This window comes from Heloderma suspectum, chromosome 6 (assembly GCF_057233095.1).
Source record: "Heloderma suspectum isolate Gila_16-S chromosome 6, 16-S_ref, whole genome shotgun sequence".
Taxonomy (NCBI): Eukaryota; Metazoa; Chordata; class Lepidosauria; order Squamata; family Helodermatidae; genus Heloderma; species Heloderma suspectum.
The window spans coordinates 77,170,598-77,297,287 of record NC_139463.1 but is presented as its reverse complement, the minus strand read 5'-3'; the positions used below and the strand labels follow the sequence as shown (position 1 = coordinate 77,297,287).

Genomic DNA, 126,690 nt, shown 5'->3' with positions numbered 1-126,690 from the left:
CAGTCTGAGCTCGCCACCCCTGCCCCACCCCCACCCCCTCCCAGCCAGCGCAGTGAGAACCACACCAGCAATCTCTCCAAGCTCTTGAAAGCAACCTCAGAGAGGAGGGAAAGGGGCTGTGCCAGTGGGTGGGGAGGGGAGGGGACCGGGGAGGCCAGCTTATGATGTATCCTCAGGCCTCCCCAGCCTCCTTCCCTCCCACTCTGATGTGCCCCAGCTAGACAGGTGAAAAAGCCCATCTAGCTAAAATACAGAGCAGAAGGAGCGCAGAGGCAAATATTGCTTATGGCCACCCCAATAGGGCTGCACCCTAAAACATAATTTTCACTCACCACTTTGATCTCGATGTTTCTTCGCAACCCATGCTCAGCTCTCTCTCTCCTCTGCTTTGTTGGGCCCAACGGCTTCTTGACCCCTTTCTGTTCTCCCTCTTACACTGGAGGGCAGTTGGAGGCTGGTGGCTCTGATTTTGGTGGGGCTGCAAATCTAATCTGGATTTCAGTCAGAACCAGCCAGAACTCTAAAGGAGCTATCCAAGGTGCTGACCCCCACCCTCCAAATAGGTTCAGTACCTTGGATCCAGAGCCCACTAAAATTGGAGCCAGCAGCCTTCACTGCTTGAGGGTTCCAATTTAAATGTATACTTTAAGTATATATTTACTGCATTGTTTTTCTTTTCACAACCCTCCCAAGCCGTCATAGTGTTGTATCCAGTCCACAAAGTACATGCTAAATAAGGCTCAGTCCTACCATTAAGCAGAATGAGGAAGCAGCCTGCTCACGCAGGTGATTTTTCGTGTCATGAAACTGTTGTTTTAATTCATTATTATTGTATTTTACTGTCAGGGATGGGGAGAGGTGCTTATGAGATTTTCCACCTCAGATGCCAAAGTAACTTGACCAGTTTTGGGTACTGTGTACCTTAACTTGGTGGGGAGGGTGAGGCAGGAGAGCAAAATATCTGGGGCTGGCCCTGCTTACTATGAGCTTTGCCAATGGTGCTTAATGTCAAAAAAGGAGAAGTGAATTTGACAGGATCTTTCTGTCCTGGCTGAAGTGATGTCCTGGTTTCATGCTCAGAGGCCTTGTATTGTGGGTGGCCACTTCTGCATTGCCCAAAAAAGAGAAAACGCATCTCCAAAAACCAGGAAACACCTCACCAAAAAAGAGGACATAGATTTGCATAAAATGTGCATATGCTAAAATAACAGCACACCTCTCCATAGTGTGGAAGACTGTGCCAGGTGACCTCTGTGCCTGCCTGCCCAGTTTTCTGTTCAGATGCTAACTGTTGATGACAGGCAACTTCAACCCCTAGCAGCTATCTCTTCTTAAGGTTCTTCATCTTTAAATTGGACTTTGACTTGACAGCCCTTCAAATAGAGGACTGGCCTCTGTAAAAGAGGATACATAGCCCCCCTACCTTGTATTTCTTACTATATCACGATATCCAAAGCCACATTTTGGCACTGAGGGCAATTTCCAGGGCTGAGGCCTGGATGGAACTGAAGCCCTGGCTGCATAAACCTGAAAAATGAGCTGAAAGGCTTATATTCCAAATCCTGGAATAAATACTTTTTTCTCCCAACCAATTTGTTAAGGAAATGTAATTAAAAAAATGAATGCGAGGATAAGGATGGAAAGTGATAAGCAACTGTACTACAGTGGGAATAAAAGCTATGACTCTCTGCTTATTAGACATTGCTTCCCTGTATAGTTTTCCCTCAATAATAAAAGAGAGTGACAGAAAGAGGAGGAAGAAGTCTTGGGAGAAAGACAGACGTAATGGGGCTAAAATGCTCCTACTAGTCATGGACAATGACCTGAAAGCCATTCCCCATAATCCTTGTAATTTATGATGAGTGCAGGCTGGTGTGTTCACTCTGTTCGCTCTGCATGTGCTCAGAGGGGCACTCCTTAACATTATGCACGTGCCCCAGGATTAATGCTGGAAACGAAAACAGGTTCCGGAGGCCAGAGCCTGGGAGATCCTCTAGCCTTGAGGGAACCCTGAAACATAGACCAGGGATGGGAAGAAGGTAGATTGGGATCTCCTGGTAGATCGCTGGGTGATTTGCAGTAGTTTGGCAAGGGTTTCTGACTCCCACTTTTATAATGATAGGAACAACTAAAAAGATTTGCCCCTCTGGTTGCTGGGCTAGGGCATGGGGGAACACTTGAAGGTAAACTAGGAGGGGTTATTGTGTAGAAGGACTCCTGCTTGGTTCTGGTACTGATACAAATTCACAGCCTTAGCATGTGCTCAGAAGTCCTTGCTTTTTAATTTTTAGCATACTTCTGCCTCCTGCACCAGTGTTTTGCATTTGGGCTCTGGTTCATGACCCTTGTGGTTCTAGTAAAAGACAAAATAGATCCAGCAAGACTGAAGGCTGCCCGTACCTGACACAGAGGGGAGATTACTGCTTGAATGATGTGAAACAGCACCAGGGGTGAGAGGATGGTGGAAAGTGAGTGAGGTCTCATTTCACCAACTCTGGGAGATCTTTTAAACTGCTCTCCAAAATGCCAATATTTATTTAGGGCGCAATCCTATGGGGATAGGCAGCCGCCTTTGAACTCGGAGGTGACTGCCTATGCAATGCAGGGAAGGAGAAACACAGAGGGGATTGATCCCTCCACACTTCTTCTGCCCTGCATTTGCAGCTAGACAGCCGATATCAGCTGTCTAGCCACGGGAAGGCAGAGCAGGGGAAGAGGCTGCCGGACGACACGTAGGATGTGTTGTACTGGCATTTCCGCCCTCCCCACCCTGGAACGCCCCCGGGAACACCCTGATTTGGCCACTCCATGCTCCTCTTCCAAGCATGGAGCTTGGGGATGTTCTGTGCTGCCTAGGAGGCAGCGCGGAAGGGGTCGGTTCTCCAGGAACCAACCTCGGAGTGGGGGCTCCAAGGTTGGTTCTCGGAAAACCAGATATCCTATGGATGTCTAGCCGTTGACCAGCAGCCATAGGATTGCTCACTTAGTGTATTTATTTTTCTAATTTATGTACCACTTAACATTTAAAAAAATGGTTTATAGCATGAAGCACAATAATCCGTAAAAGAATATAAAAGTTCACTATAAAATATACAATGACCAAAAAGATAGCTAGAGTCATACTTCATGGAAAGCCTGTCTAAACAAATAGGTTTTAGCTTCTGTGCCTCACCTCTTGGTCATAAACTACATTTGGGGGCAGGGGGGAGGGAAGAGTTAAATACTCACAAGGAACTTGACCCAGGTTGTTGCTGTTGGAGTAGGGTTTATCACTGTTGGCGAAGAGAACAAAAGCCACCTTTTCAAGGTAATCAGCTGGTAACTTTTGTAGATAAATCTCTGGAACATAGGATGCCAATGTTTGCTAAGGCGGAAATAGCTGTGAAAATAAATAGGAAGGTTTTGCATTTGCTTCCTACCCCTGTGTGCAATTTAAATATGTACGCTATCAAAAATTGTTTGCTGCTAAGGCTTCTGTCTTATTGAGTGCCTATAAGAAACCTGTAATTCTATATAAGAGGTTGGGGACTGCCTGTTGCACCATTTTTTCCCAGATGTGAGTTTCTAAACATCTTCCTAAACATCTTTTGCCTTCCAGTGCACCCCCCCGCCCCATTATACAAATAATCTGTGCCACAGGCAGAGGTGCTCATGTACAGTTGTGTGCGGCCTACTTCTGTATGTGAGGCTCAGTAGATTGGCATATTAACCCAACACTGCCCGTAGAAGAGAGTGTACAAGACGAGACCTATCATTAGGCAGAGTGAGGCAACTGCCTCAGGCAGCCAATTTTGGGTGTCACGAAAGTGCAGCAAATTACTTCTCTCTTTCTTGGGACTGTTTAGCATGGAAAAAAGGTGAGTGAGGGGAGACATGATAAAGGTACAAAATCATGCATGGTGTGGAGAATGTAGATAGGGAGACATTTTTCTCCCTCTCTCATAATACTAGAATCCAGTGGGGTCATCCATGAAGCTGATTGGTGGGAGATTCAGGACAGATAAAAGAAAGGGCTTCTTCACACAATGCATAGTTAAACTATGGAATTCACTACCACAGGATGTAGTGATGGCCACCACTTTGGATGGCTTCAAAAGGGGGTTAGATAAACTCCTGGAGGAGAAAGCTATCAAGGGCTACTAGTCCTGATGGTTCTATGCTACCTCCAGTATCAGACGTAGTATGCCTATGTATATCCGTTGCTGAGGAATACATGGAGGATGCTGTTTCATTTATGTCCTGCTTTAAAAGCCTTAAACAGTTTGGGACCAAGTTACTTGAAGAACCGCCTTCACCCATATCAGCCTGCCCGCACTTTAAGATCAGAAAGAGAAGTCCTTCTCATTTGCCCACCCATGAGAGCAGTTTGATGGGTGACCACACATGAGAGGGCCTTCTCTGCAGTGGGCCAACACCTTTGGAACAAGTTGCAATCAGAGGTCCCTGAGCCCCATTCATGTTTCGGATCACTGCTTGCTCTGCTTGAACAGGAAAAATTCCTTAATTGAGCTATGTTCAAATGTAAAATTTGTGCAATTTTTTTCCATAGACTGGGGCTGATTTGGTCTATGGGGGAAATTTGTGCACATTAAGAAAGTTGTGCAAATCTATTTAAAATATCCTGCTACATTTTGCATTGTTTCTGAAGGTCAGACGAAGAAGTTCCTAAACCATGAAATGGTGGAGGCATGGCTGAACGTAAAAATGCGTGAGATTTCTGTTTCAGCCCCATGAACTGGAATTTTTAAATAGCTTTGTTAACTGTTTATGTTTAGTCTACATGATTCAGGCTAGGCCAGAAGATATCTGATTATACATATATTCGTTTACTTTCTTTCATTTTTCTTCTCTTTTTTATTTTTCTTTAAATTCTCTTTTTCAAAAATAGATATGATATGCTGTATTTAAATATATTGTGTGAGGGTGTATTGTGCACACTCATTTATATATCTAGTATAAAATATATCACTGACTGTTGTAAGGTTGCTTTCAAGCTTTATTATTATATAATATTATAATTTCATCTTTTTAAAAAAATTATTATTATTATTATCATCATCATTACTATAAGGTGACTCAGTAAGATTTTTGGTTGGTTTAATTGTTACGCTTTATTATTACTATTATATTTTAGCTTAAGGGCAATATATGTTTACTGGGAATGAATTGTAGGCCTGCTTTCTTGTTATAAGACTGATGATATGATATTGAAATGTAAGGTTGATTATTAAATTGTAATACCGTTAGTGATATAGGTATAGTTTTTAAAATAGAATGGCATCTGAAGCCCATGGGTATTGGAGTTTAAATTTAACCCTTTAAAAGAGGAGAGGGAAGAAAAGAGAGGAAAAAGGAAAATTCCTTTTTTCTTTCCTTTTTTTCTTTCTTTACTTTACTTTACTTTACTTTTCCTTTCTTTTTCTTTTTGTTATTGTTGTGTCTTCATAAGAATATTGCATTGTTGGTAAACTGTAGTTATTGATCAGGTTGTTGGAATTGTTTATTTCATATATAAAGGCAAAATAAATAAAAAGTATTTTTTAAAAAAGAAAGTTATGCAAATCAAACTGGTAAAGTTGTGCAAATCAAATGCAAGCCCATATTCAGCAAATTACAAATATTTTAGATGGACATGTGCTCACACTCACAATTGCATTCAGGCCTTCAAACAAGATATGCTTGCATGTTTTGCAAACAAAACCCAAATTCTCATGCATCCATATATGTAACAGAACCACAAGGTACTAAAAGAGTTTCATTCCTTCACAAAATGCACAGGATTGTACTAGATCCATGCCCTAATATCTACTTCTTGGTAGAGGGTAGCACTCCAGCATAGAGTCAGCAAAGCCACACATGAGTTGGAGTTGTCAGAGCTGAATGAGCCTCAGATTTTAGAAGTGGTTGTTTCCAGTAGCAGCTAGAAACACACATTATGCTCACAAAATGTAACCTCTATTTACTAGTATTTAATAAAGATTAAATACTAGTTGGCTCCAGGGAGTACACAAATGGGTTTAGTTCCAAATTTAGTCATACTTTGAGTAGACCCATTGAAATCAGTGGGGCTTAGGTTAGACATGCCTGACTTAAGTCCCATTGATTTCAATGGGTCTACATGAACTATGATTAAATCTGGATCCAACCCAATGTTTTGAAGGAATTCATCCATCAAAACCCTGCTAGTTAATGTGAACTGAGAAGCCGTTAACCAACTCTCAGTGAGATGTTCCACCTTTCTTTTTAATAGACACAAACTATAAAATGCAAGCAAAGACACATGTTTTTAAACCCAGGCAATATTTAATCATTGCAACTATAGCAAGTGCATAGTTTGCTCAGAAACCACTTTTTAAACAATGTGGTATGACCTCAGCTTCCTTCCTCGTTCTCACAAGCCTGACACATTGCCCTGCAAACCACAAAATACTTGCTTTGTAGTCCTGTGCAAATGTAGTGGAGTATTCCATTCCCTAGGATTAGTCAGTGTGGACTAAACAGCTTGGTGAGACTGTTTACCACATTCTGAAGTGTCTGCAGTTTATGTCAATTATAGGACTTGAATCTCTACCAAAGTACATCATGCCATGCAGAGAGATGTCAGATGAGACTCACATTTGCACAGTCTCACTAATGGTTTCAGAAAAGGTAAAGCCGCTCTTACAAAACCATAACCAGGGAGCTGGGGGGAGGAGGTGATCACCCAGCTGCATACAGTTTTAGCTATCCTGTTCTTTCGATGATGTACACAATTGTTTGGGCATGCAGCTCATTTGGAACTCCCCTGATCCATAAACAGGGAAATACTATAAAATAAATAGGCATCATTTTATCTGTAAAACCCCATGAAAAGAGTCATTAAAGCCCATGAATATACAGTTTCCCAAAGACATTCCTATGTCTTATAACTCACAGCTATCCTTAAGTGTTTTTAATAGAAGATATTGTCATGTGTTCCTCATTTTAAGGTGCATTGTGTCTGCCTGACCATATTTTATTTTATTTTATTTTATTTCATTTCATTTATTACATTTATATCCCACTTTATCTCCAAGGACCTCAAGGTGGCATATATCTATATGGTTCTTCCCTTACTCATTTTGTCCTCAAAACAACCCTGTGAGGTAGGTTTACGGTTGAGAGATAGGGTGCTTCTAGCACCAAGTTAAAAATCCATGATCAGCTATGATGTTCACTGGGTGACCTGATCCAAGTGAACTTCATAGCTGAGCATGGATTTTTAACTTGGTGCTAGAAGCAGCTGGAGTAGCTGCCAATTAGTTTCCAGGCACAATTAAAACGGCTAGTTTCAGCATCTAACCCCCTAAATGGCTTGGCTTCAAGAGACCTTAAAGAACACTTCCTTCTGTATGAAATATCATGTGCACAAGGTTCCTTGCTCGTCAGACAAGGTCCTCGGGATGTGTTTATTTTGTTTATCCTTTCTCTCCACACCATTTTCCCAAGCTGAGTTCTCCTCCACCCCTATCACCTGCCATATGCCCTATAGGGCAAAATGTACCAGTACCATTAAAAACATCCTCTCAGCACGCACGCACACACAGAGAGAGCTGCATTCACCACTTAAAAGCAAAAAAACTTTGGGAGAATACTATCACATCTTGTCAAGTTTCATCTTTAATTTTCCTAGATTGTACTGAGATTGCTCTACTGTTTTTATTGGTTATTATAGCTAGATTCTTGGGGTTGTATCATCTTCTAGGTTTTATATGATATAGTTATATTTTTATGGGACATTCTATAGACTGTTTTAATATGATTCTATAGTTTGCCTAAGGACTCCTTTGGAGGGATATGGTGGAATAAAAATCTCAATCAAGTTGTGACCTGATTCTCATATTCATTTATGACAGCCTTCCCCCACTGGGTGCCCGCCAGGTGTTTTGGACTGCAACTCCAATCAGCATGGCTAATCATCAGGAATTATGGGAGTTGCAGTCCAAAAATCTGGAGGACACTAGGTTGGCAAAGACTCGTTGATGACATGGTAAGGTCCCTGAAAAGATGCTCTTCCCCAGCATGTGTACATCTCTGTGCGTGTGAGAAAGAGAGATCAACTTTCTTTTTGAATATATACCTTTGAAGAAATGCCATGTATGTAATGATTTATGTGGTGTAATGTTCTGTAAATAGTTTGGGGTTCATCATATGGAGCTTTTATCCTGCTAATAAGATGGCTGTCTCTCAGAAGTTTGCAGGCTCTTTAGATGATGCTGTTACCCTCCAGGGTATCTCCCGCCATTTCCCCCAGCCTATCTGGTGTTTTCCCCAAATGCAAAAAATGTGGTATCTTTTCCAGCCCATGAACAGAAGCGCCATGACCTCCCTGTGAAATTTTCCAATAGCAGAAGAAATCACTGTGTCTGCCTGCTGTGGATGTTTGTTTTCAGTTGTTGGGGCACGGTCAGGATGAGATTTGACAGGAGCGAGAGCAAGAATCGCCTGCTGATTGCATCTCCTGCCTCTGCATTTCTCAGTTGGAGGGAGAAGAGGATAAAATGCCTCCCTGCAATGAAGGGAGGCACATCTGATCCCCCACCCCACCAAGCTCAGAAGCAATGTCCTCTGTTGTTTCAGAGCACCCTATTAAGTTCAATGGGGCTTACTCCCAAGTAAGTGTGCCGAGGGTTGCAGACTTACAGGGTGACCTTATGTCTACTCAGAAGTAAGTCCCATTGCGTTCAATGTGGTTTACTCCCACATAAGTGTGCCAAGGGTTGCAGACTTACAGCACAATCTTACATTTTATGTCTACTCAGAAGTAAGTCAGAGGTTTCCTGGGGGCTGCAAGAAAACAATTCAGCAGAAGTTAAGCTACAAAAACAAGACTCTCCCTCCCCACTTTGCACACATGCCAGGGAGGGAGGGAGGCACTCCCTCAGTTCAAACCACATGGCTGCCCATAAAGAAGCCCTTCCTAATCCCACAAAGAAACTGAAAGCAGGACGCTCCGGAAAAGATGTGGGTTTTTGCGGGGGTTTTGCTTAATGTAGAAACACCCTCTGTGTGACCTTTGAGAGGCTATAATGTATCTGTGTAGATCTGAGGCCTAATCTTGTTGCTGTGATGAAGACCCGGTTTAGTAGTAGCTGCTTAGTGATGTTCTGAAGGATGGGGGGGCGGGGAGAGGATCACTTAGAATATTTATAGATGGAGCCTGGATCAGGTAAATTCAATTTTGATTGGCTGTGGATTCTAGCTATGTGGAAAAGAGCGGTTGGGAAAGGAGTTGACAGTTGAGGATTTAGTGAGTCATTTTGTAGAGAGAGAGGGAGAAGGTCTGCTGGTTGGTGTGCTGTTTTTAAGGAGGACTAGGAGAAAGCTGAGGAGAAAGTCAATAGCTTAAGGTCTGAATATTAAGCTATTCCTTCTCTAAGGGATAACCATATGTGGCTGGTGAAGATCAGGAGCAAGGAGCAGGTGGCTGTGTTATTCCAGGAGGCTGCCCTAAGATCTTGCTAGAAGAATGTTATGCAAGCAGGCATTAAAACCTAGATAAATGGTCCAAGCAGCCAGGGCCCCATCTATATGGCACCGCTTTGACCCCCCACCCCGTCGCAACTGCACAGCAATTTGGCTTCAAATCACCATGCCCTGCGATACACTCGCAATGTACTTTGCACTTCTCTAAGAGACTCACTGTGCCCTTTTTTTGCCATTATACTGAAATGTGCAGTTGTGCAGTCCCATGAGTGTGGGGGTGCGACACTTCAGTGGCTGTTTTTATATTTGAGGGGCTCTGCTGTGTCTTTCTGACCCTGTTTTAGGTTTTTTAAAAAAGGGTGTTTTGTGCTCTTTCATTTCCGCGCCATCAGTTTGTCAGTTCCCCAGCCTGAGACTCTCACGATGGTTCACACTCACAAGCGTGAGTGCCACATGCCTAGCCATCACTCCGAAATGGTGCCCAGAATGATGTTGTTCCTCCCCCAAGACCCTCCCGAGCCCTTGGGTACTAAGTCCAAAAGCAACCATTGCGAAGATATGAAGCTGCAAAAATGTGTGAAAGTGTGATTAAATATGAAAACGCCCCTCTGTAACTGCGCAGCTGCGAAGGGATGGGGGAAGTAAAGAGGCATCACAGAGTGACGCAAGCACTACACACGCCTACAACATGCCCACTGCAGAATGCAAAGTCGGTTTGAGGAAGGGACAGATGGCTCACAAGCGCAGGGAAACCCGTAGCAAATGAAAAACATTGGAGCAAAATGACTCCTTGGAACTCCGCATTCTCTGGGCGAAAACCACGGATGGCTGCGAAGTGGTGATTATGTCATCTATCACGAGGGATCAGCCGCCCAGCAGTAAAAGCCGGGTGTAGATGGGCCCCAGAAATACAACAGCAGGAGCTTTGGGAGTCAGAGGAAGACTGTACCCAAGAGCTGGACCTGGCTGTGAGTGTATTTGGCTGGGGTGGAGTTTTAGGGAATTTGGCCTGAGGTAAAAAGTCATTAAGGGGCTTGTAGTAGTAACAATGTTTCTTGAGCCCTTAAGAATTGTCAGTAAGCAGTCTTTTGAAACCCCCAAAGTAAATATTAGTAATCCCTTATGTGCAAAATATTCCTTTAATTAAATTAACTTGTTTAACAGTTAATCTTGTCTCTAGTGTCTGGTACCCTTATCACACCTAAGCCTCTTATACCAAACTATTAGGAGTTTTTAAAGTATTCCCAGAGAATTGGTGGCAGCAGAAAAAGGTCAGCTTGTGGAACTCTTGAGTTATAGTGGCAGAGAGTTCCTTAGACCCTGAACTATAGGCATTTCCTCAAAACAAGAAACCTCATGGGTGGGATTTCCCAGTGAAGGAGCTGTTTCCCCCATAAGTGATAGCAGCACTGGGACAGAAAATCCCCCATAGTCCCCTGAAGCCTAGTTATAGAACTAGATCACTTACATAACTGAACTTTGTATTTGTGTGGCATTATTTCCTACATAATGCAGGCTGCATAACTGAACATTTGCCAGGGCATGATAAATGCCAAAGGTGTTGAGATCTGGCACTGATCACTTCTTGGATGATTTTCCATTTCCCATCTTCCTCCACGGTCTCTCAAGTGCTGTCACAGAAACACAAAGTCCAGTTATGCAAGTTGTGAAGGAAGAGCCCTTAGTTTGCACTACTCAGAAGCAAGTCCCATTCAGTTCAATAGGTTTTACTTACAGGAAAGGGTAGAGAAAGTGTAGATAGGATTGCAGCCTAAGTAACTGGTGGCTCCAATTTTGGTGGGGCTGAGAATCCATTCTGGGCTTCAGTCAGAACCAGCCCGAACTCTAAAGGAGCTATCCAAGGTGCTGAAACCAATCCCCAAAATAGGTTCAGTACCTTCAGTAGCCTCAACTGCACCTACCTGAAATACCCTTACCTGAGTCAACCCCGGATCCCCTCCACCCAGACATTTACCACATTCAAGGAATATGCAGGGTGGGCATCACAGAGGCAGGCTCCACTCCGGCCTATAGACATTCATTGTAAGCACTGAAGAGGCTTCCCTGTGTACAAATTTATACATATTGGGAAGTCTTTTTTAGGCACGCTGAAAAAAGGGGAGTGGAGCCTGTTGACACTATGCCCCCCCCCCACAACTTTATTGACTGAAGTGTTTTTATTATATGACTAAAGGGCCTTTATTGACTAAACAGTGCCTAAAAAAAAGATTAGCAAAGCCATATGTAGTTGGGCATATTGACGTTTCTGGTAAGGGCACACCAGAGCTTCCTATTTGCGTTCATAGCTGTGGTTCAGTTTGTGGTCTGATTTTCCCTGAAAATTCTGGTGACATCATTTGGTGCGGTGGGGCGCCTTTGCTCTGATCCACTTTGATAGAGCTGTGGAAACAGTTTCCCTTAGAAATGAAAGGAGCGACACAGCCAGTTTCTGGACGAAAAAGAGAGAGGGGTTTAAAAATACAGCTTTGATTATTTTAAACTGGTTGAACCACCACAGTGGCGAAATGGGGAAACAGCGGTTTTTATTAAAGTTCAGATGATGTTTGTTGCTGGGGTTAGCTGTACTGATGGTGGAACTTTATGGCAATTGAGCTTTATCCCTGGGCTGGCATTGGCCCATGGGGTTCCAAGAGGGTTTTGACAGTTGAAGAGGAGAAAGATAGTTGGGACAGTTGGGAGCTGAAGTGGGGAGTTGGGCAAGAAGCTGAGGGAAAAAGGGCGTTCACTATCTCTGTGTGTGGTGGTTTTACTGTTTTACTCAGCTTTGGAAGAACATGAACTGTTCGTTACTTTATTAAGAAAGAAAGAAAGAAAGAAAGAAAGAAAGAAAGAAAGAAAGAATTGTTATTGATCCAGTCTGGAGGTCAGCACCCATATGAACTGAAGCTGGCAGTTTATACAGCATCACCATAGTTGCCCTGGTATATTTGAGGGTGATGGAAGAGAAATGCTTCAGACGCTGGCAGTGGGCTGGTAATTTCAGCATCAGACTTATCACTTCCACAGGGCGAGCCTTCATACAAGGAACAGTGGGAATTGCTTTGGGAACATGCTGGTTTATCTGAATTCCTTGGCAGAATCCTGCAGTTCCAGAGGTGTTTTGGTGAAGCCATGGCAGTTCAATTCATGTAAAATGTGGAACAGTATTAGTCGCCACTAGGTGGCAGTGCAAAAGAAGAAAAAAGGCAAACGGACTTTTACAGTATTGTAAAATGGATTCGGCAGTTCCTTGCAGAACAGCTTGTAGTGGCTTGAAACAAACTGGATGTTTGGGAATTATATTGCGCATATTTACAATCACCACTGGGACTTTCCCTTTTGCTTTCCTGAAGAGAAGATAGGGTTTAATAGTGTTCATCAATGTGGAAAGCTGTAGAGTGATTATATTGCTGGGTTGTTGAAGTGTTGCATTTTTGTTACTATAGCTATATTTTGGATAAGGACTGTGGTGCAGAACCAAGGACACTGGTGTCATGACCATGGGGTCCAGCAGTGACCTCAACATGGATTCAGAGGCCGAAGTACCAGTGGTGCCAACAGAGGAGGCTCCGGGCCCAAGCACCATTGCAGAACCAGAGATGCGCAAGCCCGGACCAACATCTGCAGCCCCTGAGTTTAGCTCCAGCACTGGGCCAGCACACCCTTCTCCAAAAGCTCCACATTACATAGAACCAATGCATCAGCACCATGCCCGGCATGGACTCTTGTAGCATGCTAGGCTCCAGGCAGGCAGAGGCGTGTCCCTTTAAAGCTTCCTTTTCATGAGAAGGGGTGGAGTTTGGGAGGGAGCCCACCGGACTGAAGCATAAAAGGCTTCAGTCTAGGCTCAAACCTTGTCTGTGGAAATTACTCACTAGGAGCTCTCCTGGGCATTGCAGCAGCTGGCCTGCCTTGGCCTGAGCCCCGTGAGCTCCTCTTCCGGGCAGAACATGACGCGACTGGTGAGGACCACCTGGGATCCAAAAAGGGTGTGGACAGAGGCTGAACCATGATGGCAGTCTGCAGAAACACTTTATTTCTAGCTGTAGCATAGAAGGAAGCAAGGACAAGGAAGACAAACACTGGTCACCTCCCAGCAGCAAATAGCAGGAATCACAGTCACTGAGCATGGCTTGGTTTGTCATCTGGAAAGAGAAGAACACTGAATAACCTCATGTTTGACTGGGATCCTCAAACAAGGGAAGAGCCAACCAGCCTCTTCCTTGTTATGCAGGCTTCCCCAACTTGGCACCCTCCAGATGTGTTGGACTACAACTCCCCTCACTGCAGCCAGCATGGACAATCCATTGTTAAGAATCATTCCCAGATGCCATAGGATTGTGCACTATCTTTCTGCAACAGCAAATGAAAGAAACTACTCTTCAAGAATAGTCACCAAAGATATGTTTGAAAAACACAGAGGAAGATTGGAAGAGCAGAACAGAAGTGAGCACAATTTTAAAAAGTAGGGTACGAAGATTTGGACCACCAATCAATCATCTTTGAGAAAAAGGAACTGATTCTATTGCATCACTTGGAAAATTTTCCCCCAATAACTTGCCCTTCCTGCCCATGCACCTGGTCCAATCTCTACCCTAGTGCACCAACAAGCTTTGCCTACTCCTTCTCTCTCCAGTTTTCTTACCTGAGGGATCACAATATGTCCATTTGGGATCCACATCATAGTTGCTGGTGAGGGAGCACCACAGCTTCCCATTGGATGTCCCATCCTTTGTACAAGATGAGTAAGATTTGCCTCTGTAGATGAAAGGAAAGAGGCACGGCCCCTTTGGATTAGAATCTAACCCTGGAAGAAGTGTGGGGAAAGAGTGAGAAAGACTGAGAGATTCGTAATACTTATGACAGCAATACTTCCTTAATACTGTCAAATACTCTTGCTGTTCCAAAAGCCTATATTCTCTGTTCTATTCTCCTTTAAGACTTCAAGAGTTGCAACTGGAGGCAGAACGTTGGGTATCTTGGCTTGCAAGCCAAGAACATTACTCCATGGTGGGGTGGGGGAGTGAGGAAAAGATACAGAGAGAGAGAGAGAGAGAGAGAGAGACCTGGTTCACATGATCACCATAGCCTACCATGGCTTATTAGTAGGGATGCTAGAGAAATCCTCCACAGACCCAAATGAGGTCAGATTCCTGGGAATCCAACCTGCAGAGTCCGCAGTGGACCAGCTCTCCCTACAGGCATGTGCTCCAGTGATCCCGTGGCTTCCCACCCCCACCCCCCTTTAAACAGGGCAAGATACGCCAACTGCATCCTCAATTACTGTTTCTTGTGCAATTTATGGCCATAATTAGTGTATTTTATGCCATTTGCAGCCGTAAAGTGCTTCGTTATACATAAATTGCAGCTGCAATTTACATGTAACGAAGCACTTTACAGCCACAAATAATGTAAAATATGCTAATTGCGGCTGCAATTTATGCAGTATTGGTCCTTGACAGAGTTACGTTATAAATGTTCTGCTGCTATGTGAACTGCCGTAAGCCAGTCTTTCCCAACCTGGTGCCCTCCAGATGTACTGGACTACAATACCCAGCACCCCCAGCCAGCATCTCCCAACCAGTTCAGGGCATGGCTGGCTGGGAGATGCTGGGAATTGTAGTCCAACACCTGTGGAGGGGATCAAGTTGGGGAAGGCCACAACCGACTTGCAATGTTCAACTGGGCAGAAATGGAGGCATGCCATAGCATTAAGTGATATATTCCAGATGCAGAAAAGAAATGAGACCTGAATTGGCTGGAAGTGTAATCTGAGCCTACCAAGCCCATTGTTTCTCACACACCACCCACACAGTCAAGACCAGAGAGTGCCCTGGTCTACAGCCCTGACTGATGTCTGAGCACTGGCTGCTAGTGTGACAGCCTCCATTTATCTTACTTGTGTCAGCACAGTAACTCCACATCTTGTCCCTGTCATACGTCCTTGTTGTGGCACACCAGAATCTCCCATCTTTCGAGTTCTCATCAGTGCAGGTGTAAAACATCTGGTTCTTGTAGATGAAGGGGAACACACAAGGCTGCCCATCTGAGTTTCCTTCATATTCTGCAGAGTTGTGGAGCAGAAAAATCAGGAGGGATAGACCTTAGCCATAGTGAGTCAAAAAGGAAAGAGAACATAACTGTTGCGTTCTGTCTCCTGTCTGTCAAACCAGGAAGCCCAGCAAGGGACAGCCATGCGGGTGATCTGCAAGAAACACATCCACTTTTGCAGCAGAAGGCTGTATGTCTGGTTGGGCCTGCATAATCTGGTCAGGGACCAGAACAATCCTGGGCCTATTTGGACTAGTAACCAGGGACTATTCTCGGTGCAGTTGCACTTGATCCTTTTCCTCCAATCCAAGTTTTCCCTGCCCTGGCTTTTCCCAGTAAATTGCACTAATCAAGAATTGAGTTTTTGGAAGTGCTGCCAAGTGTTGGGTGGTCCTGGATCCAGGTCTGGATTGCCCTTGACGGTCAGGCGATGCTAGCAGGAGGAAGGCGACAAGCAGTTCAGTGTGGCTCCTGCACTATGGTGCTCAGGAAACATGTGTCGCTGTGCTTCTTCAGCCCTCACTCACTGGGAAGGGTGGGCATGCACCCCTAGAACTGGGCACTGAGATTGGGCTCAGCACAGCCATTGCTACCCAGGGTCCTCCCCCACCACTGTCTCATGTTGGCCACACTAGTGATCGGTGCTTAAAGCCACCTACATCATCCTCTGCCTTGGCATCTTCCCACTTACACAATAGAAAGAGTCCCGCTGGGTTGGACCAAAAGTTTTATTTTATTCTGCTAGATTTTATTCTAATTGTACTTTTATGTTGTCGTTTTAAGCGTTCATATTTTATATTGTTTTATGCTGTGCTTTGTGGTTTAATTTTTGTGAACCACCCAGAGAGCTTCGGCTATTGGGCAGCATTAGGGATGGTGCAAGCACCTGATCGGGTCCGGGAATCCGGTGCGCGCACACACACACCCCGCCCCAAGCTGCATCCACCGAGCCTCCTGCCCTGCCCCTGCCCCCACGCATCAAACTACCCGCACTCACTCTGGGCCTGCCCGGTGATCTCTGCACCCACTATTTTGCAAAAAAAAAAAAAAAAATGGCTGGCGCAGATATACGCATATTTATTGTTCCTCAAAATGGTGCTGTGAATGGCCGATAGATACAAGGTTACAGGCATAAATGGGCCTGTATATCAGCTATTCACAGCACTATTATGCAGAAGAACAAATGTGCATATATCTGCACCCACCACTTTTTTTTTTTGCAAACTGGCAGGTGCAGAGATGGCCAGATGGGCCTAGGGTGAGTACAGGCGGCTCACACAAGCGGGGGCAGGGGCTTAGTGGGCACCCAAAGAACCCAGACCGGAGCGGGTGGGCTGTCCATCCCCAGGCAGTATAGAAATGAAAGAAATGAAATGAAAGGTGTAGTCCTTCAATTTATTTACCACTCAGACTCCTCTGCGTTCAAGTCTACATAAGGCCAGAGCAGGTGATGTTCATGGAAATGTAAACCCAAATGCTTCTACTTGTGCTCTACGTAGGCCTGCACTTCTCTTTTGATTTGCGACAGAGGTGTTGGTGTTAGACCTCTTTCAGCCATAGGGCTGAATTCAATTTCAGAGAAGCTCTCAGGCGCCACATTCCAGTGGTGGGTGGGGCCAAAGGCAAAATGGGCAGAGCTAAAGGCAAAGGAGTGGGGTGAGAATACCAAAATTATCAGCATATTGTAGTTTAAAGCTCCTACTGCCAGGAACTAAGCCTCAGGAGAGGCATTCGACCTTTGAGAATGGGTGGTGGGAGCCAGGGAATCACCAATTGGTGGTCAGGGCAAAGGGGGTGGGGTCATCTGGTGAACCCCAGGTGGGCTGGATTGAGACACTAGGTGGGCCAGATTTGACCCATGGGCCTGAGATTCAACACCCCTGGTGTAAACCCTTGCCAACATCAAGACATGCCTACCTTGAAGGGCGCATGCCTTCCATTTACTATCTTCATCGTAGTTGGCAGTTGTGGCACACCATAGTTGGTCATCAGTGGATCCCTTCTTGGTGCATGCAGAGTAGGGTATCCCTCCAAAAATGAAGGGGAAGATGCAAGGGAGGGGTTCTGAGAAGGAAATAAAGGGTTGGCAGAAAATTAGGGCAAGCTACACTTATTTATTTATGTGTATTCCACTCTTCTACTAAAATTACCCAGAGCAGCATGCAGCATAACTATAAAACCATATAATATAACCAATAAATCTACAAGGACAACTAACAAGGAACATATAATATAGCCAGCACTTAAAAATGAAACAAATACAGCAACCTAACTGCAGAAAAGATTAGAAAATGTTGCGCATTAAAACTGGCAGCAGTAAAACTAGGCATTATATATTAAAAACCCATTAAAAAGTGTCTTCTGTTTCTGCTGAAGGAGTCTGACAGATTTTGATTGGGAGAGCATTCAAAAAAGCCCTGGTTGTCATGCTTACTGGACAATTATTCTTAGATGTCCCTGAAGTCAAGGCCTTTGACATTGTTCTTAATACCTGGGCAAGCCTAATTTGGAGCAAATGATCCATAGAAAACGTATTGGGATAAGCAATGATTGGGGGTCCAGTAAGATAAAGAGTTATTTGCCTAGGAACATAAGAAGCTGGTTTCTAGCAAGTCAGATTATTTGCCCGTCTAATCCACTATTACTTACCCTGATTGGCAGTAGCACCCACAGTTTCAGGCAGAGGATTTCTTACAACACCTTCTACCTGTTTCTCTTAACAGGATAAGCCAGGGATCAAACCTGGGACCTTGTGCATGCAAAGAATGTTCTCTACAGCTAAGCTGTGATTCCTCCTCCAAGGATGAAATGCTAGTTATTTTTAAGGACCAGACCCCAGATGGATTCAAAGGACTAATATGGGTCAATAGACATACAAATCTGCTCCACCACCACTCACAAGTTGGTCACATCTGAGCACTCAAGTCATCTTTAACTTTCTTTGTTCTTCTACAGCTTTCCTACCTGAGGGATCACAGAATGTCCGCCTGAGATCCACATCATAGTTACTGGTGAGAGAGCACCAGAGCTTCCCTTTGGCTGCCTCATCTGTTGCACAAGATGAGTAGGACTTGCCATTATAGATGAAAGGGAAGACACATGGTCCCTTTGGATCTGTATTTAGTCCTGAAAAGGAGAGCATATGAACATATGGAACTGCCTTCTGCTGAGGTAGCAGTGGTGAGTATGAACTAACTAGAAAGTATTTACTAAAAATCCACAAAGACAGAATACGACCATCTCTACAGCAGCCTAACATCCTGCATTTAAAGTGGGGCTTTCTGCTTCTGTTTTAAATGCAGGATTACGCCAGACTCCCTTTGCACATGCTTCCTCCCCCCCCCTTTCCCCCTTCCTTTCCCCCCATATCCGAGTCTTCCATTATACAGCTGCTAAATGGTGCTGTGGTCTAGTTCCACTTATTGTGGGTTTTCCTCTTTTCACAGAGGGAATTCAAGCGGAACTCAAGCACGGTAATTTGATAGCTCATTATCTCTGAACTTATAAAAAATGGAATAAAGGTCATTTAGCGTGGGAGGTGCCCTGGAGGTTAACAACATCATCGTAAGGACCTTCAAACTTCCATGAAAAACCAATCTCAATAGCAGGATAAAAGCTCTGTGTGAAGAAGCCCTACTTCTCAGGATGCTAGAATAATTGCTTTATTCTTAAGAAAGCCCATCTCATTTTGGCCCAGATATTTCTGAGGGGAGGGAAGCTTCTTTGGAGGATTCTTTAAAAGAGCCTCCAGAGAACTCCAGAAGATATGTCTCACATATTCAATAACTGGTAAGTATTCCATCTGGAGAGCCACAAGTTCACCATCCCTACATTGTGGGCATAGACCTACACAGTGGTGGCTGATGCCCATTGGTGCTGGTGGGGTGAAGGACAGGGCAGATGCTCAATATTCTACCGAGATTGCCGGAGGAGTACAGGAGAAGACCACATATGGCACTTTGAAGCAGTGGAGCATAGGTACTTGGTTGTGGGGGGATCTCTCTGCCACAAGTGGATAGGGGACAGGAAAGGGGTCACTGCCCCAAATACAGAGATGCCTCTGGACCTACATCAAAGTTGGCTTCATAATGATTTGGTAGCTTCAGTCTCCATGACATGGTCATTTCCTTCAATTCTGAGTATGGGACTTGTCACCTAAAATTCTAGCAGACTTAACATTTCTATATTGGACAACCCTTTTTGTCAGTTTCCATCTACAGCCAGCTAATGTATCTACATAACCCTACCAGTTGACTTCTGAATCAACCTCCCTTTTAACAGCCCTTCCCAACAGCAGACTCCTGTTATCCTACTTGTGTCAGCACAGTAGCTCCACTTCTTGTCCTTATCATAGCTCCCTGTCGAGGCACACCAGAATCTCCCATTCCTAGCAGGTTCATTCTTAGCAGGTTCATTGGTGCAGGTGTAGAATGTCTGTTTTTCATAGATGAAGGGGAAGACACAGGCCTGGCCTTTGGAGCTGCCTTCATATTCTAAAGATGGGGGAACACAAAATCAAGATGATACATAATGAGTATAAGAAGAGTCCTGCTGGATAAGACCAAATGTCTGTCTAGTCCATTATCCTGTTTCCCACAGTGGCCAATCTGAGGTCTCTAGGAATCCCAAAGCAGGACAGGAGGACAATAGCCCTTCCCTGCTCTTGTTCCCCAGCAACTGGTATTCAGAGGCATAATGCCTCTTATCCTGGAGGTAGCATATAGCTAGCAGGACTAGTAGCCATTGATCTTAGAGGAGATCTTGGGTGAGACTTGTGTAAAAGGGAAGACAGTTTGAAAGCTCAGCATTCAAAGACTGAAGAAGAGCAGAATAGCAGATAGGAGTCATGCCACTTTTATCTACCAAAGCCTTGTATTTTAGTTAGATCTGCCCCCTACTTTTGATTTTTATAATCAACAGTTAACTGTCAATGGAACAGATGTTTTTGTTGACACATAAACTTGTTGATGGGCTAGGGAGGATCCCCACGTAGACAGCTGTAGAGCTCATGGAAAATACACACACATACACACACACACCCTTCTGCCTCCCAAGCTGGTGGAGGGAACACATACATGCCATCCTGAACGCACTGGAGGATGGACAGGATGCAGATGTGATTCATTCATCTACTTCCACCCCACATACACACACCACCAGCAAATCTATCCGTATCTCATTTCCTTCTTGATTGTCCTATGACATTCCCCAATCCAATCTTCAATATTCATTCCACAGTCTACATCCACCCTTTTGTTGTTCTGGCCAACTATACATTCTAGATCATTCTTCCCCAACCTGGTAACCTCCAGTTGTTTTAGAATACAATTCTCATCATCCTTGACCATTTCCCATGCTGTCTGGGGCTCATGGTAGTCCAAAACCATACTGGGCAGGGGGGTGGCGGACCAGGTTGGGGAAGGCTGTTTTAGATGGTAACTCCTACTAGTAGTGTCCATCTCACATTAACCTCCTGTACAGTGCTGTGACACATTAGTTGCATTAAATATTTTGTAGTGGTGTACAAACACAGCAGAATAGGGGTAACAATAACTCTTGTGGAATTTGGAAGAGAGAGTTGGTGCCCAGGTAGGGAGTTTCTGAGCACATTCTTGCCACTACCACATGTTCTACCTTGAAGAGGACATACCTTGAATGGAACATGCCTTCCATTTACTGTCTTTGTCATAGTTAGCGGTTGTGGCACACCACAGTTGGCCATCAGCTGCTCCCTCTTTGGTGCATGCAGAGTAGGATTTCCCCTTGTAAATGAAGGGAAAGATGCAGGGCCGGGGGTCTGAGGAGGAAGCACAGGAGAAAGGGTAGAAGAAATTCAAGACAAGCTCTAATAAAGGGGATTGATGGAAATTGTATGGTGAGGTGACTGAGGACTGAGGGCTTCTCCACATGGGGCTTTTATCCTGCGATTCACTCATGGATTTTGCGGGTCCTTTACATGATGTCCAGTGCCTCTCTCGTACTTTCCAACTATTTCCATGGCTTAAATTGAAACAGAAATAATCTAGTAACAAAAAGACCTGTTTTCAATTTCTCTGTGAAAAGAGGAAATCCCTCAATAAGAGGAAATAGACCACAGCACCATCTAGTGGCTGCATAAATGAAGCATATAGAATTTGCAGATACAGGAGGAAAATGTGTGTGGTGGGGGGGAGTGAAGTGCATGTAAAGGGTGATCTTAATCCCGGAAATAATCTGGAAACCATATCCTAGTAAAATCGCAAGACAAAAAGCTTCTGTGTGGAGAAGCCCTGAAGGTCCAGGTGCAAATTTGTTCTGTTGAGCAAACCTTAAAAGCAGATGACCAAACTCTACAACCATCCAAAAGCATTACCAAAACACACCCTGCATGTACATCCTACACAAGTGCAGAGTGCATACATGTAGGTTCCTACATAAAGAATAAACTCGCAATATATTAATCCATTGCGTTACCACATATAAATGGATACGAAGATGTGCAACATACAGATTTCATGACTAGTTGTTGTAGCTATGAACCATAGCATGGGAAAATGTGATTGAAGTATGGATGCTGAAGTCATCATACCTAGAAGACATTGCTTAAACAATTGTTATAATTCTTGAGACTTCAAGGGCTGGCTTCTAACCAACCAATGCCCCTCCCCACCCCCACAAGTTGGTTTCTGGAGTGCTATAATTCTGAACATGCTAGCCAAAGAATGAAAGATATTCCTAGTTTGTCATGCTAGATAACCATGTCCCAACATCTGCCTTTCCCACCCATATACCACCTATTCCAAAGCACATCCAAGGAGGAGTAGAGTTTCACTCTTTTTGTTTCCTACCTGAAAGGTCACAGTACACCCACTTGGGTTCTACATCATAGTTGCTTGTGAGGGAACACCAGAGCTTCCCAGTGGATTCTCCATCTGTTCTGCAAGATGAGTAGGACTTGCCATTGTAGATGAAAGGGAAGACACATGGCCCTTGAGAATTTGCAGCTAGTTCTAGATGAAGATGACAAAATGAGAGAGGGGGGGTATTTCTTATGTGAGGCCAGGTCTACACCTTGTCATCACAATCCCATCATGATAACGCTATTTCCATCTTGTGCATTTATACCTCGTAGGACACACAATGACATTTGTTGTGGTATTTTGGATAATGTGGAATAAAAAGCAGGAAATAACAATACAATAGCAGTATACAGAATGTGAAATGTGCCCCAACAGTTATCAGTACACTTCAATACCGTTATAAAGCAGTAGTCTAGACCTGCCCCAGGCATGCTCCTTGATCCACCCAGAGAACATTAGTTATTGGGTGGATTAGAAATGAAATAAATACATAAAATATAAAATTGATCCAGCTACTCAAGGCTGACCTACACATGCAGGCAGCCCTCTTCATCTCTATGACATGATCACTCATTTTCTAATCTCTTATTTTTGTTAACTAACTTGGAAAAATTCATATTGAAGCTTCATATACATTTTTTTTGAAATAAATAAATAATCTCATAGGAAGCAACCATACACTCACACCATTGCTCTATCTGGCCCCAAATGCTCTGCTCTTGACTAGCAGAGACTTTACCAGTACTTGCCCCCCTGTGCCAGGAATATGACCTAGGGTTTTAGACATGCAAATCATGTGCCACCTCCAACATTCTCCATGGCACTTTTTCTGCACTGCACAGCCCATTATACCAATATCTATTTACACCCGCTCATGAACCCAGCTTAACTCCTCACTCCCCTTGCAACGTTCCAAGAATATGCCTGGCCATCCCAACTTCATTTTTTAATCTAAGTCCCCTTAAATTTCCTACTGGTGTCAGCACAGTAGCTCCACTTCATGTCCTTATCGTAGTTCCCTGTTGTGGCACACCAGAACCTTCCATGCTGAGCATCTTCACTGGTGCAGGTATAGAACGTTCGATTCTTGTAGATGAAGGGGAAGGTGCAGGTTTGCTCACCAGAATTACCTCCATACTCTAGACACACAGAGAGTTCGAGGTTATATGGGTATGTGCTAGTAGCAACGTGCTTCATTCCTTCAGACAGGTTTTGATATAAACACTTTTCGGTGATCCCTTGGAAGGTTGCCTATGTTTCAAACACACTCAGGGCAGAACTACATATTGCGAAGCAAACATGAAATTCCCAGCCCTGTGTTCGCTTCATAACTACAGTTGTGTCAACTATTTACCTGTTTCCTTATAGGGACTAAACTAGAGTTTCTATTTTATGAATAGAAAATGTGAAATATTTTCATCAACCCCTCCCCCTTTACATATTGAGATTGTATACCTTTTTTCAAGTGCCATTTCCTCCAACCCACCTCTGCTACCATTTCAACATATATATTTTTCGATCACTAGTGTTTGTTTTTCTCCTTCATAAAGGCCCTATTCAGGTGTTCCAATTACTTAAGGGATGAGGCAGAGTTGGGATGAGCCCACTAACTCCACCCATTATCCATGGCTGTCCTTGTCACTCTCCATAAGTTGGAGGCAAATTGTGGAGGCTCCTTACACAATTTAGAGCCCTGAAAATTCAGGGTTGTAAATTGCTCAGGGAGCCTACATCAGTAGAAAAGGCTCCCTGCAGCTGCTGTTTCCCTCCAATTTATGAAAGGCCATATGAACAGTGAGACGTAGAGCTAGTATGCCAGTCCACACTCTCCTTCACCTCATAAACACCTGAATAGGGCTAGAATAGATGTGCAAAACCTAAGGCCTGGGGGCCAAATCTTGTCCTTCTGGGATCCCCCAATGGCCATGGCCCTTTTCCCTGGCCCTACCCACTTTTCATTGACCATCTATTATTTGGTAGTTTCCTGGCTCTAAAAGGTTGACATGGTACTCCTAAAGCTTAGATACTGGTAGGTAGAGGTTTATGCTAAAATATGCTGACAGTTTGGGTATGTTGGCCCCACTCGGTTTTGCCTTCAGCCCTACCTACTGCTGGAACCTAGCCCCTGAGAGTTCCTCTGAAATTGAATTTGGCTGTTGGGTTGAAAGAAGTTCAGCAATATATGAGAGTGTATTCCCAGTGAGATTCTGCACATCTCACCATAAAGGGCACAAGGCTTCCATTCTTTATCCTTGTCAAAGTTAGTGCTTGTGGCACACCAGAGCTTCATATCGGCAGCACCATCCTTGGTGCAAGAGGAGTAGGATTTCTGATTGTAAATAAATGGGAAGACACAGGGATGAGGAGGGACTGGAATGAAAAGAGAAGACAAGGTTATAAGAACAGGACATACCATCTACTAAGAAGAAACTATGTGGAGATAAGAATATTGATTGATTTGATTTGTACCATGCCTTTCTACCAAAAATGGCACTCAAGGCCATTTTTATTACAGTCATTAATCAAACTTGATAAAAACAGTAATAAGCAAAATACATGAAAACACAATTAAGAACGATTAAAAATAATTAACAATTAAAAAATCTCCATTTAGTTTGAACTACTGTTAAAGGTCATCATATTATTTGACCTAGTTGTGTAGAAGCTCAATGTGGTTGCTCACAGCTGAGGAAATGAGACTGCGCATACCCAGAAGTACTCTTGTTTCAAATCAGCCTTCAGACACAGAGAAGAGTTATAGCTAAACTACAGTCCAAGAGACCAAGCTGGGTACATCTCCACTGCAAACTTACCCAGCCACACATTCTAAACTACAGTCCCCAAGCTTCCCTGGGTCAAAGGCATGGTTTTAAAACCAGATTTACAACTATATGGGTTAGACATATGCTATTTCTACACTAGAAAATATGTATTTAAAACCATTTAAGTAACCATCATAGTTCCCTCTCAAGGAACTCTATACATTTTTATGAAGGTGTTGAGATTTGATAGTCATTCTTATCTAACTGACAAAACTACCATTTGCAGAGATTTTGCCGACAAAATAGATTGATGCCTGTTATTTATTCGTTTCTGTCATGTGTGTAAGTTGTGTGTGTGTGTGTGTGCGCGTGCATATTTATGTGGAGGGGAGGGATTGGGCACAAACTTGGAGCTTTTCTACATGAGGCATTTATTGTGCGCTCGTGATTCCTTAATCACAGTTGTTTACTGGCTCTTTAGATGATGTTGTGATTCTCCAGTTTCACTTCTGTTTTTTCAGAATGCTTTCTCAGGTTTTTTTAGAATGGGGAAAACGGGGCATTATTTTCTAATGGGGAAAATGTAGGGATGTACGAAAGGGACTTGCCTTGTCCCGCAGCTTTTTTCGTGGTGGGGGGGAGGCGCTTCGCTTCTCCCCCCGAAGTTCAGGCAAGGGGGGGGAGGCGTCCCACCTCGCCCGGCCGAAATTCAGGCTGCGGGGGGAGGCGCCCCGCCTCGCCCGGCCGAAATTCAGGCCAGGGAGAAGCGCCCCGTCTCCCCGGCCGCGAAACAAAAAGTGAAAAAAAAACCAACAAAAAACCCCATGATAAGCTACATAATGATTAACGTAGCTTATCACGGCTAGATTTCCAAAGTCAGCCGTGGTAGGCTACGTTAATTGTCACGTAGCCTATCACGGGTGACTTTGGGGAAAAAAAAAAAAAGCGCGTACGCAAATGGCAGCGGCCCATGGGCGCCGCCATTTGCGTTCCTTATTTTGGCACGTCTAGTCTACATAAAGATTTACGTAGACTATGGCGAAAATAAGGGCAACGCTATTTGCGTTGCCCTTATTTTCGCTGTAGTCTACGTAAATGTTTACGTAGACTACCCGGGCCCAAATAAGGAACGCAAATGGCGGCGCCCATGGGCGCCGCCATTTGCGTATGCGCTTTTTTTTTTTCCAAAGTCACCCGTGATAGGCTACGTGACGATTAACGTAGCCTACCACGGCTGACTTTGGAAATCTAGCCGTGATAGGCTACGTTAATCGTTACGTAGCCTATCATGGGGTTGTTGTTGTTGTTTTACTTTATTTTGTAATGGCGGCGGCAGCCGGTCGGAAGACCGGCCGCTGCCCCCACCCCTGCCGAACCGCCGCCAGGACCCGCCGCCGAGAGGGACATTCGCAGGAGGTAAGTCACATCCTGGGGGGGTGGGGGGCAGAGAATTTCACCGCCAATTTCGGGGGGCCGAATGCTTTGGCATTCGGCCTCACCATGATTCGTGGAGAAATTCTCAGAAATACTCCACCATCCCTAGGAAAATGCCACAGTTTCTCTTTGTGTGTTTGGGCTATTGTGCTATAGCACAGCTCCACCTAGAGGTTATGTAGCAGAAAAGCAGGAAAAGAAAATCTCTTTGTGTAGAGCCTGTATCTAAATTCTGTGACAAAACTGAAAGTAGATACAGGAATTAACAGCCTTGTGTAGAAATGCTCTTGGAGAGCAATCCTGCGATCCCTGGAGAGTATCCCAGGGACCACAGGATTTATCAGAGTCCCCTTCCTGAAGCCGTAGACACTCTTATGACTTTGGGAGGGGAATTACACAATCAGATCCCTCCCCCTCTCCTGCCCCCTTACAGCCGCCCTGGAAAGAACCGCGCTGGCTGCTTTCTGAGATTGCAAAAGTGGCCTTGGAGGACTTTGTAGAGGTCAGAAAGGGGACATTCTGGTGGGCAGGAAGGGGAGAGGCAAGTCCAGGATATGAGAAATCCTACAGCCTCTCCAGCCCCAGCACTATCCCAACCAGGCTGCTTCCACTAGATAGGCTCAGAGGTCTGTCTAAAGGAAAAGCGGGGGGGAGGAGGGAGAGGTGAAAATCACCTCTGTTGTTCCTCCCCCCTGCTGGCAGCAGGCTGGCAGGGCACTGCATAGTCGGAAGCCTCCGAGATCAGAGGCATCTGTCTAGTGGGCAGCTATCTGGTAGCATTGCACCCTTAGTCATACTTAGAGGAGACTCATTGAAATCAATGGGACTTAAGACATGACTAAGTATGAATGCAACCAACTGTATTTTAACATATTTAAAAACAAATATCAAGTATATTTTAATAATCAGCTTAACTACATCTGTAGTGTAGACATGTCCGGTAGTTCCACGGCCCAAGATTTATAAATTCTAATTGAAATTAAACCACCAATGTCTGTTCTTTTAGTATTCTGGTTGTAAATATTCTCATGTCACAGAAACCTAGCTGGGTGATTTGCTATGTTCCTTGCAACATAGTTCCTTGCGAGAGGGAGAAAGGCGGGGTATAAATGCAATAAATAAATAAATAAAATAAATGTTCTTCCATAGTTGAAGGTGGATGGGTACAGTCAACTCTATATGCCATAGCCTTATAGAATGAAAGAAAGAGCAGCTTGGAAATGGACTAACCATAATCAAGACATTATTGTTCATCGACGAGGATTTAAGGTCTGCTTCATATATGCCACATTTGAAAAATATGTTATTATTTATCATTTATATAGCACCTTAAATTTACTAAGCACTGTACACAGATTAAAAACAAGACAATCCCTGCCCACAGATGTACCATCTGAGGGCCAAATTAAATGTGACACTAAATGTGTCATTGTCAATCATGTCAGGAGATTTTGTTTATTTAACAGTAAATATGGAGGAGGCCAAATTTTACTGGGGCAGCAGTGTGTGGGGATGGGAAGTTTATCCTTCCTTCCCAGCCACATTCCCTGTGACAATTGGTTCCTAATGCTGGAATTCGTGAGAGGGGACAAAAGCTCCCATTGGTGCCAATGGGAGCTTTTTTCCCCCCCATTACTAATTGCAGTGTGGGGGACAATTTAGTGGGGAACATGGCTGGGGAGGGAAAGTTAAAACTTCCTGTGAAGGTTTGAGGCCTATAGAGACAAAGGGGAAAATGGTCAGGCTTGGATTTTTTTGTTGGGAGGGGGTAACCCTGAGAGGAGTAGTTTCATTTCTCCAGTTGGGTTTCAGTTTCATTTCTCCACTTAAGTTTCATTTTTTCATGTTGAGGCGGTACTTTCAGTTTTGAGGGACGACGGTATATAAAGAGAGGGAGACAGCCAGTAAGTGCAAAGGCAGCCTGAGCCTGAAGTGAGAGCAGAATCTGAGGAGTGAGCAGGGAGAAGCAGCCTAGAAAAGTCTAAGGACAGCTAGGGTAAAAGACATTGTGTTTTGCAACTTTTATTTTCTCTTCACTCAGCTCTGTTGTGTAAATACCTTTAGTTGTGATTTGTTTGCTTTAAATCTACTAGTAAACTGTTGTGGTTAAACCCTGTGTCTCCTGTGTCAGTCACTCCACATCTATAGCCTAAACCCCATGTTACTGGGAAGGGAACGTTTAAAAGGTGATGGGTCTGTTAAGGAGACAAGAGATCCTTAAGGAGTTGCTCAGGGGGTCCAGGTCATAAGTGGAACCTTGACACTTCCTTTTCCTATGCTCTGCAGTCTCAGTAAAAATTGGTGGGCAGAGTGCTTACTATTAACCAAACAAAAAAATCCTGACAGGGATTGGGTAACATATTCAGAGCTACATGTAGTTAGGCGGTAAAGCACATGAGACAAAAGGAAAAAGGGATGGGGAGGGCAGATGATGTCCCCCGAAAAAACAATTTCCATGTAAGATGAGCTTTATATTGCAGCAGTAATATATGCAGGCAGCAACTACATGGTCACCTGGATCATATGGTTAGTCCTCCTGTCCCAGCACTGCACACTCCATCTGGTAATTCTGGCATGGGCATGGAAAGTCACCGTGCTGTCTGGCTGATCCATGCAGCTGCTGCCTGTGGCTGCTTAAATGATCTGAAATGAGTTCACCATTGGTGGTGAGAGGATTCCCATAAGACCTCCCTTTGATCCCCCTCAATGATGGTGGTGGCAGAACTAGGAGCTTCATCACTGGGTTGCCAGCCCCTCAGAGAGGGTTGGGGGTGATTCTTCCTTGGCCACTGCTATCAACCTGATGAGGCAGCAACACCAACAAGAGGGGTGAGGAGAGGACTTTATACATCACTGCCCCTCAGAGGCTCCCACTTCTGCCACCACCAAGAGTCCCAAGACTGGTTGATGTTGATATATCAGCAGCAAGAGGAGGAGTGGAGCCAAGAGCTATGGCACTTCCACACCAGCACATGTGGTATTCTGAAGATGACTTGCTTAAAGGATTGTCTCCCATGGCTCAGGAATTCAGTCTAAGCAACAGGAACACAATATTCTGGAAGTATCATACTCAGATACTCATAGGGATGCTGGAGAAATCTGCTGTGGACCTGAATGAAGTACACATCACAGGATCCATCATCATCAGGGCAATGTTGTCCACCTATAAATCTGATGTTATTGTAAACTGCTTTCAAAACTGTTATGGATGAAAAGCAGTATAGAAGTATCATAACCAAACAAAAGGGGATGCATTCCTCTTCCACTCTGCTAGGCTTCAGAACAAGGGGTCTGGCACTGGAAGCAGGTTTTGAGGGTGAGGCCTGGTAAGATCCAGCTGAAAACCCTGTGCACCACCCAACCTGAAGGGAAGCTGGCCACCCTATCAGTTATGCCTATATACTGGCTAATAGTTTATGACCTCATGAAATGTCATAATGCGCTTATACTCAGAAACTCCTGATTGGCTGAATGCAACTACTTGTGAGTTCTTGTGAGGTCACAGAGTAGTAACCCAGAGAGGTAAGTGACTGACAGATAGCTCCTTAGGAAATCGAAGGGTGGCAGGTAGGCAGAATTCATTTCAAACAGAATTCCCCAGAGAAGATGCCTTGTAGGTCATGGTAATTTTTTTTTCTGGGCTATTCACCCCCCACTCCCAGTTATGTGCCCATACGGAGGAAGATCTATGGCTTTCCTGGTTATCTTTCAACCTGTCTTCTTAAGATGCACCTTAAATGGACCCAAGTATCCATTTCCTTTCTGTCCTGCATTCTTTTCTTACTTATCCTACCTATCTACAGCTTCTTTGTTTTCTAAAGGCTTTCTTAATGTCTTCCTTTTTCATCTTTCTCCCACCCAGCTCTGCTCCATTGAATGGAAACATATTTTGTCTGATTTGTGGGGAAATCTCAGCTTACAGCAATCACAGAATATCCAGTTGAAAACATCAATAGAAAAGCATACATTTTATTTTTGTTTTCTGTAGCTCTCAGTGTAATTCATTCTGTGGCTTAGAAGAATAGAGCAAAACTCAGATGTGAAATTGTGAAGGAAAAAGATAATTCATTTGGCTTTTTCTTTGTAAATACCATCACATATTAAGACTGTAAGATTTGCCATGCTGGGTCACATCAATAGTAGCTCAGCATCCTGTCAGTAAGCCAAAAGGCGGGTTGATAAGCAAAACATGAAGTTGACATCTGTCTCCTATCATAAATGTCTGAGATCTAGTAGTCAGAGCTACAGTGGGTTGGATCCAGACTCAGTCCTGCTTTAGTCTCACTGAAATTTGTGGGACAAATTAGTCATGACTAACTTCCCACTGATTTCCGTGGGACTAAAATGTAACTAACTTAATCTAGATCTGAAAATGAAGAATGACAGTTTGGCTATCATGTTCAGCAGCTATTGAAAAACATCCTTCATGTAGTCATGTAACCCTTTTAAAGAGCTGTTGATACTAGTTGCTATCAAAACAGCCTGTGGCAGTGAGTTCCAGAGGTTGGTGGTACATTGTGCGAAGAAATACTTGCTTTTGTATGGGATGCACCTTTATTTGGATTCACATCAAGACAATAAGAATTACCCTTATATAGTAGGGCTGGGCATCTTGTGACCCTCCAGATGCTTTGGCCTATAAGTCCCATGACCCCTCACTACTGGTTATGCTGGCTAGGTCTGATGGGAGTTGTGGCCTTCCAGATGTTTCTGTCTGCAAGTTGCCCACCGCTGTTATTTAGGGTCTCCTCTCTACTGATTTAACCAACCTGTCTCATATTCCCATTTTTTCCCTTAGAAAGAATCATGATTTAATAAGTCAGTCACCAGCCATTTAGTCAGTATCATTGATTTGTTTATGGCCATTGGCCACTGCAAAGCAGAAAAACAAAATTTAGTTTGAAATACAGCAAACATTATACAGATTAAAACATGAAAAGGAATGCCTGGTTTACAATGTAAGAAAACCCCTAGTGAAGTCATTAGATGATGGGTTGTCCTATACATCTTGGGAAGAGCAATCCAAAGTGGCATTGTGGGGAAGGGAAGTGACAGATCATCTGCCACTTCCGAAGCCCTGCTAGTTCATGCCACCATAACATACTTGATCACTTTCTTTAGAGTCGGATAGACCACTTAATACAGAGTGAGCCCACAATAAAACAATATAGCCAACACAGTTCCGCTCTTCAACTGATTTTCCCAACTGTTAATTTCCCTCCTACTTAGCCCCAGACCATTCCATTCTGACCACCACAGCAGAGCTGACAATGGAACATACCATCCCACAGCTCTCCTTCTACACCAGCCAGGGCAGGCAGTGTAAGTGGGTAGTGGACTTGCCTTCTTTTTCTGTCACTGGCAGGTTTATTTTTGTCTCATTGGTTCCAACAGAAGAGAAAATTTCTATGGCAGCCTGAGGCTGGTGTAAGGCAGGGGCACATTCCTGGAGTTTCACAGAGGAATGCCCTCTGACCTGACCCCAGAATGCCTCATTTGGGGCCTATTACTGGCAGGACCAACACCAGCAATAGATTTACACTGTGGAGCTTTCTGTGGGCATACCAGGCACCTCAGTGGCAGACATGAGCCCACACAAACCGTTTTCTCTCATAATGTGAACACTTTGCTATTTTCTGTCCTGATAAACAGATGGCATTAATTGAAGAGAGCTGTATATGTCCTCCTCAAGAGAAAACTTGTCAGATCAAACAGATATTTTGTTAGGCATGGGGAGAAAATTGTTTGGCTCTCATTTTAATAAGAACTTATCTAATTTTGCACTTTTGAACCAATATGCGAACCAAAACTCAGTTGTCCTTCAACATTTGTGCTTCTCCAAATTTTGAAATGGAGTTCTCCTTTTTTTTTTCTTTTTTTAAAAAATATTTTATTAATTTTCCAAATAAAATAAAAACACAACAAATGAACAAAAACAAAAGAAGGGGGGAATTAAAATAAAATACATAAAGTTGAATTCTATTGGCAGAGGGTAATATATTTAACCTGGAAAAGACCCTGATGCTGGGAAAGACTGAAGGCAAAAGGAGAAGGGGACGGCAGAGGATGAGATGGCTAGATAGCATCACGGATGCAATGAATATGAACTTGAGCATGCTCCGGGAGAGAGCGCAGGACAGGAAGGCCTGGCGTGCTATGGTCCATGGGGTCACGAAGAGTCGGACACGACTGAACGACTGAACAACAACAACAATATATTTAACACATTTTCCACTTTTACATTACAATCACGAATGTGAACTAAGTCCATAAATGGCTTGGAGTTGATTTATATAGTCTTCGTATTACAGTTTGTATTTATTCTCTTTTCCATAATCTGAGGAAGGACCTTGATGGATGTTGAATACCTTGTTGGTCTGTATATGAAATAAAATCATACCATACTTTATAAAAATCAGATACTTTAGCTTTACCTTTAACTGATCTAAGTTCGTGTGTCAATTTTTCTGCTGTGGCTATTTGCCACAGCTCTGTATACCAAAAGTTTAATGTTAAGAATTCTGCATTTCCCCAACATTTTGCTATTATCCTGCGAGCTGCCATCAGCATAAAGACTATCAGTCCCTTAGATGTCACTTTTCCATTTTGTTCCTCCCAAATTGTTAATAAAGCTAATGCTGGTGTGGCATAGAGAACTTGATGTGTGATGTTTGCTATTTCTGTAAATATCCTTTTCCAGAACTGTGACACAACAGGACATGACCACCACGTATGAATATATAAAACTTGCTGATTGCAGTCTCTCCAACATTTTGTAATATTTGTATCATTTATCCTTGCTAGACGCACCGGTGTAATATACCATCAGTGTAATATTTTTAAAGAATTTTCCGTAAGGATTATTGATACAGTTTTCCTTGACTGAGTCATCCATAATTTGTTCCATATATCTTGGTCTATTTTTATCCCAACATCATCTTCCCATATTATTTTCAATCCTTTTGACATACTTGTATCTATTTCAATTAAGTGTGAATATATTTTAGAGGTTAGGCCTTTCGTATTATTCATATGTTCCAATTTAGTCGTATTTCTAATCATATTTTGCCTTACTGTAGAATTCATAAGAAGATAATGTAAGTGATGAAAAAGAATCCAATTCATTTGTAGTCCCTGGACTTTTTCTTTTAATTTTCCTACTGTAAGAGGGCTTTCATTTTCATAAAAAATCTCGCATTCTGTATAATCCTTTTTCTCTCCATTTGGCATATTGCTCTGCTTTATCTAAATATGAGAAGCCAGGATATAACATGAATGGAAGCAATGGGGAATTATCTGGAATTAATTTGTTTTCCCATTTTTTCCCCATATTTTTAAAGAAACATGTAAAAAGGGATTATCTACCCATTTTAAGTCTGTTATTTTTTCCCCTCCGAATATATTTTTTTCAGTTAATTGTACGTGTTTCCTTGTTGCTTCCATCCCTACCCATAATTTCTCTGAAGTTCCCTCCAAATGAGATACTATGGTTCTTAATTGATTGCTTCATAATATTTGTGTATACTTGCCTCTCCCTACCCCCTTGATCTAATCTTTTTTGCCTCAGGCTTTTGGCTAGCCTTAGTCTTTTACCTTGATGGGTAAAATTTGTAATTATTTTTTGCCATTGTGCCAAATCTTTTGGGTCAATTGTTATAGGGCGTGTTTGAAAGAAATAATTTAATTTTGGCTGCACCACCATTTTTATAGCACTAGTTCTGCCCATAATTGTTAAATGTATCTGAGACCACCTTTTAATATCTTTTTGTTTGTTTGTCTGATCACTGGATAGAAATTCAACTGCTGAAGCTTGTTTAAATTTTTTGAAATAGTTACTCCCAGATATTTAAATGATTTATGGAATGTTGGAATACCTATATAATTTTCAATTTCATATTGTGCTTTGGGTTTAATATTTATAGATAGTACTCCAGATTTTTTATAATAGATGCGTAGTCCTGCCACTGCATACTCATGAATTTCTCTCATTAATTCTGGCAAAGCTTCTTTTGGAGTTGTAGTTAATATTGCCACATCATCAGCGAACATCTTGATCTTATGTATTTGACCATTTATTTCTAGGCCTCTGATATTATTATTATTCTTTATGGCAGTTGCCAAAGGTTCTAAAGAAAGGATAAAAAACAAGGGTGACAAAGGTCAACCCTCTCTGCCCAGAAAGAAACTCCTTGAATCAAATCCATTTACTCTCACTACAGCTTTTGGTTTTTGATAAACTGACTGTATCGCTTTCATAAAGTGTTGTCCAATATTTAATTTCCCCAGGAGTCCAAATATAAAACCCCATTCTAGATGATCAAATGCTTTCTGTGCATTGAGGGATAGAATTGCTAATGGTGTCTCTTTCTTTTTACTAATATGAATGGCATTCGGTATTCTTTGTATTGGGTCTGCTATTTGCCTTTGGGGTATAAATCCTGATTGATCAGGGGAGACATATTTTATTATGGTATTCAGTTGCGATGCAAGGACTGCAGTGGATAACTTTGCGTCTTGATTTAATAATGCTATTGGTCGATATGAATCTAATTGATCTGTTTGCTTACCTGATTTTAAAATCACTACAATCCTTGCATCTTCCCATGATAGTGGTGATTGCTCCCCTTTCATTATCTGATTGAATAATATTGTCGTGTATGGTAGTATGTTTAAATTTTATAAACAACTTAAAGATTTACTCCAATGGAGTTCGCCAATCAAAAAATGTGTACAAAAATGCATATGTTAGTGGAAATAACATTAAAATGCATTACGTTACAAAAATTGCTTACAAAAATGTGTATATTAGGCAAAAGTGCATACAAAAAGCATGTATTTGTAGAAATGTGCTCAAAAATGTGTATGAATTTTCATGCATGCATTTAAAAAAAATCAGTGTCTGGAACAAACTGATCTTAAAGTTGGAAAAATTCTCAACTTTTCAGATGAACTGAACTTTTTATTGGAAAAACGAGAGAATGGAGAGAAACATAAATTGACAGATTCATTCATCCCTATGCAATATCATAATCTGATTTTAGAAGACATTGGGAAAAAATTGCATTATTGATATAGTCCTAATCTTTCTGGACAGCTAGCTCTTTAATTCTGAGTTTAATTTGCTTGTTTGCAGCAACAAAAGTGGTGTTCTTCAACTCATCAAGGGGTAACTCTTGTCTTATTACTAACACAGTAAATCCCCACCACCACCACCAAGACACATTGGCTACATTTAGATGTCACAACAAACCATGGTGATGCACATGCTTCTTCTCCCCTCTTCAAATCCAGTTCTGCTGTGAGAAGTTCAAGATCTTTTGCTTCCATTTTTTTTTAAATTATCTGCAGCTTGTCATTTCATCTGAACCTGACAAACCATGGTTTCTTTGAAACAATTCTAGTTCAAACCATGAGTTATGAAGCTGGTTTGTTTCAGCAAACCATAATTACAGTTTATGGGTCAGATGTCATGCTAAATGTTGGCTAATCAAACATGGAAGAAAAAGCTTCAAATCTGGAGGAGAGGGGAAGGGGGAGCACATGAGTCTGAAGTTCAGGTGGGCTTGTTCCCATCGTCCATATGCAGCCATTAACATTATTGGACATTGGTTCTAAATTGCACTGTTTAGGTAACCTTGCATTTACCATTAGTTGTAGTTTTAGCCAGTAAAAAATTAAAGCTCTTATTTCACTTATATGCAGAGTACATCATGAGAAATGCCAGGTTGGATGAATCACAGGTTGGAATTAAGATAGCCGGGAGAATTATCAACAACCTCAGATACGCAGACGATACCACCCTAATGGCAGAAAGCGAAGAGGATCTCAAGAGCCTCTTGTTGAGGGTGAATGAGGAGAGTGCAAAAGCTGGTTTGAAACTCAACATTAAAAGAGCTAAGATCATGGCATCTGGCCCCATCACTTCCTGGCATATGGAAGGGGAAGAAATGGAAGCAGTGACAGATTTTACTTTCTTGGGCTCCAAGATCACCACAGACGGTGACTGTAGCCATGAAATTAAAAGACGCTTGCTCCTTGGGAGGAAAGCTATGGCAAACCTAGATAGCATAGTAAGAAGCAGAGACATCACCTTGCCGACAAACGTCCGTCTAATCAAAGCTATGGCTTTCCCAGTAGCAACGTGTGGCTGTGAGAGCTGGACTATAAGGAAGGCTGAGCGCCAAAGAATTGATGCTTTCGAACTGTGGTGCTGGAGAATCAACAGATTCCGATGAACAAGATAGAAATAAACATGTTATCCATGCAGAAAAGAGCAGCAATCTTGTGAGAGGTAATAGATGGTGGAATGATCAGAAGTCTATATAACCTATTTTTAAGGTTATATTTTAGCCCAGGTAAAATGAACCAGAACTGATACAGGGAACATTCCTTACCTTGACCTGTTGTGAGCAATGCTAGGAGAGCCCAGCTATATATGAAGGTTGTCTCAAAAGGGGCCATTTCCTCTCTAAGTTGCCCCAGCAGGCATGAGGAGCACGCTCTTTATAAGCCCCACACGGCCACTCCTTCCTCCCAGAATCACAAATGTCTGATGCCTGCATAGTTACCAAGATCTAGGTAAATATTTAGGGCTGTTGGCTGACCCTTTGTTCATTGGCATAATGGTAGTTAATATTGCAGGACAAAGGATAATGTTTCCTCAGTGGGAGCTCATGGTTAAGATCACCTGATAAGTAGAGATACCCATTAGGACTTCAAGAATGTGACACCTCTTGAGCTGAGAAGAGGTGGCAGATGTGTGAATGAGAGAAACAGGAACTGGTAGTTCTACAGTCAGGAGAAAGATTGTCAGGTGAGCATTTTTAGGAGAAGATAGCTGAAACTGGAGAGACAGCATTAAGGGCTGCCCAGATATCGGGGGGATCTGTTGCATTATAGGAATATCTTTGGATCTGCTTATGCTCTGCATGTATTACTTAAAGCAAATATTTAAAAGACACCTTAAGCCACCAGTGCACTGTCAATCTTTTTCTGGTCTGTATCACTTTTGCATGTTTTCCCCAGTTTTTACAGCTGGCCAGCATTCTACTCCCATTGAGCACAACGCCCTGTAACCTGGCAAAGCTGTCATTTTAGCTTTCCCTTTACTAGTTGAGGCAGTGACCTCCATTCGGTGCCCATCATCCTGTCACGCCTTTCCCAGACTTTCAAATCCACAGACAGGAAAACCTTTTTGGAAAACAACCCATCTGGCAGAACTGGGCAAAAAAAATATAATACTTTGCCCTGTCCTTCTTGATTTTTATGTGATTTCTGAACATCTTTTTAATTAAAAAAAATTAACTGGGATGCTGGCATGCTACAAAGTGAAGTGTTGCCCTGCAGTGTCATCTTTACTTGGGTTCAAAAGCGTGGTTTTGTGTTTTTGAGCTCAGCAGCCCCCACTGCTGCCTTGTACTTAGGTTCTTGGGCAAGTTACTTTTCTTTTTGGGAAATTAGTGTTTTGTGACTGGCCACGCCCACCATGTCAGCCATTTTATGAATGGGTAACCCCTCCCATGGCAGCCATTTTGTGGGAGTGCCAATGACCCTCCCTCAAAATTCCAAATGTGCCCACCACAACAAAAAGGTTGGGCATGCTTGGTAGGCGTGTGAGCACAATGAGACTCACCCATAGGGGGTCAATGTTTGGCAGTAGGTCTTGCCAAGGGGGTGTGGACCTGGTAGCTGGAGCAGATCTTTTGTTTCATGGTCTGTTTTTCACTGGTTAGGTTTTGTAAGTTAAGTTGTTTTCCCTTCTTCCCCAGGCATTTTAAAGGCCAGGGGGAGGGGGGTTCGTTCCCTCACATGTGCACATGGTAACAGGTATAGGTGTGGATGTCATGGCCTGATGCAGATTGGGATGGGTACATTCTTTGCAAGCCAGTAAAGCAGGGGGAATGTTTTTGCTTCATGATTTAGTTTTTACTGATTTGGGGCATGTTGCTTAACCATCTTTCCCTGTTTACTTCAACATTTTATAGACTATTTTCTTTTCTTCTTCCCCATATTGCACACATATTGGGAGAGAGTCTGGGGTCTTGAGGGCAGAATTCTTGCATCCTAGTCTACTTTTTACTGGTTTCAGGCATTTCTTTGCTTACCTGGGCATTTTAAAAGTCATCTCCTGTACCGTAACTGTACATTCAGGGAGAAGAGATTGTGGTGGCCTGCTACATATTTGCGTAACAAGGCAGGGGTAGAATGGGAAGCTTTTTTGCTTTTTTACTTTATGCATGCATGCTGGGGGGGGGTGCTTTTTTATTCTACTTGTTTAACTTGCTTTCCCTACTGACTTAAGACGTTAAAAAAAGTCCACACGTGAAGATGGGGAGAGAGATTATTGGAGCCTGGTGCACTCTTTGCAGGACTATAATGGGAGTGGTGGGCAGAAAAGTATGATTCATGTCTTCCTTTAGGCCAGCCATGGCTGGTAAGTACGCAGCCTTGATGATGTCTGAGAAATGTCTGAGAAATATGAACCAAATGAAATATGAACCAAGAAATATGAACCAAATAAGATCGGACTTTTATGACTCCAACCTGTGGATTCTGCAGTGGACCAGCTTTTCCCCTGTCAGACAGATTCCGCAGGCATGCAGACCAGTTTTTTCTAACTTTCCCAAATTGTGCACAAATGTCATTGTAGAAAAATATGGATTTTAAAAAAACAACAACAGCCATAACCATGCATTTCCCACATAGGCAAAAGCCTGAAAATGCACATTTTGAGGAAATCTGTCCATTTTCGCACAAGCAAATTTGAGCATATTCCCATTTGCACAAATGCATTTTTGCGCAAATTCGGAAACTAAAAAAAAAAATCCAATTCAGTCGATGGGCAGACAACAGAATGAAAGGTGCCTGACAATCCACAAAACACAGATGGAATGGATTTACACAATCCGTACATCCCTACTGGCAACAGATTATGAATTTTTTTACACAAGGCTGTTAATCTGCTGTTAATCCATTGTTGCTAGTTTTGGTTTCAGGACAGAATTGAGATCCAAGCACTACACGAGGAGTATCTTCTTTCTGCTTTTCTACTACATAACCTCTAGGTGGCACTGAGGTATAGTGGAATCGTGCAAATACACAAGAAGAAATCGTGCTTTCTTTTGATTTCACAATTAAATGACGCATTCTGCCTGTTCGAAGAAGAAGAAGAAGAAGAAGAAAACCTCACTGAAAGTGCTGGTTAGACACAGAATTGAAATTGGGAGCTCATGGCATTGTCTAAAGAACCAATAAACAACCATGAGTAGGGAGTTATGAGTGCACAATAAATGCCTTGTGTAGAAAAGCCCTATTTGAACAGATTTCATTGGAAGCACTGCATTTGAGAGAATGTGAGCAATACAGAGCTCTCTTGGTGGTGCTAGGGCTGTGAAGATGACCCATTTGCATACACATTCAGGATGTCACTGCCTACTGCCATCCCCAAGTGATAGGCACACATGTGTGAATCCAGCCCTTTGTGTCTACTGGACATAGGACAGCCACGATGGGTGTGTTCACTGGGATTGCTGCCCTCCTTAGTTGATGGGAAACATTCTTGAAAAGCAGAGTTCTTCAGGAAGATGCAAGCAGGAGGGATAGAAAGAGAAGGAATAAAGCCTGGAGTCTGAGTTTATTATTTTATTTCCAGCTATGGAACTCATCAAAGAGGGAGAAAGACAGTGGGAGCTTGGTTCATTTGTTTAGTGTCCTGGTTTGATGCCATCATGGTTGTTCAGAGTCAGGAACATCCAAGCATAATCACAAACATCTCAGCAAGGACAGCTATTTGGATAGTCAATCTTTTGGGCATAAGCTGAAAAGAGAATAAACAAGTGGGAGAGAACCAGGCTTATGTCATGTCTCAGCTTCACCAGTCATATCTACAGATGCATTAAAAAAAATCAGAAGAATTCTCCTCTTTTCTTCCCACCCTCTACTTTTTTGATCGGGGACCCTGGACCCTCAGTAGGATCTGCATTTCTGAGGACTTATGTGCAGTCACTCCAACATCAGAGTTTACCTACTTTTCATAAGGTGGATCTTTTGAGTTCAGGGGAGAAGATCAAGACTAAAAGTCATGGGCCAGTGTGGCATGCCTGGTGGAATGTGGTGCTTCTAGTTTGGTCAGCACCCAGAGGCTAGCCTGGAGGGATGCAGGAAGGAGTTGATATGGGTCAGACAGGAGGAAGAGCACTTGGAATTGGGTGTGTCTCTGCTATAATAACATGTCCATGGTCAAACAGGAAATTGCTGTGGTTGCATAATATACACCAGAGGTGGGCAAAAGGTTGATCTCTAGGTGTTTTGGACTTTAACTCCCATTTATTTGTTTGGCTCTCATTTTAATAGGAACTTATCTAATTTTGCACCTTCGAACCAATATGCGAACCAAAACTCAGTTGTCCTTCAACATTTGCATTTCTCCAATTTTTCCAATGGATTTCTCCTTTTTTTCCTTTGTTTTTTTAAAAAAATAATTGTTCAATTGTTTAAATTTTTAGAAATAGTTACTCCCAGATATTTAAACAATTTATGGAATGTTGGAATACCTTTATAATTTTCAATTTCATATTGTGGTTTGGGTTTAATATTTCTATATAGTACTCCAGATTTTTTATAATTGATGCATATTGCTCCTGCCACTGCTCCATACTCATGAATTTCTCTCATTAATTCTGGCAAAGCTTCTTTTGGATTTGTAGTTAATATTGCCACATCATCAGCGAACATCTTGATCTTTTGTATTTGACCATTTATTTCTAGGCCTCTGATATTATTATTATTCTTTATGGCAACTGCCAAAGGTTCTAAAGAAAGGATAAAGAAAGTAGGATGCTTTTTTATCCTACTTGCTTAACTTGCTTTCCCTACTGACTTAAGCCATAAAAAAAGTCCGCACGTGAAGATGGGGAGAGAGATTATTGGAGCCTGGTGCACTGTTTGCAGGACTATAATGGGAGTGGTGGGCAGAAAAGTATGATTCATGTCTTCCTTTGGGCCAGCCGTGGCTGGTAAGTACTGCAGCCTTGGTGACGGGCAACTAGGAATGTCTGAGAAATATGCAACAGAACCAAATAAGATCGGACTTTTATGACTCCAACCTGTGGATTCTGCAGTGGACCGGCTTTTCCCGTCAGGCAGATTCCGCAGGCATGCAGACCAGTTTTTTCTAACTTTCCCAAATTGTGCACAAATGTCATCATAGAAAAATATGGATTTTTTAAAAAAACAACAACAGCCATAACCGTGCATTTCCCACATAGGCAAAAGCCTGAAAATGCACATTTGGGGGAAAGCAGTTCATTTTCGCACAAGCAAATTTGAGTATATTCCCATTTGCACAAATGCGTTTTTGCGCAAATTCGGAAACTAAAAAAAATCCAATTCAGTCGATGGGCAGACAACAGAATGAAAGGTGCCTGACAATCCACAAAACATAGATGGAATGGATTTACACAATCCGTACATCCCTACTGGCAACAGATTATGAATTTTTTTACACAAGGCTGTTAATCCATTGTCTCTAGTTTCGGTTTCAGCACAGAATTGAGATCCAAGCACTACACGAGGAGTGTCTCCTTTCTGCTTTTCTACTATATAACCTCTAGGTGGCACTGAGGTGTAGTGGAATCGTGCAAATACACAAGAAGAAATCATGCTTTCTTTTGCTTTCAGAATTAAATGACGCATTCTGCCTCTTTGAAGAGGAAGAAAACCTCACCGAAAGTGCTGGTTAGACACAGACGTGAAATTGGGAGCTCATGGCATTGTCTAAAGAACCCATAAACAACCATGAGTAGGGAGTTATGAGCGCACAATAAATGCCTTGCGTAGAAAAGCCCTATTTGAACAGATTTCATTGGAAGCACTGCATTTGAGAGAATGTGAGCAATACAGAGCTCTCTTGGTGGTGTTAGGGCTGTGAAGATGACCCATTTGCATACACATTCAGGATGTCACTGCCTACTGCCATCCCCAAGTGATAGGCATACATATTTGAATCCAGCCCTTTGCATCTACTGGACATAGGACAGCCACGATGGGTGGGTTTACTGGGATTGCTGCCCTCCTTAGCTGATGGGAAACATTCTTGAAAAGCAGAGTTCTTCAGGAAGATGCAAGCAGGAGGGATAGAAAGAGAAGGAATAAAGCCTGGAGTCTGAGTTTATTATTTTATTTCCAGCTATGGAACTCATCAAAGAGGGAGAAAGACAGTGGGAGCTTGGTTCATTTGTTTAGTGTCCTGGTTTGATGCCATCATGGTTATTCAGAGTCAGGAACATCCAAGCATAATCACAAACATCTCAGCAAGGACAGCTATTTGGTTAGTCAGTCTTTTGGGCATAAGCTGAAAAGAGAATAAACAAGTGGGAGAGAACCAGGCTTATGTCATGTCTCAGCTTCACCAGTCATATCTACAGATGCATTAAAAAAAATCAGAAGAATTCTCCTCTTTTCTTCCCACCCTCTACTTTTTTTATCGGGGACCCTGGACCCTCAGTAGGATCTGCATTTCTGGGGACTTATGTGCAGTCACTCCAACATCAGAGTTTACCTACTTTTCATAAGGTGGATCTTTTGAGTTCAGGGGAGAAGATCAAGACTAAAAGTCATGGGCCAGTGTGGCATGCCTGGTGGAATGTGGTGCTTCTAGTTTGGTCAGCACCCAGAGGCTAGCCTGGAGGGATGCAGGAAGGAGTTGATATGGGTCAGACAGGAGGAAGAGCACTTGGAATTGGGTGTGTCTCTGCTATAATAACATGTCCATGGTCAAACAGGAAATTGCTGTGGTTGCATAATATACACCAGAGGTGGGCAAAAGGTTGATCTCTAGGTGTTTTGGACTTTTAACTCCCATAAGTCCCTGCCAGCATGGCCAATGGTAAGGAAGGCTGGGAGTTGTAGTCCAAAACATCTGGAGATTTACTTTCTGCCCCCTCCTTATGTTAACAAAGCCCACTTTAAGGGGGATCCAAAGTCACCTTGGGAATCTAAGAACACTTTCTATCAAGGTCATGGGTTAATTTTTCCAAGTCTCCAGGCTCACAAGGCCTAGTAGCCAGTCCACAAATGTTGACTTATTATTGTTGCAGTGCCTTTAGTTTTTACCACGTTTGTGCCTGCAGTTACACTTTCTGACTTCTACAGACTACTGTGGTACCCAGACTAACAGTTGTCATATTAATGCCATGCAAAATTGTTTGAAAATGCATCTTTTGTGGGGGGAATCAGCCTATTGCATAGCTAGACAACCTACATCCATAAGATCTTGCAGGAGATTTTTATGGCTGTAGGGAGGACTGGTCATGAACTCCATTAACGCTTTTCCCAGAAAGTCACATCTCTCTTTACCTCTGTTATAAAAATGCTACTGTGTGTTTCAAATGAAATGATTATTATCTCTCCAGCATCTTGTATAGTTTGACTGTTTTCTTAATGATCTTGAATGTCCTGTGGCCATGCCAGACTGCAAAAATGTAGAGGTCACACATACGAGATAGGTTGTTCTCTCCGTCTCTCCCTTGCCCTGCTCTTCTCTTTATGAGAAACACAGTTTAGCAGTTTAAATTAATGGAATTCACGACCACAACATGTGATGAGGGCCACGAACTTAGATGGCTTTAAAGGGGGATTAGACAAATTCATGGGAGACAAGGCTACCCAAGGCTACTAGTCGTGATGACTATATTCTACCTCCAGGATCAGAGGCAGTATACCTCCTGGGGAACAAGAGTAAAGAAGGGCTGTGAACCATCCACTGGCAGAAATCACAGCTCCCAATGCAGCAACTGCCTATATAAATAATTTGAAAGAGGATTAGAGAAGGAAGGAAGGGAGGGAGGGAGGGAGGGAGGGTTCTAGGAAGTAGTTTAGACATTGGATTTTTTTAAAAAAAATCTTTATAATATGCAGTGTGTGTGTGTGTTTCTTAGCAATAATTGCAAGGAGTTCAGAGAGGCACGTGTGGAGAGAGAAAGAAAATGTTTCCTTATCCTTGTTTTAAACCTGTTATTTATCCATCTCAGTGGTGGATCATCTCTTTCAACTTAGTTTATTATATTTTGAGGTATGTGTATGGGGGGGAAGCATAGCAGCTCTGCTCTCTTATAAATCTCCACTGGTTTTGGCATTCGTATTTGCTCTTGTCCTCACCTCTGTTGCTGCTTTTCCATCACTATGCGAGCAAAAGGGTTTCCTCTGCAGGGAAGTGGGAAGGAAGGGAAATTGTCCTCTGAAATAGGGATGGGTGAAGTAGGGATGTATGAGAAATTTGTTTCAGTTCATTTTTCATCAGCATGTTACCCAGTTTGCACCTTCTAGATGCAATCTGCAGCTGAGGTCTACACATTTCCGAGCTTTGCAATGTGTACATTTCAAAAATGTGTACATTTCTAAATGAATACATTTCAAAAATGTGCACAGATATGCTTTAATCGTGGAAGAATGTGTATATTTAAAAAAATGAGAACATTTCAAAAAATGAATACCTTTCAAAAATGCATGCTTTTCAAAATATGTACACTTCAAAAATGGGCATAATCAATGCATAGGTTTGGAAAAATACACACAGAAATACACACAGATTTTCATGTGAAAAGAAAAAAAAACAAAGCTCTCAGTCTGATCTGGACCCAAGTCAGAACTAACTCTGAGATGGAATTTGGAGAACTTCGGCAATGTCAGGTTTTCCTGATTTGCACATCCCTAGGTGAATCTCTCAGTTCCACTTTCTCCTGCTTTGGTAAATTCTTATCAAAACCCAACTGAAATGAAATTCTCACCCATCTGCACCAGCCAAATTCACTAGGGCAGCTGTTCCCGGCATGGAAAAGACCATAATGTACCTCCCTGCCATATAGCTGTTAAAGATGAGCTTGTCAGAAGGAAGAGGTGGCAAGCCTAATTCAGCACCACAAACATGTTGAATATACAGGGACTGAAACCCAGATTTTAAAGAGCAAAGTGCTCAAAACCCTGGGCCTGGATGGAGAAATCTGTCTGTTTCGGTTTCTCCTGCATTTGAATGTTTAAAGCCGCAAGTTCTTTTTGCCCCGAATATGGACAACTTGGTGAATTTGGTAAATTCTGATCAGAACCAAAAGGAAACAAAATTCTCATCTGTCCCTACTCTGAAGAATTATAACAGCAGACCTGGGCCATGTATAGCAATCAGTCAGGATTTCTGCTCAGGGTGGCTAAGCAGCCAAAAAGGAGGGCACTGAGCAGACTCTAGAGGCAGCAGAGATGGAAGCCTGATTTTAAAAACTAAATGATTGAATGGGAAAAAGGAGTTTAAAAAACAGTTGCTGTTCAAGTCAATGATTCCCTTCACAACTCACATGGCTATGTCACGTCTGCTAGTATAGATGGAATATAGCAGGATGTTCACACACAAAAAGCACTATAGCCGCAGTAGTGTGGAAAGTCAATTGTAATCTCACTCCTGGTTTAGAGCAGAACAATGAACAGGGACTATTAGGAGCTACCCATCTGGAGGCAACCTCAGTCCTGCTAAGATCAATCCCCACCTGCAATCCATTGCCCAAATCAGCACAGAAGCCAGGTCGTGTTGGTGTCCGCGTTGCTGGTGACTGAACACCAGCGCCTCCTGTCATTGCGGCCAGCTCTGGTACAGCTGTGATATGACTTACCACGAAAGACAAAGGGGAAGACACAGTCTGTTTCTAATTGGAAAGAAAGAGGAAAACAGGAATGAGGGGGTTAACCGTTATGCTTCTCCTCCTCCTCCTCTCCCCCCGCCCCGCCCACTCCTAATTTCCACCCATGGTAACAAAAGTCCATGATCTAAAAACCCCTTTGGCTTCCGATGAGAGTGAATGCACAGCCTTCACTTGTACTTCAGAAAGTGGAGAAAATATAAGTTAAGGCAAATGACTTAACTTTCATGCTATGTAATAATTTGTAGTGTATTAAGCTCACACTTTACCGTAGTCTTTCTGCTTGACATTGAGCTGGGGAGCAGTGTTCAGACAGAGATTCAATCGGTGCACGTTTCTCAGACATTTGCCTTATACACAGAGAATACATTTCTGCTGGATGCATCCACAAAATGCTCGCTGAAAAATGTCCACCTAGCAACAATGTCCAGGCAGTAATTCTAGAGATACAGCTGCTTCCCCAAACATTTGCTACAGATGTACCTGATGAATTCCTGCCTGACACATCCATTCAAGACAAAGTCCCCGCCGCCACACTGGCACTTCACAAGAGCCATGGAAATGCAGACAGTTTATGTCTGGATGAGTCATCCAGTGATCAAGCTCTTGTTTGGTGCCACATCATTCAGGACTATTTGTCCATCCATCAGTTCATACTTTTACCTGCTTTGCAGACAAATGTTATCACCCAAAGCAGTTCACATCTTTCAAGTGGCCTTGCTAGACTGTACGCCAAGATGGCACAAGTTCTTACCCATCAAGGCAAACTTAACCCATCAGCCAAGTAACATAGCCCATTAGGTACTGGGAAACTTTCCTGTTTTTGCATTCCTAGGCAGGTAGCCAAACCAGAAAGTTTAGCAAGCCCCTGCTGGGCTACCATACATGGGGTGCTTCCAGAAGGAGGGATCTTAGTGCTAACCATTAGAAGGCATCGTGCAACTATTCTGTCTTTTCTTCCTTAACGGAAAGAAAGAGGACGGAAGAAGCAGAGGGAAAACACGGGAGGGTCATGAGTGGAAGATGTCATCATCTGGGCCCCACTGTAAAATTCTGTGAATGAGACATGTCGATTACATGATAAAACCCTCCTCTGGAGGCAGCCAGGTTCAGTGGTTTGTATTTTAAAATATTCAGAAATATTGCTAGCTGAAAAGTTGCCTCAGTTCATATCAGCAGATTTTGTTTTTGTTTTAAATGAATTATTTTTAATACAAGTCCTTACAGAAATTGCAAGCTTAGCCTTAGAAGAGGCATCCCGTCCTATGGGCGAGAGAAGGGGAAATGTGTCTTTTAAGACTTTGCCTCGTGTGATACGTGAGTGTGTCATCTTTAAAAATAAAATGAGAGAAACAGGTATGCTTTTGCCTTTAGAACGATTTGTCTTTATATGCAAATGTATGCAGATTTAGGCCACTGATTAATTAATCCATTGATTTAAATGCATATAGTTAATTGGCTAAGATTTCGTTAAGCAGACAACAGCCTTATAAATCAGCGGCGTTGAACCTCTTTTAGCTTGAGGGCCAAATTCAATTTCAGAGAAGTTCTGGGGGGCCACACTCCAGGGGTAGGCAGAGCTGGAGGCAACGGGGTGAGGCCAAAATGCCAACCATACCAGCATATTTTAGCTTAAGGGCACAGTCCTATGGGCACTAGACAGCCACAGGATTGGTCGGTTCCTGGAGAACCGCCTCCCCACCCCTGCTGCCTCGTAGGCAGCACAGATTGTCCCCAGGCTCTGGGCTTGTAAGAGAAGCACAAAGGGGGGCAAAAGGGGGCATTCCCAGGGGCGGGGAGGAGCAAGGAGTGTGGAAGTGCTGGTATGGCACTTCCTATGCGTCGTCCGGCCTCCCCACCCTGTGCTCCAACATCCCACTGCTAGACAGCTGAAATCGGCCATCTAGCCGCGAATGCAGGGTGGCTGGAGAGTGGAGGAGAGGATCCCCTCCACGCTCCGCCTGCCCTGCATTGGATAGGCAGTCACCTCCGAGTTCAGAGGCGGCTGCCTATCCCCATAGGATTGCTCCCTAAAGCTCTTACTCCCAGTAACTTTGTTTTGTGAGCTGCCCAGAGAGCTTCGGCTGTTGGGTACTACAGCAATGTAACAAATTAAGAGAGATATTTCAGCCTTCTAGAATGGGGGGAAAACTACACAAACGGTGGAGAACAAACCAAACCATCAGCGGTTGAGAGAAAGGGGAGTACTCATCTGGGGAACCTCAGAGGGCCAGATTGGGACCCCAGGCAGGCTGGATTTGGACCTCAGGCCTTGGGTTCAACACCTGTGCTATAAATAAACAGGTAACCCCTCCCCCTGCTTATATGCCCCTCCCTATTCTGCTCACGGTTGCATAGTCTCCACTTCAAGCCAGTTTGGTAGTCCGGAGTAGTGGCACACCAGGCTTTCCCTTCACTATGATCCAGCGTGGTGCAGCTTTGGTACGCCTTTCCCTTATAGATGAAAGGGAAGACACAGCCTGTTTCTGAATTAAAAAGGGGGGGAGGGAAGGGAGAGGGTGTTAAGAATACAGCTGACTTTAAGCAGGTCCCATAATTTCTAAGGATCCTGGGAACTGTCTTGTGTTGCATTGTCTGAACTCCTTTCAGTGTTCCCCATTTTAGATCTCCTGATGCCAGGCAGGCCTTAGAGGGCCCTCGGCAAAGTGCAGCATGGTGGGTCACCTCTTATGTCAGTGGAAGGATGGGTGAATCTGTCCATTTCCAGTCTGTGTCACTTTCACATGTGTTTACTCATATACCAGTACCATCCCATTTCACATTAATCTGTTATTTTTAAAAAATCCACACCATAGTATCGTATTTAAATACATATTTCTAAACCTATTTTCTCTGACAATTTGCATTTAAAATTGTACTTTGCTAGATTATTATTATAATTATTAGTATTAGGAACCAAGAACTGTGTTGGAAAACCAGGGAAGTGCAAAGCCATTGAAACGCCAAGTGTCGATCTTGCATTAATCTGTGAAATTCAGATCAGGTCAGTTCATTTTGGAATTCACAAAGATTTAATTCTTCAAGCGCCCCTGCATCTATGCCTGCCCCCAGGCTGTGGGGGTTATCCAGTGGCAGGCCTCAGACCCCGTATCTGAAATATGAGGAGAATAATCCTGCTCTACCTTACAGAACAGTTGTAAGGATTACTGGGACAAGTATGTCTTTGGAAGGTTGCTATTTTTACCCCCTTACTAGTCCATGTTCTCCTTACAGACAACAAATTGCAGGCACATTCATACTCATTAACCAAAGTCTCCCTCTTTGTTGATGCCATTGAAGGAAGTGGGTGGATCCTTTCCTTTCCATAATTCCACACTGTCACTATGGACTTCTCCATATGGGGCTTTTTATCCTACAATGTTACCAGGGCTTCTGCTTCCAAATTATTTGCAGGATTATGGCTGGCTCAGGTGGACACGTACTTTGAATCGAGGAAAGTCTTTCCTCAGCAAGTTCTATATGTTTCTATACGTTTCATTTTACAGCCACTAGATGGTGCTGTGATAATAGCATTTTGTTGTCATTATACAGCCAACAGAAGGGATTAATGTCCCTTGTCACTTTATCTCCAATGTTTTTGAAAGTGGGATAAAGGGGGGAAAGCACGGGAGACATCCTGGAGGTTGATGACGTCATGTAAAATATCCACAAACTTCCGTGAGTGGCCAATCATAAGTGTGCAATAAATTGCTCATGTAGAAATGCTCTGAGTCTGTTACATCCATTTTCTTTTCATAGACTTGCCTCTGCTTGTACAGGGCAGCCACACTGCATGGACAAAAACTGTTTTACATTAAGTTTGTCACTGATTCACAGAAAGGTATTGAGCAAGCCAAATGAAGCAACATTCTCCCATTTCTTAGCACCGAAAGAATGTGTGCAACAGAATTTTGCACTTCTGAGGAATATTCAGACTTCTGGAAAGAAGGTAGAACAGGGAAGTTCATTTCTCTATAGATGGGAGTGATAATGATGTGCAATTTATGACATACATAGATTTATATGGCCCAGTTCACACATATTTTGATATGATAAGGTCACCATATCCAGTGATTTTAGCACATGGACTTGTCATGATGAGTATGGTAAGAGTGGGGAGCATTAGCATTTACCCTGCCCAATCACACAGTGAAAATTAGCATTTCCTCTGGCACAAAATTATATTATTTCTTTCCACCTCAGAAAGAACATAGTCAAACAACACAAACACTATATGAAAATAAGCTGGCAGGTCATCCAAAAGCAGATCCCAAGAGAAAAATGCGTATTAATTTAGATTTTGTTGTTGTTATTTTTGCTGCTGAAAACTGGTGAATAAGACCCAGAGAAAGTTGCTTCTCTCTGCTATTCTCTTCCCTTACTTGTGACAGTACAAAGAACCAATTCCTTGTCTGTGTCATAGTTATTGGTGGTGGCACACCAAAGCTTCCTATCTCTCCGCCCATCTTCTGTGCAGCTGCTGTAGTTCTTGCCGTTGTAGGTGAATGGAAAGACACATCTGGGAGTTTCCTTGCTTGAATCTGGTCCTGTGTTAAATGAAGAAGAAGAGGAACAGGAAGAAGAAGAAGTGATCGTTTTTGAGGGTATGATAGTATTTTGGTCTAGATACCCTGTCCGCTTGTTCTCAGAAGCTTGTCAGCCTAATCCATTTTAGAGCTGTAATTAATGCTCTGCACCTTAAGGCTCTACACATTAAGGCTATAATTAAGGCTCCTCACTTGATGAATGCAGCTTGAGGTGGTGAGTCCCATGCATGAATGGATTATTATCAAAACAGAGAAAGGTGGATGGAGTCAATTCACACATTTGGAAGGGCCATAGCTCAGCGGTAGAGCACATGCTTTGCATTCAGAAGGTCCTAGGTTCAACCCTGGCATCTCCAGTTAAAAGCTCCAGTGGAAGTTTATGAGAAAGACTTTTTTCTGGAGAGCCACTGCCCATCCATGCAGACCGTACTGAGCTGGAATGGCCATGGGTCTGACACAGTATAAGTCATGTTCACATAGGCCCTAAGGGTGATGCGAAATCAAGTGATGCACATTAATGGGAGAACACAACAGTGCAAGCATAGGAGTTATTTATTATTTATTCCTCGCATTTACATTCTCCATTTCTGTCAATACACAGAAGCTCAAAGTATATTAAAAATGTTAAATCATAACACATGTAACAAAACAAAACCTCACACAAGCAGCCCCAAAGAGCCCCATTGTAACAGATTACACTAATAGTACTTTGCATCACAATGTCATTTTTTCCACATCGTAAGGCCCAAGCCAATTCCATCACAAAAAACCATCAAGAGGTGTCCAAACCATGACACCAAGGAAGGCCAAAATCAATAAGTAGTAGAAGACTAGATAATCAGAGCTCATGATGTTCTGAGCTACTCTGGAAGAATCTCTAGGTATGAGCACAATTGTTAGAAATATCCCAGAATCTCTGGACAACATTCTGGGTCAGCGGACAGGTGTGTCCCTACCATCCATCCTTCACATCACAGGCCCTGGATCTTTTGAGCTCTGCCCTGGATCTTTTGAGCTGTCCTAATTGTCATGATCCCCTTCATGGATCACTGCCTTGTTGTGGCGAAGGGGCTTGCGTAACTCAGTGAAGCCATAAGCTATGCTGTGCAGGGCCACCCAAGACGGACAGGTCATGGCAGAGAGTTCTGACAAAATGTGGTCCACTGGAGAAGGAAATGGCAACCCACTCCAGTATTCTTGCCAAGAAAACCCCATGGAACGTATCACAAGGCTAAAAGAGATGACGCCGGAAGATGAGCCCCTCAGGTCGGAAGGTGTCCAATATGCTACTGGGGAAGAGCAGAGGGTATTTCCAAGTAGCACCAGAAAGAGTAAAGCGGCTGGGCCAAAGCCGAAAGGACACTCAGCTGTGGATGTGTCTGGTGGTGAAAAGAAAATCCGATGCTGTAAAGAACAATATTGTTTAGGAACCTGGAATGTCAGATCAATGAATCAAGGTAAGCTGGAGGTGGTCAAACATGAGATGGCAAGATTGAACATCGACATCTTGGGAATCAGCGAACTAAAATGGACAGGCATGGGCGAATTTAATTCAGGTGACCATCATATCTACTATTGTGGCCAAGAATCCCTTAGAAGAAATGGAGTAGCACTCATAGTCAACAAAAGGGTGGGAAAAGCAGTACTGGGGTACAATCTTAAAAATGATAGAATGATCTCAGTACGAATCCAAGGCAAACCATTCAACATCACAGTAATTCAAGTCTATGCCCCAACCACTGATGCCGAAGAAGCTGAGGTTGATCGGTTCTATGAAGACCTACAACACCTTCTAGAACTAACACCAAAAAAAGACGTCCTCTTCATCATAGGGGATTGGAATGCTAAAGTAGGAAGTCGAGAAATCACCGGGATAACAGGCAGGCATGGCCTTGGTGTACAAAATGAAGCAGGACAAAAGCTAATAGAGTTTTGCCAAGAGAACATGCTGATCATAGCAAACACTCTTTTCCAACAGCACAAGAGGCGACTCTACACATGGACATCACCAGATGGTCAATATCGAAATCAGATTGATTATGTCCTTTGCAGCCAAAGATGGAGAAGCTCCATACAGTCAGTAAAAACAAGACCTGGAGCTGACTGTGGCTCAGATCATGAGCTGCTTCTTGCAAAATTTCGGCTTAAATTGAAGAACGTCGGGAAAACCACTAAACCGTTCAGGTATGACCTAAATCATATCCCTGATGAATATACAGTGGAGGTGAGGAATAGTTTTCAGGGATTAGACCTGATAGACAGAGTGCCTGAGGAACTATAGACGGAGGTCCGTAACATTGTTCAGGAGGCAGCAACGAAATCCATCCCAAAGAAAAAGAAATGCAAGAAAGCCAAGTGGCTGTCTGATGAGGCTTTACAAGTAGCTAAGGAAAGAAGGGAAGCGAAAAGCAAGGGAGAAAGGGGAAGATATACCCAACTGAATGCAGAGTTCCAGAGAATAGCAAGGAGAGACAAGAAGGCCTTCTTAAGTGAACAATGCAAAGAAATCGAGGAAAACAACAGAATGGGAAAGACTAGAGATCTCTTCAAGAAAATCGGAGATCTCAAGGGAACGTTTTGTGCAAAGATGGGCATGATAAAGGACAAAGAAGGCAGGGACCTCACAGAAGCAGATGAGATTAAGAAGAGGTGGCAAGAATACACAGAAGAACTATACAGGAAAGATCTGAATGTCCCTGATAGCCATGATAGTGCGGTCACTGAACTTGAGCCGGACATCCTAGAGAGTGAAGTCAAGTGGGCCTTAGGAAGCATTAGTAACAATAAAGCTAGCGGAGATGACAGTATTCCAGCCGAGCTATTTAAAATCCTAAAAGATGATGCTGTTAAAGTGCTGCATTCAATATGCCAACAAATCTGGAACACTCAACAGTGGCCACAAGACTGGAAAAGGTCAGTTTACATTCCAATTCCAAAGAAGGGCAACGCCAAAGAGTGTTCAAACTACTGCACAATTGTGCTAATTTCACATGCCAGCAAGGTGATGCTCAAAATCCTACAAGCTAGGCTTCAGCAGTATGCGAACCGAGAACTACCGGAAGTACAAGCTGGGTTTCGAAGAGGCAGAGGAACTAGAGATCAAATCGCCAACATTCGCTGCATCATGGAGAAAGCAAGAGAATTCCAGAAAAACTTCTATTTCTGCTTCATTGACTACGCTAAAGCCTTTGATTGTGTGGATCACAACAAACTCTGGCAAATTCTGAAAGTGATGGGAGTACCAGACCACCTTACCTGTCTCCTGAGAAACCTGTACGAGGGTCAAGAAGCAACAGTAAGAACCAGACATGGAACAACCGATTGGTTCAAAATTGGGAAAGGAGTACGACAAGGCTGCATATTGTCACCCTGCTTATTTAACTTATATGCAGAGTACATCATGAGAAATGCCGGGTTGGATGAATCAGAGGTCGGAATTAAGATTGCTGGGAGAATTATCAACAACCTCCGATATGCAGACAATACCACCCTAATGGCAGAAAGTGAAGAGGATCTCAAGAGCCTCTTGTTGAGGGTGAAAGAGGAGAGTGCAAAAGCTGGTTTGAAACTCAACATTAAAAAAACTAAGATCATGGCATCTGGCCCCATCACTTCCTGGCATATAGAAGGGGAAGAAATGGAAGCAGTGACAGATTTTACTTTCTTGGGCTCCAAGATCACCGCAGACGGTGACTGTAGCCATGAAATTAAAAGACGCTTGCTCCTTGGGAGGAAAGCTATGGCCAACCTAGACAGCATAGTAAGAAGCAGAGACATCACCTTGCCGACAAAGGTCCGTCTAATCAAAGCTATGGTTTTCCCAGTAGTAATGTATGGCTGTGAGAGCTGGACTATAAGGAAGGCTGAGCGCCGAAGAATTGATGCTTTCGAACTGTGGTGCTGGAGAAGACTCTTACGAGTCCCCTGGACTGCAAGGAGGTCAAATCAGTCCATCCTAAAGGAAATCAACCCTGAGTGCTCATTGGAAGGACAGATACTGAAGCTGAAGCTCCAATATTTTGGCCACCTAATGCGAAGAGAAAACTCCCTGGAAAAGACCCTGATGCTGGGAAAGACTGAAGGCAAAAGGAGAAGGGGACGGCAGAGGATGAGATGGCTAGATAGCATCACGGATGCAATGAATATGAACTTGAGCACGCTCCGGGAGAGAGCGCAGGACAGGAAGGCCTGGCGTGCTATGGTCCATGGGGTCACGAAGAGTCGGACACGACTGAACGACTGAACAACAAATTGTCATGTTTTTTACATTTTCCCATTGTCTTGCATTGGAAAACAAATACGGCCATAACTTTTTGGGGTTGTATGAGAAATACATGAAATGTGGAGGCTTAGTAGCCCCCCTGCAGCTGGGTGAATATGCCAAAGCAGTTAGGTCCAGTGGGTGTTGTGTTAATCACAGGTAAAATTTGCTTTTTCCAAGAAAATCTGTCAAAGTAAAGAGCTATAATTTTTTTGAGCTTCCACATAAATTCATGGAATTTGGAGACCTAGCAGGCCCTATGGAGCTGACTGAACGTACCAAATTTCAGACAGTTAGGTCTAGTGGCTTTTACGCTAGCTATGTGTAAAGTTTCCTTTTCTCAAAGTCTAAAAAAGTAAAAACTGTCAAGTCACCCAGTGGATTAGAGATCCTAATCAGAAGGTGTTTAAGGTGACCATTAGGAGGTCACTATTCCTAATGTCTGGTGTAAAGTTTTTTTTAGGTGAAAAACCCTCTCTCCCCCTACTTTTCTTTTCTGCTCTTACATGCCCACTGTTGGGAGCTTGCCTGCAGTGAAATTTTGAAGAGGGAGAAGGAAGGGAAGAACGAGCTCCATGTGAAATACTGGTATTTCACACAGCATCAGATTTTACTACCCCGAACTGGATCCTTTGGCTTCTGCAGAAGTTTAGTAGCTTCAGTACAGCAAAGGATCCAATCAGCCTCCACAAACTTCTTTCTCCCCCTCCACTTTAATTTCTCCTAAGTAGCTGTAGGACTCAAATAATTCCAAAGGGAGGGTTAGGACTATGTGGCATCATGACCAAGAAACTGCTGGGGCTTTTAAATAGGTTCTACAGTTTTAAAAAAGTTAGAAAAAACCCTCAGCCATTTCACCTCATAAAGTTCATTTAGGAACACGCAATCCTTACAAACCCTTCACAGCCTCCTAAATTCCTCTGAAGTACCACCTCTCTGAAAGGAGCCACTTGGCTCAGTCTTATGCATGTTTTGTCATTTGTGGGTTTGGGGTGGTTTTTTTTTGCATGAACTCTAGCTTCAGTGGTGAGGGAAAGGCACTTGGTACATGCTCAGAGTTTCTCCATAACTTAGCCCTAGTTTTGAAAAACAGACTCATTGGCTGAATCCTGGTGAAGTCTTGGCACAAATTAAGTTATGGGGAGGAAGATACAATGAGAGCTTGTGCATAACAAGGAGGAGGTAGAGAGGAGTTGCATAAAAGAAGACATCTGTTTTGATGAAGGATTGCTGGAGGATGGTAGGATGAGGAGGGATGGTTGCATGGAGGGGAATAGAATTGGTAAGGGGAGAATGTAAGTGCTCAGTGGTGAAAGAAAAACATTCTGCACACGCTCAGAGGCACTTTATATTTAAGAACATAAGAAGAACTGTGCTGCATCAGACCAAGGTCCATCTAGTCCAGCATTCTGTTCACACAGTGGCCAACCAGTTGCCCATAGGAAACCCACAAGCAGGACATGAGTGCAACGGCACCTTCCCATCCATGTTCCCCTGCTGCTAACACTGGTGAAATGTAAATAAATTCTAGTCATTCTAAATTTGCATGCATGTATATCCTTCAGAAACTTTGCAGGTTTCTTGCCTGGGGGACACCTCTAATAACCTGTGCATTTTCATACAAATTAAATTTACCCAAAAACTATTGGGGAAGGGGTGAAAGGAAGTGAAAGCAAATCACTCCCTCCCCCAAACTGGAGAACTGCCCTTCCACATGAACTGCTGCACACATCCTTCTGAAACTTTGCTGGTTTCTTTCTTAGGGACAACTCTAGGCTGTCTGTAATTTTCAGAACAATGGTCCACAAGGAATATAAGGAGAGAAGTATGTCCTCTTTTTGGCGACCTCGAAATGTCAAGGCCACCCTTGCACAAAACCCTTGTGGCTATCATTCTGAAATTTGGAGACATGATCTCCTCTGATGGGGCAATGAATCCTGAAATGTTTATCCAATTCTTCCAAGTAATAAAAAATGTTATGGGCAGTTCCATTTAAAAGAAAATCAAAATATAAACCCTGCACCTATTTTTCTGACATTGGGCAGGTGTAACCCCCTTCTTGGCGTGCTATGGTCGATGGGGTCATGAAGAGTCAGACACGACTTAACGACTGAACAACAACAACCCCCTTCTAGGGGGCTACTATGCCTGCAATTATCATCCAGTTCTGACCAAGAGAAAAGGGTTACAGTTAAAATAAAAATCCAATGGTAGTCAACAGGAAGCATAAAGACTGGTTTTTTCAAACCTTGACTCAGGTTTGGTGCTGAGCCGAAATGGTCTGACTACAAATTGGCCTGAGCAGAAGTGGGATGTTTTCCAAAATGCTGAATTGGGGTCTGGGTTGAAGGGGGGAGGGGGTCAGTGTACACTTCTTATGTATGTATGTAATCTATACACACATGCAAGCACACCACATGCACACACCACACTCTCTCTCTCTCTCTCTCTCTAATATTAGAGGTGTGCTTAGACTCAGGTGTGTGTGTGTGTGTGTGTATGTGTATCTGTATGTATGTGTGTGTGTGTGTGTGTGTATATATATATATATATATATGCGCAAATTTGTGTTATGGGCCTGTGCCCATCTTTTAAGAAGCTAGCAACGCCCCTGCTTCACACACAGTTTTCCCAACCGCATCCCCTTCCTCTTGTTCTGCTCCCTTATTGAGGAAAGCAACGGAACTGTGATTGTAAACTTTTGAGGATGAAACACAATTCCATGATGCAGAGCAGGGCAGAGCAGAACTAATTTTCGCCCAAGGGAGCAGTATAGCTTTTATCAAACAAGGGCACCAGCAGACTCCACTTAGCGATCACATTAGCAGGCAATAATGAATGAGGCTCAAAGGCTGCATATTCACAAATAAAATGTGGTACGTTTGAGTAGTTGTGAATGGAACAACCCCCCAGCTGGAGCACAAACATGGAAGGAAGACATGAGGGCTGTGCACAACTGATGAGAATCGGAAGTGTGCCTATTGCGAGAAAGCACATCACACTTGCGCCCCTCCAGAGCTCCTTTAATTCCCACTTGTCAGAGATAGACACCGTCCTCCTAAACCAACACAAACACATATGCTGCTCTTCTCCTACCTGTGATATCACAGTACATCCATTTCTTATCCACATCATAGTTGCTGGTGGTGGCACACCAGTGTTTGCCATCACTCATGCCTTCAGAGGTGCATGTGCTATAGGAGTTGTCCTTGTAGGTGAATGGGAAGACACAAGATGGGCTCTCTACCTTTGGATCTGGTCCTATATTTTAAAATAAAAGGGATGGCACAAAGATAGATCTGAGGACTGTCTGGACTCAGAGCAGCAGTAGATGTGCCCTTGGATTTCACACAGTGAATATGACAGAAGCAGATCTAAGCACCTAGTACACATTTGGGTGGCCATTTATGAGTTGCCAAAAAGAGGACCATCACCAAAAAAGTGGACAAAGGAGGGCATTAGCTTGCATAAAATTTGCATATACTAATTTATGTGTGTACAGATGCAAATTTAGAAATAATAATTATAATTTGAATTGAAATACAGTACATCTCCCCATAGTGGAAGACTGGGACCAGGTGACGTGTGTGCCTGCTGGCATTGAGCAAGATGGCCCTTCAATTACAGGATGCCTTCAAGCAGAAGACAGCCTTCTGGCAGCCCTTCAAATAGAGGACTATCCTCTGCAAAAGAGGACATCTGACCACCCAGCTTAGGAAGGGTGAATGTTTGCTGTTTGCTTATGTGCAACCCAAAGTTTATTTAAACTCCTCCTATTGTTGTTTTAAGTAAACACTAGACAGAAGTATACAATGGGTGGGGGCCCATGAGCTAATTGTGACCTACTGAGGTATCAGTTGAGGCCACCAGCTCACCATCTTTTGCCACCTTTTACCAACAGAGGTCACTAACATTCACTTAGACTGTTTCCAGTGAGGTCAACTCCTGGATCTCCCTTTGGGGCCTTGTCTCTATTTTCCTCTCCTACTTTTTGACTCCCTTACCTGACTCCTCTAGACAGAATTTCCATTTCTTGTCAGCATCATAGCTGTTAGTGGTGGCACACCAGAAGCTCCCATCGCTCCGCCCATCTGCAGTGCAGCTGAGGTAAGATTTTCCATTGTAGATGTATGGAAATACACAAGGTGGACTTTCTACCCTCTCATCAGGTCCTGTTTTTTAAACACAGAGAAGAGGGGAGGAGTATTCCTGAAGGTACCAAAAGCCCTCAGCCTTGTTACCCTGTTCACTTATTCTCAGAGGCTAGTCAGCCCTATACATTTTGGAGTTGTAGTTAAGTGTAAAGTTCATACATGCATGCTCACCACTTGATGACTGTGGCACCAAGTGCTAACTCCCATGTGTGAATGGGTCATTATAACACTACAGACAGAACTTCCATAACACCTCAGAGGTAATGCTGAGGTAGACCTTGTCAGCTCATGCAAGTTAATGGGAAATCAGATGTTGTTATGCTTCTGTGAATCATACAAAGGTGAAGGCAATGGGAGGGTGCTATTTATTATTTATTTCTCACATGGATATTCCCCTTTCCCAGCCATCCACCAAAGGTCAAAGGGGATTGAAATGTTAAATAATAATACATGCAATGAACAATAAAATTAACAGAGGCATGTCAGGCTGAAGTGGCTCATCCTGAAAAACAATTGGGCTATTTGAGCATTCCTCTCAATGTTCAAAAAGCCTTGTAGGATGTTCCAAGCATACAATTGGAATGCTTGAAAAGCTCAGTGGACTGAACTATGAATCCCCCCACTTTCATTGCTAGTTCTGCCAACCCTCCATTTTCCAAGCAAAATATGCCTTATCTAGGGGAAGGGGGAGAAGGTAAGAGATGGTGAGGAGAGATCACAACAAGAAAAGCCCCCTCAAGAACTCCCTTAGCTACAAATGATGCACAGTGTGCTATTTCCCACTGATGAAGATGGGGTTTGTATTTTTATAATTAGAGAATGATACCTTCATCCTAAACCAGCCCAAAGACTTCTGCCTTTCTCCTCCTACCTGAGACATTACAGTACATCCATTTCTTATCCATGTCATAATTGCTTGTAGTGGCGCACCAGCATTTCCCATCATCCATGCCCTCTGTAGTGCATGTAGTGTAGGAATCGCCCTTGTAGATGAATGGGAAGACGCAAGATGGACCCTCTATGTTTGGATCTGGCCCTGAGAAAAAGAAGGAAGTTGTGAGGATTTGTGGACCACCCAGAGCAGAAGCAGTTGTCATTTTAGGTTCCATACAGGCATGATATCACATCAGCAGAGAACAACACACATTATCCCAGAGTGGAGGACATACAATCTCATTTTGGATGTACCCCCTTCTGTTGTAGAGAAGGACTGGGAACTGCTTCTCTTTTATGTCCATCCATGCCTGCCATAACACTAACCAATTTGGTCACCCAGGCAACTGGCCAGTTCCTGACAGAAACAATTGTTTTCCTTAAAACAGCTAGAGTAGGGGTGAATGGAAAAGAAAGATCTGCATTGTTGCTGTCAATACAGACTAGGGATGGATGGACTCACATCTGTCCATGACTGCCAGGTGCTTGCTGAGCCGCCGCCTGCCTGCGCCTGCTCGCTGCACCATGTAAATCCCTGGATGGCTCAGCGACTGCCCAGCAAGTACTTCAGGGCTGCCCGTCCCCTTAGCGAGTCACCATTTTGCGGAAAAATGGTGACTCAGCTTTCTCCATAAAAGTAATGTTGCGTAAATGGCGTCCATAAAGGGGCCATTTATGCAACATGGTGGCTCGCTAAGGGGAAGGGCAGCCACCAGGTGCTCATGGACCATGTGAGCACCCAGTGAATGGGCCCAGTAAGTGGTGGTGGCTCAGTGAGCAGGGCCCGGGGGGTTGAGCGGCTGGGGGAGTCTACTGGACTCCACCCCCTTCTTGGACTCCAACAACATCCCTAACATAGACTGAAAAAGTGATGAAGTCAAGAGCTCTCTCTAAGCCAATCTTCCCCAGCCTGGTGCCCTCCAAGCATTTTAAACTTCAGTTCCCAACAGCCCCAGTCAGCATGGCTAATGGTCAGAAATTCTGGGAGATCTAGTTCAAAACATCTGAAGGGCACCAGTTTGGGGAAGGATGCACTAAGCCCTGTCATCATGGAGGAGGTAGAATTAGAACAGAAATGCCATTACGCCTTTCCATCCAACAGGGCTGAAGACTCGAACTTTGGAGCTAGTGGAATAACCCACACCTGGGGGCCATCCTCCGCTGAGGGAGAAGGTGAAAATTTACACTCTGTGTGGTGCCCTGACATTTCTTTCCCCTGTTGCTATTTGAAATAAAGAACATCTCTCTAGATAGAGCAATACAATGGGGTCAGAGACTAGATTTCCCAGAGCAAAATCTGATGCACTGAGGAAGCAACATGGCCTGCACATTGCCCTCCTGTTTTGCCAACAGTGTGATTAACTTCCATTCCATCTATTTCCTCTGAGATTACCTGAATCCTGACAGAACTTCCATTTCTTGTCAGCATCATAGTTGCTGCTGGTGGCACACCAGAACCTCCCATCCCTCCGCCCATCTGCAGTGCAACTGAGGTAAAGCTTTCCATTGTAGATAAATGGGAAGACACAAGGTAGACTTTCCACACTTTCATCAGGTCCTGATTTTTAAACCAGTAGAACAGGGACAAAGCATTCTTGAGGACTGCCGCACTTTCTCAGTCTTATTCCTCTAGTCACTTGTTCTCAGAGGTTAATCAATGCTACCCATTTTAGAAGTGAAATTAGGAACTGTAAAATTCACACATGCATGCTTACCACATGATGGAGTACACATGGGGGAGGGGCTATTTATTATTCATTTCTCACATTTATATTCAATCTAGACATGGAAGTTCCAAGCAGCTTTAAATGTTATAACATAAAATATGTAATGAACAATAAAACCAAAAATATATTTTGGAATTATAATTATATTTTGAAATTATAAAACCAAATTTTCAAAAACAAAATAGTAACGTATTGCACTAATTAGATCAGGGCCAGCATACTCAATAGGTAATAAAGGCAGATCCTGGGGAATCAGAATTTAAGCAGAACTGGGTTGCTCTGGAAAAACCTCTCCCTAGAACCTTTGAACTATAGCCAGGTAAGAGGCAGGTGTGTCTTATCCCACTCACCACCCACTAAACTTTCCCAGTTGAAGCTGCTTCCTCTCTGTCCATTACCTCATGGGGCAATGGAGAAGAGCTGCAAGGGCAAATCTTTGAGAAGGGAGCACAAGGCTACGATGAGGGGTGGTAACAGGAAAACTAATTTTCACCCAAGATAGCAGTACAACTTGAGTTGACCATGTGTACAAGCCAGTTCCATGCACTGATCATATAAGGAAGCTATGACTGTGCTCCTGGAGGGAAGAATTGCAACATTGCACTCTGAAAGCTTGTAAATGGGACATCCCTGCAACACAGCAGTGCTTGAGGAATTCAATCTTTGTGAATTCTGATACGAATTAACATGATCTGAAAATCCCAGATTTGAATGTGAAGATTGGAACATAATTGTCCACTGGTTTTTGCCCTTCCTGAATGTCCCAATGCACTTCTTAGCTGAAAAAAAGTATCAAAATACATTTTTTAAATGTGCATTTTGAAAGAAAAAGGCATTTAGAAATGTGTTTAGATGTACATTTGCATTAAAAAATAGATTTTACAGGATAATACAGGAACAGGATGGAACGGGTGAACACGTGCAAAAAGTGGGTGAACACGTGCAAAAAGTGACATGGAGAGGAAATAGATTAATTTGTCCCTTTGTACTGCAACAGAAGGACAGCACTGACAGAATACTCACTGGACACAACAAATGAGAACCAGATGTGTGTGTTTTTCTCCGCACACCCAATCCCCTCCAGTCCCTTTATTCCTGTTAGACAGCTGTGGCAAGGAACCTTGTTTAGCCAACCTCCATTTTTTTACCACATTGGAACCCCTCCTCTAAACCTAACACAAACACATTTGCTGCTCTCCTACCTGTGACATTGCAGTACACCCAGTTCTTATCCATGTCATAGTTGCTGGTGGTGGCACACCAGAGTTTCCCATCACTCATGCCCTCACTAGTGCATGTGCTATAGGATGAGTTCTTGTAGATGAATGGGAAGAGGCAAGTTGGACTCTCTACCAGTGGATCTGGACCTGGATTTTAAAACAAAAAGGTCAGTACAAAGGATATACGTATCAGTAGTATATGTCTAAGTAGCAGAACCTTCAAAGAAGATACGGCATCAGCAAATCTGAAAAACACACACATGCATCATCTAGGAAAGCTGAAATGTTTTGCTTGCGTGTGCCATAAACAATTCTTTTTTGTGTGTATTGCTATTTCAAATAAGGCTGCACGCCTATATCCATTTTCCTGCGAGTAAGACCCATTGAACTCAATGGGAATTACTTCGGAGTAGATATAGGTTTGTGCTGTTAGCAACTTCAAATAAATAACTAGACATAGAATCCTAATTGAGATTAAAACTGGCAGCCTCTGAACCAAATGTGACGTTGTGAGGGGAGCAACTCAGTACAGCTCTTACTGCCCAGTTTTGCCATCATTTACCAATGAAGTCACTAACTTTCCGTTCAGGTCAATTTGATTCAGTCCATTTTATTTGTAAATTAAAACCTTTTTCATATGATCTACACATGTAGGTCTTCTATTCGTAGAATGCAAAATGGGCCGTACCTTGACATCACAGCTCTTGCTGACTCTGCCGTCTCAATGTCTACGTATTAAATATGGACATCTGCAAAGAGGCAGCTTCCCACAGGTCGATGCTTCATGCACCTGTGACCCACAATTACACAGGGGTCCCAATTACATGAAGCACCTACACATAAGCAGTTGCTCATTACATGAAGCACCTACACATAAGCCAGCAACATTTCCCAATTTGTGGAAGCTGTACATGTGTAGAATGTGTGAAAAGGGCACAAAAAGGTCCTCTAATCATTTCACTCACACTGTTTCCTCCGAGATCAGGCCTTACTGGGGCTTGTCACTATTTCCCACTCCTACCTTTTGATTCCCATACCTGAATCCTGACAGAGCTTCAGTTTCTTGTCCACATTGTAGTTGCTGGTGGTGGCACACCAGAACACCCCATCCCTCCACCCACCTGTCGTGCAGCTGCTGTAAAGCTTTCCCTTGTAGATGAATGGGAAGACACAAGGTGGACTTTCCTTAACCTCGTCAGGCCCTGATTTTTATGGCACAAAAGAAATGAATGCCAAAGAGGTAGGACTGAAATTACTCAGGAATATCCTTGCAGCCAAAGAGGCCATTGACCCAAACTTTCTAAAGGCAGAATGACATATTTGAAGAAGCCCTTTTCACCTTTGCGTTGAATGCATAGAAAGAGGATCACACCCAGTTACCCTGCTTTGACCTCCATCTGTTTCTCTGAAGGTGCATATAGATCCTAGGTGCATACACTTACCTCTCACAGTTGCACATAGAGGTCCTACACACATACAATGTGCATGGAAAAGCAGCACTGTTCAGACTTTTTAGCCAAACACCCAGCAGCAGGGAAAGCAGGCATGATCGTGCAACCCTTTCATGTGTTCAGTTAATGCATGCTAGTTGTGTGAACAGAGGTTCAGCTTCTGCCACTTCATGTTTCCGTCTCCTCTAGTCTCAGTAATGTGCAGTATAATACAAGAAATGTTGTGACATTGTAGCACCATGCATGTCCTCAGCCTCAAGCGTAACGTCATTTGCTTCTGAGGGCCAGTGAGATTCACAACAGGATGATGTTAATCAATTTATTGTGTTATATCACCCTTTACCCTTGAGGAAAGGGGAAAGAAATATAGGGAGGCAGGCACTCTACATTTCATGTAATGCCTAAGAGGCTTTCTACACAAGGCTATTAAATGGCTGTTAATCTGGTGTATCTACTTACGGTTTCATCACAGAATTCAGATCCAAGCATACATGAGGAGTAGGGTGTTGGAGAAATCTGCAGTGGAATCAAATAAGTTCAGATTTTTATGAATCTGACCTGTGGATTCCTCAGCAGACTGACTTTTCCCTAGTCGGGTGGATTCTGTGGACTTGTGGACCATTTTTCTAACTTTCTGGAATTTTGCGCAAATTTAGTAATACAAAAATATGCAATTTTTAGAAAAAGCCTGCCAAAAATACATGTTTCCCCCATAGGCTAAAGAGACAAAATGCTTATGGGGGGGGGGATCTGCACATTTGAGGGAGGGGATTTGTGCATTTTCACAAGTGTGAATTTGCACAAATGAGAAGTTATGCAAATTCAGAAACAAAAATAAATCTAATTCTGTCGATGAGCAGACAACGGAATGAAGACAAATGCAGACAGAATAGATTTTACACAATCTGTACATCCTTAAGAAGGAGCATTTCCTTTCCTACTTTTCTGCTTCATACCCTCTAAGCGGCACTGTGGTGTAGCAGAATATCACAAATACACAAGAGGAAATAGTGCTTACTTTCACAATTAAATGCTGCATTTTCCCTGCGCTAAAAAAAACTTGCCAAAAGTGCTAGTTAGACACAGAAGCGAAACTGGAGGGTCATGACATCATCTAAAGAACCTGTAAACAACTGTGAGTAGGGAATGATGAGCACACAATAAATACCTTATTAGAAAATTCCTAATTCCTTTGTGAGCAACACAGGAATTATTAGAGCTGAGCCAAAAATTCTCAGAAAAGATTACCCCACCCCACCCCAGGAAAATGTCTGAGAATTTTGTTTTTTACACCCTCCCTGAAAAAGTGGGGCATTTTGCAGAATATTCTCCAAATGTTCCCCACCACTATTTTGTGGCTCCTTCCATCCCCGCCCCCCACACACACATATACACAATGCCCAGAAATGATGCTAGGTCTGAGGCATTGTGAGGGATGCAAACTGGTGGCCAATCTGCCAAAACAATTGCAGCAGCAGCACAGAAAAAGTGAGGAAAAAAGGAAGAAGTGATGCTGCCGCTGATGGGGAGCCCTGCCCCCCCAGGACTGAGAATTTCCAGAAAATATTCAGCAAATCCACCCCCACCTCCCATTTTGCTATCTGCAAATACAGTGGATAATTCTGGAGGCCATTTTCAGTCAGCTCGAGAAATTGCCAAATGCAAGGTGGGGGGAGCAGGAAGTAGCCTCCCAGTTTCAAAAATTTGAGGTACCTGGTAATGACCTTAGAGCCAAGCTAGACTTGACAGTACTGTTTAAACACAGAAGGGTTGGAGGGGCTGTTTCTGATTTTTACAGGAAAAAAGGATGCACAAATGAGGAATGCAAGTCTCTTCAGTTCCAATACCAGAAGTGTATCTGGCTGGGCAAAAAGGATATTGGCTTTGGGGGAGTAAATGGCAGACATGGGGAGTCTTCAGTGATGCTCATCCATGCATATGTTTTCTTTTAAAATTGGACCCACCCGTTTTACAAAACTGGGGAAGTTCCATACATAAGCACAGGGAAACGCTGCTTTTAATATGTTGTTTGGCCCTCTGTATGCTGCATTTGGGAAGAGCTTTCAAAGTGATGGGCCTCGTCTCACCACTAAGTGGTAAGTCTTCCTGCTCCTTGCATCTTCCCTACCTGAAGGCTCACAGTACATCCATTGCAAGTCTGCATTCTAGTTTTTGGTGGGAGAGCACCAGGGCTTCTTCCCAGACATTCTGTCTGTTGTGCATGAGAAGTAGAACTTAAGGTTGTAGATGAAAGGAAAGACACATACTTCCTTAGCAGGTTCACCTAGTCTTCAGCAGTGGAAGGGAAGCAAAGACTGAGATTACCTCCTCTTGAGAAATGTTTGTGCATGAAGCGCAATGTACTCCAATGGGTGGAGCATTGGGCTTGGATGTGGTGCAAATCTCATCTAAGCCAGTTCACAGCACCAAAGAGCATTATGCAGACATCTCACAAGCATAGACTGCATTGTGAACACGGTGAATTCTCTGTCACAGATTCAAATTGTAATTCTATGTGTCATCAGAAACCTTCCTCCCTATGGAGAGATGTATATTGCCAAGTTGAAAATCAGGAGAGAAAACAAACGAGCCATGCACATGTGCCATCTGCACTAAAGTTGCTATGACACTATGCATGGTGTACTGGGATGTTTGTGGAATTGGATATTTGTGAATTCCGATATAAACTGAAGTGATGCACAACATTTGGACTAACACGTGGATTAGAACTTAGTTATCCATCAGCTTTCACACTTCCTGGATGTTTTGACCCAGTTCTCAGCTCAAAAGAAGAAGAAAAAAGTATCACCATACATTTTAGATTGTGTATTTTGAGAGAAAATATGTTTAAAGACCTGTATTTATATATTACTTCAATGTGAATTTTCATGCAGATTGATTTATGGGGAAACACATGTGAAAATGACACAGAATGCAAATAGACTGATTCAACCATCCTTAGCATGGACTGAGCATGTGTGAGAGCAATTGGGGAATTTGTTTTTCTGCAGCCTGCATAGCATAGATTGGGTCTTCTCTGTCTCTTCCGCTCCTGGATGATCTTTTGGTGAAGGTCAAATTTGTCACCATGATGGACCAACAACTATAGGTTTCTGTACAGGTGTTCTGTGCGCTGTGGGCCCACTGGACTCTAGCAAGTCCCCACTTTCAGCCAAAATCCTTAGTCCATGGAATACTTCACCCCTAATACTGGTGGAATATTATTTCACAGAATTCCCTTGGGCAGACCTATCCATCTCTAGTTACAATACAAATAAACAAGTGGTTTTGATACCTACACTCTCTGTCCAAATTATAATTTTTGAGCCTCAGTGCTTGGAATGTAAGGGCCAGTTCGTATATGAATTAACTGCCATTGGTATCTTATCATGTCATTACTTATCACAAGGACTGTGCACAACAAACGGGAAACAAATGTATATTGACAGAGGAAAACCTTTCCATACCTTGTCCCCTCCATAGACTACTTTGTATTCATATTTGATATTTGGTAGAGGAACTTCATATGGCCAGTCTTTGTTCCCTGATCACATTGGGCCCACTCCTTTTAAACCAGCAAAACAAAATGTTCTGCTGTCCTCCTACCTGTGACATTACAGTACACCCATTTCTCATCCATGTCATAGTTGCTGGTGGTGGCGCACCAGAGTTTCCCATTTCTCCTGCCCTCACTAGTGCATGCGCTGTAGGACTTCTTCTTGTAAATAAATGGGAAGACGCAAGATGGAGTCTTTACCTCTGGCTCTGGCTCTGGCTCTGAATTTTAAAATAAAATAAAAAGAAAGTGGGTGCAAAATTTATGGACCACCTGGATCAGAAGCAGATATTATTTTGGATTCCTCAAGGAGAACATGGCATTAACAAATATCCACACAAAACATCTAGGGAAGATTATATTTTCTGCCTTTTTGCTGCCCAAACATTCTCCCTGCCTCTGTATTGCTGATTTAAGTAAACACCAGCATCTTGCAAGACAGAAGAACTCAATGGGCCCAGGAACGCAAGGCCCCTGAGCCAAATGTGACAAGTTGAGGGAGCACATTGACACACCAGGTTCCCTTCCCCCCCCCCCCGCTACCTACACACCATTTTTTACTAATGGGATCTCAAATCTTCAGCCAAACTGTTTCCTCAAGTTCTGAATCTCCTTATGGAGCCTTGTGTCTATTTTTTTCCTTCTACCTTCTGACTCCCCTGATTCTTCTGGACAGAACTTCCGTTTCTTGTCAGCATCATAGTTGCTGGTGGTGGCACACCAGAAGCTCCTATCCCTCTGCCCATCTGCAGTGCAGCTCCGGTAAGACTTGCCCTCGTAGATAAATGGAAAGACACATGATGAACTTTCCACGCTCTCTTCAGATCCTGATTGTTAACATTAAAAAAGAAATAGAACAAAAGCCATAGAAGATTTGCAATTATGCAAGAATGTCCTTGCAATAGAAAGAGAAGTGCCCTGACCTTACATCCCCCTCTGAGGACAGAAGAAGATGTTATATAGGGGGGGGGGAAATAGCTGCTGTTAACTTCATGTTTTCTTCTCACCTTTTCCCAGTAGACTGTAGTATAACTCAACTTGTGAACTTGCACTGAATGTTCTCCCCCACTCCACCCCTGACACATACAGTTGGTACAGCAGAGAAATGCACAGAGCAATGACATGATGTCATGTGTTGGGTTATGCTACACTTTCCCATAAAGAGGGTGAAAGAACCATGGAATGGTGGCAGCTCTATGTTTCATATAATGGCCTCATGCTGGAATGAAATTCCTGTCTCTGCACTTCTTCCTCACCCCCCACCCCCAATTTGCAACGGGCAAAAATGGGATAGCAGTAGTGTTTCATCCTTGGAAGGCCCATGAAATTCCTCAAAATGTTTGGGCCCTCTCTTACCATGGCGATAGTAGTGATAGTGGATCCTTTAATTTATTAAATCAATTCTCACCCCCATTTGTGACAGCCATGGAGCCTCTCCCAGCAGCCGAAAGTCTCCAGCCACCATTTTGTAATATGGTATGATGCTACATTATAGCATAGCATCATTCCGAGGTGGGGAATTTTCTGTGGAGGGAAATCACCACCACTTTTCATAGCATAGTAAAACATCAGGGGTGAGAAAATGGCAGCTGGAGGCCTCTGGTCGCTGCAAAGTGTTCTGCTGCTGCTACTACAGGTGGTAAGAATAAGTGGGTTTTGTTTTTAAATGGACCACCACTTCTGCTTAGGAATGGAGGGCCCAAAACTTTCAGGGGAATTTCACCCCCTCCTCACCCATTTTCAAACCCCAAGCGTCCTTCCAAGGAATTTTCAGCTCAGCATTATAATGACCAAATGCAGGGTCTGGAGCAGGAAAGCAGCACCTCATATGGGAAAATTCAAGCTACTTGAAACTGCCCATAGGTGTGACAATAGCCACACCATGTGCTTAAACACAGAACTGCTCAATCACACAGAAAGGACTAGGGTACGATTTTAGAAACAAAAGGGGTGTATAGTTTGGAATGCAGAACCCTCCCACAGCTTCTCTCCGCAAGCATTTCTCTCCTCAGCTGAACTTTGATGCCAGAAACGTCCTCAGGCTGGGCACAAAGTATTTGCAGAGACAGACAGTGGGGTGGTAAGAGACAGGCTTTGGGGGCGGGAGGTTCAGCAACCTATTTGTTCACCCAGGCTTTTGACTGAATCCGTGTTGCTGTGTCTTTTAAATGGCTATTTATCTATATTTGTATCTTCCCCTGTTTTATCGCTCCATGTTTGTATGATTTCAGCATGTTTTATTGACATTGTACCCTGTTTGGGGGTTGGTTTATGATGAAAAGTGGGTAATCAATTAGACAGACAGACAGAGTAAACCTGCACCCAGCCTATGCTTTTTTGCAAATGGACTCTCATGTCCATCTCATTGGGGCATTCCATGCTGAAACACACAGAACTGCTGCCATCACATGTAGTCGGAGCTCAACTTCTTGCAGTAATGAACATAGTTCTGAAAGGTGTCTCTCGTCACCAAGCTTACGCCACTTTCTCTCCTGTTTCTCCTACCTGATGGCTCACAGTATGTCCATTGCAAGTCAGCATCATAGTTCCTGGTAAGGGAACACCAGGGCCTCCTGTTAGAAATCCCATCTGTTGTGCATGAAGAGTAGGATGTATGGTTGTACATGAAAGGAAAAACACAAGGGCCCTTGGGGTTGGCATCTAGTCCTGAGCAGAGGAGAGAAGGCAAAGCCAGAGATCAACTTACCCGTAGGAAAACGTTGGTACAATAAGCATGAAGACGAGTGTACTCCACTTGGATTGTGGGCCACAAATTTCATCAAAGACACTTTTATTTTTCAATCATTTTAAAAGCTTATATCCTGTTTTATCCCCCCCCCCCTCGCCCTCGGAACTCAAGGCATCTAACAATTTTAATGAAAACATCATACAGTATTTAAAAACCTGTATCTGCCACAGGCTGCAATTTGATATGCTGTCAGGAAAAGAAAGGTCAGAAAACCCCTTCTGATGTGGGCTAAGACATATCAATGTCTGGCTAGAAAACAAAAAACAAAACAATCTGGCTAGAAAACAAAACAGATGGTCATTTTGTCCTGATCTTCAAAACTCTCCATGGCCTTGCCAGCTCCACCACCCTCACCTCCACCTTATCCCCCTGCCTGTGACCTTCACTTATTCAGCCGCACCACTCCTGCCATCCAAAGGTTTCCTGCTCTCTCAAATGACTCCACCTTTTCTCCTTTGCTGCCCCTCATGCCTGGAAATGCCTCTCAGAACCCTTCCATAAGACCACCTCTCTTACTTCCTTCAAATCCCTTCTCCAAATCCACCTTTTCCATGAAGCCTTTGGCACAACAGCCTAATTCCCATACCCTATTATTATTAGCAGAAGTGGCTGAATAAAGCAGACTGAATCCAGAAACTGAAGGACTTGGCAAACTTTACTGAGAAATTAACAGAATTACTAAGAAGGCATAAGTATAAAACAACAACGCCAGACTGACATGTAACGGAATGAAACCACTACTACTAACAGAACATGCTAGTCTTTTTATACACATGAAACCTTGGCAAAAAGGAAACTTATTTGGTTTCACCAGCTGCTAGGCAACATTCCTCCCCTTATGACTCTTGTTTGCACTCAAGGCACCCTGCTGCACCCAGGGCTGTTGATTAGCTCTCTACCCTTAGTGATCCCTGTCACTGCACCTACTAACTTCTTTAAAAACTCCAAGAGCAAATTAACCTTACCTTGCACCTTTATTTGTTGTGATCCCCTGCCATCACTGTTCCAATACTTATTACTAACCTTTTGTATACATAATTGAAATCATCACATCTTCATCTCCTTTGTTTATCCCTGCCTCCATTACTCTCACCTTCCTCTGTGGTCTCCCTTGTGACAATATCTAGACTGTAAGCCCCTCAGGACAGGGACCAGTCTTCTAACGCTTTGCAAAGCAGCATATATATTGATGGTGTGTGGGGCAGGTGAGGTATAGATAGATAGACAGACAGACAGATACATTTAGACAGGTCCAGCCCTGCCATACAGCAGGGTGAAGCAATCTGCTTCAGGTAGCACCATGAGGCGGAATAGATGAAGGCAGGAATTGGTATCTGAATTGTGCAGTGAGACCTTGTGAAGTGTTCATAGTACTGCAGTGGCACCATTTTGTCTCTGCTTCAGATAGCAAAATGCCTTGGCCTGGCACTGCATCTGGATCTGACCCAACTGTAGCTAGCAGGTTTTATTGTATTTATTATCCAGCCAGACCTGTTTAGCCTCACAGCAGCTGAACGGTGATATACAGTATATCTTGCCATCAGTTTCCTGGCAGTTACCTTTCTCCCTCAGTATTCTCTTAATCTTGAAGAAATGTTTTCTGTCCCACAAGCCTGCCTTAATAATCAAACTAAAGTATTTAACTGTTGGCTTGTAGATCTTCGTCTTCTATTTCTTTCTGGACTACCAATAATAATAGCGGTCACATTCCACTGCCAATTCTCTTACTGGTGTCTGCACAGTAGCTCCACTTAAGGTCCCTGTCATAATTTCTTGTGGTGGCACACCAGAATCCATCTTTCCCCTCTTCAGTACAGGTGTAGAATGTCCGGTTCTTGTAGATGAAGGGGAAAATGCAGGACTTGCCCCCCGAGTTGCCGTCATGCTCTGAAAATATGGAGAGGATGGGTTTAGATCAGGTTAGGCAAACATTTTGGGTCATGGACATCTTTGGCAATTTGAGAAACTCCCCCTGGGCACCACCATGTAACCTGCCCAAAAGACTAAGTACAAGGCAGAGGTGGGGTCTGAGCCCCAGTACACTAAACTCCTTTGAACCCACAGTTTTCAGCACCAACAGAAACCTATTTCACAGCAATCCCAGCTGCTGGTAAGAAGATGTGTTAATTTAAAAAAAAAAAGTGGGAGAGGTGGGGCATCTTGATGGACACCAATGGTGGATCTACACTAGTGCTTTTTTATCAGTATTGAAGTGCACTGATAATTGTTGGGGCACATTATGCATTCCATGTACTGCTTTTCTAGTGTTATTTTCCGCTTGTTATTCCATATTATGCAACATACCATAACAGATCTCACGGTGTGTGCTACGAGTTATAAATGTGCATGAGGGATGTAGTGTCATCATGATGGGATCATATCGATATGACATGAAGTGTAGATCTGCCCCAAGAAAGATGTCTGGGGTCACATTGGATTGGCGTCTGCAGAAAGCACACTGCCTACCCCTGGCTTAGAGGGAGAGGGAGGAAAACAACTGATTCTTATACATTCAAGAAGTGGATATGGGTACAGTTACCTCACCCTATCTCTCTGCTCTTAGTTTTCATTAGAACACTGCTTGTGACCTTCCTTCCTCAAACTCCACCACCCTCAGGTGCTCCAAAGTCTTCTCCTCTCTCAAAGAGGTCTGTCTGTTCTCTCTTGCTGCCCTTTATGCCTGGAACTCCTTCCCAGAACAGCTATATGATGTCATCCCTCTCTCTTCTTCAAAAGCCACCTTTTCTTAAAAGCCTTTGACTGTGTCCTGATCCCCAAGTGAAGCAATACCAAAGTATACAAAGCCTACATCCCTGAAACTGCACTAACTCATATTCAACCCTTGTTACCCATGTCTTTTCCTTTCTTCTCTTCGCCCTTCATTGCTGTCACGTAAGCATGCTTGCAGAAGTGGCAAAAAGTAGCCAATACCCACTCTTGATTATGATGCTTCATCTGCATAAGTTGGAGACACCCTTGTTTGGCAGCAATTAAGGAGAGGTGAATCTGTCAATCTCAGTCTCATACAGGTTCTTGTTTTCCCACTGGCAAACCTATTCTAACTCTAGGGATGTCAGGGAAATCAGCAATGGAACCAAATAAGTCAGATTTTGATGAATCCAACTGGCAGATTCTGCAGCAGACTGGCTTTCCCCACTTTTGGGTGGATTCCGCTGACTTGCAGACCATTTTTCTAACCTTCCCAACTTTGCACCAATTTTGTCATTGAAAAATATGCATTTAAAAAAAAAAAAAACTAGCCGAATATTTGCATTTCCCCATAAGCTAAAGTCCCCTTCATGGATCACTGCCTTGTTGTGGCGAAGGGGCTTGCGTAACTCAGTGAAGCCATAAGCTATGCCGTGCAGGGCCACCCAAGATGGACAGGTCATGGCAGAGAGTTCTGACAAAATGTGGTCCACTGGAGAAGGAAATGGCAACCCACTCCAGTATTCTTGCCAAGAAAACCCCATGGAACGTATCACAAGGCTAAAAGAGATGACGCCGGAAGATGAGCCCCTCAGGTCGGAAGGTGTCCAATATACTACTGGGGAAGAGCAGAGGGTATTTCCAAGTAGCGCCAGAAAGAGTGAAGCGGCTGGGCCAAAGCCGAAAGGACACTCAGCTGTGGATGTGTCTGGTGGTGAAAAGAAAATCCGATGCTGTAAAGAACAATATTGTTTAGGAACCTGGAATGTCAGATCAATGAATCAAGGTAAGTTGGAGGTGGTCAAACATGAGATGGCAAGATTGAACATCGACATCTTGGGAATCAGCGAACTAAAATGGACAGGCATGGGCGAATTTAATTCAGGTGACCATCATATCTACTATTGTGGCCAAGAATCCCTTAGAAGAAATGGAGTAGCACTCATAGTCAACAAAAGGGTGGGAAAAGCAGTACTGGGGTACAATCTTAAAAACGATAGAATGATCTCAGTACGAATCCAAGGCAAACCATTCAACATCACAGTAATTCAAGTCTATGCCCCAACCACTGAGGCCGAAGAAGCTGAGGTTGATCGGTTCTATGAAGACCTACAACACCTTCTAGAACTAACACCAAAAAAAGATGTCCTCTATATCATAGGGGATTGGAATGCTAAAGTAGGAAGTCAAGAAATCACCGGGATAACAGGCAACCATGGCCTTGGTGTACAAAATGAAGCAGGACAAAGGCAAATAGAGTTTTGCCAAGAGAACACGCTGATCATAGCAAACACTCTTTTCCAACAGCACAAGAGACAACTCTACACATGGACATCACCAGATGGTCAATATCGAAATCAGATTGATTATGTCCTTTGCAGCCAAAGATGGAGAAGCTCTATACAGTCAGTCAAAACAAGACCTGGAGCTGACTGTGGCTCAGATCATGAGCTTCTTGTTGCAAAATTTCGGCTTAAATTGAAGAACGTAGGGAAAACCACTAAACCATTCAGGTATGACCTAAATCATATCCCTTATGAATACACAGTGGAGGTGAGGAATAGATTTCAGGGATTAGACCTGATAGACAGAGTGCCTGAGGAACTATGGACGGAGGTCCGTAACATTGTTCAGGAGGCAGCAACGAAATCCATCCCAAAGAAAAAGAAATGCAAGAAAGCCAAGTGGCTGTCTGATGAGGCTTTACAAGTAGCTGAGGAAAGAAGGGAAGTGAAAAGCAAGGGAGAAAGGGGAAGATATATCCAACTGAATGCAGAGTTCCAGAGAATAGCAAGGAGAGACAAGAAGGCCTTCTTAAATGAACAATGCAAAGAAATTGAGGAAAACAACAGAATGGGAAAGACTAGAGATCTCTTCAAGAAATTCAGAGATCTCAAGGGAAAGTTTTGTGCAAAGATGGGCATGATCAAGGACAAAGAAGGCAAGGACCTAACAGAAGCAGATGAGATTAAGAGGAGGTGGAAAGAATACACAGAAGAACTATACAGGAAAGATCTGAATGTCCCTGATGGCCATGATAGTGCGGTCACTGAACTTGAGCCGGACATCCTAGAAAGTGAAGTCAAGTGGGCCTTAGGAAGCATTACTAACAACAAAGCCAGCGGAGATGACAGTATTCCAGCTGAGCTATTTAAAATCCTAAAAGATGATGCTGTTAAAGTGCTGCATTCAATATGCCAACAAATTTGGAACACTCAACAATGGCCGCAAGACTGGAAAAGGTCAGTTTACATTCCAATTCCAAAGAAGGGCAACGCCAAAGAGTGTTCAAACTACCGCACAATTGCGCTCATTTCACATGCCAGCAAGGTGATGCTCAAAATCCTACAAGCTAGGCTTCAGCAGTATGCGAACCGAGAACTACCGGAAGTACAAGCTGGGTTTCGAAGAGGCAGAGGAACTAGAGATCAAATTGCCAACATTCGCTGAATCATGGAGAAAGCAAGAGAATTCCAGAAAAACTTCTATTTCTGCTTCATTGACTACGCTAAAGCCTTTGATTGTGTGGATCACAACAAACTCTGGCAAATTCTGAAAGTGATGGGAGTACCAGACCACCTTACCTGTCTCCTGAGAAACCTGTACGAGGGTCAAGAAGCAACAGTAAGAACCAGACATGGAACAACCGATTGGTTCAAAATTGGGAAAGGAGTATGACAAGGCTGCATATTGTCACCCTGCTTATTTAACTTATATGCAGAGTACATCATGAGAAATGCCGGGTTGGATGAATCAGAGGTCGGAATTAAGATTGCTGGGAGAATTATCAACAACCTCCGATATGCAGACAATACCACCCTAATGGCAGAAAGTGAAGAAGATCTAAAGAGCCTCTTGTTGAGGGTGAAAGAGGAGAGTGCAAAAGCTGGTTTGAAACTCAACATTAAAAAAACAAAGATCATGGCATCTGGCCCCATCACTTCCTGGCATATAGAAGGGGAAGAAATGGAAGCAGTGACAGATTTTACTTTCCTGGGCTCCAAGATCACCGCAGACGGTGACTGTAGCCATGAAATTAAAAGATGCTTGCTCCTTGGGAGGAAAGCTATGGCCATCCTAGACAGCATAGTAAGAAGCAGAGACATCACCTTGCCGACAAAGGTCCGTCTAATCAAAGCTATGGTTTTCCCAGTAGTAATGTATGGCTGTGAGAGCTGGACTATACGGAAGGCTGAGCGCCGAAGAATTGATGCTTTCGAACTGTGGTGCTGGAGAAGACTCTTACGAGTCCCCTGGACTGCAAGGAGGTCAAATCAGTCCACACTAAAGGAAATCAACTCTGAGTGCTCATTGGAAGGACAGATACTGAAGCTGAAGCTCCAATATTTTGGCCACCTAATGCGAAGAGAAAACTCTCTGGAAAAGACCGTGATGCTGGGAAAGACTGAAGGCAAAAGGAGAAGGGGACGGCAGAGGATGAGATGGCTAGATAGCATCACCGATGCAGTGAATATGAACTTGAGCACACTCCAGGAGAGAGCGCAGGACAGGAAGGCCTGGCGTGCTATGGTCCATGGGGTCACGAAGAGTCGGACACGACTGAACGACTGAACAACAACAACAACAATAAGCTAAAGTGTGGAAATGCACATTTGGGGGGATTTTGTGCATTTGGGGGCAATTTGTGCATGTTTGCACATGCGAATTTGCACAAATGCATATTTGCGCAAATCTGGGAGCTTAAAAAAACAATTCCATCGCTGGGCAGACTATGGAACGAAAGGTGCCTGATAATCCGCAAAACAGAGATGGAATGGATTTTACACAATCTGTATATACCTATCTAACTCAGATCCACACAGATTGCAAGCCTTTTTTCTGCACAGAAAGTTTTATGAATTTCAGTGTACATTTTTCTAAATGTACACATTATTTTCATGCATTTCTGAACAGTATGCATTCTTTTCATTGAGAAAAGTGGTTTTGTGCACATTTTTCAACTGCACACATTTTTCAAGTGCACACCTTCTTTTGGTTCATATTGCAAATGATTTCAGGGGGCACACATCCCCCTCACCCCCCCACCTCATCACAAGCCTCAGAAATGTACAGATTTTGTTAGCAAGATGCATTCCATTCCGTGTTCAGTCTCAGGTGGTACAAATTCGGCATTCTTGCATAAAAATGCAACTCGGTGGATTTCTCACCCAACTTTAACAGCAATGATCCTTTGCCTAGAGAAGTTATTTTTAGCTGGGTTCTAGACTACTTCACCTTGAAGAGAGCAGTGCTTCCACTGGCCATCCCTGTCATAGTTAGCAGTTGTGCTACACCACAGCTGCTCATCAACAGCCCCATCCTTGGTGCACGATGAGTAGGATGTCCCATCAAAAACAAAGGGGAAGATGCAAGAGGGAGAATCTGAAAAGAACGAGTGGAGAAATTGAAGGGGGATCAATATAAGCTAATCTAAGAATCACAACACAGTAAAGGTATTTTGTGAACCGCCCAGTATTCATTTTGTGAACCACCCAGAGAGCTTTGGCTATTGGATGGCATAGAAATGCAATCAATCAATCAATCAATCAATCAATAATCTGGGATCCTGCTAATCAGCTACTGAGTGGTGACAGGGAGAGGAAGACCCAGTCCATCTCCCTGCTTCCCTTCCTGATCAGTTGATTAGTGAGTTTCCACATGTTTAAACAGAACTACGCATGTGCAGCCCCAAATCTTGGTTCAGGGTGTGGAATCACATGTGCAGCATCCATTTGAAAGCCCAATTCTTTATCAACCAGGGATACAGATAAATTTTCTTATACATGCATATATTACCTTAATTGGATCAAGTGTGGTTACAACTGCCAACCCCCCTCCCCTGGGAAATTCCTTTTGGAGATCTGCGATTGACTTAAAATGTAATGAATGCTCTCTAGATTGCATTCTAACAGTGAGGTCCAAAGTTGCCCTATTCCCTTGAGTCTTGGAGAACATTCTGCACGGTCATCTCTGCTGCAAGTGTGGTGTTCCCCTTCTTTGAGATAGGCAAGCTTCCGTTTTCATGGAACTTCATATGGATATCAGAACTGATGCACGGGGAGCAAGGGTGGGGGTTGAATCAATAGATTGTATCTGATGCTGTCCTTCTGACTGTGGAACAAGAACCTCTAGTGATTGAATTCTCTCTCCCCACTGTGTGTACCCAAAACCTGATATGGAGGATTGGGGGATCCTCCAGAACAGATTTTGGGGGCATGTGGAGGGCTACAGGGGAGAGGTAGGGAAGGAAAAATCTGATTTAGCAAGTGAAAGTCAGCTCATTTAACACTGGATTTAGCTCATCAATCACAAGGAAGCTAGTGGCATTTGCTAGAAAAACAATTTCATTAAATACACATTAAAATATATAAATTTTAATATCATGTTTCATTCTTTTTATATTTTGTTCATTTTATCTCTTGTTGTTCACTGCTCCAGAATCTGTTTAGATGTGGAGCTGTACACAAATGTTGTAAATAAATAAATAAAATATATTAAAAGGGAAAATACCTATATTATAACTGAAATGTGCATTACAAATGCCAGCTATATTGGTTTTCAACTGGAATGTGTAAGTTTTTCTCAAATGGATTTATTTTATTTATCTCTGATATTTCTCTCCCACCTTTCAGCCAATAGGTCCTCAAAGCAGCTTATGACAAAGGTCAACATCAATAACAATCAATACAAACTGTACTCAGTATAACAACATCTTAAGAAGCATTTTAAAAATCCAATTCAGCAAACCAATTTTGAAGAACATTTCCACACCCAATTCAGCAGCATAAAAGGGATTAAGGCAAGGCCTTGCACCTTTCCTCAAACCTTAGAAAAAATAAAGAGAAGCTGAATTTCATTGGCTCAGTGTAAAAAAAAATAGTAAACTGGGAAGGTATGAAAGAAGTCTCATCAAAGGTCAGGGGAGAAGATATGATGTGACACAGGGAAAACCTCATCAACCACCCCATTTGTTTCAGTGGATAAAATCTAGAAAACTCAGCCCATACTAATAATACTTTTGCCCCCTCCATCCACAGACTAGCCAGGAGCCAGCTTTAGGGTCACCATATGCCTTGAAGAAACATATCCAGTCCTCAGCAACTGCCCTCTGAAGACACAGCTTGAGAACCTAGAAGCATCTCTTGGCATCAGTATTACCTTTGCCAGCTGTATGGACTGGCATGAGATTGCAGCCAAATATAAGGAAGGCCAGGAAGGCAAGCATCTCTCCTTAGTTTGTCGGTAAGTCCGTAGGAAGTGAACGATGGCCTGTTCCCCTCACTAAATAATCTCCATTTGGCCTCTCCCCACATCACCTTGCCAACCAAAATGGGCATTTCCTCCCTCTGGGAGGAACAGCAGCAAAGGAATTTCTCCTCTCTTCCTCTCCTGCAGAGCAGCTGTGGCTATTTGCCATTTTCTCCAGGAGCTCCTGTCAGGTCACCACAGGCTGGTGATTGTGGGTGGAATGAAGGAATGGATTATGATCCCAGAATTTCCCATGACCTACAGTGAGTCTCTCCTTAGCTAACCCTTCGCCAAACTTGGGTCCTCAGATGCTGTTGGACTACAACTCCCCTCATCACCAGCCAGCACAGCCAATAGTCAAGGATGATGTGACTTGTAGTCCAACAACATCAGGGGACCCAGGGCTGGGAAAGGCTGCTCTAGCCTGATTCTGATTCCAGTCCCGGATTAACGTTGAGCCATCTACTGCTGACTCTGGACTATCCCAGGGCCATTTGCTCTTGCCAAGTGTCCTGATCTTTATGCCATGCAGCTGAGCCATACTATTAAGGCTATGGGCATTTTGTGCAGGGAAATGTTGCCATGACATTCTTAAAAGCACTTAGCATGGCCATGTGTCCTCTTTTACAGAGGAGAATCCTTTATTTGAAGGGCTGACAGAGGACTGTCCTCTGAAGCTGTCTTCTATTTTAAGGGCTGTCCTGTCTCATTCCACTTTAAAGATAGAGAACCATAAAAGGTGCCCATCCACGGTGAGCACCTGGGCAGCAGGCTGAACAGCCAGGCACACAGGTCACCTGGTCACAGTCTTCCACACTACGGTGAGATGTATTGTATCCCTATTCAAATTATAATAACTACTTCTAATGCATATAAATTAGCATATGTAAATGTTATGCAAATCATTGTCCGCCTTTTTCCTCTTTTTTGGGTGATGCTTTTCCTTTTGGGGGGGCAATCCATAAGTAGCCACCCTAGCTCTACGACCATGGTAAAGGCCCACAACAACTGCACGTATCGTTATATCCATATTTTTTAATGATTTCTCTATTTGTGCTAATTTATCCCTTTCCCGTTGTATCAGCTGCTCCATGCTCCTTTACCATGAGAAAAGGAATGCAGAGTAAGATGTATTTTACAAACTGCACAATCCTTTGAAGACCACTGATATCCCAGAGAGTGTCAAAGCCTATGGCTGACTCTTTCACCAGACATTAAAGTATGACTCCACAAGTGCAAATCATACAGTTGTTCAAACACACCCACTTCCTTGGGGAGATCAGACAGCAAACATAGAATTGCTAATTGGCCTTTCCCTGTGGTCTTCATAACCATGTATGCTGAATGCGTGGAAGATGAGTGGGATTGGACCGCTGTTCCTACTCCAAAGATCCACCTGTTGACTTTGCCTACATGCAAATAACATACCTGAGTTCTGTGTTTTAAGGGTGACATCTAGGCTGCAGTATCAGCCTGCCTGAATATTCAGTCAGCTGGCCCCAAGGACCAGTCTCTGACCACCAGGGCCTATCTAGCCACAGCCTCAGAACTTGCTTCTCAATCTGAGCAACTTGTCTCTGGTGTGAGGACCCTGCCTAAGTCCCTGATCCCATTCCCTGTTTCCTACTTTGGATCTTGACCTTTGCCTGGCTTTGACTAAGCACCTGCTTCTGACTCACTCAGACTACCAGACAGCTCCCCTGGGTCACAGAGTCTGACTGCCTCGAACCTAATCCTTGCTGAGGCCTGACGCTGTCCTCTGCCAACACTTACCTCAGAAATAATACTACCACTGATGCTAAGCGTGTTCTAAAACATATTTGTTTAATATTCGTTTATCCAGTTTAGCAAATGACATGGATGTAAGATCATTTTATTCTCATAGCAGTCAATGAGATTAAACGGAGGGAAAATCAAGGCAATTCCAATTTAAGTGGTTTACAAATTGATCAGAAGATAAAATGGCAGGCAGAAGAGAATAAGAAGAGAAAGTGTCTCAAGTCTGTAAGATCCAACCTAGTCTGCCCACCAGAAACTGATAAATATATCACCCATTCAGAAAGGGAGTTGAACAGAAAACAAAACAATAAAGGTTACCTCCACATCACGTTCCAACCCAGCCGGATCTCCATTCAGCAGGCCAAAGTGATAAATGGGCCTGTGAAATTCCATTTCTCCCACTTTCCTCCCCCCACTAATGAGAACTGCTTTTGTTTGTTATGCTCACAGGTGGCTCTGGGGCAAAATGTACTGTGGATTACTTCGAATCCTCAGAACTCTGGGACTCTACAAATAATGTGACCCACACTAAATCTCATTGTGATCCACTGTCTTCTCAAACCCCTGCTCTTCCTTGGACCTCAGTATAAAAATGGGTCATTTGAGTTCTCATTCCTCCCAGGACACCCAGGGTTGTGGTCCTCCGCTTGCACCACCTCTGCTTTTTGCTGACTCATGTTTATGATCCAAAAAGATTATCTGCGCTGTAGGGCAGCAGCAGGCCACGTTCATGTTCTCTCCCCCTTGCTTATGGCGTGATATAATTGGACACAAGCCTGGGGTGGGTGTGGGTCAAGAACTTCAAGTTTTTGAAAGATTTTACATAGGGATTGGGTCTGTGCACAAGTACCAAGCTCTGGCCAAAAGAGGGAATAATAGAGTCAGCAGCCAGACCAGCAAAATCCCACTTGTACAGCAATAGGCCAGAACAAGGCACGTGGCATTTCCTAGCTTGTCTTCCAAGTTAGGCTCCATCACTGGTCTGAGCAACAAAGAGACTGGTGCTTGTTCTTGCCGTACTCTCTTTGTCTCTGCCCTGCTTCACTTTGCCTTAGCTTTGGCTCACATTTTCTCTCTCTCACTTTTTCCTCACTTCACCCAGTTTTGCCTCACTTCCTTTCGCAGTGAGTCAGTAGGCAGTGGGTCTGACTGCATGAGCAGTATTTGTGTACTGCTGCATGCATATACTCCTGATTGCCATAGTCCTTCCATCTCATCAAGGAGCAAAAGATCACATGCATCTAGGACATCACCCCGTATGTACGCGTTTGTGTGTGTATGTGTGTGTGTGTGTGTGTGTGTGATGTACGCTGTTCTCTATTATTGTGGATAAGGCAATTACGAATTAGCATAATGGTTATAAACAATATTTCTTAATGTTCTTAATTTAAAAATTAAGACACTCAATGAACAATTAAAACAACGAATAAACAAACCCCAAAACGCACCCAGCCCTAACAACTTTTGGTTACATGGCAAAGGTGTCTGTCACTGGTTGAACACGAAGCCTCTGCCAAGAAAAGTTCCACCCAGCACCAATTTTACCCCCGATAAAAGAATGGTAGAAAAGAATATGGGAGCATTTAATTTAGGGGGGGAGACTGCCACATCCCAACAAATGCCAGAGAAAAAGGCCAAATCAGAAGCGTTCTTTAGTATCTAGATACTTTTATATCCTATACATAAAACATCCCTCAACATGTTTCCAGATTATATTGCTTTTCTGATTTTAGTTGAGGTTGGACTCTTCTGCCTTGAAGTGTGAATTCCTTAGTTAAAGGTGTTAAACTCCCCCCCCCCAATTTTCTTATTCTCTATCTCTTATAATGAGCTTTTAAATCTAATATTTATTTTGTATACCTGATTTGATGTGGGGTTGAAAATGTTTTTTTTAAATAATCAATAAAATTAAAGTTAAAAAAAGGAAACCCGAGTTTCTTGCAGTCTACTGATTCTGTTGTTTCGTGTCAACTTTTCCTCTTCTTTCTGGTGTCTTATCTCTCTGTTTTTGTCCCTTGTTTTTCTCTCTTTTCTCCCTCTGGTGTCCTTTCAGCTCTTTCTCCTCAGCTTCTTTTCCTCCTCCTCTCACTATCACCCACTGACTTTTCTTCAGCCCCTTTCCCAACTTTCTGTGCCTGTCCTTTCACTGGATCAGCACTCGAAGACCTTGCAGGAATAAGCATACGCACACTGTGTCACATGTTACATTATATGCACAGTGTGGGGCATATGCATTAGCCTGAGTGTTCATTAACATTTGGAGCAGGCTCTGCTGTCATGTACGTGATGTGATTAGTACTTGCTTGACAATCGAATGCAGTTGTTCTCCAGAAGGGTTCAGCAGTGGGGCCATTTGGGAGCAAGCTGTACAGTCCCGTTGAGGCTAGTTTTATTTTCAGATATACCTTGATGCATCTACCAGAGAGACAGTGAGTATGTGGGGCCGGGGGTGGGGGGGTGGGGAGAGAATCTATTGCAGGAAAGGAAAATGCTCTAGCTTAGAAAAAGGGTTATAAAGACCTAAATGCAGCATGCTATTTTTTAAAAAAATAATAAAACTTAGTCTTCTTCAGCAGGGGTGGGCAAAAGGGTTAGCAGAGGTGGGCACTTGTTGAGGACCTGTGCCCCAGCGGAGGGCCCACTGACAAGAGCCCCCAGACTGGCTTCTCCTCTTCATCGTTGCAATCTGCTTGTTCACCCACCTCTCACTCTGGCCTAGGTAACAGCGGTGGGATGAAGGGGGAGCAGTAGATGCCGCTGCCTGCATGCTCATTGGCTGTCTGCCAAGCAGGCAAACACATGGTAGCACTGATGAGGAAGAGGAAGAGCAGGAGCAGGTGACAATGCTGATGAGAAGGTAGATTCACTGAAGGAGAGGGTCCCATTGAGGGTGTCTTGCTCAAGGCCTCTCCAAAACCTGGAGTTGGCACTGACCACAGCCCACCAACGGACCACTGGCTAATTTCCAGTGGAGCCTGCTAGTGACTGGGTTCCTTGCAAAGGATGCTGGAGCAAGTGGTCCTTGGTCTGAACCTGCAAAGCTTTTTTTTTTTTACATTAATAAGCAAGAGCCTATGCTCAAGGTCATTTAATGCAGATTAGTCATGGCATGAGAGAACCTGAGCATGCATTCTTCCTTTGCTAATTCAAAACACACCGGTGGACCAAAGGGATTCTATTTTATTTTTTTAAGCTGGCTGTGCAAGACTGGAGTGCACCCAACCCTGCTCTACAGTACCTTTATGTTCTTTCCACCCATTTTTGGCATAGATTCATACAACTGCATACAGTGCCCTTGAGAGCCAAAGTCTGAGAAAAAAACACACTGTTGATCCATGACTGGGCTTGACATAAATGAGTGTATATTAATTTTCCAAAATGGCTTCTTGTACAGAGGGCTTTGGATTATGGCCAAAATAACCATCACAGCCTCAAGAGAGGAGGATTGTGACAATTTGAGGTTAATTTCGGATGCTTACAAATCCAGACCCTGTAGCACATGGTTGATCTCATGTTCTGTCTTGCATTTTTGGATGAAGAGATTCAGACCTAGTACACATCCACATAACCTTCTGGGTCCTGAGGAGTTACATAGGGTTGTATCCAGCCCTGGTGTAATCTCTCCTGCCACCTGAGACAGAGCACAATCACCGTTACCATGTCACTGTCATTCCCACCCCCTTACTGATGCCACCACAACACACTGCATTGCACTCCCACCCCATTGCTGCCACATCACTTGCCACTTCCTGCCCTCTGGCTCACACTGAGGATCCTCTCAGCATGAGCCAGAGAGAAGGTGGGCTCTCTGGAGAGCTGTGGCCAGAGGAAGCAGCCAGTATGTCTTTTCAGAGAGCTGCCCAAAATGCATGGCTCTGAGGGGTCCTTCCTCAGAGCCAGGTATTATGGAAGGGATGTCCCAGGACATCACCTGTACAGCCACTTCCTCTGGTTGCTGCAGCTCTCCAGAGAGCCCACCCACCCTCAGGTTAATGCTGAGAGGATTCTCAATGCGAGCCAGTGTGGCTGAGAGTAGCCACCCTTGCTCTGTTCCATTCTGAGGATCAGTGAGAAACAGAGGGCGGAGTGCTGCTCTGTAGAGCCCCAGCAACTGCTGTGTGTGTGTGTGTGTGTGTGTGTGTGTGTGTGTGTAGCATCTGCAACAGCAGAGGAGTGGAGTAGCAGGGCTTTCTGGAGCATCTACTACTGTTGCTGAATGGGTAGCTCCTCTGGAGAGTCTTGCTCGCTGCACTCTCCTGCTGCGGCAAATGCCACAGTGGGAGAGCAGCTAGCAGGTCTCCCTGGAGCACCCACTGGAGGTGGTGGTGGTGGGTCCTGCTTGTGGTGGTGGAGCAGTGCGCAATTCACAAGTCTTCCTTCTCCACCTCCTGAAGCAAGAGATTCACCCCACCTCATGGGAGGGCCAGCTCTGGTTGTATCCAATGGGTTATATCCAATGTTAGTATAACAAGTTCTATTTATTTCTATGGTTCTATTCAAAGTAGGGCTAATATTGAATACGAATCAGAATTCCTTATGTTTGACAATTTGTGCACAAGAGTGCAAGGGCTCTTAATGACACACTCAGGCAGATTTGAGTCACTCACCCTGAATAGCTTTTATATGGCAGAGGGGGAGCAATTACGTGTGGGAAAGTCACAGGTAAAGCAGGCTCAGAACCATTCATCCACTTACTATTTCTCCTCTGAACTTGGCTTTCACCAGCCATTGTTCTTCCAGCCATGGCAAATGCATATCTGGGAACCCCAGCTGAGGAAAGACAACTGAGGAAGTGGAATGCAAAGAAGAAGTAACATAGATGAGGAAGTATTAGACCCTCCTTCTCCCACCCCATTCTACAAATAGCTATTTTTGTCCTCAGCTTTTTGGATGTTCAGCAGAACTCCAGATTCTCAGATGTGGGTCTTCTGTCAAGTTTAAAAAGGTAAAGGTGTCCCCAACCAGTCATGTCCGACTCTAGGGTGCGGAGCTCATCCCCGTTTCTAAGCCGAAGAGCCAGCGCTGTCCGAAGACGCTTCCGTGGTCATGTGGCCGGCATGACTGAACACCGAGGTGCACGGAATGCTGCTACCTTTCCCACCGAGGCGGTACCTATTTATCTACTTGCAATTTCTTGCTTTCGAACTGCTAGGTTGGCAGAAGCTGGGACTGAAGACGGGAGCTCACTCCATCACGCGGCACTCAGGTCTTGAACTGCTGACCTGTCGACCTTCCAGTCTGCAGTTCAGCGTCTTAACCACTAAGCCACCGCAGCCATTCTGTCAAGTTTACTTGTTTATTATTTCAGAAAATTGCTATACCTCTTTTCTTTTTTAAATCCCTTGTGGTTCACAACATAAAATCATGATAAAATACCATAAAACCAATCAATAAAAAAACAGTAATAACGCATTAAAATAACCATGGGTAGTTGTCAGTCCTAATTGTCAGGAGAACACCCAGGCAAACAAGAGTGCCTTACATTGCTGATGGAAACACTCCCCAGTCTTGGCCTGCCATTGATCTCAATGTGGAGCACATTCCACATGGTGAGCAACACGATAAAGAACATCTAGTTTCAATCCAGAACGCAATAATCATTTGTATAAAAAGCAGAGTCTACATAGCAAAACTGTGGGCCCTAAATAGCAAAATTAACTGAGAACAGTATATTCTCAGTCCCTGTTGGACTTCTTTGTTTTTGTTGTTGTTGTGTTGTTGTTGTGTTGTTGTTGTTGTTGTTGTTAACCACATAGTGTTTTTTCCCATGAAGGGTTTTTCTACTTCTGCAGATTTGGGGGTAAGCTCAAGGATGCTGATAGCACCCACTCGTTTTTCAGTAGCGTTGTGCCTGCCAAATGATGATAACATTTCATTCAGCTGATAATGTGGACTTTAGTCCATGAAAGCTAATGCCATAATATATTTTAAGGTGCCACGAGACTCTTGTGTGTGTGTGTGTGGGGGGAGATCACAAATAGTTTGCTTCATGTTATCAGTATACTTGACATACTTGTGAGCCCTAATGTGGTTATTGTGAACGAGAGTGGCACTAATTGTCTCTAGATTGGCTCTAGACAGTTATATTTAGGGTGGATCCATTGAAATAAGTGGGTCTTCAATTGATTAACTGAAGTCCCATTTATTTCAATGGGTCTACTCTAAGTATGACGAGGTCTGCATCCAACCCTATGTGAGCAGCTGCTATTATGGCAGCACAAAATCTCACTCTAAGGCTGGGATGGGGCATGTGTAGCCCTCCAGATGTTGGACTACATTTCCCATCATCCCTCAACATTGGCTATGCTAGCTAGGGCTGATGGCAGTAGCAATCCAACAACACCTGGGGGATGTCTTCATTTCCTGCAGATTGGGAGCATTTTGAAGTCATTCACAGTACGTGACATCATGGTCAGTTCACTGCCAACCAGCAGCTTCTGCCTTGGAAAGCCGCATTATCGGAAAGTTGTCTTACTCAATTTTTTTAAAGTTAAATCGGCTCCCAGGCAGTTCTGCTGCAGTGTGCCATGATCCTCTGCATTAACTCTTGGGCATGCCTTTGTGACCTGGCTATGACCTGGCAGTGATGTGGTCAAGGGGTGGGGTGACCCCTCCCCCCCACAGTCACTCATTGTCCCCATTGGCACTGCTATCCCCAGGGAGAGTAACTAGAGTAACTAGCCTTCCTTTCCAACTCAATGTGCTATTGCAATCTTTCAAGCCTTCAGAATCATGCTGCACTTGCTTTTCACCACTGGGAGATACTAGCCTCCATTTCCCCATTGAGAGCCATGATTATGCGCTTCTCTGATGTTTGCGTTACTTCACTTCTCTGAGGTTGAGTTAATTCAACATTAACATAGGCCGCCTTGAGTCCCAGTATTGGGGAAAAGGCGGGATATAAATAAATATAATAATAATAATAATAATAATAATAATTCACTTCTCTGATGTCGCTTTAATTTGCTTCTCTGATGTTGCGTTACTTTGCTTCTCTGACATTTGCTTTCCTTCAGCACTTCTCTGATGTTTGTTTACTTTGCTTCTCTGATGCTTGCAGTAAAAACAGGTTAGAAGCTATAACTCTGCAACAGTTTGCTGGAATGGGGTGGAATTGCACAGGTGGGGTGCTCTCATGGAGAGCCTTCAGATGCTGCACTGGATAATCTGGGATTTTTCCATCATCATGAAAAAGTGTGCAGAATGGGTTAAAGGGGGTGGGAGCTATAACACCATGACAGTTTGCTGGAATGAGGAAAAATTGTCGCAGTGGAGTGCTGTCATAGGAAGCCTTCAGATGCTGCACTGGATAATTTGGGATTTTTACTTCTTCAGTGGGACATTGTGCAGAATGGGGAAAAGGGGGTGGGAGCGATAACTCTGTGACAGTTTGCCAGAATGAGGTGAAATTGCGGTGGTGCAGTGCTCTCATGGAGATCCTTCAGATGCTGCACTGGATAATTTGTGGTTTTGGCTTCTTCATCGAAAAGTGAGTGAATAGGGACCTTATACTATTTCCTAAGGCATTAAACAAATGCACATTGGCACTTTATCAAAGTAGCAATCTATCGCGGTATCGGGATCATGGGAGCAGAAAAGCCTGTCATTGTGATCAGGGAGAAGTGGCCAGAGAAGGAGAAAGGGGGGCTGAAGCTATAACTCCCTGACTGTTTGCTGGAATAGGGCTTATTTGCACTAGTGGGGGGCTGTCATGGGGAGAGAGTATCTAGCCTGCTTTTTGTCATTCATAAAAGCATTACAGTGCTGTTTCTAGCCTTCAGAATTGTGAATTAGTTACTTTCCATTCATAATAATGTAGTAGCAGGGGGAGCCTGGACAGGGGCAAGAAACAAGCCTCTCTCATTGGTTGAGCAGCCTCTGCCGAGTTGATGACATTCAATTCTACTCCGCCCACCTGACGTGGATGTATATTGATTTCAAGAGCTGTGTGACTGCTAAAAAACTGGGTTTGAGGAACGGTATGCTCTGTGTTTCTTGCTTCGCATGACCATGATGGACCTACACCTATTTCTTGAAAATGTGGATAATACCATAATGCGCTTCTCCTTCCATTGTCATCTAGAAGGCCCCCTGGAGGGCCACATTCCCCAACCCTGCTCTAAGGGTCGAGGGGCCAGATTTACATATTCAGCTAAGAAAACCACACTCCTGGAGGTTGATCTACATTTTCCAGAATGACTTCTGGAGATTGATACCTTCAGTCTATCTGTGCCTACTCAGATTGTCACATGAAATTGCAGCCTTTGTAGCCAATTTTTGAAGCCTGCAGCCCAAGTTTTTAAAATCACTTTCAACTTATAGTATATCATGCTCCACACTCCCCATGGTGCTAGAAAGTCCCAACTTTACAAATACAGTTTATTTCAGAAGAACCAGTAATGAAGAGTTATGAAAGAACTATCTGTTTTATGAACTACCTGTGTGTTCATCAAATTTGACAGCAGGCATGAAGAGCTCCAACCTTCCTCTTCTCCCTCAACTTTCCACCCCTTTCCTCTGCCTCAGTATCTTGGTCCCTTTTTCCAGTCAATATAGCCCACCTCCTTTACTCCCATACTGGGATATGTTTTTTTACGGCTGGAGAAGAAATTCACTTCCATTCAATGATACATGAGAAATAACAGATGATACATAGATACTTCATTCCTCATTCCCCTAGGTTGTTCTTCACTTTTTAAAAACTACACTGGTTTTAGTAAATACCACATAAGGAAAATTAATTCAGAAATTCCACAGATTGCATCCAGATATAAGTGCATGCAACATTCTTGCTGGTAAAAGACTTCCTGCCCCCTTCTCCCTACAACACCCTTTTTAGCCCCTACACAAAAGGTCTAGGAACCCTACTGAATGGGGTGAACTGTGGTGTGGAAGGTAGAGTCCCCCAAATTAGGTGGAAGCACCTTCTGTGAGTGGAGCTCCTCCATCCACAGAAGGCAGATCCTGGATCCAACTACAGATGTTTAGACTTTGGTATCTTTTATTCTTATAAGCTGCCCTTTGTTGTTGAGATCGGGTCTTACCAAAATAATGAAGCATTTTGGAGAAAAGAAACAGATCAACAAACCACCGCTGGAGGCCAGGATAGAGAAGATCTCCACAGCTACCGTGTATTTTACCCTGGTGCTCAGGTAGGTGGGAATAAAGGATATCCAGACACTGCAAAAAACCAACATGCTGAAGGTGATAAATTTGGCTTCATTGAAACTGTCAGGCAGGTTCCTGCCTAGGAAAGCGACAATAAAGCTCACAATGGCAAGAAAGCCCATGTAACCCAAGACACAATAAAACATGGTGATGGAGCCTTTCTTACATTCTACTAATATTTCTCCAGGGCCTGAGTGTAAGTTGAAATCTGGGAATGGAGGAGATGTTCCCAGCCATATGCTGCAAATGCATACTTGAAACAGGGAGCAGGTGAGTACAAGAGCGTTGGATAGCCTTTTTCCTACCCATTTTCGCATCCTGGTTCCGGGTTTGATGGCTATGAAAGCTAAGGCTACAGTGATGGTTTTTGCCAACATACAGGAAAGAGCTGCAGAGAACACAACACTAAAAACAATTTGTTGGAGAACGCAGGTCACTTTCTTAGGTTGGCCAATGAATAGCAAGGAGGAGAGGAAGCAGAGCAGAAGGGAGATGAGGAGAGTGTAGGTGAGTCTTCGATTGTTGGCTTTGACCATGGGCGTGTCCTGGTGCTTAATGAAGATTCCTAGCACCAGAGCTGTCATCAAAGACAAGAGCAGGGCAAAAGTGGCAAAAAGAGTCCCCAACCGTTCTTCATAAGACAAGAAGCTTAGGCGTTTAGGGATGCATTGGGTTTGATGTTGGTTGGGATACTGATCTTCAGGGCACTGGTCACAATAATCCATATCTGAAATAGAAAAGGAACAATCTTAGAGTCCCAAAGCCATGTTAAGGGTTATTTTTGCATATGCATCACTCTGCAGTCAAAGAGAAAGGCCATCCTGAAAGCTCTTTTTGATGATGTACATGTAAAATTGATATTGATATAATATTTGTGAGGATCACAGTATTAGGTCATTTCAATAAAAGCCCACTAACCAAAAGCACAAAGAGAAAAGGCATATATCATAGTGTACTATGTGGTCTGCACCTGTAGTTCGCAGGATGCCTGAGCACCATACAGTAAATAAAAATATACAAGTATGTCATATACAGCCAGGGTGGAATTTGTCAGTGAAATAAGCGCTATCTATCCTAATACACCATTGTGACACCCTCCATTGTCTTGATGCCATCACAACGCCATAGCTTGGGTACTTGTTACTTCTGTCACTTCAGCACAACTTTGACAACAACTCTGTTGGTACATAGGACTGAGCAATTATCCTACCCTTCTGGTCAGAAATCTTCTCTTCTGGGCATGGAGCACAGTCGTAGCAACAAAATGGTTTCCCCTCTTGCATTTTCCTGCTGAAACCAGGACTGCAGCGATCTGTACACAAAGAACGGGGCATCATCTTATCATAAAAAAGAGGTGCTAATTGGCAAAGGTTACATAGCAGCTGGGGCAGGACATGGTTTCCATTGACAAACTGATATGAGTATAAAGGAAAGGATAATGGGCAGCTCCCCCATTGCCAGTGACATCTTCTAAATTATATTCCCATTCTCTCTCTCTCTCTCTCTCTCTCTCTCTCTCTCTCACACACACACACACACACACACACACACGCAGAGTGGCTGCTATTAAACTTTTAGAAAGCAGTGGTGTCATATCTAGATTACCCCTAAACCCAGTGGTGCAGCTTGGTCATTTTAGACCCTGAACTTAATGATCTTATGGGAGCCCTTTTTAGATGGCCATGTGTATTACTTCAGTTGCAAAGCACACCACTAACAATTTATTCCCCCGTTCCAATCACCATTTCACATGTTAAAACTGCTTTTGGTATGTTAGAACAGCAACAAGACTGTTCGCCAAAGTGATAAACCAAACAAATCTCTGAGCTTGTGCCTGTTTGCATTTTGATTGCACTGATGTCGGAGCACCATCATGGCTACAGCAATAAAAAGGAGTTGGGGTCTGCACTTGCCGCTCTCTGGGTGGTCATTTGGGGGAACCCTGGGCTGTCGGGCCTTGGACTTTGGCTCGAATTCCAGCTCTAGATGCACCACTGCCTAAGTCTGGAACAAGTGGAGATTCCAGAAAAGGACTTGGAGGAGACAATTTGGTCTCGAAGCTGACCTGACCACTTACTTTTAAAAAGTAAATGTGAGTTGTTATCATTCATTTTTAATGTGTTCGATTATCTTTTCGTATGTAAGCCACCTTGAGAGGGCTGCAGCCCTGAAAGTTGACATGCAAATACATTCTCATTAAATATGTACATATTGTTAGGGTTCCTCTTATGACCTGGACCCCCTGAGCAACTCCTTAAAGATTTCTTGCCTCCATAAGCATCCCACCTTTCTTCTTTTACCTTAGGATTGTAAGGTCCTTTCATGGACATTCCCATTCATTTGCTGCCTGGGAGATTTCCTGAGCGTCTTTCAAAGAGAGAGGGAAAGGGCGCTTCCCTTGAAAGATACAGGCATTCCCCAAGTTAGCAGACGTAGGAGAATGCCCATGAAATATGGATATAGGAAGTGCACCAAGAAGGCTTCGTTGTAAAAATAAACAGACACACACAACACTCATTACCAGTAAGCACAATACTGACCAACCCCCCGCCGAACTAAATTTCAGAAATGGGAAATGGCGTGGTGGGAAGGGGAAAGTCACATGTCTGCGGAATACACTTGACCCACAGATGCCAGTCCAGAGTGGAATTTGCAGACTGGATTGCAAGAAATCTGGATTCATTTGAGTCCATTGGAGATTCCTCTGGCATTCCTAGCTTCCTCTTTCCAGTAACATGGGGTTTAGGCTTTAGGCATGGGCTGATTGACACTCTAGACACAGGGTTTAACCACAACCGTTTTTGTTGTTGTTCAGTCGTTCAGTCGTTCAGTCGTTTACTGGTAGATTAAAGGAAGCAAATTACAACTAAAGTTATTTACATAATAGAGCTGAGTGATACAAAAGGCATTAAGAGAAAATAAAAATTGCAAAATGCAAGTTCCTTTACCCTACCTGTATTTAGACTTCTCCAGGTTGCTTCTTCTTGCTGCCTCTTCAGACTCTGGTCTTCCCAACTCTGCTCTTACTGCTCTGGCCATTCTGACTCTCTGTTTATAGCCTCCTGCCCCCAAACCAAAAGTATTGCTTCAAACCTGAAGAAATTAAACTTTACTGGGGAAATGAAACTGAAACTTAACTTCTCAGGGATGCCACCTCCCAAGAAAAAACTCCTGGCCTCTAGGCCTGACCTTTTTCCTTGCCCCTCCAGGCCTTAAACCTTCACACATACATACACACATTTCTGTGTGACATAAGTGCTGCTGCTGCCCCACTGAATTTCTGTGTGGAATTGGGAATAATCCATTCATTCTTTTGTCTATGAAAATGACACTTACATCTCACCTGGTTGAACTTGCTGTGCCAAGTGATCTTCTTCTCATGAATGGTGAACCTTTTGTCTGGAGAAACCAGTGGATCCAGCCTTCCGACTTTCACTTTGTGGAAGGATCTGTTTGGGAACGTGACCCAATTTGTAATATCAAACCCAGAAACTAACTCTCTATTCTTACTGAAAAAGACATTCTCCCCCATGGTGTTGTTAAACGAGATGCTCTTCAGAGAATGGTGGAGCTAGATTGAAAAAGAAAACGGCCGGTTTTACAAAAGGCAAGTGGCAACCTGTGTACCGGCTTCTTCAAGCTGGGTTTTATGAATGCCTGTCTTTAAACCTCAATGTTATTTTCCTCAAGGACAGACAGAACCTTGATATAAATGTAACTCAGAATGGAAAGTTGCTGATTATTTTCTGAAAGGGGAGGGTCTTCTGGACTGTAGATGACCAAATGCTTTGCTCTGGTTATGATGGAAAGGCACAAAAAGGGACATCGTTAAACCACTGAAGGATCAACTCTAAGAGTGGTGGTGCTTTTCTCGTATGGCAATGTCTCTGTGCCCATTCCCTATCCCCTGTGTAAGTCCGTATGGCTCTGTGGACAGTTTCAGTCACTCAGTCAGTCAATAGCGATATTCTTTTATTGCAAAGCAAGCAAAGTTCCTTACGATATATCAAAGGTACAACCTCTCAATCCATCCCACGCCGTGGCATGATGAATAGAATAAAGTGTGCCACAATGAGAGATGGTAAATCTCTCTACCTCAGCTCAATGTCACTTTTGCAGGTTTGTACTTGTACTTCCACTTCATTCCATTTCCACATTAAGTTACATTTCCTTTAAAAAAAAATCCTCTCAAAATACACATTTAAATGCAAAGTTTGATATGTTTAAACAGCCAAGAATATCTCAACACAATGTGCAAAATCCAGTAGATAGCTACATTCTGAACGTCACATTAGTCCGAGGGGTGATCAAATTCCTCAAACATCCCTAGGTGCAGGTGAAAGGTGATCTACCTAAGAACCTTCTGCTGCCCCAGAATAAGCAAGAAGGGGTCTTCTGATAGTTTACAGACAGGGATACATATATAAGAACTGGTGAATCTGTCAGTTTCACGTTCTCCCACATTCAAATTCTTCAAAATCTTAATCCCTCCCAAATATGAAGAACTTCATGAATTTTCTTATGAAAAATGAACTGAAAGGAAATTGTCACCCATCTGCACCAGCCAAATTCAATATGTACAGCTACTCCCAGCATGCAAAGGATTATGATATATCTGCCTGCCATATAGGTTTTAAAGATGAGGAGCTTGTTAGAAAAAAGAGGTGACAGCACTAATAAAGGCCTAACATCGTTGAATACAGGGGATTTAAAGCCAGACCTTTACGCGCTCAAAGCCCTGGGCCTGGATGGACGAATTTCTCAGTTTTGCTTTCTCCCACATTCACTAAACAAAAAACAAAAAAACCCTCAAATTCTTTTTGTCCGGAATATGGAGAACTTGGCAAATTTTGGAAAATTCTCATCAGAACTGAAATGAAACTAAATTCTCAGCCTAATACACACTGGTATTACCTCAAGGAACTATCTTCTGAAGTTCTATTGTAACTTAAGTGGTAGGGGGAGTCTATTAGGAAGGTGACTCTGGAACATCTGAGTAGATGCATTTTCCACCTGAATGGAGCTGCTGCTGCATCAATAAATGTGACTATCCCTTAGACCACCCGTCTCCTCATGATAGAGATGTGTCTGCGAGGAGGCCGTACTTTCCATGGCTGAACATGGTGAAGCTCCAGTTTGTCTCCACCTGTCGTTGTTTTACCTTTGCGTCTAACAGAGCGCATGGCATGCAAAGCATGTGCCACAGCATAGACAGCATTATAGATACAGTAGCTGTGGCCAGTCATGCCCATTTCAAAGAATGTCCCTGGAAGAGTCTCCAGTTTCTCTTCACCAGTGCACATTTCATTGTTGTTCTCATCCACATGAGATTGTGGAAATACACACCCAAAGGCTTGCTCCCAGAATTCCCTGATAAAACCGTCGCCTGTAATTGAGTAAGGATTTCTGTGACTGATAAATGTTTGAAACCCCAGCACTTCATTCGTGTGAACTGTGAAGGACAAAGTGCCATGGAAGGGCTGAATGTCAAAGATCTTATGAAATGTGGTGGACGCCAAATCCCACTGGACTGTTGAAATCCACACTTTGTCTATAGGGGTCATTGTATCCAACCGGTTTTCCTCTAGCATCAGTTGGAACCCATAGATAGACTGTATTTCCCCATAGATGACAACCACATTGGCTTTGCTTCTGATGAGAACTGAAGATATCTTCCTCAGCTGGTCTATAAACTCAAAGACACCAGCAATGAAGGTAACTCTGGGGGTTCTTTCCAGGAAAGCAAAACAAATGCCATTCTCAGAAAGCATCGGCAACATGGACTGTACAAATTTCTCTCCGTAATCATCATCCACAGCAAGGCCTCCAACCCATGTCCATCTGAAATGCAGAAGTAACTGGATAATCCCCGTGTACTGATGGGCTTCATTTGGGATCATCCGGTAGAGAGAAGGGAACTGACTCCTATCGCTTAGCATGGATGAAGATGAGCCATGGCTGAGCTATATAAAACACATGGATTGTTTTTAGAGCCTGGGATGGGGCATGTCTTCACTTATTTATTTATTACATTTTTATACCACCCAACAGCTCTCTAAGCAGTTCACAAAAATTAGAAGCACAAAATACAGCATAAAATACAATATAAAATATAATAGCTGAAAACTACAGTATAAAAGTTCAACCAGAGTAAAACCTAGCAGCAATGCAGAGATTTACAAGACAGATTTAAAACATGACAGCTAAAAGATTAGGAAGCTAAAATGCTAATGTACTGGGAGAATAAAAAGGTCTTCACCTGGCGCACGATGGAGAACAACGGAGGTGCCAGGTGAACCTCTTTAGGAAGCTCATTCCGCAACCAGGGTGCCTCAGCAGAAAGGGCCCTTTTCCTGGTAGCCACTTGCCTCACTTCTTTTGGCAGGGGCTCCCAGAGAAGGACCACCGAAGATGATCTTAGGGTCCGGGCAGGCACATTTGGGAGGAGGCGATCCTGCAGATAACCTGGCCTAAGCCGTTAGGGGCTCTGAATGTTAATACCAGCACTTTGAATCAGGCCCAGCAAGGGACTGGCAGCCAGTGCAGCTGGAGGAGTCCTGGCCTAATATGATCACACTGGCCAGTCCCCATAAACAATCTTGCTGCCCTGCTTTTTTTGCCTCTCTGTCCTCCGTGTTTTTGCTTTTTTCTGTGGATGGACCTCTGAACCCCTCTACAGAGGGTGTGCTGGTGGGGCTGAGGCTGTGGCTGGAGAGGCCATAACAGTCCTCCTCTCCTGGCCTCTCCTCATCCTGCCCACCAGCTCGCCCCCTTTCTCATGCCTCTGAGGCCACTTTTACAACCCTACAAAGCAGCCAGTGTGGTTCTTTCTGTGGTGGCTACAAGGGGGAAGATGAGGGGGCAGGGATCAGATATCAAAGCCCCCTTCCAAGGTCGTAGCAGCGTCTAGTAGTGGAGTTGGAAGGGGCCTATAAGACCATCGAGTCCAACATGTCATAAACATTGTTATTTTGATAACAATGTTGTAAGACTAAAACCTTAAAACCTATGGATCTTGTATGTAAGGTAAAAGAAAGCAATTCCAGTGGCTTAACAGGGATTTAAAATGGAGAAACTTGTATCGATGACTCCCTAAAGTCTCCCTGGATAAAATCCAGATTTTAATGTATTGATATTTATAAACCAGCAAAGAACCCATCAACATTACAAGCACTCTGTGTTGGAAAGGAGGTCTTGCTACTTGCTTTTGCTCAAGTTATTGATTGATTTGCAGGCATGAACTGAGTTTTATTAAATGTAACCATGGAGTCAAACTTAAAGAAGTGTTCTATCCTCTCCTATAGATACAGGAAATTATTCAGAGCATCTACGCTGAACATACATCTCACTCACATCTTCCTTGAAGAAGATACCCACAAATAATGTGCTTTACAAGTCTAAGTGTATCCTTTCCACCACCACAACAACTTTCATCCATCGCCCATACAACAGAACCCTCAAAGGTTCTTAGCTTGACCTTGACCACCAGGGCCCTTTTTTCTACGTGTGAGAGTATCTTGTTTTCTCTGCACCACCCAACAACTCCGGGGAAGTGTTGTCATGTGTAACACCCCATGCCCCATTCATACATCCTACCTGTGGGATCATGTAGACACTCAAGATGGTGGCCATCTGGATGGTAGTTTCAGAATGAAGACCACCAATCACAGCCAGCATCTTCTTCTGTGTACCACACTTGTAGTTGGGGACAGTTCTGTGCTGTAAGGTCAGCAATTTCAGGATGGCTTGATAGGTCATCCTTGCATCAGCGTAGCTGTCATAGATGTGAAATCCCAGTGAGACATTTGGTAAGAGCCTGGGATTGTCGTTGATTTCATTTACTGCAAGGGCCAAGGCTAGAATGTGCTGATAGTACTTTGTTGTCACACTGCAACAGAAGTTACATATTGTGTCACAAATGATATTCTGCAATAAATGAAGCCGTTTTCCCCCACAGATTTATCCAGGATCTGCCTTGTTCGAGAGGTAGGGCTCCACTCACCAAACATCCCTCTACCCCATTTGGAGGATTCCCCTTCCCCCCACACCACAGCTTACCCCATTCAACAGGGTTTCCAGACTTCCATGGGGCATGTTCATGGGGCGGCAGGAGCTGCCATGGAAAAGTGGGGCAGGGACATCTACTTCCACCATCACAGTTACCAGCACACTTGATCCAATGTAAATCTGGAGCCAACCAGTTGGCTTGGATCCTCCTTTTGTCATATTTAAAGTAGACCCATTGAAATCATTATGAGTAAGGTGACTCATTAACTGAACTGATTTCGTCATACTCTACGAATGATTAAATCTGGATCCAACCAATGTGTTTCACATGTGATTTCAAGTCTCAAAAGTTCATCTACATACAGTTCATGAAAAGTATTTCAGTAACATTTTCCTTAGGATCAAAATTGATTCTGCTAATTTCTAAAGACCATTGATGGATCTTCAAAATGATCTTATTTAGCTAAAATACAACTTGGCCTTTAGTGCCAGATCCCATGCATGTAATGTGGGGCACTGGAGTCCTATTCTACTATCAAGAACAGGCTAGGCGCAACCTTGTAGTGAAATAATATGTGGTCACAGCTTCTTCTTCTTTAAAAAAACATCCTTTATCTGTGCTTGCTTTTCAAGTAAACCTGTCCCTAATCTACTATTTGCCATCAACATACACCAACAAATGGTTGCACCCAGAGCAGTCTACTCAGAGTTGTCACTTCCATTCCTGACATACGCAGCTGACGTGATCTTTGTGACTGAAACCTCTGCTATCAGCAGACAGGCATGTGGAAGAGACTTGTCTGCACAAAGCAGGCTGGCAGAGGAGCAGGAGGCAGCAGCAGCTGTGAAGCCAGTGAGGCAGCTGCTGGGCGGAGAAGCAGCCTTGTGGCTGGGGAAGAGGGGGCAGCACCAGGCCAGCAGCAGCTGCCTGACCATGCCATCCGGTGCCCCCGGCCAGCCAGCAGAAGTCTGACCAGACAGACCAAACTGCCGCTGCCATCAATGGAACAGGGGAGCACCTTCTGTTTTATGCGCGCCATTTTATTTTATTTTGAAACAAGGTTAACAAAATAAAGGCAACAAAAAGAACGTGCCTAATAATGAATCACAATCATGAAAGAAACAAAGGCGTTCACTCATTATAGATCTAAGCAGGAGCTCAATTTCTAGTGAAAGGAAAAATGCAAGTTCTCCAACATATGAAAGGAGCGTGTGCAGGTGTCTCCTATTCTGTGTGTTTGTGCATAGTAATCAGAAAAAACATGCGCAACTGTATTTTGTTGACACTTTAGCAAAAGTTTGAAGTGCCTCCACATAGGAAATGAATGGAACCATAGCGGCACACTAGCATTCCTCATATTAGGATTCCTTGCTCCCTGCACTTGCTGAGTAAGTTTATACATACTCACAGTGTCCCAGATTTTATCAATCCACCGCTCTTTAATTGGTTGCTTTGGAGACTTCCAGTTACAAGCTATACGCAACTTTGCAGCTGTATACAATTGCCTGTGAAAGTCTTGATGCAGGAATCCAGGATCATTAGGTTCAAAAAGATAAAGCAGCATTGCTTTGGAGCTACCAATGATCTAACCTGAAGAAATTCCTGATAGTAATCAGCAACCATGTTCCAGAATTCCCATAGCGTAGAACGTTCCCGCCAAAGATGAAAGTATGAGCCAATATGACTACACCCCGTCCAACAATATTAACTGTAATTTGGATGTATTAAGTGATCATATCACTCCGGTGCTGAAGGAGTTGCACTGGCTACCAGTTGTTTTCCGGGCCAAATTCAAGGTGTTGGTTTTGACCTTTAAAACCCTATATGGCTCTGGCCCAGCCTATCTTAAGGAGCACCTCCAGCAACACCAGACAGGCTGCTTAACAAGATCAGCCTCGGGTGGCCTTCTTTCTGTCCCATCAGCCAGGACAGCTAGACTGGTGGGGACGAGGGAGAGGGCCTTTTCTGTGGTGGCGCCCACTCTGTGGAACTCCCCCCCTAGGGAACTCTGCCATGACCTCTCTTTAATGAGCTTCCGCCACGCATTAAAAACGTGGTTGTTCAGGCAGGCATTTGGGGTGGGTTAGAGTATTTTAGAAAACGTTTTTATTGTAGAATTTTATTGTTTTAAACTGTTTTATTATACGCTTGTACATCGCCCAGAGTGGCTGGGTGACCAGCCAGATGGGCGATTAAGAAATTTAATAAATAAATAATAAATAAAAGATGCAGAAGAAGTCCAAATACACTGCCAGTCAACTTCTTCCAAAGAGTCACTTGTCAGTTTCCCATGCTTGCACATAGGAGGGCTTGTCATGGAGTAATGGCATTTGAAGGATTTTATAAATAGATGACATCAAACCTTTATTTGAAGTAACAGCAGCTTCTATAAAAGATTGATCCTTTTGTGTCTCCCTCAGGGATCAACAACATGGCAGCAAAGATCTATACTAGGCCTCCACAATTTGTGACCAACCAAGCTGAATGTAACCTACCCCCTATGCATGGAGGCCCACCATTGCAGGGAACCTGCTTTCCTCTCTTCCTGACACAACGCAAGCCTATATCAAGGCAGAATGAAAGAAATGGCAAACAACAGAAGTGGATATGAGGAGACCCAATGCATGCATGCACTCATCAGTGAAGCTCAAATGGAGTGTAACAAGCCATTGGTATGAAGCAGCTCCTCACACGGGTGCAGAACCTTGCGTGGCCCGAGTCTCAAGCTGTGGCTCTGAGATTCAGATTTGGGAGTCTGTTCTCAGGGCAGCAAGTTTATATTTCTGGGCCATCAGCGAAGTCATCAGTCCCTCTGAATCCTGGATTAAGAGTTTTGCACTATCATTTCAAAATACTACTTAAAAAAAACTCACTCTGAAAGAAAATATTGCAGGGAAATGTGCTTCCCCCCCCCCATGTTTTCTCCGAATTTTCAGTTTTTCCAGTGGAAAAAATGGAGGGACCCCCCAATAAAACCATTTCACCCTGAAACTGTAAATTGGCGGGGGAGGGTATTCACATCTCTAGTTCTTTCCTTGGTGCTGCCTAGGTGCCTCATTTTTGTCTTTTAAGAGTGGGCAGTCCAATGACATCAAGAGGCCCTGGCCCATGACATCTAAAGCTTTGCCCCATGAAATCACTATCCTCCACCCCGTGAGTCTCTGGCTTGGAGATGCCAGAGCCCTGGCAACCTTGAACCGCATCACTCATCGCACATGTGAACTAGACATGAAAGAGGGTTAAAGGTGTACATACATGACATAAAGAGGGAGGACTTTACTCAAACCAATGAAACGACATACATGGGATGGTTTAAAAACCAGTTACTGGGGACTTCGGTGAAGGTTTCACATTCCCAGAGGGCAAGGAGCTGAGATACAATTGCACCAATGGCAATGTCAGCCGGTGTGCAATAGCTGTGTGGATTCTGGAGGAGTCTGCTCGTAGCACACTCAGCGCTCGGTGCCAAACACGCGGGCATAGAGTGAAGCAGAAGGATCAGCGTCAACACTTTGCAAAAGCCATTCATTTCTCTTCAGACACTGCCAGACGCCCACATCGGCTTGCTCAGAGGGAGACGGTCCATAGCGCCATTGCAGAACACACGCTTTGCATGCAGAAGGTCCCGGGTTCAAACTCCGTCACCTGATGTCCTGGAGAGCTGCCACCACTCCGAGTGCGGGGCGAGAAGAGCTGGTTCAGTATAGGACAGTTTCCTGTGCTTACTTTGAAACAAGGTCCTTGAATGCCCTCTGATTTTCCAGATAAATAAGTCCAGCCTGACCTGATCCCAAGGACATGACAGCCAAAACCAGCCTGATAGATGGAGCTCCAGTGCTAAATTTCATGGGAGGGTATTTATTTCACACTCCACGCCTACTCTTATTGGTCCCTCAGGTAATATGTTTGTTGTGATTTCTAAAAATAAAAATAAAAAAATTGCCTGGAGGCTTTGGCAAGAAGGAGAAAAATCACAGTGATTTAGAAAACGACATGGCAGATGATTCCCTGGGGCCTTCAGCTCCCTGTCCCCCTTGGAGAAACATTTTCTTTGTTTGCTCAACAACAGGAGCTGTCCTGGAGGGAAGAAACTTTGTCCAGTGGCCAGAATTGTTTGAGGACATGCAATATTTTCATTTGAGTGGCAGTTTCTGGATCCCAAAAAAAGAGAGGAAACACATCTTCCAAAAAAGGGGACAAAAGAGGAGAGCCAGTTGCATAAAAATTACATATGCTTATTTATACATATTGATGCAAATTTAGAAATAGTTATTCTAACTTATATAGAACTATAGCATGTCTCTGCATAGCGTGGAAAACTGTGACCAGGTGACCTGTGTGCCTGCCTGTTTACTCTGTTGTTCAGGTGCTAAGTGGTGGGGAACAGTCATTCTTATGGGTCTTTATCTTTAAACTGCAATTAATCATAGAATCATAGAATAGTAGGGTTGGAAGGGGCCTACAAGGCCATCGAGTCCAACCCTCTGCTCAATGCAGGAATCCAAGTCAGAGCATCCCTGACAGATGGCTGTCTAGCCTCATCTTGAGTGTGGGAGAGCCCACCACCTCCCTAGGTAATTGGTTCCATTGTCGTATTGCTCTTACAGTCAGGAAGTTTTTCCTGATGTTCAGCCGGAATCTGGCTTCCTGTAACTTGAGCCCATTATTCCGTGTCCTGCACTCTGGGATGATCAATAAGAGATCCTGGCCTTCTTCTCTGAGACAACCTTTCAAGTACTTGAACAGCACTATCATATCTCCCCTCAGTCTTCTCAAGGCTAAACATGCCCAGTTCTTTCAGTCTCTCTTCATAGGGCTTTGTTTCCAGTCCCCTGATCATCTTTGTTGCCCTCCTCTGAACCCTCTCCAGTTTGTCTGCATCCTTCTTAAAGTGTGGTGCCCATAACTGGACACAGTACTCCAGATGAGGCCTAACCCAGTGCTGAGTAGAGGGGAACTAGTACTTCCCGGGATTTGGAAGCTATGCTTCTATTAATGCAGCCCAAAACAGCATTTGCCTTTTTTGCAGCCACATCACATTGTTGGCTCATATTCAGCTTGTGATCGACAACAATTCCAAGATCTTTCTCGCTTGTAGTGTTGTTGAGCCACATATCCCCCATCTTGTAACTGTGCATTTGGTTTCTTTTTCCTAGGTGCAGAACTTGGCATTTATCCCTATTAAATGTCATTCTGTTGTTTTCTGCCCAGCGCTCCAGTCTATCCAGATCACTTTGAATTTTGTTTCTGTCTTCCAAAGTATTAGCTATCCCTCCCAATTTTGTGTCATCTGCAGATTTGATCAGCATTCCCTGCACCTCCTCCTCCAAGTCATTAATAACAATGTTGAAGAGCACTGGGCCCAGGACTGAGCCCTGCGGTACCCCACTCGTTACCTCTCCCCAGTTTGAGAAGGTCCCATTGGTAAGCACTCTTTGAGTCCGATTCTGTAGCCAACTGTGGATCCACCGGATCGTTGTTTGATCTAGCCCACTTTGATCTAGTTTGCTCATCAGGATATCATGGGGCACTTTGTCGAAAGCTTTGCTGAAGTCGAGGTATATGATGTCTACAGCATTCCCACGGTCTACAAGGGAGGTTACTTGATCAAAAAATGAGATCAGATTCGTCTGGCAGGACTTGTTTTTGACAAATCCAATTGGACTAGGCAGTCCATCAAACGGAGGATGGCTGCAAATAGAGGATAGCTGTAACTTATACCTGTTATATGAATCTATGTGTTTTCATTGTTAAATGTGACGCAGGCAGGAAAGGGTTAATAGAGTGCTAGGGAGGGAGTGAAAGGTGGGAGGGGCTTTTGTGTGCATGAGGATTCGGAGGTTATAAAAGGAATGAACTGACACTCCCCCCAACCCAATTCGGAGGCTGATTCGAGGCATCGGATTGGGCCTGATCTGCCTAGGACCAATTCCGATCCAATCCAACCCGATTCAGACTCTGGATCCGAAGCAAGATTTGGACATCTGAATTATTAGGATTTTACATTTTCCCATTGCCTGGCATTGGAACACAGAAATGTCCATAACATGTTTTAGTTTTTATGATAAACATATGCTATTTGGAGACCTTCCTCCTGCTCCTGCTCTTCTTTTCTGTTCCTATTATAGATAGTCCTCCCCACCCCCTTGCTTGTAGGTAGTTCAGTGTCTGCTTTTCTTTTGCTCGTGTGTGCGTGTGTGTGCACAGTGCGCATGCGCTTGTGTTGTGGACAAGCAAACAGTGTGTGGCAAAGCACTACACAGCCCACATTTCAAAAAACAGTGGGCAAAGCACTACACAACATATATTAATTACATGTGATACTACACTGTGTGGCAAAGCAAGCCCAATATGAGGTCTAGAGTCATAGATTGGTAGGGTTGGAAGGGGACTACAAGGCTATCTCCAGGGCCTTGGCAGGGGCAGAGGGGGGCGGGGTGCTGGTGGAACCAGCAGCACCAGTAGCCAAGCTGGGTCACCCCCAGTCTGGATAATGCATCCTGGTGTAGGGCAGCAGAATGCGGAGGCCAGTCTCAGTGCACAGAGGTCACTGTTTGAGGAGGGTGGTGCAGGCAGCAGCGGAAGCACTCTTACAAAGGGAGCAGCATCTCCTTCTGTAGTGGGAGGGCGGAGCACGCTGATGGACATTATGTAAGAGGTGCCTGATGTCCTCAGTATGGTGGAGGGCCAAGAGGAGGAGATCCGCCAGGGTGTGGCGGAGCAGCAGGCAGAGGCTCCAACTCCAGCATCTGACCCCTCTTCCGTTGTTTCCCCTGCTCATATGGTGACCCCTGAAACTCAAGGCAGGCAGTCTCTGTCTCCACAGAAATGGCAGGGCAGCATCACGTGAGACCACTTTGAGGTGGGAGTGGATCCCAGCACTGCTGTCTGCCACCACTGCAAGACATCTCTGAGGACGAGGAAACAGCCAGGGCACTACATCACCAGCAGTCTGCTCCTGCACTTAAGAGGCAGCACCAATCAGTCTTGCTTGGGGAAGAGGCCCCCATGTCCCAGTGGCCAGGCAGCAGGAGCAAGCAGAGGGTTGGTGGTGCTGGAACTCCTGCAAGCTCTGCGTCTCTTACCCCCAAGATGCTTAGGCAGGACACCATGGAGGAGATGGGGTGGGGGAACTGTGGGTCCACAAGCTGGAGGTTTCCAAGGTGGATGTTCAAGAGGTTAATGGCCCTTGGGGTCCCCTACTACAAGCTGCCATATCGCACCACCATTAGCAGGCCGGTGATGCCCCTTCTGTACCAGCCACAGGCCTCTCTCTCTCACTCTTTCACTGCCAGCCTTGTGCCAGTGCCCTTCCCCGTGGCTGCCGCTCCACCTCCTCTGCCAGCCTGTTTTCCCAGGCAATGTGTGTATTCCATTCAGCCAAAGAGAGCCTGAGGTCACCCAGTGTGAAGCTGAATGCAGGAGTACTAGGGGAGAGGGCTTATATTATTTTTATTTTGCACTACAGCTACACCAGGGATTAGGGATAGTAGTGACCCCTCCTCCTAATCACCACTCCTAACTTCTCTGATTATCCCTTTATGACCTTTGGTCTGAGTACCTGAGGACAGCACATTTTACCTGTGCTTAGCACAAAAACTACCAGGCCAAACTGTCTGAGGTTTGGCAGCTTGAATGACCCACATTGGGGCTGCCAGGTGTCCAGATTTCATGCACTTCTGTGCAACCAGTGAAAAGTTTTAGCTCTTTGCCTTGAGAGTTTTTGTTGAAAAAAGCGCATCGCACAAAAATTACTCTGCCAACCTGCCCGCCAGCCTGTTTTCCCAGGTAACATGTATTCCATTCATCCAAATGGAGCCTGAGCTCATCCACTGTGAAGCTGAATAGGAAAGTAGTACTAGGGGGAGGGAGTTATTTGGAACATGCTGCCACAGGAGGTCCGCCATGCTCCGTCATTGCAGACTTTTAAGAAGGCCATGAAAACATATCCTTTTACCTTGGCCTTCTCGTGATATGACTGCTATTGTTGCTGGCACTGCTGTTAACATTGTAGCAGGTTTCATTGTTGGCTTTTATTGTTGCTTTTATTGGTTTTATGTTTTTATCACTTTTCACATTTTAACTGTTTTTATGTACTTTATTGCTGTAAGCCGCCTTGGGAGGGCTTCTCCCCTGAAAGATGGCCAAGAAATATTTCAAACAAACAAACAAACAAACAAACTGCACTTCAAAAAAACCTAAAAAAGAGATTATGGATAGTGATCTTGGGGATTGGGGGGGACGACAACACAGCCCTACTGGAGAGTTGTGAAAGAACAATCTCTTTTGCAAACTAGCTGTGTGCTCATGAAATTTGGCAGCAGGCATGATAAGGAGAGCTCCAGCCCTCCTCCTCTCCCCCAACCTTCCACCCCCTTCCTCTCCCCCAATATCCCAGTCCCTTCACCCCATCTATATAGCTAACCTCCACTCCTATACTGGATATGATTTTAAAGGCTGAAGATGAAATTCATTTCCATTGAATGATACATGATACATGAGAAATGATTCATATTACATAGGTAGATAATTTATTCTTCATTCTCATAATTCTTCATCTCTCCTTTTTTTGGAAAGAACTCTGCTGGTTTCAGTATAGAACACACAAGGAAAATTAATTAAGGAAGTCCAGGAGTGGGATCCAGATTTAGGTGCTTGCAACAATAAAAGTCTTTCATTCTTGCAGGTAAAAGTCTTTCCTGCCCCTTCTCCCTACAACACCCCTTTTAACCCCTACTCAAAAAGTCTAGGGACCCTACTGAATGGGGTGAACTGTGGTGTGGAAGGTAGAGTCCCCCAAATTAGGTGGAAGCACCTTCTGTGAGTGGAGCTCCTCCATCCACAGAAGGCAGATCCTGGATCCAACTACAGATGTTTAGACTTTGGTATCTTTTATTCTTATAAGCTGCCCTTTGTTGTTGAGATCGGGTCTTACCAAAATAATGAAGCATTTTGGAGAAAAGAAACAGATCAACAAACCACCGCTGGAGGCCAGGATAGAGAAGATCTCCACAGCTACCGTGTATTTACCCCTGGTGCTCAGGTAGGTGGGAATAAAGGATATCCAGACACTGCAAAAAACCAACATGCTGAAGGTGATAAATTTGGCTTCATTGAAACTGTCAGGCAGGTTCCTGCCTAGGAAAGCGACAATAAAGCTCACAATGGCAAGAAAGCCCATGTAACCCAAGACGCAATAAAACATGGTGATGGAGCCTTTCTTACATTCTACTAATATTTCTCCAGGGCCTGAGTGTAAGTTGAAATCTGGGAATGGAGGAGACGTTCCCAGCCATATGCTGCAAATGCATACTTGAAACAGGGAGCAGGTGAGTACAAGAGCGTTGGATAGCCTTTTTCCTACCCATTTTCGCATCCTGGTTCCAGGTTTGATGGCTATGAAAGCTAAGGCTACAGTGATGGTTTTTGCCAACATACAGGAAAGAGCTGCAGAGAACACAACACTAAAAACAATTTGTTGGAGAACGCAGGTCACTTTCTTAGGTTGGCCAATGAATAGCAAGGAGGAGAGGAAGCAGAGCAGAAGGGAGATGAGGAGAGTGTAGGTGAGTCTTCGATTGTTGGCTTTGACCATGGGCGTGTCCTGGTGCTTAATGAAGATTCCTAGCACCAGAGCTGTCATCAAAGACAAGAGCAGGGCACAAGTGACAAAAAGAGTCCCCAACAGTTCTTCATAAGACAAGAAGCGTAGGCGTTTAGGGATGCATTGGGTTTGATGTTGGTTGGGATACTGATCTTCAGGGCACTGGTCACAATAATCTGTATCTGAAATAGAAAAGGAACAATTTTAGAGTCCCAAAGCCATGCTAAGGGTTATTTTTGCATACGCATCACTTTGCAGTCAAAGAAAAATGCTATACCCAAAGTTCATTTTCATGCTGTGCATGTAAAATCAACTTTGGTAAAATGTTTGTGAGGATCACTATGTCAGGTTCATTTCAATAAAAACTGACTAACAGAACACACAAAGAGAAAAGGCATACATCATAGTGTACTGTGTGGTCTGCACCAGTAGTTTGCAGGATGTCTGAGCGCTATGCAGTAAATAAAACAAACTAAAAGTATGTCACATACAGCCAGGGTGGTTTTTGTCAGTGAAATAAATGCTACCTATCCTGCTACACCATTGTGACATCCTCCATTGTCTTGATGCCATCTCAACGCTACAGCTTGGGTGCTTCTTGTATCTGACATTTCAGCACAACTTTGACAACAACTCTGTTGGTACATAGGACTGACCAATTAGTATCCTACCCTTCTGGTCAGAAATCTTCTCTTCAGGGCATGGAGCACAGTCGTAGCAACAAAATGGTTTCCCCTCTTGCATTTTCCTGCTGAAACCAGGACTGCAGTGGTCTGTACACAAAGAACGGGGCACCATCTTATCATAAAAAAGAGGTGAGAATTGGCAAAGGTTACATAGGAACTGGGGCAGGACATGGTTTCCATTGACAAACTGATATGAGTATAAAGGAAAGGATAATGGGCAGCTCCCCCATTGCCAGTGCCATCTTCTAAATTATATTCCCATTCTCTCTCTCTCTCTCTCTCTCTCTCTCACACACACACACACACACACACACACAGTGTGGCTGCTATTAAACTTTTAGAAAGCAGTGGTGTCATATCTAGATTACCCCTAAACCCAGTGGTGCAGCTAGGTCAATTTAGACCCTGAACTTAATGAAATTATGGGAGCCCTTTTTAGATGGCCATGTGTATTACTTCAGTTGCAAAGCACACCACTAACAATTTATTCCCCCGTTCCAATCACCATTCCACATGTTAAAACTGCTTTTGGTATGTTAGAACAGCAACAAGACTGTTCGCCAAAGCGATAAACCAAACAAATCTCTGAGCTTGTGCCTGTTTGCGTTTTGATTGCACTGATGTCGGAGCACCATCATGGCTACAGCAATAAAAAGGAGTTGGGGTCTGCACTTGCCGCTCTCTGGGTGGTCATTTGGGGGAACCCTGGGCTGTCGGGCCTTGGACTTTGGCTCGAATTCCAGCCCTAGATGCACCACTGCCTAAGTCTGGAACAAGTGGAGATTCCAGAAAAGGACTTGGAGGAGACAATTTGGTCTCGAAGCTGACCTGACCACTTACTTTTAAAAAGTAAATGTGAGTTGTTATCATTCATTTTTAATGTGTTCGGTTATCTTTTCGTATGTAAGCCACCTTGAGAGGGCTGCAGCCCTGAAAGTTGACATGCAAATACATTCTCATTAAATATGTACATATTGTTAGGGTTCCTCTTATGACCTGGACCCCCTGAGCAACTCCTAAAGATTTCTTGCCTCCATAAGCATCCCACCTTTCTTCTTTTACCTTCCCCTAGGGATGCTAGGATTGTATTAATCCAGTCCGCATGAGGTCCACAGATGGAGTTAAATTTTCTGGTCCACCATTCTCAAACCCACAGACTCAGATTGTGTTTTTCCCACCCAGAAAAATAAGCAAGTAAATTCGAAGAAGCAACTTCTAAAATAAATTTAGTTGGGTAAGCAGTTTTGTCCTTACCGATAACATGGTGAGTGTTGTGTGTGTGTGTGTGGGAGGGGTAGAATGAAGTCTCCCATGTTGGTAGTCTTCCTGGAATATCCATAAAAGGACTCAGGGTCCTTTCATTGACATTCCCATTCATTTGCTGGCTGGGAGATTTCCTGAGCGTCTTTCAAAGTGAGAGGGAAAGGGCTCTTCTCTTGAAAGACGCAGGCAGTCTCCAAGTTAGCAAATGTAGGAGAATGCCCATGAAAGGACCCCAAGTCCTTTTATGGATATTGGAAGTGCGCTAACAAGACTTCATTCTAAAAATAAATGGACACACACAACACTCATTACCGGTAAGAACAATACTGACCCCCTCCCCCCACCAAACTAAATTTCAGAAATGGGAAATGGCGTGGTGGGAAGGGGAAAGTCACATGTCCGCAGAATACACTTGACCCGCAGATACCAGTCCAGAGTGGAATTTGCAGACTGGATTGCAAGAAATCTGGATTCATTTTAGTCCATTGGAGATTTCTCTGGCATTCCTAGCTTCCTCTTTCCAGTAACATGGGGTTTAGGCGTTAGGCATGGGCTGATTGACACTCTAGACACAGGGTTTAACTGCAACCATTTACTGGTAGATTAAAGGAAGCAAATCACAACTAAAGTTATTTACATAATAGAGCTGAGTGATACAAAAGGCATTAAGAGAAAATAAAAATTGCAAAATGCAAGTTCCTTTACCCTACCTGTATTTAGACTTCTCCAGGTTGCTTCTTCTTGCTGCCTCTTCAGACTCTGGTCTCCTCAACTCTGCTCTTACTGCTCTGGCCTTTCTGACTCTCTGTTTATAGCCTCCTGCCCCCAAACCAAAAGTACTGCTTCAAACCTGAAGAAATTAAACTTCACTGAGGTAATGAAACTGAAACTTAGCTTCTCAGGGATGCCACCTCCCAAGAATAAACTCCTGGCCTCTAGGCCTGACCTTTTTCCTTGCCCCTTCAGGCCTTAAACCTTCACACATACATACACACATTTCTGTGTGACATAAGTGCTGCTGCTGGCCACTGAATTTCTGTGTAGAATTGGAAAAAGTCTATTCATTCTTTTGTCTATGAAAATGACACTTACATCTCACCTGGCTGAACTTGCTGTGCCAAGTGATCTTCTCCTCATGAATGGTGAACCTTTTGTCTGGAGAAGCCAGTGGATCCAGCCTTCCGACTTTCACTTTGTGGAAGGATCTGTTTGGGAACGTGACCCAATTTGTAATATCAAACCCAGAAACTAACTCTCTATTCTTACTGAAAAAGACATTCTCCCCCATGGTGTTGTTAAACGAGACTCTCCTCAGAGAATGGTGGAGCTAGATTGAAAAAGAAAAGGGCCAGTTTTACAAAAGGCAGCAAGTGGCAACCTGTGTACCGGCTTCTTCAAGCTGGGTTTTATGAATGCCTGTCCTTAAACCTCAATGTTATTTTCCTCAAGGACAGACAGAACCTCGATATAAATGTAACTCAGAATGGAAAGTTGCTGATTATTTTCTGAAAGGGGAGGTCCTTCTGGACTGTAGATGACCAAATGCTTTGCTCTGGTTATGATGGAAAGGCACAAAAAGGGACATCGTTAAACCACTGAAGGATCAACTCTAAGAGTGGTGGTGCTTTTCTCGTATGGCAATGTCTCTGTGCCCATTCCCTATCCCCTGTGTAAGTCCATATGGCTCTGTGGACAGTTTCAGTCACTCAGTCAGTCAATAGTGATATTCTTTTATTGCACAGCAAGCAAAGTTCCTTACGATATATCAAAGGTACACCCTCTCAATCCATCCCACGCCGTGGCATGATGAATGGAATAAAGTGTGCCACAATGAGAGATGGCAAATCTCTCTACCTCAGCTCAGTGTCACTTTTGCAGGTTTGTACTTGTACTTCCACTTCATTAAATTTCTACATTAAATTACATTTCCTTTTAAAAAATCCTCTCAAAATACACATTTAAATGCAAAGTTTGATATGTTTAAACAGCCAAGAATATCTCAACACAATGTGCAAAATCCAGTAGATAGCTACATTCTGAACGTCACATTAGTCCGAGGGGTGATCAAATTCCTCAAACATCCCTAGGTGCAGGTGAAAGGTGATCTACCTGAGAACCTTCTGCTGCCCCAGAATAAGCAAGAAGGGGTCTTCTGATAGTTTACAGACAGGGATACACTTTAGATATAAGAACTGGTGAATCTGTCAGTTTCACTTTCACCCGCATTCAAATTCTTCAAAATCTTAATCCCTCCCAAATATGAAGAACTTCATGAATTTTCTTATGAAAAATGAACTGAAAGGAAATTGTCATCCATCTGCACCAGCCAAATTCAATATGTACAGCTACTCCCAGCATGCAGAGGATTATGATATATCTGCCTGCCATATAGGTTTTAAAGATGAGGAGCTTGTTAGAAAAAAGAGGTGACAGCACTAATAAAGGCCTAACATCGTTGAATACAAGGGATTTAAAGCCAGACCTTTACGCGCTCAAAGCCCTGGGCCTGGATGGACGAATTTCTCAGTTTTGCTTTCTCCCACATTCACTAAACAAAAAACAAAAAAAACCCTCAAATTCTTTTTGTCCGGAATATGGAGAACTTAGCAAATTTTGGAAAATTCTCATCAGAACTGAAATGAAATAAATTCTCAGCCTAATACACACTGGTATTACCTCAAGGAACTATCTTCTGAAGTTCTATTGTAACTTAAGTGGTAGGGGGAGTCTATTAGGAAGGTGACTCTGGAACATCTGAGTAGATGCATTTTTCACCTGAATGGAGCTGCTGCTGCATCAATAAATGTGACTATCCCTTAGACCACCCGTCTCCTCGTGTTAGAGATGTCTCTGTGAGGAGGCCTTACCTTCCATGGCTGAACATGGTGAAGCTCCAGTTTGTCTCCACCTGTCGTTGTTTTACCTTTGCGTCTAACAGAGCGCATGGCATGCAAAGCATGTGCCACAGCATAGACAGCATTATAGATACAGTAGCTGTGGCCAGTCATGCCCATTTCAAAGAATGTCCCTGGAAGAGTCTCCAGTTTCTCTTCACCAGTGCACATTTCACTGTTGTTCTCATCCACATGAGATTGTGGAAATACACACCCAAAGGCTTGCTCCCAGAATTCCCTGATAAAACCGTCGCCTGTAATTGAGTAAGGATTTCTGTGACTGATAAATGTTTGAAACCCCAGCACCTCATTCGTGTGAACTGTGAAGGACAAAGTGCCATGGAAGGGTTGAATGTCAAAGATCTTATGAAATGTGGTGGACGCCAAATCCCACTGGGCTGTTGAAATCCACACTTTGTCTATAGGGGTCATTGTATCCAACCGGTTTTCCTCTAGCATCAGTTGGAGCCCAAAGATGGACTGTATTTCCCCATAGATGACAACCACATTGGCTTTGCTTCCGATGAGAACTGAAGATATCTTCCTCAGCTGGTCTACAAACTCAAAGACACCAGCAATGAAGGTAACTCTGGGGGTTCTTTCCAGAAAAGCAAAACAAATGCCATTCTCAGAAAGCCTCGGCAACATGGACTGTACAAATTTCTCTCCATAATCATCATCCACAGCAAGGCCTCCAACCCATGTCCATCTGAAATGCAGAAGTAACTGGATAATCCCCGTGTACTGATGGGCTTCATTTGGGATCATCCAGTAGAGAGAAGGGAACTGACTCCTATCGCTTAGCATGGATGAAGATGAGCCGTGGCTGAGCTATATAAAACACATGGATTGTTTTTAGAGCCTGGGATGGGGCATGTCTTCACTTATTTATTTATTACATTTTTATACCACCCAATAGCCAAAGCTCTCTAAGCAGTTCGCAAAAATTAAAACCATAAAATACAGCATAAAATACAATATAAAATATAATAGCTGAAAACTACAGTATAAAAGTTCAACCAGAGTAAAACCTAGCAGCAATGCAGAGATTTACAAGACAGATTTAAAACATGACAGCTAAAAGATTAGGAAGCTAAAATGCTAATGTACTGGGAGAATAAAAAGGTCTTCACCTGGCGCATGATGGAGAACAACGGAGGTGCCAGGTGAACCTCTTTAGGAAGCTCATTCCGCAACCAGGGTGCCTCAGCAGAAAGGGCCCTTTTCCTGGTAGCCACTTGCCTCACTTCTTTTGGCAGGGGCTCCCAGAGAAGGACCACCGAAGATGATCTTAGGGTCCGGGCAGGCACATTTGGGAGGAGGCGATCCTGCAGATAACCTGGCCTAAGCCGTTAAGGGCTCTGAATGTTAATACCAGCACATTGAATCGGGCCCAGCAAGGGACTGGCAGCCAGTGCAGCTGGAGAAGTCCTGGCCTAATATGATCACACTGGCCAGTCCCCATAAACAATCTTGCTGCCCTGCTTTTTTTGCCTCTCTGTCCTCCGTGTTTTTGCTTTTTTCTGTGGATGGACCTCTGAACCCCTCTACAGAAGATGTGCTGGTGGGGCTGAGGCTGTGGCTGGAGAGGCCATAACAGTCCTCCTCTCCTGGCCTCTCCTCATCCTGCCCACCAGCTCGCCCCCTTTCTCACGCCTCTGAGGCCACTTTTACAACCCTACAAAGCAGCCGGTGTGGTTCTTTCTGTGGTGGCTACGAGGGGGAAGATGAGGGGGCAGGGATCAGATAGCAGAGCCCCCTTCCAAGGTCATAGCAGCGTCTAGTAGTAGAGTTGGAAGGGGCCTATAAGACCATCGAGACCAACAAGTCATAAACATTGTTATTTTGATAACAATGTTGTAAGACTAAAACCTTTAAACCTATGGAGCTTGTATGAAAGGGAAAAGAAAGCAATTCCGGTGGCTTAACAGGGGTTTAAAATGGAGAAACTTGTATCGATGACTCCCTAAAGTCTCCCTGGATAAAATCCAGATTTTAATGTATTGATATTTATAAACTAGCAAAGAACTCATCAACATTACAAGCACTCTGTGTTGGAAAGGAGGTCTTGCTACTTGCTTTTGCTCAAGTTATTGATTGATTTGCAGGCATGAACTGAGTTTTATTAAATGTAACCATGGAGTCAAACTTAAAGAAGTGTTCTATCCTCTCCTATAGATACAGGAAATTATTCAGAGCATCTGCGCTGAACATACATCTCACTCACATCTTCCTTGAAGAAGATACCCACAAATAATGTGCTTTACAAGTCTAAGTGTATCCTTTCCACCACCACCACCACTTTCATCCATCACCCATACAATGGAACCCTCAAAAGTTCTTAGCTTGACCTTGGTTTGTACCTTGACCACCAGGCCCCTTGTTTCTACGTGTGAGAGTATCTTGTTTTCTCTGAACCACCCAACAACTCCGGGGAAGTGTTGTCATGTGTAACACCCCATGCCCCATTCATACATCCTACCTGTGGGATCATGTAGACACTCAAGATGGTGGCCATCTGGATGGAAGTTTCAGAATGAAGACCACCAATCACAGCCAGCATCTTCTTCTGTGTACCACACTTGTAGTTGGGGACAGTTCTGTGCTGTAAAGTCAGCAATTTCAGGATGGCTTGATAGGTCATCCTTGCATCAGCGTAGCTGTCATAGATGTGAAATCCCAGTGAGACATTTGGTAGGAGCCTGGGATTGTCGTTGATTTCATTTACTGCAAGGGCCAAGGCTAGAATGTGCTGATAGTACTTTGTTGTCACACTGCAACAGAAGTTACATATTGTGTCACAAAAGATATTCAGGCAGGTGGAAGAGACTTGTCTGCACAAAGCAGGCTGGCAGAGGAGCAGGAGGCAGCAGCAGCTGTGAAGCCAGTGAGGCAGCTGCTGGGCGGAGAAGCAGCCTCGTGGCTGGGGAAGAGGGGGCAGCACCAGGCCAGCAGCAGCTGCCTGACCATGCCATCCGGTGCCCCCGGCCAGCCAGCAGAAGTCTGACCAGACAGACCAAACTGCCGCTGCCATCAATGGAACAGGGGAGCACCTTCTGTTTTACGCGCGCCATTTTATTTTATTTTGAAACAAGGTTAACAAAATAAAGGCAACAAAAAGAACTTGCCTAATAATGAATCACAATCATGAAAGAAACAAAGGCATTCACTCATTATAGATCTAAGCAGGAGCTCAATTTCTAGTGAAAGGAAAAATGCAAGTTCTCCAACATATGAAAGGAGCGTGTGCAGGTGTCTCCTATTCTGTGTGTTTGTGCATAGTAATCAGAAAAAACATGCGCAACTGTATTTTGTTGACACTTTAGCAAAAGTTTGAAGTACCTCCACATAAGAAATGAATGGAACCATAGCAGCACACTAGCATTCTTCATATTAGGATTCCTTGCTCCCTGCACTTGCTGAGTAAGTTTATACATACTTACAGTGTCCCAGATTTTATCAATCCACCACTCTTTAATTGGTTGCTTTGGAGACTTCCAGTTACAAGCTATACGCAACTTTGCAGCTGTATACAATTGCCTGTGAAAGTCTTGATGCAGGAATCCAGGATCATTAGGTTCAAAAAGATAAAGCAGCATTGCTTTGGAGCTACCAATGATCTAACCTAAAGAAATTCCTGACAGTAATCAGCAACAATGTTACAGAATTCCCATGGTTTAGAACATTCCCGCCAAAGATGAAAGTATGAGCCAATATGACTCCATCCCGTCCAACAATATTAACTGTAATTGGGATGTATTAGGTGATCACATCACTCCAGTGCTGAAGGAGTTGCACTGGTTACCAGATGTTTTCTGGGCCAAATTCAAGGTGTTGGTTTTGACCTTTAAAACCCTATACGGTTCCGGCCCAGCCTGTCTTAAGGAGCACCTCCAGCAACACCAGACAGGCCGCTTATAACAAGATCAGCCTCGGGTGGCCTTCTCTCTGTCCCATCAGCCAGGACAGCTAGACTGGTGGGGATGAGGGAGAGGGCCTTTTCTGTGGTGGCCCCACTCTGTGGAACTCCCTCCCACGGGAACTCCGCCATGCCCCCTCTTTAATGAGCTTCCGCCATGCATTAAAAGCATGGTTGTTCAGGCAGGCATTTGGGGTGGGTTAGAGTATTTTAGAAAACGTTTTTATTGTAGAATTTTATTGTTTTAAACTGTTTTATTTTATGCTTGTACATCGCCCAGAGTGGCTGGGTGACCAGCCAGATGGGCGATTAAGAAATTTAATAAATAAATAATAAATAAAAGATGCAGAAGAAGTCCAAATACACTGCCAGTCAACTTCTTCCAAAGAGTCACTTGTCAGTTTCCCATGCTTGCACATAGGAGGGCTTGTCATGGAGTAATGGCATTTGAAGGATTTTATAAATAGATGACATCAAACCTTTATTTGAAGTAACAGCAGCTTCTATAAAAGATTGATCCTTTTGTGTCTCCCTCAGGGATCAACATGGCAGCAAAGATCTATACTAGGCCTCTACAATTTGTGACCAACCAAGCTGAATATAACCTACCCCCTATGCATGGAGGCCCACCATTGCAGGGAACCTGCTTTTCCTCTCTTCCTGACACAACGCAAGCCTATATCAAGGCAGAATAAAAGAAATGGCAAACAACAGAAGTGGATGTGAGGAGACCCAATGCATGCATGCACTCATCAGTGAAGCTCAAATGGAGTGTAAGAAGCCATTGGTATGAAGCAGCTCCTCACACGGGTGCAGAACCTTGCGTGGCCCGAGTCTCAAGCTGTGGCTCTGAGATTCAGATTTGGGAGTCTGTTCTCAGGGCAGCAAGTTTATATTTCTGGGCCATCAGCGAAGTCATCAGTCCCTCTGAATCTTGGATTAAGAGTTTTGCACTATCATTTCAAAATACTACTTTAAAAAAACTCACTCTGAAAGAAAATATTGCAGGGAAATGTGCTTGCCCCCCCCCCCATGTTTTCTCTGAATTTTCAGTTTTTCCAGTGGAAAAAATGGAGGGACCCCCCAATAAAACCATTTCACCCTGAAACTGTAAATTGGGGGGGAGGGTATTCACATCTCTAGTTCTTTCCTTGGTGCTGCCTAGGTGCCTCATTTTTGTCTTTTAAGAGTGGGCAGTCCAATGACATCAAGAGGCCCTGGCCCATGACATCTAAAGCTTTGCCCCATGAAATCACTATCCTCCACCCCGTGGGTCTCTGGCTTGGAGATGCCAGAGCCCTGGCAACCTTGAACCGCATCACTCATCGCACATGTGAACTAGACATGAAAGAGGGTTAAAGGTGTACATACATGACATAAAGAGGGAGGACTTTACTCAGACCAATGAAATGACATACATGGGATGGTTTAAAAACCAGTTACTGGGGACTTCGGTGAAGGTTTCACATTCCCAGAGGGCAAGGAGCTGAGATACAATTGCACCAATGGCAATGTCAGCCGGTGTGCAATAGCTGTGTGGATTCTGGAGGAGTCTGCTCGTAGCACACTCAGCGCTCGGTGCCAAACACGCGGGCATAGAGTGAAGCAGAAGGATCAGCGTCAACACTTTGCAAAAGCCATTCATTTCCCTTCAGACACTGCCAGACATCCACATCGGCTTGCTCAGAGGGAGACGGTCCATAGCGCCATGGCAGAGCACACGCTTTGCATGCAGAAGGTCCTGGGCTCAAACTCCATCACCTCTAGCTGAGAGCGTCTGATAGAAAACCACGGCAAAGCCCATGTCCTGATGTCCTGGAGAGCTGCCACCACTCCGGGTGCGGGGCGAGAAGAGCTGGTTCAGTATAGGACAGTTTCCTGTGCTTACTTTGAAACAAGGTCCTTGAATGCCCTCTGATTTTCCAGATAAATAAGTCCAGCCTGACCTGATCCCAAGGACATGACAGCCAAAACCAGCCTGATAGATGGAGCTCCAGTGCTAAATTTCATGGGAAGGTATTTATTTCACACTTCACGCCTACTCTTATGGATCTCTCAGGTAATGTGTTTGTTGTGATTTCTAAAAATAAAAATAAAAAAATTGCCTGGAGGCTTTGGCAAGAAGGAGAAAAATCACAGTGATTTAGAAAACGACATAGCAGATGATTCCCTGGGGCCTTCAGCTTCCTGTCACCCTTGAAGAAACATTTTCTTTGTTTGCTCAACAACAGGAGCTGTCCTGGAGGGAAGAAACATTGTCCAGTGGCCAGAATTGTTTGAGGATATGCAATATTTTCATTTGAGTGGCAGTTTCTGGATCCCCCCAAAATAGAGGAAATACATCATCCAAAAACGGGGACAAAAGAGGAAGCCAGTTGTAGGGATGTACGAAAGTTCCACCACGGATCTCGGGGAGGCTGAATGCCAGCGCATTCGGCCCCCTGAAATCGGTGGCGGAACAGCCTGCCCCCCGCCCCCCCCGGACGGGACTTACCTGGGGCAGATCTTCCTGGCGGCGGCGGCTCCGGTGGCGGTTCAGCGGCAGTGGCTGCGGCGGCCGGTCTTCTGACCGGCTGCCGCCGCCGCCATTTCCAGTTTAAAAAAAACAACAACGTGATAGGCTACGTAAAGATTTACGTAGCCTATCATGGCTAGGTTTTTAAAAAAAACCGTGATAGGCTACATAAATGTTTACATAGACTATCACAGCTGACTTAAAAAAAAACCCACGTGCGTACGGAAATGGCGGTGCCCATGGGCACCGCCATTTCAATTCCTTATTTTGGCATGTCTTAGTCTACATAAATGTTTACGTAGACTAAGACGGCGAAAATAAGGGGAACGTAAAAAGCGTATTGTCTACGCTATTTGCGTTCCCCTTATTTTCGCCGTCTTAGTCTACGTAAATGTTTACGTAGACTAAGACGTGCCAAAATAAGGAACGCAAATGGCGGCGCCCATGGGCGCCGCCATTTGCGTACGCGCGTTTTTTTGTTTTACTCAGCTGTGATAGGCTATGTAAAGATTTACGTACCCTATCACGGCTGACTGCAGGGATGCAAACGGTGGCAGCTACAGCCGCCGCCATTTGCGTCCCTGCTAGCCAGCGGCCGGATGTCCGGCTGCTGGCGGAGCCGGCCGGTGGCTCTGCAGAATCGCTGCGGAGCACAGCCGGCCGGCCAGGATTCCGGGGGGGGGGGGAGGAACGGAGCGCCTCCCCCCCGGCAAGGATTCCGGGGGGAGGGATGGAACGTCTCCCCCCCAACAATCAGCATAATCCCCGAAAGGTAAGTGATTTTCGTACATCCCTAGCCAGTTGCATAAAAATTACATATGCTTATTTATACATATTGATGCAAATTTAGAAATAGTTATTCTAACTTATATAGAACTATAGCATGTCTCTACATAGTGTGGAAAACTGTGACCAGGTGACCTGTGTGCCTGCCTGTTTACTCTGTTTTTCAGGTGCTAAGTGGTGGGGAACAGCCGTTCTTATGGGTCTTTATCTTTAAACTGCAATTGGACTGGGCAGTCCATCAAACGGAGGATGGCTGCAAATAGAGGATAGCCGTAACTTATACCTGTTATCTTCAGCAAAGGAGATCGTTATCTTGTCGTGGTGCTGGAGCTTGAGCACCTCAATGATGTCATGAGCTAAACCGTGAAGGGACACCCAAGACAGGAAGGTCATGGCAGAGAGGTCAGACTAAATACGATCCCTGGAGAAGGAAATGGCAACCCACCCCAGTATTCTTGCCATGAAAACTAAATGGATCAGTACAACCAGAGATATGTCGGTATACCATCGGAAGATGGGACTCCCAGGTTGGAAGATGGTCAAAATGCTACTGGGGAGGAACAGAGGATAAGTTCAACTAGCCCCAGATGTGATGACTCAGCTGGCTCAAATCCGAAAGGACGGCTAGCAGCCAATGGTGCTAGTGGTGAACGACGAATCCAATGTTCTAAAGATCAACACACCACAGGAACCTGGAATGTAAGATCTATGAGCCAGGGCAAATTGGATGTGGTTATTGGGGAGATATCAAGATTAAATATAGACATTTTGGGTGTCAGTGAACTGAAATGGACTGGAATGGGCCATTTCTCATCAAATGACCACCAGATCTACTACTGTGGACAAGAGGACCACAGAAGAAATGGAGTAGCCTTCATAATTAATAATAAAGTGGCTAAAGCAGTGCTTGGATACAATCCAAACAATGACAGAATGATCTCAATTCGAATTCAGGGTAAGCCATTTAACATCACAGTGATCCAAATATACGCCCCAACCACAGATGCTGAAGAAGCAGAAGTAGATCAGTTCTATGAGGATCTGCAGCACCTACTGGATAGTATGCCAAAAAAAGATGTTATTTCCATTATAGGAGACGGGAATGCTAAGGTGGGTAGTCAAACGACACCTGGAATTACAGGCAAGCATGGTCTGGGAGAACAAAATGAAGCAGCACATAGGCTGATAGAATTTTGTCAAGACAACTCACTGTGCATAACAAACACTCTCTTCCAACAACCTAAGAGACGACTTTATACATGGACTTCACCAGACGGTCGACACCGAAATCAGATTGACTACATCCTTTGTAGCCAAAGGTGGCGGACATCTATGCAGTTGGTAAAAACAAGACCTGGAGCTGATTGTAGTTCAGATCACGAACTTCTTATTGCACAATTTAGAATCAGACTAAAGAGAATAGGGAAGACCCACAGATCAGTTAGATATGAGCTCATGAATATTCCTAATGAATATGCAGTGGAGGTGAAGAATAGATTTAAGGGACTAGGTTTAGTAGATAGGGTCCCGGAAGAACTATGGACAGAAGTTTGCAACATTGTTCAGGAGGCGGCAACAAAAAACGTCCCAAAGAAAAAGAAAACCAAGAAGGCAAGATGGCTGTCTGCTGAGACACTGGAAGCAGCCCAAGAAAGGAGGAAAGCAAAAGGCAACAGTGATAGGGGGAGATATGCCCAATTAAATGCAACATTCCAGAGGTTAGCCAGAAGAGATAAGGAATTATTTTTAAACAAGCATTAGGAAGGACAAGAGACCTCTATCTAACTGATCTGTAGGTCTTCCCTGTTCTCTTTAGTCTGATTCTAAATTGTGCAATAAGAAGTTCATGATCTGAACTACAGTCAGCTCCAGGTCTTGCAAAATTCCAGAGGTTAGCCAGAAGAGATAAGGAATTATTTTTAAACAAGCAATGTGCAGAAGTGGAAGATAATAGAATAGGAAGGACAAGAGACCTCTTCCAGAAAATTAGAAACATCGGAGGTAAATTCCAGGCAAAAATGGGTATGATCAAAAACCAAGATGGCAAGGACCTAACAGAAGCAGAAGAGATCAAGAAAAGGTGGCAAGAATATATGGAAGATCTGTATAGGAAGGATAATAATATCAGGGATGGATTTGACACTGTGAGCTAGAGCCAGACATCCTGAAGAGTGAGGTTGAATGGGCCTTAAGAAGCATTGCTAATAACAAGGCAGCAGGAGATGACGGTATCCCAGCTGAAGTGTTTAAAATCATGCAAGATGATGCTGTCAAGATGATGCATGCCATATGCCAGCAAATTTGGAAAAACAAGAATGGCCAACAGATTGGAAAAAATCAACTTCTATCCCCATACCAAAAAAGGGAAGCACCAAAGAATGTTCAAACTATCGAACAGGGGCACTTATTTCCCATGCCAGTAAGGTAATGCTCAAGATCTTCCAAGGTAGACTCCAGATGTACAAGCTGGGTTTAGAAAAGGCAGAGGAACTAGAGACCAAATTGCCAATATCCGCTGGATAATGGAGAAAGCCAGGGAGTTTCAGAAAAACATCTATTTCTGTTTTATTGACTATTCTAAAGCCTTTGACTGTGTGGATCATAACAAATTGTGGCAAGTTCTTGGTGGTATGGGGATACCAAGTCATCTTGTCTGCCTCCTGAGGAATCTATATATCGACCAAGTAGCAACGGTAAGAACAGACCACGGATCAACAGACTGGTTTAAGATTGGGAAAGGAGTACGGCAGGGTTGTATACTCTCACCCTACCTATTCAACTTGTACGCAGAACACATCATGAGACGTGCTGGGCTTGATGAAGCCAAGGCTGGAGTTAAAATCACTGGAAGAAACATTAATAATCTCCGATATGCAGATGATACCACTTTGATAGCTGAAAGCGAGGAGGAGCTGAGGAACCTCATGACCAAGGTGAAAGAAGAAAGTGCAAAAACTGGCTTGCAGTTAAACCTCAAAAAAAAAACAAGATTATGGCAACCAGCTTGATTGATAACTGGCAAACAGAGGGAGAAAACGTGGAGGCGGTGACAGACTTTGGCTTTCTAGGCGCAAAGATTACTGCAGACGCTGACTACAGCCAGGAAATCAGAAGACATTTACTTCTTGGGAGGACAGCAATGACAAATCTTGATAAAATAGTTAAGAGCAGAGACATCACACTGACAACAAAGGTCCGCATAGTGAAAGCAATGGTATTCCCTGTAGTAACCTATGGCTGCGAGAGCTGGACCATAAGGAAGGCTGAGCGAAGGAAGATAGATGCTTTTGAACTGTGGTGCTGGCGGAAAATTCTGAGAGTGGCCTGGACTGCAAGAAGATCAAGCCAGTCCATACTCCAGGAAATAAAGCCAGACTGCTCACTTGAGGGAAGGATATTAAAGGCAAAACTGAAGTACTTTGGCCACGTCATGAGAAGACAGGATACCCTGGAGAAGATGCTGATGCTAAGGAAAGTGGAAGGCAAAAGGAAGAGGGGCTGACCAAGGGCAAGATGGATGGATGATATTCTGGAGGTGACGGACTCGACCTTGGGAGAGCTGGGGGTGGAGACAGCCAACAGGAAGCTCTGGCGTGGGCTGGTCCATGAAGTCATGAAGAGTCGGAAGCGACTGAAAGAATAAACAACAACAAGTTCAAAGACATGGCAAGTGGATGAAAGGGTTTAGAGCCTCTTTACTTGCCACTTCTTGACATGAAATTGCTCCCCACCCTGCCCTTTAAAGCTATTTTAGGTGACCACTAAATGTGAAGTTAAGAGCCATTATACTGTTATGCATAAATTATGAAGCATGAGTGATTATAAATTCTACCCAATGTTAGTTCTATTTAGAGTAGAACAATTGAAATTAATAGGACTTAATGGATACTCTGTGTGTGTGTGTGTGTGTGTGTGTGTGTGTATAAATAGATGATAGACAGACAGACAAACAGAATATCCTCTATTTGTGGACCCCCACATATACAATGGTGTTACAGTATATGGGAACATTTCTGTACCTCCCATCCAGATATGGAGACGGCATAGTCAATAATATTTTATCAATAATAAAACCAACATAGAGCCTCCACACTCACATGTGTTTTGCTGGAAAGACATTTTGGGATAAATGGAAGAACATAACTAATATGGTTATCACTTAATGACACTGAGACAACCCATCTTCGTATGCACATTGGAACTCTTAATTAATGGTAAAACATCAGTGATTGCTTGCATGCAGTTCACCCAGTGATTGATTACTGTTGATTGTTTGTAGGGCTGTGGACACTCCCCCCAACCCAATTCGGAGGCTGATTCGAGGCATCGGATTGGGCCTGATCTGCCTAGGACCAATTCCGATCCAATCCAACCCGATTCAGACTCTGGATCCGAAGCAAGATTTGGACATCTGAATTATTAGGATTTTACATTTTCCCATTGCCTGGCATTGGAACACAGAAATGTCCATAACATGTTTTAGTTTTTATGATAAACATATGCTATTTGGAGACCTTCCTCCTGCTCCTGCTGTTCTTTTCTGTTCCTATTATAGATAGTCCTCCCCACCCCCTTGCTTGTAGGTAGTTCAGTGTCTGCTTTTCTTTTGCTCGTGTGTGCGTGTGTGTGCACAGTGCGCATGCGCTTGTGTTGTGGACAAGCAAACAGTGTGTGGCAAAGCACTACACAGCCCACATTTTAAAAAACAGTGGGCAAAGCACTACACAACATATATTAATTACATGTGATACTACACTGTGTGGCAAAGCAAGCCCAATATGAGGTCTAGAGTCATAGATTGGTAGGGTTGGAAGGGGCCTACAAGGCTATCTCCAGGGCTTTGGCAGGGGCAGAGGGGGGCGGGGTGCTGGTGGAACCAGCAGCACCAGTAGCCAAGCTGGGTCACCCCCAGTCTGGATAATGCATCCTGGTGTAGGGCAGCAGAATGCGGAGGCCAGTCTCAGTGCACAGAGGTCACTGTTTGAGGAGGGTGGTGCAGGCAGCAGCGGAAGCACTCTTACAAAGGGAGCAGCATCTCCTTCTGTAGTGGGAGGGCGGAGCACGCTGATGGACATTATGTAAGAGGTGTCTGATGTCCTCAGTGTGGTGGAGGGCCAAGAGGAGGAGATCCGCCAGGGTGTGCGGAGGATGAGCAGCAGGCAGAGGCTCCAACTCCAGCATCTGACCCCTCTTCCGTTGTTTCCCCTGCTCATATGGTGACCCCTGAAACTCAAGGCAGGCAGTCTCTGTCTCCACAGAAATGGCAGGGCAGCATCACGTGAGACCACTTTGAGGTGGGAGTGGATCCCAGCACTGCTGTCTGCCACCACTGCAAGACATCTCTGAGGATGAGGAAACAGCCAGGGCACTACATCACCAGCAGCCTGCTCCTGCACTTAAGAGGCAGCACCAATCAGTCTTGCTTGGGGAAGAGGCCCCCATGTCCCAGTGGCCAGGCAGCAGGAGCAAGCAGAGGGTTGGTGGTGCTGGAACTCCTGCAAGCTCTGTGTCTCTCACCCCCAAGATGGTTAGGCAGGATACCATGGAAGAGATGGGGTGGGGGAACTGTGGGTCCACAAGCTGGAGGTTTCCAAGGTGGATGTTCAAGAGGTTAATGGCCCTTGGGGTCCCCTACTACAAGCTGCCATATCGCACCACCATTAGCAGGCCGGTGATGCCCCTTCTGTACCAGCCACAGGCCTCTCTCTCTCACTCTTTCACTGCCAGCCTTGTGCCAGTGCCCTTCCCCGTGGCTGCCGCTCCACCTCCTCTGCCAGCCTGTTTTCCCAGGCAATGTGTGTATTCCATTCAGCCAAAGAGAGCCTGAGGTCACCCAGTGTGAAGCTGAATGCAGGAGTACTAGGGGAGAGGGCTTATATTATTTTTATTTTGCACTACAGCTACACCAGGGATTAGGGATAGTAGTGACCCCTCCTCCTAATCACCACTCCTAACTTCTCTGATTATCCCTTTATGACCTTTGGTCTGAGTACCTGAGGACAGCACATTTTACCTGTGCTTAGCACAAAAACTACCAGGCCAAACTGTCTGAGGTTTGGCAGCTTGAATGACCCACATTGG

General features: G+C 43.8%; 4 protein-coding genes across 4 annotated transcripts; all 4 read right to left on the bottom strand.

The window, feature by feature from the left end:
* Nucleotides 1–14,031: 14,031 nt before the first annotated feature.
* LOC146341272 (uncharacterized) lies at nucleotides 14,032–24,639 on the bottom strand. The gene is made up of 9 exons (XM_084805103.1): nucleotides 24,555–24,639; nucleotides 23,309–23,473; nucleotides 22,323–22,484; nucleotides 21,146–21,292; nucleotides 19,809–19,988; nucleotides 18,460–18,621; nucleotides 17,413–17,559; nucleotides 15,344–15,508; nucleotides 14,032–14,251 (listed from the first exon to the last, which is right to left on the bottom strand). Exons 1-9 carry the CDS (start codon nucleotides 24,622–24,624, stop codon nucleotides 14,040–14,042), a joined length of 1,410 nt encoding a protein of 469 aa, XP_084661229.1. The 5' UTR covers nucleotides 24,625–24,639; the 3' UTR covers nucleotides 14,032–14,039.
* An 18,073-nt stretch (nucleotides 24,640–42,712) lies between these two features.
* LOC146341271 (uncharacterized) lies at nucleotides 42,713–79,964 on the bottom strand. Its single transcript, XM_084807342.1, has 18 exons — nucleotides 79,898–79,964; nucleotides 77,975–78,121; nucleotides 73,660–73,785; nucleotides 72,539–72,697; nucleotides 70,567–70,728; nucleotides 68,709–68,888; nucleotides 68,112–68,282; nucleotides 64,092–64,256; nucleotides 63,037–63,201; nucleotides 61,501–61,665; nucleotides 60,046–60,210; nucleotides 59,025–59,192; nucleotides 58,117–58,281; nucleotides 50,595–50,759; nucleotides 48,561–48,698; nucleotides 46,475–46,562; nucleotides 46,063–46,218; nucleotides 42,713–42,881 (listed from the first exon to the last, which is right to left on the bottom strand). Exons 1-17 carry the CDS (start codon nucleotides 79,962–79,964, stop codon nucleotides 46,182–46,184), a joined length of 2,433 nt encoding a protein of 810 aa, XP_084663468.1. The 3' UTR covers nucleotides 42,713–42,881; nucleotides 46,063–46,181.
* Nucleotides 79,965–83,015: 3,051 nt separating this feature from the next.
* Nucleotides 83,016–98,692, bottom strand: LOC146341270 (vomeronasal type-2 receptor 26-like). The gene is made up of 6 exons (XM_084807341.1): nucleotides 98,531–98,692; nucleotides 96,281–96,897; nucleotides 94,278–94,383; nucleotides 92,145–92,271; nucleotides 90,798–91,661; nucleotides 83,016–83,083 (listed from the first exon to the last, which is right to left on the bottom strand). The coding sequence occupies exons 1-6, from the start codon at nucleotides 98,690–98,692 to the stop codon at nucleotides 83,016–83,018; spliced, it is 1,944 nt and encodes a 647-aa protein (XP_084663467.1).
* A 9,125-nt stretch (nucleotides 98,693–107,817) lies between these two features.
* Nucleotides 107,818–118,634, bottom strand: LOC146341269 (vomeronasal type-2 receptor 26-like). Its single transcript, XM_084807340.1, has 6 exons — nucleotides 118,552–118,634; nucleotides 115,872–116,163; nucleotides 113,604–114,220; nucleotides 111,595–111,700; nucleotides 109,218–109,344; nucleotides 107,818–108,728 (listed from the first exon to the last, which is right to left on the bottom strand). Exons 1-6 carry the CDS (start codon nucleotides 118,632–118,634, stop codon nucleotides 107,818–107,820), a joined length of 2,136 nt encoding a protein of 711 aa, XP_084663466.1.
* Between the last annotated feature and the right edge of the window lie 8,056 nt (nucleotides 118,635–126,690).

Coding starts and splice junctions, on each gene's coding strand:
- LOC146341270 (XM_084807341.1), bottom strand. CDS start 98,692: ATGACCTATCAAGCCATCCTGAAATTGCTGACCTTACAGCACAGAACT. Junction 96,898..98,530: donor GTGTCTACATGATCCCACAG/GTAGGATGTATG, acceptor TGTTTTATATAG/CTCAGCCATGGCTCATCTTC. Junction 91,662..92,144: donor GAAGATTTCTGACCAGAAGG/GTAGGATAATTG, acceptor TTTCTATTTCAG/ATATGGATTATTGTGACCAG.
- LOC146341269 (XM_084807340.1), bottom strand. CDS start 118,634: ATGAGTGATGCGGTTCAAGGTTGCCAGGGCTCTGGCATCTCCAAGCCA. Junction 109,345..111,594: donor GGCACAGCAAGTTCAGCCAG/GTGAGATGTAAG, acceptor TTTTATGATAAG/ATGGTGCCCCGTTCTTTGTG. Junction 108,729..109,217: donor GAAGATTTCTGACCAGAAGG/GTAGGATACTAA, acceptor TTTCTATTTCAG/ATACAGATTATTGTGACCAG.
- LOC146341271 (XM_084807342.1), bottom strand. CDS start 79,964: ATGCTTGCCTTCCTGGCCTTCCTTATATTTGGCTGCAATCTCATGCCA. Junction 68,283..68,708: donor AGAATCAGGGGAGTCAGAAG/GTAGAAGGAAAA, acceptor TTTAAAATTCAG/AGCCAGAGCCAGAGCCAGAG. Junction 58,282..59,024: donor ATTCTGTCTAGAGGAGTCAG/GTAAGGGAGTCA, acceptor TTTAAAATATAG/GACCAGATCCAAAGGTAGAG.
- LOC146341272 (XM_084805103.1), bottom strand. CDS start 24,624: ATGAAGCTCTGGTGTGCCACAAGCACTAACTTTGACAAGGATAAAGAA. Junction 21,293..22,322: donor GGTGTACTGTGACCTTTCAG/GTAGGAAACAAA, acceptor CTTCCTCCTCAG/ACCCCCGGCCCTGCATCTTT. Junction 18,622..19,808: donor GAGCTACTGTGCTGACACAA/GTAGGATAACAG, acceptor TCTCCTTTTCAG/GACTAAATACAGATCCAAAG.